General features: G+C 38.8%; 1 protein-coding gene across 1 annotated transcript; it reads right to left on the reverse strand.

Annotated features, from left to right (window-relative positions):
- Positions 1-39,713: 39,713 nt before the first annotated feature.
- LOC139742899 (AMP deaminase 2-like) lies at positions 39,714-105,588 on the reverse strand. The gene is made up of 18 exons (XM_071653408.1): positions 105,107-105,588; positions 82,906-83,137; positions 77,353-77,391; positions 70,920-71,018; positions 67,282-67,438; positions 65,123-65,303; positions 56,227-56,443; positions 54,564-54,693; positions 52,531-52,668; positions 51,246-51,308; positions 48,612-48,743; positions 47,369-47,532; positions 45,594-45,720; positions 44,397-44,560; positions 42,576-42,696; positions 41,789-41,962; positions 41,232-41,342; positions 39,714-40,046 (listed from the first exon to the last, which is right to left on the reverse strand). Exons 1-18 carry the CDS (start codon positions 105,300-105,302, stop codon positions 39,852-39,854), a joined length of 2,640 nt encoding a protein of 879 aa, XP_071509509.1. The 5' UTR covers positions 105,303-105,588; the 3' UTR covers positions 39,714-39,851.
- Between the last annotated feature and the right edge of the window lie 38,591 nt (positions 105,589-144,179).

Here is a 144,179-nt window from a genome sequence, read left to right on the forward strand (position 1 = left end):
AACACTTCCCTTTTGTTTAAATCAAATCTATACAAAAGACTTTTAAGAGAATGTACATTAAAAGACGAATGCCTTAATTTGAACTGCATCAAGAGAGTTTTAGACAGAAAGTCAATGAATACTTTCACTTTTGTTAAGATCAAATCACTGATTTTCAAGAGAAACGTACATCTAAAGATGAACACTGTCATCTACTGAATTAAATCTTTCAGAGCCATAACCAGGAAACAATTTGAGGGAAAACTGGGCCACACAGGCAAAGCCAGCTGCTCGACCACGAAGTGGGACACAAACAAAAGAGGAGGATACCACCACAACAGCTTATGATGATACATCGCCATGCCGACGGGATGCGGGGAAACTTTGTTAACGGTCAGGCTCGGTGTCAATTAGGGGACGATGCCCTACGAGGCCTGGATATATACGCTATGACAGGTCAGTGAATACTTCAAGCCGACCCACTTTCCCCGCTGGATGAACGTAGCGATGGACGAGTGGAACACATCGGCCGTCAAGAGATGCAGCTAGTTGCAAGTGGACGCACGAGCGACATGAATGTTACTTTGACAGAATACCGACGTTTGCAATTAACACAGAAAATCACTTGGGACGTTCTATATGCATGTTCTTCTAGAGTGAGCAGAAAGTGATGGGAGTGGGGGGAGGGGATGAGAATGTGTTACCAGGGGATGAGGGATGTTTAACAAGGGTGCAAGTTGTCCCCCTCCCAGGGAGAGGGAGAGAGAGTGCCGTGGGCCAGCTCAAAGGACGTCACTTCCCCAGACTTCCCCATCCATTACGATTCCAACAGGTGACGAGCGTGCCGATCGGCGAAGATTAAAGAAAAACATTTTTATCTGGACACGTCATATTACGTCCGCTCCTCCGCAGCGTCCCTAATTAGTGCCACCCCTCTCCCTTTTCCCTATCCCGGTGGTGCGGAATGCAGCAGAATGGGTGTCCTGAAAGTTTAATTGAATTTGACACTCCGATAATAACATCATGCATCTTCCCTCTTTGTCTGCTTGAATCTTCCCTGGGGGTACTATGAAAAGGAAATAAAGATACAGAAAGAAAGAAATAACACAGAACGACCAAACATGGTACAAATAGAGAAAAGAGAGAGAGAGACAGAGAGAAAGAGATGGACTATAAGGAAAGAAAGAGAAAAAGAGAAATTCTAATTACAAATAGAATAGATAGACCAAGAGGGAGAGATAGACAGAAATGAGAACGAAAATTAGAAATAATACTGGAAGAAAAGAAAAATCTTAAAGTGAATTGGGAATGGACATGTATTAAAGAAAAAAGAGGAAATTTGATAATGAGGAGAAAAAACTTGAAGAAATGTCATTAAAAGGGAGAACAAGAGAAGAAGTTCTCAGTTATTAAAAAAATGAAAATTGAGAGGGATGAATAATAGATAAAACACATGTGCTAAAGAAAGCACAGACAACACACACAGCAGAACACGAAAAGTATTCACTTCAAAAGCAGTTTGACTGTGACACAAATGCAACAGCCAATTGGGGCTATTTCATATAGAGCTACGATTGATCTTACGCTTGTTTTGTTGAGCGTAACTCATTGAATCGAGCATAGATTAATACTGATCCTAGTAAAGTCTGTTTTATAAGATATTTATGCTTGATGTGAAGCGCAGATTTTGTAACAGATCAAGCATAACCTTTTTGAATCGCATCAATCGTAAGATCAATCTCATGACCAATCTTTATAAAACGGGCCCCTGGTTTGATTATGACATCACAAAGACATCAAAGGTCTTCATATTTCACAAAAAAAAAAAAATACAATGAGTATAATGTCAGTTAATGCAATTCATAAAACATATACTGGATGAATGTAAATGTAGAAGGTACCATGTGACTGCATGCAGCCAATTAAAGAGAAACAATACTGGAGACACATCAGCCTTTGTGGCTCAGTGGTCAAAAACACAGACTCTCAATCACAAGGTCCCCGGTTCAAGTCTACAGGCAGCAAACGCTTGCGTCCTCACCAGCAGTCCTTCTGAGGGAACTTAAACCAGCAGGTCTTGTGGTACAAGTAGCTTGCTCACAAGGCCTTGAAGTGCTTCCTAAATAGCCACATAAACTAAATCCAGACATGCACACCAGCACACACACACACACACACACACACACACACACACACACACACATACACAGAAACAAACAAACACACAAATCCTGTATGATGTATAAAAGAAAGTGTTCCAAGCACAAAATATTCTGGTGAAACAAAAACACTTTGGGTAGTTCAACAGCAGAAAGTCATAGAAAAAGAGAAAAAGAAAGAAACTTTGTAAGTTCTCAGGCAAATCAAGAGATACAGCAAAAAAAAAAAAGAAGGTAATTTAGAATTCCTCACTCACTTTGGTAACAAACTACAATCCTGGAAATTCTCTTTTGCACCTTGCAATCTTACAAAGTCGTTACGCTTTTTTTTTACTTCTTGAAATGCACAAGCCTATAAATACATATCTCATCATTTTCAAATTACTCGTCAGCTGGAAAGTCTCCAAGATGAGAACACATTTGTCTGCGCCTGTCCAAACAGATTACGCTGCAATTTGATTTGGCTGTAAATCAAATTAGACAAAAAAAAAAAAAAAACGGGGACGGCGGTAGCAGAGAATTCATCACGCTGCCCCCCTCACACCTGGTGGAGGTTTTAATTTGATCGACGATATTGAATAATTCCTGAGCCGGGGAAAACGAGACCCCCCTAAGGATCACGACGATTGCTTCTGTACCTGAATTCGCTTCTGAGCAAAATTTTTACTGTTTCTACCTGTTTCTGTATCTGTTTTTTTTTTTTTTGTCCCTTTTTTATGAGAAAGATTGAGATGGGGGGGGGGGGGTTAATGAAGGAAGAGGAGCCAAGAACACCTGAAATGGCTTAGGGGGACTTTTCGTCAAGTGCTTTGCCCCGATAAACAAACCCACTAAATTGAAATGGCTCGGTAGCGAATCATCTCCTAATTTTGTTTGTTTGATTTCTAAGGATACAAACACAGTAGTAACAAAAAACAAGCAGTACAGTTACATTACAAGTTCAGGAGAGATAAAACCAGTAAAAGTGTTTGTGTGTTGTGGGGTGGGGTAAGGGGGGGACGAAGGGGATGGCAGTAGCCGAAGTTGAAGAGATGGGAAGTGAAAAGTAGAACGACTGGAAAAATTGTTTGCTTTCTCAGCTAACGTACGCTTAACTTGATTGGTTTGTGCTTCAGTGCTGTGGGAAAACATTCTCACTTTCACACTTGACTTTTTGTTAAACACCCCTCTCTACTCAACATATCTTCATATTTCATCTTCCTTCTAGAAATTCTTTTTCTCTCTACACAAGACTTTACACCTAACATGATTCAAACACCAATAGAGTACACCATACTGGTACAGGTGTTATTTTAGCACTTTTACTAATAATCTCATGTTCTTTTTCCCTTATATATTTTTTTTTATCTTCCTCTACAATCATTTGTAACAGAGGCCTGTAGCCATTTTCTGAGGAAATGTTTTGATATCACCTTCAGCAATCTAGCTGAAAATGAGAAAATTAATATGAAAGGTATACAGCCTCTCATATAGCACTCCTGATTTGATGCACTTAAACTAATGACTCCAGAATTTTCAATTTAACTCATTCACTATTATGCTCTGTAGGTGTATAATTCTACACCAGAGGACCAGTTCTGTATGAGACATTGATGGGTTAATATTATCTCCCTTCATATTCACAGAAGATGAAACTAGAAATGTCGCTACAGCGACTGGTTATACCCCCGCCAAACAACATTTCATAAGCTTTGGTCAAAACAACATTTCATAAGCTTTGGTCAAAAAACTGAGGAAGTAGTTAAATCCGCAAGATCTTTCCTTGATCTTCTGCCATTAATATGCCGTTACCATGGCAACGTACTTTCGGGTACTGTCGAAAAATGCGTCTTGCACATCTACAACCAAAGGCACACATCTGTACCAAGTTTCATGGAAATTGGGCAAAAAACTGAGGAAGTAGTTTGCAACACAAAATTTTCCATCATTTTGGCTCATAATATGTGAGCTGTTACCATGGCAACATACTTTTTGTCACTGTCAAGAAATGTGTCATGCTGACCTATATCCTAAGACAAACATTCAATATGAATTCCATGAGAATTGGAAGAACACTGATGAAGCAGTTTTGCCATGAAGCATTTTGCCCTATATTTTACCAATAACATGCCGTTACCATGGCAACGCATTTTTTGCCACTGCGGAAATATGTGTCTTGCACATTAACATATTCAGATGAACATCTGTACCTAATTTCATAAAAATTGATCAAAAACTGTGGGAGGAGTTCGCGACGCAAGATTTGTACCCATTTTTGCCCATAATATGCCGTTACCATGGCAACGTACTTTTGGGTACTGTCAGAAAATACGTCTTGCACATCTACAACCCAAGGCACACATCTGTGCCAAGTTTTATGGGAATCGGTTGAAAACTGAGGAAGTAGTTCGCGACGCAAGATTTGCAACGGACCGACCGCCCGACCGACCGCCCGACCGTCCGCTGATTCCTATATACCCCCTTCAAACTTCGTTTGGCGGGGGTATAAAGATGTCTCAAAAAGTTGAATGGAAAAAGGACACAACTGTGGTAGCTCATTACAATGTCACTGAAGTGACAGAAGTATGGACAGACACACGGACAGAAAGAAAGATAGATAAATAGATAGATAGACAGATAGATAAACAGACAGATAGATAGATAGATAGACAGACAGAATTTGGTAGTAAATTTGATTGAAAAAGGATGTATCTATACATAAGCCCATTTGTCATAAAGAGAACAATGTGGTGCTCGCCCAGCATTGTTGGCAGAAAAGTATATCTCAATAAACCGACTCTAACCCTGGAAATGAAATGAATAGCTTGCAAAACTAAGAAATGTTAGAAAGCAATCGTTGGAGTATAAAGCACAAAACCTAGGACAAACTCCATCATCAAACATCTACAATCAATATTTCTGTGGCTTCTACAACAGATGCAATTGCCCAAACTTTACTCAATTTTATTCCTCCAAGTCCAGAGCTCAGATACGCCCTTCTGTCATACTACGGCCATGATGCAGAGGGCACTAGCTTGCCTCCTCTTTGGCACAGATGAAATAAATAAGATTCACCTGTTCAGCCATTCTTACCCTACCATACCAATCTTTTCCTACCACTATCCACCACCCCCTCCCCTTCAACCCTTCCCCCCCCCCCCTCAAAAAAAAAGAAGAAGACAAGTCCATCCAGTGAAATTCACCTTCCGGCCTTCTCACTTTCACTCCAACATAAAATTCTTCACAAGTGTCACATCACCGCAGGTGAAAAACCACCACGGGAGCACCTTTTGTTGCTACTGAGCTCTTGATGCAGCACAAAATAGTAATAGATGGTTGTTACGTCAAATACAAGACCAGTGAGTGGTGGGGGCCTTTGATGGACAAATGTTATTTCAGGGTTCTCTTCCATGGGAATAGATGTTGTCCTTGTCCATCTGAATTGAATCGAGATCAGTGACCAAAAGTCTGGCTTATGCAAGGCAGGTGATGGATTTGGTGATTGGTTTGCACCATCAATTCTTGTCCTAGATGTGAAAAAGGACAACAACAACACAGATATGCACAAAACAAAATTTGGACCAGAGGATGGGGCCAGGTGAGGGTGAGAATTTGAGTTTGACTCACGAGTCATGGACACCACGGCAGAATGGGGTCAACAAGTGCACCCCATGCCGCTCCCTAAGAGGGTAGCCAACATCACCGTAGGAGAGGCAGATGAATCCTGATTCATGCCAGCTAAATCAGCTATATTTGAGGCTACAAGTCCTCTCCTTGCTTCATGAGCTACATCTTTTATTCCAAAGTTTCGTTACTCCAAAAATGAATAAGGTTTGATATTCTGCAGGCTTGTTAATCCAAAAATGAAAAAGCTAATTCTGAAGCTTCCTTTAGTACACACCATATTTACATTTTCAGATTATGAACCTAATTTCACTATCAGATAAATGAAGATTCGGAACAGTGAACCATACGTTTCTCATTTTCAGGATTATGAACCTTTGGAATAACGCCACAAATGTTTGGATAATAATGAACCCTTTTTCATTTTCAAATTAATGAACCTCTAGGTGCACCAAATTTGTGTGTTTTTGAATTAACAAACCTTCAGAACAACAAGCATCATCCCTTTCAGTATGTTTCTACACAATCACCTGTAAGCATTGCCACTTACAGATCTTGGTCTCTTCATGTACTATTTATCTACCTATAGATATCTAGCTATCTAGCTTTCTACTTAAATATTTCTCAATCTATTTACCTATCTACGTACTTATCTACAAATCTATCTACCTATTTATCTATCCATCCATCCATCTATCTTTCTATATACCGACCTATCTATCCATTGATCTACTAATCTACCTCTCTTTCTACCTATCTATCTATCTATCTATCTATCTATCTATCTATCTATCTATCCATCTATCTATCTATCTAATTGCAAACGTACCTAAGGTAAACCATATCTACCCATCAAACTTCTTATCCATCCTTCTAGTTAGCCACTTATCTTTTATGTGTTTGGCTTGTTTTTTTAAGCGATAGCATTATCAACTCATCTGATTTGCATGCTCTCTTATAACTGATAAAAACAAAATGTAACACCTTTAATCTTAAAGCCATATTCAACACTGGGAGCAGAAAAAATTGGGATAAAAAATTAAAAAAAAAAAACCTGTTCAAATTATCACATTTGATCCATAAATAGTTCTGAACATTGTATCACAAAACACCCTACCATACAAAAATTTGGCAATAAAGTCGCAAATGTATGAAGAGGATATCACAAATTTTCTCAATAAATCGTCACAGTGACAGCTTATTCAGGAAATGGAATGGATTAATGAAACTGTTGTTCACATTTTGTATATTCAACAATGCTTAACATTGATTTATGCTGATTAACATTTTCAAATATAGCTCATTTTTACCCCTAACTCACACTTTAGAACTATGTAGAAGCACTCAAGCTGGGCTTTGTTTTGTTGTTTTTTGTTTTGTTTTTCATCTGCAAATGTCACAGGGGCCTTTAACTGTGTTCATTTCACTCTTAGAATCATTAAAGGAAACCTGTAATTAGAGTGCACATTTGACTTAAAATCTTTACGAGCACCCTGAAGCACCACTCCTCCCCCCATGAATCCCTTTGTAGCCCCCTTCCTAGCCCCCTTTGAACTCCGCCCTCCACCCCTTGCCAGATATCTCTATGCCCCTTTATACCACCCTCCACCATCACCCTTCTACCACCCCCACTCCCATCCTCATCCAAGTCAAATTGGTGGCCACCGGATCTCTAAGCTTGATTAATTCCTAATAACTTGCAAATCGCCTGTAAACAAACACGCTGCACACGAATCAACCCCTAATGATAAACTCATTAATTCGGATTGAGATGTAATCGGTCGTGCATGACCGGCGACCGACCCGCCGAGTTGGGGGAGGGGACGGGATGGGGGAAGGCCGGGGGACCTGTGACTGCGCATTGCCGAGACGTGCGCGGGAATTTGGGCCGGTTCATTGCCGGCCGGAGAAAATAGATTCAACGCGGATGCGGACGATCCCGCGATGTCTAACGCGCAACGCCCAATGGAGCCAGAATAAAACATGAAGCCGTTCGGAGGGTCCGGTTACCGACGGTAACGCCAATGTTTTTCTACCCGCCACGTTTGTCGGAGGAGTTCATGTGGTAGAATGAATGAATACTATCTTGTCTCTGGAATAATTCTTCCTCGCTCTTTTTCTGCCCCTTTAGCTTAAATCTGCATTTTATTTACCTTCCCCCAGTCTCAGATTTTGGAACACGGCAGTGTCACGTTTCCGTGGTAGTCGTCGAAGCCACTACCGTGCATCGCCAAACTCTGTTTACACTCGCTGCAAAGTATCTCCATTTTCACTGGCACCTCTCTGTCTGAGAAAAAAAAAGTTTATATCTAATCTACTGCCACCTCTCTAGACTTGAAGATTATCAGCTTCAATTCTGTCCATAATTTGTTCTCTGCAGTTTTGTTGTTTCACAATTCTTTATCCAATCCAAGATCATTGGTTTTATTCATCGTCAAGCTCTCTCATGTTTCACATTGATAGTGACTGCTTCTTTAGCTTTCTCTTCCCTTCATATCCTCCATCTTTTGTTTTCTCATGGACCCTCTCTGTACATTTTATGCCCTCTAACTTTGGTTGGCGATATGAATATTAATACAACCAATTCAAATGGAAGGGGGAAAAAAAATCAAAATTTCCTGAAGAAACTATTCCAGTGCTGTTGTTGTTGCAGTGTGTATTTATTTTTCTTCTTCACTGCTCTATTACACTATATGAGAATCACACACTGATACTTTTGTGCATCCACTGTTGCAGTATTACAGTTTATGCCATTTCTTTCTACCATAATTAATCTCTTCACCCCAAATGATATTCGTCGCTATCCATTTTTCTTTACAAACAGCCTCATAATGTCTGATTTCCTTTTTCTGTCAGAACCATAGAAAGATATTTCATCTTCTTTGTCTTCTTCTACTTTCCCTCTAAGTTTTTCCTCATGTTTTCACTTCAAAATAACTATCCATAATTTTGCTCTACCTAATAGGCTCAAAAATCATAATGAAAACATATTTCAAGATGTTGATATATGAACAGGAATACCCACTTACTAAAAATCACAAACAAGAGAAAGTCACTGAAAAACAAAATCCAGTATAAAGATTGGTAGCCAGAAAGTTTTGAAATGTATAGTGGTGCATATTATCATATCATACGATCAACAAACACATCAAACTCAAGGATAACAATTCCATTATATTCAGTCTGTTGTGTTTGGTGCTTTTCACCTAATAGCATAAACTTGAAACTAAAAGTTCATGTGTCCCTTTCACAACCATGAAAACTGGATTCCTTTTATAAGCTGGTATAGTACAGGCAGGTGATATTTTCAGGCCTTTCCTCAGAAATAATAAATCTGAAAACTTCTTTATGATGGAGGGGGAAGCAATACTGTGGAATTCCAGTGAATTTATTACCCTGAGAAAAATCCAACCGTTATTCTCAGTATAAAAAGGAGCATCTAGTCTTGAGTGAAATGTGGTCAGTTTTTCATCTTTAAAAAAAATGATAATACTCTGAGGTTTATCATTATAAGACTTCATGCACAATGCAGGGAGATGTGATTCTTCAACCATGCAAAATTTCGTGACATTTGCACAAGGGATATATACGACCATTAAGCTTCTTTTATCTTGATCTATCCTACACCAAACCTTCACTAGTTATTTCATATCTGCCGTAGCCAGCTCCAAAGCCGACACTACACCAATCCCTATTACACCTGTCCATGAAGGTCATAGCCCTGTCACTATACGCACATTGTGAAATTGAATTCTGATTGGTCCACCACTGCTAGACTACACTCCAAACTTGGGTGTTGTCATTTGTCAAATTCTATTATACATTCTATTTTCAGAGAGAAATGCCATCCTTATTTCATCTTGCCTTGTATGAAAACAGAAAAATCAGAGACATGGATCAGTTCCAACTTGGGAAATATATGAGACACCCCCTTAAAAAAAAAGAAATCATGAACTTTACAAGTTTAGAGAGTAGAAAAATTGGTAACTCTTTAGATGATGAGCAGCTCTCCAATTGGTTTGAACACAAATGTTACCAAGTTTCATTTTTCTTCCAAGAAAAATGTATTCAGACCTGTTTTTAGTACATGATAAGGGAACAGTTCCATCTGTGCCAAAATATTTTAGAAAAATAAAAATTAGTGAAATTTATGAGACTGACGCTACAGTGCATTTTAACATGAGAGAAAAAAAAGTGGAAATTCAAGCTTCGGTGTACACATTATATTATAAGCTCGAGGCAATGACATTATCAACTCAATCACTCATACGTATATTCATATTGGGACTAGTCAATAATTGTTTTGTGAACATTAATTAACAAAACTTCACAATTGTATAACTTTCTTAAATTTCATCAGGTTTTTGATCAAGTTTTCACTGTTGTGCTCATAAAAATTGACTAGCTCTTTCCTTTTCAGACTAAATTTTTTACTAGTGAAGAATTTGCCTTTACTAACATTGGCCACAGCTCTTTTAATGAACCCCTCCTTATAAAACTTGCAAATATGATACTGGTACTTCACAGAAATGCTCCAACTGGTGACACCTCCATCCCAGTTGCAGTGATACTGTGAGATCATTTGCTGGCTTCTGGGCTCACTAACTACCTCCATATCATTGTATAATCTTTTCAGGATTTACGGGGAATGAAAACAGATCTAACGTGTAGCTCAGATGGGTAGATCCTGGGGTGCACACTTACGCACTTACGACTGCCACGTTTTGAGCAAGATTATACAGGTAGACTCGTTGTCGGCTGGGGAGCGTAACCAGAGAGGACGCAATTAAGAAATTGAGGACTTTGGCAAGAAAAATTGGGATAAAAGTTCACAAAGGCAAACCGTCGTAACTCGAGTTCACTGGTATTCAGGAAGGCTTGGATGCCTGAAATCAAATATCTCCAAAGAGAAGGGCTAATCCCTTGTTGAGATTAAACAGTTACTCTACGAGAAATCAAGAAAGTAAAGTGTGGTCTGATGACACGATTTGGTTTCGGCTGTTGGGAGGAACATCCGAAGATCATAGACTCAAGAGGGGTAGAAATCGCAGTCTCTTTCTTCTTTTCTTCTGCGGCTTAAAGCTAATTTATATTCATAGAGCCAAAATAGGGGCAGATGAATGACAAGGCCTGCAAGGCAATATGTGAGAAAACGAGACAATTTCACGAGGCAAAACCACTCCAAAGATACTAGAAATGCATCCACCTATGGGAAAACACTTTTGCCCACCTGTGCTTTGAGCTTTGAGCAAATGGGCTTTAGACTAATAAAGGGGAAAGAAACAACAACACTGAAGCAATTCTACTTCAAAGGAATGTCACAGGCAGGTATGACGAGTACAGTCAACACCGTTTAATCAGGACTCAGATTTATGGGAACGCTACTTTTACGGGGATATATCACAGCAACATTAAGCCGTTGAGGACGAGTTGATTCTGCTATAACACACGTTTCCAAATGTCGCCTGCCCAAGTATACTTGGGATTTATCTTTTCTGTGTGAATGTAACTCTTTGTAGACTGAACTTTAGCCTTAAAGGCAACCAAAACCCACAGAGAAATGTAGATTGAGTGAAAGCAGCAACATTAGCAGAACACATCAGTGAAAGTTTGAGGAAAATCGGAAAATTGATGACAAAGTTATGAATTTGTAAAGTTTTGGTATTGGAACTGCTGGATAAGGAGACTACTAGAGGTTATGACGTTATGTGTGGACAACAATATAAAGAAAATATAAATGGAACTCCACAAAAAATGATTTTCATGAAAATTACACATTCCATCAACTTGATATTGACATATGTTAAGGGTAGTAATCATTCCCCCTGCTTTCTGAAAGCAGTTAGTCACATGCTCTTTCATTATGCTAGAAAAGTAAAAGTAAAAGCAAGTTGAATTTTCTTTATATTTTCTTTATTATTGTTGTCCACACATGCCATAAACACAAGTGGTCTCCTCATTCAGCGGTTCCAACACCAAAACTTTAACAATACATAACTCTTGCACAGATTGTCTGATCTTCCTCAAACTTTCGCTGATGTATTCTACTAAATGTCGCTGCTTTCACTCAATCCACATTTCTTTCTAGGTTTTGGGTTCCATTAAAAAGAGTGAGTGTGAAATTAGCTGTGTTACATTATTGGAGTACTTGTCCTGTATAAGTGGTGGCAACTGTGTACCCAAGTTTTCAACGACAACTCCATCTCTTCTTCTTAATATTTGCCTCTCAAACTGATTTGCTCTGGCCAATGAACCCTCACCTTTCCTTAGTCACCCTCTTCTTTGATCACCTGGAAGTCTCTCTCAGAGTATCCAACTTTCTCTATCTCTTACATTCTCATCTATCTATTAATCTATTCATTTATGTTTCTATCTATTCATGATACTATATCTTCATATATCTTCATATATTCATGTACCTATATATTTATCCATGATTCATATCTATATCTTCTTCTACCTCTCTGGTCAACCATATATCTATTCATGTATTTATCTATTTCCCAGTAGATATACCTGTCTATTAACAGACAGGTATATTTACTGGGAAATAGATAAATATACATGAATATTCATCTATACCATGTATCTACTTATCTACTTATTCAGCTATGTATCTGCAACTACTTCAATACCCCTTCTCTTTTTATAATATCCTTTGTCATATATCAGTAATTTCTTGTTTTCTTTAAATAATCATTTTTCTCTCCCTCCCCTTTCTCTCTCTCTTGATTAATCAATCTTTCTCTCTCTTCTACTCTCTTTCCTGATTTCTCTGTTCTAATATTTTTCTCTATAAGCTCTAGCTATACAACCCTCTCTCTCCCCCATCTCTCTTTCTGACTTATCTTTCTCCCTATCTCCTCTCTCTCTCTCTCCTTCTCTTCCATTCTCTATATTATGCTCTATCTATTTCTCCCACTCCCCCCTCTCTTCAGACACCTGCTGGTCCTAGATACCTCCTATTCCATAGATCAGCTAAGCTTATTAAAATGGATCAATGAGGCCCAAACATTTGGCAAAAACACCCATCATACGCAAACAAAGAGAGAGAGAATGATAAAAGATAAAAATGTAGATAGACAGCTAGTGCATAATATTGCTCTCGGCATCTGCAAACTGCAAATTTCAAATGGAATGTTTTGAAGCAACCACAAAATAGGACATCAAGGTGCACTAGGCCTGTGTATTCAATTTAATTCAATTCAATTCAATTCAATTCAATTTAATTCAGTTCAGTTCAGCTCAGTTAAATTTAATCATACTTTATTTCCATCCCAAAAAGTTGATACATTATACAAAGTATACATTTGACAAATTACATTGTTTCACATTTTGTAATACGTACAAATCATAAAGTATAATATCAAATATAATTACATACTTTGTACTCTTTATAAGCTTGTTTTTTTACAAATAGTCAAATTGGAGGGGGCTTGACCACACCCTACACACAGTACACTGCAAGCGGGAGGTCTGCTTCTTTTTAACCCATTGAGGATGGACTGATTTGCTGTAACGTGCATTTCCCATAGACCCCTGCCCAAGTATTCTCGGGACTAGGCTCCAATGGGTTAAACTCCTCAGAGTGGTTGAAAATGCCCAGCGCACCTCTCTGGAGAGTGCCCGACCAATCAGGAAGGGCAGTCAGCCAGCTGTCGAGGCTTGGGACACCGGGGATAGCATCCGACAGGTATTCAATAGGAGTGGGCGGGGCTACCCGAGGTTTGGAATCGTGCGATAGGTCAATGAAACATGCAGTCCAATTCACATCTAAAATTTATCACCCATTCACCGGCGACACGTCGATCCGGTCGTGAGCTAGCCACGTGCTGCACAGAGTTGAGCAGTATTCAGTGACAGCAACTGAGGGAGTGCATTTCATTTCCTCGTTTTTTTTTTTACAGTGTTTTGAGAGGTTGGGTTTATATATTTATACTTTTCCTTCCTAAGTTCAAAGGGGAGATGTTATGTAAAATTTGTGAAGTACTCCACAGTCACTGTTGTTTTCTAATTGGTAATTTAAGTAAATTATTGGTAAACTTAGATGTTTTTACATGGCCTTCGGTAACAAGTATTCAATGTTTGTCCTCCAGGAGGTTGGAATTTGCTACATCGGCTTCTTGAAAAGGAACGATACTTCATTCTCTTTCAGTAATTTCTCAATTGCATTCATATCAATATTTCCAATCTTGTGAACATACATCCTTTCAGGTACAAGTACAAAAAAGTAATGTAACACAACATACACAAATGAATTTAAAAGTGGAAGAGAAAAATGTGCAAGTGCATAACCTACATGTATATTAAAGGGATGGTCTAGTTTTGGTTGAGATGGGGCTTAAGGTTTCCAACTTTTTGTGAGATGATGAGAAACCTCTTACAAAATATGAAAGAGAATTCAATTGAATTCAATGTTTATTTGATGAAAATTGGTTTTGAAATAGATGTCCAAAACAAAGAGGTCCTAATATAAGGCAGGACCCACCTTTTATTAGAACCACTTTGTTTTACTTTGTGTTACTGCTACAGAACAAAGATCATCAGTATGCACCATCATGAAAAAAAAACCCACAATCTGGTCATACACACGATTAGTTGAGAGAACCCCATCCTCATTGTTACTTGAATCACAATTCCCCTGCCATGAAAATTCAAGAAGCAACTGGGTTCTGTTCCTCTACACAGATACTCAACTTAAAACTGTCGGAATATTATGCAACAACGCAAGAAAAAAAAAATCACTCGCTTTGTCAAGTTTTAGGTTTGTAGTCACATAATGAATTTATGTCTTGTTGCAGCATTCGTGCAATGGAAACTGTAATGTTGTTGTAACAACATGTGGCGATATGGCTTTCACTGTTTGCACTTTCCATGAAGAGATTGCTACGCTCTAAACTTACTGACAGGTTGTTTGAATGTATGGGGGTTGTTCACTGCTACCCCATGACAAGAAGTCATTCCCAGGTGCAACATCATTAAAAACTCTTCAGGGGATAATTGATAAATAAGAAATGAGCAGGCAAGCTCACTGAAGAGAACTGACTATCCTGCCCCATGTCTTCCCCTACCCCCTCTCTCCACCCCCCCCCCCCCCCCCACACACACACATACACAACACACATGCACACACATGCAATTATTGATAGATAAATGAACAGGCAAACCAACCGATTAGAATGCACAAATCTGCCTGACCTCTTTCCTCCCACTCCCCCCCCCCCCCCCCCAACACCCTGGTGCACACACACCGTTTGTTTTCTTAAATCATACTGATCATGTCCATGACTGAATTCCACTGCAGAAGGTTGTTAGCCCTGGCTGACCTTTTACTTAGTAGTTCAGAGCTTTCTACTTCTCATCTGAACCCACACACTTTGCCCATCACCACAGAAACCAAGGCTGCGTTTATCTAAAAAAAAATTTGAGGCAGAATCACAATCCTAAACGCGTTTGAGGCATTTTCAGGGGTTAGATAAACACAACCATGTTTTCAAATGCGTTTAGAAATGGCGTTTTGAAACGCCTTTCAAAGGGCGTTTTGAAACACGTTTGAGACCACGATCGCTGTTCTGTGAGTAGATAAACGCAATGCCGTTTTGAAATGCGTTTACATCTCAAGGTCAAATCCCAGCTGTTTCTGGTTGTGCTCTCTGCCCATTATTTGTGTGTGACTGAGGAGGCATGTTTGGTGGTATACGCAGTTGACCTTTACTTCCCGGGTCAAACTGCGCAAAGCAGCTGCGCAGTGACAACACCTGAATCGCGATTGTATGATGGTTAGATAAACGCGGCTCCCCGAGAATTGCGTTTCAAACCACATTTGCAAACACCGTTCAAAACGCGGTTTGAAACGTGATTCTCATGATAAACACAGCCTAAATAATGTCATCAAAAATTGATCCTCTGACTAGGGCATAATTTGAAATTCCTCGGCACTCTAAGCCTTCTCTCTGATTACACATAATTTCTTCCTCTTCCAGTATTCTTTTTCTTCTTTTTTTTTTTTGCCATTGTTGAAAGCGGTGAGGGTCTGATTTCTTTTAAAGAGCAATCATAATGGGGAAGTAAGGGTCACGACCTCTGGGCCAACAAATCACGTACTTAGTGTGCATACAACTTTAAATAAGTATAGCGTAAAATCTTTGCACCATGGCACAGCACGTCCTGACCCCTCAATGGCATTCGTGTTCGATAAATCCATCGAGAACAAAAACTGGATTTGAATACTAACCCTGTGGACTTTCGACTGGTTTCCACATGACGCTACGCGGCCATTACCCGTTCATATTTGATGGCCATTCGCGCCATTAAAGCCTCGAGCTGCGCCGGGCGGACTATGGGGTCAGGCAGGTACAGAAAGGTTAAATAAGCCTATCCCAGAAGTCCACTTCTAATGCTCATTCCCCATTCTGATGCTCTTGGGGTGAGCTGTGTGAGTAGAAACAGTGACAAGAGTTTCACCTTTGGTTACACATCAACTTGGCCTGCTGGTATTTCATGAATACCCTGTTGATTTGCACATGTATAACTCACCATCAATAAGGCAATATCAAACAATTATGATGTAATTGATGGCCAGACAGGGCCAACTCATTTATGATGATTAGACAATGCTTTTCTTGATTGACATGACGGGTTATCAATGGCTGTTGCATGCTGGTTGTGAGACAAAAATGTTATCCTCCTCAGAAGAGTGATGTTTTGCTGTATAGTTTCTTCACTGACAATATCCTCTGAGGTGTTTTTTTTTTTTTTTTTGGGGGGGGGGGGAGGGTTGCCGTAGCAATAATCAATTTGCTCTTTGAAATCACAATTCACTTTGAGATGATCATGACTTAATTTGATTGTAACATTCTTACAAAATCATGTTCGCATGACATTATTATTATTTTTATTTTTTTTTTTTTGGGGGGGGGATTAATAACCTCCCACGCAATTGTGAAAATATTTAGTCTACCACTTTTAAATCACCTAAATCGCAGAAAGACCGAGAAGATATACTCTTTTTTTAAATCATCACATATCTCCTACATACAATATATTTTCTATCAGCTGTCTGTTAAACTGAGACTAAACTTCGTACAAGTAACACCTCTGTACCTACGTCTCTCACTAAAAGCTTAATTTTCTTTGAGAGAGTCAGACACCAGCTACAATGTAGCTCCCGGAATCATGACATCGTGGCCATTCAGTAGAACCACACCATCTACCAAAGATGTGATGTTTTTGGCTCTGCTACAACATCCAACCTGGACACCGCACGCACGCTCCCCTTTCCTTCATCGATCACTGAAAGACCAGGCAAACTCAGTCCCACCAGAAGTGATTCTCGTATTGTGTTGCAAGTGAACGTATGATGCTAGATGCACAATGGGGATTAACACTTGCACTTCTGTTGCTCATGAATCATTAAAGGAGTGAATGACTTAATAATGAGCCGTACGGAAAATGTGTTAATTCACGTAAAGCAGGCTCATGCAGCTCTTTTAATGAATGACTTCTCTCACCAGTTGAGGGGATCAATTCTCGGGGAGGGAAAGGGGTCACGATTCAATAGCTTCACAGAAATGAATAAGTGATGCGTACGCTTATTTCTCCTCGATTGTACTGTTCTTAATAGTGCATGTGTGGGTTTATCGTTGTGAGAATGTATGCTATAAGCAGCTTTGGATGGTAAGGCTTTATTTGAGAATGAATGCTGATGACTTTGAATGAGTACACTCTGAAATGGGTATAGAAACTTTTCGGGAGAAAGGGGGAGGGGAGGGGAAATGTCATGGAAACGCGCTTTGGGGCTCAAACAAGGTGAGCGCTTCCTCTTCAACACCATAGAGGTGAGAATGGACCACATCTCTCGCAAACTCTGGCAGAAATTTTTGTGGAGCGCTTTCAGTTTGAGTACCAGGTTCATCAATCTCCCGACAAACAGTGAGTGAAGAACAGTCCTTAACCTGCTGAAGACTAGTCCCGCTTTAGACTTGGGCAGATGTCACTGGGAAATACATCTCATGGAAAAATCAGCTTGTTCAATGGGTTCAATGGGTTAAATGTGCAGGCAGATTCTTCTTTTTTTTTCCCCTCATCCATTCAGCACTGTTTCCATTCAGAGGAATGACGCTACAATATGTAGTTCAACGGTGACCTAAACTGTAAACTCCAGTGCTGATGTGTGGGGGAGAAGCTGTACTTTGATGCCATATCTCTTTAAAAATGATGAATTTTATCAATCATTGGTAGTATTTCATATTATAGAATAAACTTTTCTTTCATCCAAGCCCCATTCTGGGCAAGTTCCACTGTAGATTTATCATAAAATCATCGAAACCATTCCCTTTGCAAAGTAAGTTCGTATCTGATCCCTTAAAAGAACCCGCAAAACATTGCAGAAGAAATAAAACATTTATCTATATTCATCTATATTCATCTATATCAATATAGATTTCTTGGATAAAAGGGAGAAACGATCCACTTTGCCCTAGCAAGGTCTGTTTAGCTTAGACTATTATTTCCCTCCTGGTAAGACTCAGAAACTGGTGCCGATAAAAACGAATTATGGTCACATACACACACAGACATACAGGAATATTTTTTTGGACGAGGTCTTTATTGGATGACGCATTGAGCACATCCACAAACAGAAACGGGACAAGGCGCGCCCATGTCCGGAGCATCTCCCCGACAATTCATCCGGCCGTAAACGTGAACCCACTCTACACAAACGAAGAGAGGACAATCGCGCTACCTGAGAGGAGGGGAGGAGGATGTGGCATTTATTGGTTCAGACGGGGCGCAAACAGAAGGTGCGACGCATCTCCTTCCCCCCCCCCCCCCATCCTTCAATGCCGCCACAGCCGAAGAAGCGCATTGTCAAGGTCGCGTCACTCCAGCGCTTTTGTCTCCGCCATGGTCGTCGCCGGAGAAGGGTGCCGACGAGATTTCTGTTTGACTTGATTCATACCGGGAAGTCAAGATGCATCGTGGTACTTGATGATGGCCCCGTTCTCATGGAAACCGCATCTTGAGAAAGCTTAAAGGAAAAACTTGCATCTTTCGCCCAAGACTGTCCACTCATACTCCATATATACTGCCAGGGTAAAGTCCACAAATGATCCAAAATGTTAATAAGGAACCATTACCAGCTGATCCTACACTGTACCTCACTCTATCCAAGAGAAATGTATTTTCAATCTTGTTCTTCATGTCAATTTTGTTCTGATATGAATCACTGACAGAAAAAAAAAATTCAGCACTTGGCAATCAAATTTAATGCATCCCTTGCATAGGCACAACTCTAGGAAAGCCTGTCTTACAATGAACATAACAGCACATAAGATGTTCATCATAGTGGTAGTTGTTAAAGGAACAAGGTTCATCCATTGTCACATGAAGCAAGGTAAAACGAAAAAAAAAAATTACAACGCATCAGTCTCTAGATCCTCTGGCCTTCGTCTGGCAAAGTAGACCAGGCGTTGCAGTGAACATGTATTCATAGCATTAGCAAGGGAAGCATTGTACTCGGAGGTACACCATTGTTCCTGCAATGCACATAATGTAACTGACCTCAATGGTTATGTAACAAGCAAAATGATAACCGCTGTAATCCAATCTGACGTGGTTTCCATGGCGATGATGTCTATCCGCTTTTTCCTGACCAGAAGAGTGTGTGCCTATTGATATACCCACCGAAGCTTTGTGTAATCTTATGAAAGCGTCAAGGTGCCCAAGACTGAGTTCCAATGAACAGTACACCGAGATTGTCTGGTCTGCGTCTGTGTGTGTGTTTGTGTTGAGTGCATGCACACCCTGTCTCTTTAAAACGTGAATTCACTAATAAACTAGATGTCATATCTCCGGACTAGTTTCTAATTTGCAAAAAAAAAAAAAAAAAAATGTTGCCGCAAATCACTTGATCTCATCATTCCGGTACATTCAGTGCAATTAAGATGTCTCACAGAGGTATGGAAGTACTAGTGTGTATTAGGAAGTGCATCAACAATGTAAACAGCACCTACTGCTTGCGATAAGAGCATGCACCACAATTATCTCTGCAGTCACACATTTTTCTCTTCCTCCCCAACCCCTCCCCCCCCCCCCCCCCATCAGAGCCACTTAAGGGAACCATCATCTAGAGCAGATATGAAGTCACCACTGTTGGCTCCAACAATTTTTCTGTTTCTCTATGGCATGTCCAGTGGCGGATCCACAAAACAAAAGATATAAAAAGAACGGGGGGGAGGGGGGGGGAACGGTGTGCATCCCCCTTAATTTTGTAAAGCGCCTCCCCTTTACGGAATTCCTGGATCCGCCTCTGTTGTCATCACTGTCTACCCAATCATCTTCCTCGCCTTCCCCTCCTTCGTCGACTCTGGTAACCGTTGGAAACCAGACACGGCTGGATGTGAACCTGGGTTTGAGTTTGGTTTTCTCAACCTCTTCCTTTTCTTCTTCCACCAATACCCCTCCGATCCCCCCCCCCCCCACACACACACACTCCCCAACAAAGAATGTTATCGGCCAAAGATTTACGGACCAATATTCTCTGAGAACAAACAGTGTAAGAAACCACATAATCTAACAGTACCCATCAAGTTTTCAGAAACCATATCTATGGTTTGGTGTTGCATTGTTTAATTTAATAATAGCTCAAACCTCAAATTAGAAAAAAAAAAATTCTTTTAATCCCTTGAAGGAAATCTAGCAGAAAGTCGAAGGTGTACGCCAAAGAGAAAGGGGAACTTTTCTAGCGATGGAATCTGGTTATCACTGATGGTTGCTTCCCTTACACCAGTGGGTATTGCATATCTATTCAAATTAATCAATGATTCTTGCATTGATGTATATTACTATTGCAACTGCTTGCCAATTGGCCTTCACAGACATAAATGAACACTAGTTATTCAGTGTTTAGAGTAATAGCTGTGAAAAATATTACGGTAAAAGTGGAAATTTTTGCGGTGCTGACATTTTTGTGCATTTTGCGCAACCAAAAACTAACACGAAAATAAAAACAAGTAAATATTGTTCCAGTGGTTGATGTCTTCGCTCCGGGGAATTAAAAACACGCGAAACTCTTTTAACTCAGCTGAGAGTGAAAAATTAGTCATGCGAAAATATCCACTTTTACAGTATGGGCAAACATACTCAGGTTTGATTTGAACCCACGACCTCCTCATTGCTAGACAGGCATCATATCCACTAGACTATTGAGTTTCTGTGTGAACTTGTAAATGTCACTCAGACTTGACCCCTTGCAGATGGGAACCAGGTGTACTACGTACTAAGCCAAGGGCGTAAATTAAGATATCTTGGGAGGAAAGGGTCAACTACAAAAGTAAGAAGGTCTTCCCTTTCTTCCCATTTTCTCAAATTTTCTCATCTTTTACTTCTTTGTGTCTGCTTTTTACACCAGTTTTTGTGTGCCTTTGTGTGTATTAGTGATATTTTTACTTTGATTGTTTGATTACTACAACTGCATTGGTTAATGTCTAGCTATATTATGCTGTCCCCCCCCCCTTCCATTGTCAAATTTTGATCACACCTCTTGATCACTAATCATATTCCATACATCACAATGTTACAGCAACAACATAATTATTTGATTTCTCATCAATACAATATAACAATATGAATGGTTTTTTTTTTAAATCATTTTATCTCTGTGTCTGACATATACCTTTAACCTAATGGAAGTGCTTTGACCCTTTCTCATCCTTTATCTCTAAGAACTCCCTGGCAAGATGGCAAAATATTTACCCTCAATAGTGCCACAGAGTTCCATAACCTCACCCTACTCCCCTTTCTTCCATCCCCCCATCACCCCACCCCACCCCTCCCTTCCCTTCCTGCCTATGCAAGTTTCCTGGTCTCCGCAAAAGCCGGTGGAAAGTTTAACAATAGCCACCTCACACATGCTCTTTGTCTTTGATTCATCATCAGGTTGAACATCTCAGACGGGGGCGGAGGGGCGAGAGGCGGAAGGGGATGTCGCCACCACTATCTAATGATACCATCACCGGCAGGCATCGTCCGCCCCTCCCACACTCCAGCATCACTCCACACGTTCCTGCCCCGTTAAACCCGTTCCATGCTAAATATCACAATGTGTACAATTTCAACTGCTTGTGATGTGATGAAATTTCAAATGAAGCGGCCTCCACCCCAGATTTGAGCTGATCTGATAGTGGACAATAATGTTTGCCTGCTAGAAGACGGCAATATTTGTCTGATCAGAGTTAGCATCGAACCAACAGAAATGTGCCCTGGTTTGCATCTTGCTGAACACGCAAACACGAGGAAATCTAGTTACTCTTTTTTCTAGGTTATGTATTTTCTTGTATCTGTATATCTATAAACCTGAAAAAGTGCAGAGGAAAATGAAAGGGAAATGTCCATGTTGTTCAACTAGGGCAAAGCTCCTTTTCACCCCCTGTTCATTGTGTTCTAGCTGTTAGTAACTAAGGGCGACAATTGCACATGGCTAGCTCTCAAGATTAGACGTTGCTCAAGGCGAACTGGCAGCACGCACATAATAGGCTTGTGGCTGCACATGGCAAGCTTACAGCATACTTGTTTTAAAATTTGCAGGAAGCTTGCAAACAAAATGTGGGCAAAACACACTGCTTGTTGTACAAGGTTATTGAGCTGCCTGCAATTTTAAAGATGGGCCATCCCTTTTGCATTCCTTCCCAAATAGCACAGAACATGATATATTCCACCAGAATGACAAGACTACTGTAAAGCTATAACATTTCTGTGATATTTGAAGGTTGTTAGCCGTTAAAATTCAAATAATGCACCAAATGCACCTCAAAACGAACATAAAGTCACACACACTGATTTTGCTTGAGGACTGAAAATAAATGCAATGGGTCAACCTAGCCGATCGTGACTTTTTCATATTTTCTGAAAGAGCGGGTCTTCTTTTACATTGTGCTAAAATTTGGTATCATAAAACGGGCAGGAAAGTGCGTTTTTTTAGCAGTTTATCTCGAACATTTTTGGTAGAATAGTGTGATTAGGTATGTCTTTAGAATCCCTTTTTCATTTCTGAAAAAACCTTGTCCACACTCTTCACTTTCATCTCTAATAACTTTTGAAAAGATAGTGCTACTGCTTTGAAAGTTGGCATTAATCATGGGCAGAATGTGTTAATGAGGCAGGCTTAATTTCAGTTTAATCTGATAATCCCTTCATTGTTGTTACTCTGGTGGTTTACTTCCTGCTTTTTGTCCCATTCATCGCACAGCCAGCACGGTTTGGTAAAAATTAAGCGCTTGAATAGACACTGTACTTCAGAGCCTCTTTTCTCAGTTCACACTTTTCCTGAGTTTGTGCTTTCTTTCCAATATCTAGATAGGTTAGGAGAATCCATTTGATTTGAGTTATACATCATTTTAATGCTTAAAGTCTGCTCTTTCAGAATATGGTCTTAACTAAAAATGCACGTCTGGCGACTTTTTGTTTGTTTTGAGGTGCAGGGTCACAAATGCTCACCATAACGTATTCTGTATACGAGGCACAGCTGCATACTAATCCTCCTGTGGTTATATATGATACTTATACTTCAAACAAAAGATATGCATGTTAAAGCTGTCAGAAAGGAAGAATTCACAAGTTTCTTTTACTTTGTTATCTATAGCAAATAACAACACACCACTTACATAAACTACATAAGTGTATCACACAGGTCTGTAAAACTAGACTAGTAGTTTAGATTTGTAATTTTTTTTTGTAGTACGAAAAAATTATTCGAATCTTAACGGTCAACTTAACTCAACAAATGAAGACCCTCTTGAGTTCAAAATTTACAGGAAGTTTCCAAATAGTGTTTTCTTCAATACCTAAGTTTCTCACCAAATTTTCAAAAATGTGCATGCAAAAGGGATGATATGTCTTTTAAGACAAGCTTGTTCCTTACATGCTACATATTTGGATTTCTGTAACACTTGGTATTCATTGATTATGTAACCATGCAGGAACCAAAAGGGCTTTAATATACACAACCAACCGACATGGTGTATCCTCACTGTTGCTATGGTAGCTAAAATCAACTGCATTAACACATATGGCACTATCGAATTTTCTTCCCCATTTGGACTATACAATATACATTACTTCAGAAGTTGTTTAACATCTAAAGAAGACATAAGAAGGGCAATTGAGTTCAACCCCCAAATTCCAAAAAACGGATAGTTCCAACACTGTTCAATGCTTTGAAGCTATCCAGAAATAACAACCAGTCTTGACTGTAGAATGGATGAAATATTCCATGTTACAGTTATACCTTGAACTACTTGACAGCAAAGGCATTTTTTTTTCCTATCGATATACGTGTTGCTTTTGCCATGAATTTAGTCTTGTATGCTTTTATTGAAGTACGATAATGATAAATGACAGCTGTACAAATGTAAAAGAAGATTAAGACAAAATAAAAAGAGCCCTTTTCACAGCATCCTGTTTATTTCCAGGAAAGACTGAGAATTGCATTTTGTAAAATGTATTATTGTGACTGGTTTTGGACCAAAACATGGGTCTCTGGCCCCCAGGGATCCCTCCCAGACACAAATAACTTAATTTGTCTGTCCGGGCTCTATCCTGAGGGAAATTACTAATCCAGTTACAGGGGCTGGAATATTTTCCAGGAGGGAAGGTGGAAAGGCAAGACCGAATGATAACAAGGGGTGCAAGAACTTCCCCCCCCCCCACCCCTCTTTTTCCTCTACCCATTTACGCCCCTGGAGAGTGATCAATAGATTGCTTTCCAACTCGCCATAATTTGATGATTTATACAGTTCGTTTCCTCCGGGGATCTCCTTGTTGCCCGATTCCTTTTTCAAGGACGTTGCTCAAAAAAAGAGAAGAGTTGCGAAGAAAGCAACTGTGAGCTAACATGCAAATCTAATTCAGGCAAAAACTAACTAATAAAAACTTTGCTGTTTTTTCACTGTTCTCTTTCCTTTTTTGCTCCGATTCCAATTATTTCATTTTGCTATTTCTTGACACGAGGGAATTTCAGGCCATCATGACATGCCACATCATGAGCAGATATTTCTTCCGCAAAAATAGTAACTATTGCAGTTTTCTCGATTGCCTCTTCATTTATCATTGCAATCTAAATTAAGTCCCCTCTCCCGATTCTCCAAAAAGAAAATAAGACAGCAAATAAAAGCAAGCTGCATAATTTTCAACATAAATTCAACAATCATTAACAATATACCCGGTAATTGTTGCAAAGAAAAGATTGACAAATTGCCCTACATCAACATTAAAATAAGCACTGAATTGATCAGTGTTTCAATAGGAGCCATGATAAAAAATCACGGGCGTACATCAAGTAGATCCATGAGTTTTTATCATGGCTACTATTGAAACACTGATCAATTCAGTGCTTATTGACGTCGATGTCGGGTAATTTGTCAATCAGTTGCAATGAAAACATCTCGACGAAAGAATTTCATGAATTTGAATAATGTAATTGTTATGGTGTTGCATTTTTTGCTATGACCTGCAGATATGGATGATAATTTTGCTCCAAATGCAGTATTTTGTCATCAATTTTTCTTGAGCCATCAATTGGATACTGGTAAAACAGTTCTAGCTATTCTAGACAGAAGGAACTTATTAGAAATAGATCTGATACAGTGAAATATCCACAAACTCTCCTTATTTGTGACCTTGCATCACAAAACGAACAAAAAGTCACACACACTGATTTTGTGTGAGGACTGAAAATAGGTGAAATGGGTGAAATTCTTTCGTCGAGATGTTTTCATTGCAACTGATTGACAAATTACCCGACATCGACGTCAATAAGCACTGAATTGATCAAACCCAATTTGTGGGGTATAGACACCAGTTTGTGGGGCTAATCAGAAACCATCTTGTGGAGTACAGTAGCTCATGTGATACAGGTATTCAGCTTGTGTGTGGGTTACAGAAACCAGCTTCTGGGGTACAGACACCACCTGTGGGATAAAGACACCAGCTCGCTATAGGTACAGAAACCAGCTTGTGGGGTACAGAAACCAGCCCATGGGGGCTATAGAAACCAGTTTTGTTGGATACAGGAATCAGCTTGTGGGGTTACAGAAACCAGTTTGTAGGGTACAAAAACTAGCTTGTGGGGTACAGAGACCGGCTTGTAGGATACAGAAACCAGCTTTAATGTTTGATACAGAAATCAGGTTGTGAGATACAAAAATAACAATGCCATGGTGTACCACACCAGTGGCGGATCCAGAGGGGGGCACAACTGGCACACGCCCCCCCCCCCTTTATTTTCCGTTAAAAACAAAAAAATAAAAGGAAAAAAAATGAAATGAAACCCGTAAGTGGCACCAGAAATATTAGTTGTGCCCACCTCCCCCCCCCCCCTCCTTTACAGAATTCCTGGATCCGCCCCTGCACACAAATTATTTCTGTATAAAGCTGCATGGATGCTTTTTTTTTGTTTGTTTTGAAACAATATACTGGTCTATCTTCTGAGGACTTCAGCCCAGGCCTGGGTTTCTAGTTTATCTCCATATTAATTTACCTCGGCTTCATAGATGGTCTACATTTTTCTCTGTAGAGCTAATACTTTAAATCGCAAATATTCTACACACCACTACTAAAATCTCACAGATTAAACAAGTGATACCACAAACCTGACGACTGATTCATTTTCATGTAGAGCTATTGGTAACAAGTTAATGCACACGTGGCGGAAAATGGCGCCGGGAGAAGTGCGGCCTGCCAGGCCGGGGTCGGGGAGATGAGCGCAAATCCACGGGGATTCTCCCACGTAGAGTCGGCGCGCTACGACGTCTCAATCCCGCTCGCTTCCTACCTGGCCAAGCGATTTCATTAATATGTATCGTCACGATTCCTTTAACAAACCATTATCTCTTATTCAACAGTGGTAACTAGATAGCCTAAACGTAAAATTTCTTAAACTTACCCGTCTTTCACTTAATTTGCAGAGGGCAGCGCCGTCGGTACATCGGGCAACTTGTAAAAGTTCAGAAACAGTGAAAACTCTTCCCTTTTTCTCTCGGTCCCTGGCGCTGATTGAGTAAAATCAGGTGCACGTGCAAAAGGCTAAAGATATTGATACGGTCATCATGCGTAGTAGTAGAACGTGTCCATGGACGTAATTTATACGTCGTAGAAGTTTTCTTTTGTTGTTTTGTGCGGCTTAAGTTCTTAATTACGATTCTCATGATCGTAAAACATTCTGCGTCGCAATACGCGTACAGGTGGTAGTGGTGGTGGAGAGGGGGTGGGGGGGGGGGAACATGAACATGAACCCAAAAGATGGCGCAACGCGACCGAAATGCATCAAATGATTTACTTTCACTTATAAAATAGTACACGTTTTATTTTCTTCTTTCAGTCAACTTCTCGTCGATCTTTATTCTTATCAATTCAATTCAATTCTTTTCTTACAATTTATCTACAAACTTCTTTTTCTACAAGTTTTGCTTTTCAGTGGGTCCCACATCTACTCCATCTTCCAATTTATTTATCACCAAATGCCTATTTCTGCAGTCCCATCAAAAGCATGATGTACCCTCCTTTATTGATTACTTATATTAATATTTCTTTCCTTACATGTAGGCCTACATTGTGCATAATCGATTAAGCTGATATGGAGAAAACTACACTAAACTGAATCTTGAATTTGCAATCTGCATTTTGATTATATTTGGTTACAGAAACTTTAATCTAAAGTAAAATCACAATCATTTTTCTTTTTTTTTTCGTTTTATTTCATTTCTGACAAAAAGTAAGCTGTACAATACAATATGACATTTGCAGATACAAAAAAGAAGTGAATACAGTGTGACTTTTGCATATTCAAGCGAAATTAATGCAGATTATTATTTCTTTTTTTTTACAATAACATAAAAAAGATACCTGTAGTTTAAGGGAACCTGGCCAAACTGTAACTGAATCGTACCAAGGAAAAGATGTCGGGAACAGAGGGAACTGCTAAAAATCATTTACATCCACAGGCATCCAAAGAATTTGTAATACTGTATATTCATTTATTCACTCATTCATTTATCTTCTATCTCCAACAAATTAACGTGTAAATATGTGTTGTTGGTTTTTTTTTTTTTTTTTTACAGAAGATACATGCATGTATTGACATTACAGATTATAATAAGTTAAATTTAGTTTGTCATTATAAGGAAGGTGAAATGAAAAAAAAAATGAAAAAACATTCTGAAAATTGAAAAAAAAAATGGAGATGGGGAGGAATGCTAATATATTGCTTGTTTGGTGCATTCCCCAAACAAGACTCTGAAAACAAATAGGCCTTTGGGGCCTACATACATGTTGAATTGCAAAATCGAATTCAGAATTAAGGGTGATCCTATTCAAAACAAGCCATGTTCTCTTTGTATCTTGTTTTGTTTGTTTCGTTTTGTTTTTCTCGGTCTAGGAAGGAACAAATAAGATATGAAAAATGGTTGCCTTGAACAGAGAAAATGCAATGTTTCTGAGCATGGAAAGCAAGAGATTAAGCAGAGGGGTGAAGGTTGAGGTGTGAGTTTCCTTTAGTCTGTCTCCCTCTATACAAATGAAATTATTTTGTAAGATCGTAAGTGACCGTGCATCACAAAATCAACAAAAAGTCGCGCCATTTGATTTTACGTGAGGACTAAAAAAAGTGAAACGGGTCAACTAAGTCAATTACAAGTTTTTCGTATTTTCTGACAGAGCTTTTCTTCTTCTACATTGTCCTCAAGTTTGGGATCATAAAACGAATGGGAAAGTGTGTTTTCAGTAGTTTTTCTACAAACCCCCTTTTTTTGGTAGAATAGTGTGATTAGGCATGTCTTAGACATGTTAGATGCCCCTTTTCATATCTTAAAAATCCTTCACACACGTCACTTTCTACTCTATCAATAACTTTAGAAAGGATGATGCTACTCCTTTGAAAGTTGGCATTAATCATGGACAGATTTCGAATGATTGTCGCAATCTCGGAGCTTGGGTATTTGTTCCAACTTCGGGGATAGCCTGCGGTGGTATTGTCGCTGCCCGGGAAGCAGATGACAGGTTCGATCCCCTCTGTTTCCCTTTTTTCCGACATGTTTGTTAAAAAAAAACTATAGATCAGCAGTTGCGATCTTACAAATTTCATTTCTAGAGCGAGACAAATTGAAGTGTCAGAGCACGTTTGATTATTTGAGATTTAGCTCTACCACGGGTAATGAAACTTTCCAGAAAACTCCGACTCTGACACAGGAAAAATTAATGCCAGCGGTATACTGTGCATCAAATCTCTGTATGTGCTCAGGTACTCAGCCTATAACTGATCAAGTCTCTACAACAGCATTCAGTAATCTGTCCAAACGAGACTTAGATCTAGTTGTAAAGTTTAATAACAACCCACTCAGGCGCAGCTATTCAATATGCCTCAGTTCAGCAATGAGTCCATGGTGACACAATAGGATTTAGGGAGATTAGGTAATCTCTATCGACAATACGTTTCTAGACATGTTTGACAATAACTGGCAGAGAAACAAATACGGGTAAAATAAATATTGACGTCTGCTGATCTTGGCCCCTTGCGTCCATTCTGAAAATCTTGTCTTGATCTCAATCTCTCTCTTTCTCTTAGTGTCTACTACTTACGACTTTCTTGCTTTGTGTTCAGTAGTATTTTTTTTTTCTCTCCTCTCTTTCTTAATATCTCACTCTGTATAGCTCTCCCTCTGTACCTACTGCTCATATTTTTTTAGTTTAATTGTATTATTTTGATTCTTTTCTCTCTTTGTCTGTATATCTCTCCCACTCTCTAGTATTGATTGTTGCTTGCTTGCTTTCTTTGATTACTGGTATATATTTTTTTATATTCTCTCTTTCTTTATTATATATCATTATATCTCTCTCATTATCATTGTATCATTATATCTCTCTCTGTGTCTATTGTCTCACTATATCAATCTGTATCAGTCTGTATCAATCTGTATCAATCTGTATATCTCTCACTATATCATTATATATCTCTCTCTGTATCGATTGTCATTTACTATCTTGCTTTATGTTCAATTGTATCATGTTTTTCCTGTTATCTCCACTTTCTTTATATTTCTTTTTCTATGTATCTCACCCTGCATCTAGTTGTCATTGCTTTCCTGGTCTATGTTCAATTGTATTTTTTGTCTTTTGTCTTTTCTCCTCCTTTCTCTTTCCCTCTCTCTCTCTCTCTAAACTAAATACAGTATGTCCCCCAAAAAAAAATACAATCGTATTTTTGCATTGATAACTTCCGATATATTATGATTAAACTGTCTGAATGCTATTTCAGGGTCTTAAAATATAACATCTTAGCTCTATTTTGCAGAAAACCCCATTCAGTTTGGTTAAGTGGTCACAGAGAAATATGGATCGTTGCAAAGCATGTTATGGATTTGATTCTTCCAAGTTTAGCACTTGGATGCTCTTGGAACTGCATTATAAAAATGTGAACACAACGGACAGAACTTGGAGGGAAGGGATTCCTGACATGCTATACAAAACTCCTCATTTTTCTTTGACCTACGGTGGAAGCAAATCGGATGAGGTTTTCTGTAAGATGTGGGCAATAAGTTATAGTTTCATACCATGAAATTGTATTTGGATTGATTCACTATCTTTAAGGTTCTCATTGCGGAGGGTCCCATTGTATTTGTGGGGGGACATACGATATAAAGCATATTATATTATATATATATATATATATATATATACATTATATATATATATATATATATATATACATATTATATATATATATATACATATATATATATATATATATATATATATATATATATATATATATATATATATATATATATATATATATCGTCGCTGGGGTGACAAGACCTTGTATCTGCAATTTTGGTGAAAAATACTTTTTTTGATTAATGGTCAAATAATGGGTTAAGTGATGTCCTCTTCAAAAATGAAGCCACCACAGCACATCAAAGGAAAGGCTATCCCATTCGCCACAGTGCTTTGGCCGCCATGTTTTTTGGCTCTCCTGAACATTTGACATTTTCTAGATACGAGGTCTTGTCGCCCCAGCGACGATATGATTATATATGCTTAATGTTCTCTTGTATTTTTCTCTCCTCTTCCTCTTTATATATCTTTTCATATATGTTATTGTCATTGCTTTCTTTGCTTTATGTTCAATTGTATTCTCCCTTCTATTCTCTCCACTCTTTCTTTATCTCTCTCCTTCTATATTACATATATCTCTCGATGTATCTACTGCTCATTGCCTTTTTGCTTTGTGCTCAATGGTATCTCTTCTCTCTCTCTCTCTCTCTCTCTTTATATGTGTATGTCTGTTTGTGAAAGCTGTAAAGGGAACGGCTAGTAACTGATCAGTGGGAATCAGTGGGAATGCTGGGGGATGATTGTTCCAATTCTTGTGGGATTCATTGAAGAGTAGGCCCTACATTATATATCTGTTGTTGTGTGAAACTTATTTGCTTCAGAATGGTCTCATATTCAAGTAATGTGCAGTTTAATGCTCCTTCACTGTACAGGCATGCTAACCTGGAAACATTAAACTGCACATTACTTGAATATGAGACCATTCTGAAGCAAATAATTTTAACACAACAATAGATATATAACATACTCTTAAATGAATCCCACAAGAATTGGAACAATCATCCCCCACTGGTTCCCACTGATCAGTTAATAATAATTGTTTTGGATATAAACTCCAAATTTTATTGTCCAAGAATGGAAATTCATTTTGCCCAATTGATCGTGGGCCCGGCAGCCACTGAGCAGCGCCAGATCGACGTTGCTCTAACCTTTCCAACTGTTGAACGGCAAACAAGGCAGCAGCAACTCCCATCTTTTAACGTCTTTTGGTATGACGCGGCCGGGGTTTGAACCCACGACCTCCCGATTGTGAGGGCAGCCGCTCTACTCACTGAGCCAACACATCGGTACAAAGTTACTAGCCATCCCCTTTAAGAACACCCACATCAAAACCATCATGAATCACTTCTGCCGAAGAAAAATATACACTACACATCACAACAGATAAAACAATTTCCAATGCGCACCATCTTTTAATGAACAAATTGACGTACATAATTTTTTTTTTATTCTTCTGAGTTTCAATTGCACAAGCAGGTAAATAATCCCTTTACAATTTTAACCATGAATGCATCTACACATGTAATTGAAGTGATTATTTTTCCCTCGGTGGAAAAATAAATGATCTTGCAGGAGGGAGGAGAGAACATAAAAAAAAACAACGAAAAAACCTACGGATGAAAACAGACATGGAAAACCATTTCTACCAGACCATCACTTCAGATGTTAATAGACAATGATGCATGGCAAGTTCTCAAATGGTGCCACAAGTATGAACAAACCATAGACCGGACTAACACTGGAAGCTCCGTGCACATTACTTTTTTCATCTTCAGCAGCTACGTACAGGGCAGTCACAAAACTTGGCTTAAACACAAATTAAACATCTATGGATCTAAACAGGTTTGGTGATGTGGGCAAGACTACTTAGGATAACTACAAAATTTCAGTAGGAATTCTTGTCCACTGCCTTCACATTTTACTATCAGATCAAGCTTTTCCTTCAATAAAAAGACAGGGAAAAAGAAGAAAAGTAAAAAAAAAAAAAAAAAAAAAAAAAAAAGATCACAAACAGATTGTTGAGAACTTCTAATGTGATTTACATTTCCCGAAGGCAATATTTCTAACAGTCTGGAGATGAGGCTACATAAATGCTTCCACATAAATGCAGAGGACAGTGTAAATATTCAAAACTGAATGAAACATGCCTTTCAAACTAAACTAAAAACAACTGTTGGGTGGAACAGACATTTATCAGCTGACTAAGAGGTGTTTTCCTTGTTATCCCATTGCCTACTGCGTCCTGATGTGTCCCCACTTAGTCTATGGAGATCTTATAATCTGGTAGGTAATGAGTTAAGTCAACTACATTTCAAATGCCTTGCGTCTTCCTAAAAAGGAAAGCTCTGCATTCAAGTTTTTCTTGAGAGAAAATGAAATTTGTTATTACCTGTAAGCAATATTGGCCAACCCCCCCCCCCCCCCCCCACCCATCCCTTTTTACACACACTTTTACAATATCTTGCTCCCAATTACTGTTTGGTTTCAACTATCAAAAAGGATGATCACAAAAAAAAAAGCAGAATTATTAAAAAAAGAACAAAACAACAAAAAGGTTTTGACTCTAAATTCTCACATACACGTCAATATACAAAATTAAAGCAATTTTGTGGGAATAACATGACTAAGCTCTATCATAACAATGAATCTTCACATAGCATATCCTAGAAACTTGTACTATTGCATATCATTGTACATAAAAAAAAAAAAAAAAAAAAAAAAAAAAAAAAAAAAAAAAAAAAAAAAACCAGGAAGAATATAACACGGCTACAGGTACAGAATCTGGCAACAACAACAACAACAAAAGATATATGGCACATATCAATAAGGTGGGTTTTTTTTTCAGAATGAGGAAACACAGATATGAGATTTCATTATTGAATATCCTCCCCACCCACACCCTCCTGTCGCCCTATCCCCCCTAAAAAAAAAAAAAAAAAAAAAAAAAAAAAATATATATATATATATATATACATATATATATATATATATATATCCCTAGTTGGCACCTTAGGGAGACATATTGGGGGGAAGTGTCTTCATTAGGGAGACAACTGGTCATTAGGGAGACAATTTTCGTGTCTCCATTGCGTAAACTGCCATTGAACATGTATATAAAAATTTGCATATAAAACAAATGGAAATGTCTTCCAAATGACCCATCTAGGAGTATATATATATATATATATATATATATATACATATATATATATATATATATATATATATATATATTCATTTATTTATCCATGTATCTCCATGTTGCTCCAGTTAACCAGATTGAACTTGTAATGAAAGTGATAGCAGTCATTTTGAACACTAACCACAAAATCCATCCCATTCTGAATAGCAGGTGGAAATTTATAAGGGTAGCTTGTTTCTGATGGACTTCAGTATTAAAGGACAAGTCCACCTCCATATACATAAGGATTGAGAGAATGCAGCAATATTTGTAGAACACATCAGTGAAAGTTTGAGGAAAATTGGACAATCCGTTTAAAAGTTATGAATGTATTAAGTATCTGCGCAGTCACTGCTGGAAGAGAAGACTACTAGTGTATGATGTCACATGCATACAACTATATAAGGAAAATAAAAAGAGAATTTCACAAAACTGTACTTTTTGAATAAAGTGCACATTTCTTCGACTTGCTACTGACGTATGTTAAGGGTAATATTATTCCCCCTGCCTTCTGAAAGAGAGAAGTCGAGTGTTCTTTTGTTATGCGAGAAAAATGGAAATATGTTGAATTTTCTTTATTCTTTCTTTATATCGTTGTACTCATGTGACATCACAAGCTATAGTAGTCTTTTCATCCAGCCGTGACTGAGCAGAAACTTCAAAAATTCATAACTTTTTAACGGATTGTCCGATTTTGCTCAAACTCTCACTGGTGTGTTCTACTAATATTGCTGCATTCACTCAACCCACATGTCTATGAAGGTGAGCTTGTCCTTTAATAGAAATTCATTATCATGAAATGCTTTGTCTGTTTCTGATCCCCCCCCCCCCTTAAAAAAAAAAAAGAGGAAAAAAATCAGGTATTTTGTGGTACTTTACAAATGGACAGCATTTATGGAGAAGATGCAAGAGCTGCCAATGTGTTTTTAATCTAAAAACTGGACGAGCATGGCCAACTATAGGGACACAGGTATTGACAAGCGAACTGTTCTCTGGAATAAAGAAAGCAAAGTGAAATCATCAAACCATATTACAAAATACAAAAGTCAGTATATCTACTTAGTGAAGTGCTATAACATAAAGGGCCATTCTAGCCACATGTCTTCAATCTGGGTGCATGCGATGGACATAAAGATAAATGGTGCATATTATCATAATACCCTGGTAAGCAATCTCCAAACTTAACCCCATCAATACGGGAATCCAGCGCTATGTACCACAGTGTGGGAATGGCTGTATCTTGAGAGACAACGGATTAAACGTCCTTACTAGAAGCAGAAACCTGAGAACACCTCAATGTTCACAGATCTTATTTCAACTTAAGCAAAAATACAACTGAAATCAGAAAGTCTTGTGATAAGCGACGTGGAAACAAAACCTCCCTAAAATTGTATCAAACACTACACACAGATTGAATTTTATCAGAGACAGAAAAAGACTATCTAAACTGACTCATCAAAATTGTATCTTGATTACAAACTAGAATGATACAGTATGCTTTTTTTTTTTTGTACAGTGACATATTTGTATATGACCAATACATGATGTTCAGAAGTACATATAAACTTAAAATCAGTAGCATACACAGGTTGGATTTCTGCTGAGCAAATGAAAAAAAAAAATACATAAAAAAATCAAACACCGTTTGTTGACAAAGAAAAAAAAACAAGCGTAAAAAGACAATATCGGCATCAAGCATTAAGGTATGATGAATTAGAACGTAAGCATAAAGAGAATAGTGCATTCATAACATGATTTGTGTTCAGTTGTATCGACACCATGTGATGTTCAATATTTTTGTTATAGTGCACGCCTGGGCAATATGATCAAATGCATCTTTCACAAGGGATCAATATTATTGATCCAGTTTATTCACTACATCAAATGTTGCATGCTCTGCCATCTACTGTTCTTGACTGTACACATTCAAAAGGCTTTAATAATTACTGGTAGCCCTTATGCATTATTACTCAATCCAAGCCCTCAGTCTTGGTGACGCACAATTACACCTGGTCCGATTATACTTTTCCCATGCACATAATCCTGTGTAGTGCACGTGAGATGATGCACTATCTATTTAATATGGTACGAGATATCAAAATATTTGTGCATGTTGTACGTCTGCTTCCATGAACCTCTTTACTGTTGCATGTCCCTCAGAATACTGACGACTATGTAAGCACTGTGTGTATCATGGACAAAGAGGGCGCTGTGTAACATAAACAGATTTCAGGCTATGCAGTCACTAAATGCATAATCATAATAATTTTCATAGGCTTGTTAAAAAGTGATTAACGGTGTGTACTTTTCAAAGAGGATACTCCTGTCTACCTTTACCCATCTTCCCTTTCATACATTACCCATCATCATCAACAACGACAACATTTAAGATATTTAAACAATATCTATCAGGTGGAAGGTGAACTTTAACCTGTGGTGTTAAAGTTGCTAAATTTGTCTGCATTAATGACATAAAGTTGAACCACAGGTTCTCAACGAGCAAGTTTTTATCCGACACTTTCCCAGTCAAGCTGTTTTCTTCCTTTCATACACTGATAAATGAATGCCTTGGCTGTGTAACATGTCACATAAATATTCACTACATTATTCAGTTTTATAAAGTCACATAATACACTCCATCCTCTCTCGTATAACGTAAAGTCTTCTAACACTATCACAGAATTCCCAGTGGGTCACAGTTAATCCATCCCTCAAGAGAAAGAAAAATAGCATGAAGCACTATTTTTGTTTTTGTCAAGTGGAAATTAGAATCAAGCTGATGATTTCGGATGCAAGTGAATAAAATCTGCAAAAATAAGGATTATAATCAGCTGCTTCACTATCCTACTCTCAGAAAATGGTCCTTCCTGCCATTTTTTTTTTTTTTTTTTGGGGGGGGGGGGGGGGGGGAACGCGGTACATAAACATCCAAAGCATCTACACTATTTGTGCAGCTATAAGGTAAACTGAAACAGGGGGAAAATATCTACACGGGAGCTGCTATTTGCCTACATTTTCATAGCAAATATAGCATGTGCATAACACAAAAATCTGTACAGTTGATATATTTGCTTTATAGATTTAAACACATGTTAAAACATTTCAAAACTTCTGCAATTTTCTCCACACGTGGAATAACATCATAATATTTCATCGTGGAAATTAGATAACAGACATTATAACATCATTAAGTACATCTGCAAGATATATATTTCTCTCAAATATATTACTTCAATATTGTTCTCCAATGTAGCTTTATGTACATGAGATAAACGGAGAGAACAAAGCATGCCCTTCCTGTACATCCCTCCATTCCATTTTTTAAAATCTATGCTGATACTATGGCTTATACAATTTCAGCTGATTCAACTAGTCTTCATCATGTTGGCATATTGTATGATTAAACATTTTACAAAGCAAGGCACAAGCTGCATTTCACAAACATCCTCTCTTGCCGGACTCGCACAAGACTGGTTGTATCCTACACGAAGTTTTTGCGCAATTTCTTCTTGAGTATACAATTAGGCAAGCGATGCAACGTCCACCCAGAAAAAAATGTTGCCCACCTTCATTAGTCTTTTTCTTACTGCTCACGGCTTCTATCTGCATAGTAAATAGTAACCCTTGAAAAATTGTGCGAAGATAAACACAGAACCTTGTAGGTAGCTATCATACGATAGGTACAATATGAATATAAATAAAGTAGGAAGAAAAAAATCAAAATGTTAAATTTAGAGCTTACTGCATAGACTCTCTCTGAAACTCATATTTTCTCGACAAAATACCCACTCAGTTTGTTTGTTCTGCGATGTAACCTGTCCGGATTAATGATCAACTCACGGCTTATCAACTGCATGCCTCTATATATGACTTGACACAACCAAATGGACACACACACGTGTAAACACACACTGTGCCCAAGAATCACACCCATTCATAGAACTCCCTCTGTAAATATCAGTCACATCTATAGCTTCATTTCAGGGTCCTCCTAAAAATATGCCTCATGTCCTTGTATCATGCCATCATACATGCATCACAGATACATGTACACTTTGAAGACGGTCCCTTCATTAAAAATCAGTGTAATATGAGGTGAAGTAAAAAGGCATTAATCGATACAAGCAGGCCACTACATCTCTTTAAAATTTCCCCCTAGAAATCTGCATAAACAACTGAACACTGTATATCATAGCCCAAATAAATGTGTGCAAAACCAACAACATACCTTGATATCAGATTTGCTTTGCTATAATCATGCAAACAACCTGAACATAGAAAATGTTGTGCCTATATTTTGCCTGACTTTAGACTTAAAAACAACAAATATTTCACATTCTTATCTAACATACATCATAATTTATATGTCTAAAATCCTTTCAAAATTCATTAAAAATCTCTGCTGTATCCTAATTCTGATAGAACATACAGTTGTATGCCTGAATGGAAAATTTGCAGGTTTTGAATGCTTAAAAAGCTCTGAATTAAATGAGGACCAAGGGTGCATTCGAGCGCTCCCCTAAAGTGTACCAAACTTTACCGTACCTGTGCCAGAGGAGCACTCGAACGCTCCTGAAGTGTACCGTACCGTACTGTACCGAGCCAAAAGTGGACCACTTCCCGATGTGCTCCAAAAGCTTACCAAAACTGTACCAGAAGTAAGAATGCGTGTAACGCTCACATACATCATGATGCAAAAATTTCATTCCCTCTGCTCGGGACACCTGTAATTAGCTTAAGCATGCCAGGTGAATGACCCTGTTGCTACAAAATGTGTGACCCCCTTCTAAAATTAGCTCATGAGGTATACTTTCTCCACAGAGCGCTCACACGCTCCAAATCTGGCAAGGTACGGTTTGGCATGCTCTGGTTCAATTTGTTTGGGTTTGCTTTTGAGCGCTCAAACTCACAATAATTCATGCTCTACAACTAAGAGAGCAAAACTCTGATGGCACATATAAAACATTCCCGCATGAGAGAAAACACTGAATGCATGAGTGAAGGCAGAACCACGTCAGAAAATCTTCCCAACCCATGAACCTAAAGTGATCACCCTGAGCAGTTAGTCTAGTACAGATCTATATCTGTATCAACTATACGAAACTAACTGTAAAAGCACTGTGAAACTATACACTCTACCTATGAATTAACACGTACAATACACTGTTACATCATACATCGTGCACAGTGTAAATTGTATTTGGCACCTCGGCGCATTTGTGTAAAAATCGACGGGCACTCACCATCTTATCTCTGCACCCTTTGGCAACCCTTCATCGCGTCCATCTTTTTATACAAGAAATGCTTTCTGATGCGTAAATTTTGCTGATAAATATAACAAACTCTTGCTACACATTTGAATTAATGTTCAATATTCCTCATACATGATATTATATTCACATGTATTCTGTTACAGTGGCTCAGAGTTATTCTGATATACATGGCAAAAAAAAAAACCAAAACCAAAACTATTTGGCACAGGTCTGAACTCACAGACAATACTAAACTTTTACACGTTGTACAAAAAAAAAAAAAAAAAGATGGGGCCACAGTGCATAAAGTCATACAGTCTACATCTCTATGTACCTTGTTGTCCTTACTGCTACCTTGTAGATAACGATGAAAAAAAAAAAAAAATCAGAAAATGATATATGTTACTCCTGCTGGCCTAAGTCACCCCTGTGTTACTGTTCTACTAGCAATGATGACAATACCTGTGTACAAGTGCATCAAACAATGCTTAACCTCTTTCTTATAATGATGACTTGATGTTTCGACTTACATGTTTCGTTTTACATGTTTCGTTTGTTTTTCTTTTTACCTGGTGTACCAGATCATTTTTACACAAAGTTCTATCACCAGTGAGTGGCTATTTACACATATCTATATATATTTTTTTTTTCTGATAAAATCTGCTTACTGCTTGAGATCTTACTGCTTGAGATCTTACTGCTTTTTACAGTTGAAATCTCTTTGGAAAATCTATAAAATCAAAGGCTGCAAAGATGCAGCTACACTTCATATAGCCATGAAACACACTCTAAAAGCTCATTGGTAGTACCTACAATTAATTGTACCAAGAGCTTTAACTCTGACCCTGGTGAGGAGAAGTTGCATATCTCAAACCCAGCTGCTATTACATCATATCTAAGATATGATGAGATAGACCTGGTATACCTCGTGAAAAAGAGTCAAGCGTGAGGCTAGGTCAAAGCTAGCACAGGCCTCCTTCTCTCTCTCTCTCTCTCGCTGACGACCACACCCTAAAACTTCTGGGGGACATCCAAGGGTGGGTAGTCCTTCAGCTTGCCCTGGGCCGCATCACAGATGGTCTTGAGCTCCCAGCAGAGGGTCTCGTGGCGGAAGGCGACGCGGATGTCGGGCACGTTGGTGCGGCTGATGTCGTTGCCCGCCGGTCCTTCCTTGCGGTAGTTGGGTCCAAGCCAGTGGTTCTTGGTCTGAAAGGCCATACATGAGGGAGAAGAATTGACATTTTATGCTGGTTTTCACTTGTTCATTTTCAAACAGGAAAAGCAAAAAACACAAATCAAATTATTGCAGTTGACAATCTATTGAGCGTACATGACATGGCAATGTGTCTCCGCAAACAACTACTGCAAAGCAAGGAATGTTCGAGTGCATTTTAATTTCGCCAGCGCCGAGATTCGCGAAATTAAAATGCAAGCGAAAGTTCTTGTCTACACTATATGCATTGAATACTAGTGGCTGTTCGCGAAAATTTCATGCCGCGAATATATTGTGTTTTACAGTATTGAGGAGTTACCAAGAGGTAGATGGTGACCCCCCACCACCACCACTGAGCAACCCTTTAAAAGTGTTCCCCATTCTTGAGTCTCTTTTAACTCTGTATGGTGACAAGAGCTTGCTGTTGTTGTTGTTGCTGTCATCGTCACTGTCGTTGACCCCCTTTGGTGCCCCCCCCCCCCCCCCCCCAGCAACCCCATCAAAACTTCCTTTGGATACCCACTATGGTGATCCTGTACTGTGATCTCTTGTAAGAACCCCATTGTGTGTCCCATTTTACCGCCATCTCTTGCAAAGTTTGGGGCATATATATGCCATGAAGGTATTGTCACCTGATGAGGTATTTGAGCATGGTATTTGGAGGATGGATGTACCAGAGCCATTGGCTGAGTTTGAGCATTCTAAAGCGAACCAAAGCAAACTGAACTAAAGCGTACCGTACTGAACTGTTCCAGATTTGGAGGTGTTCAAGCGCTCTGTTGAGTAAGCGTACCTCATGAGTTATATATAGAGGAAGTCATGCATTTTGTAGCAAGAGGGTCATTCACCTGCTGCACTTCAGCTACTTACAAATGACCCGAACAAAGTAAATGAACTCCTTGTATTATGACGTACGTGCATGATACGCGCATTCTTCACATGCGAACTTCTTGTACGCTTTTGGTACCCTTTGGCAGCACATAGGGAAGTGGTCCACTTTTGGCTTGGCTCAGTTCAATATGGTACACATTAGGAGCGTTCAAGCGCTCCTTTAGCATGGGTTTGGTACCACATACGGTTCGCTTCACTTTAGGAGAGGGCTCAAATGAACCCATGGTCAGCAAAAACCTGGTCTGGAATTGCATAGAGTCCTAAGAGTGCACAAATAACAAACTCACGTCGGTGGAGAATCCACTCATGAAGACGCTGTTGCGAGCCAGCTCACACATGTCGCAAGAAGTCAGCTTCCAAACCTGCACAGCGATGCTGTACTCCTCCATCAGTGGTTCCTGGAAATAAACAAATCAAATTTTTATGAAATTCAAAACATTTTTCATCCAGCATTTTTATGAAATTCAATCACTTTATTGCATACTTTTATGAAACTTCAATCATTTTTCTTCCAACGTTTTTATTCAAATTTCAATATTTTCTTTTTTCATCCAACATTTCCATGAACTTTCAACCATTTTTCATCCATCATTCTCATAAAATTTCAATAATTTTTTGTCCAACATTTTCATGAAATGTGAATACTGTTCCTATATACAACATGTTTCAGTCGACAGTGGATGCAGAAAAATCAAGATTCCATAACAGTTTTGTAGCTGAATCTTGCAAAAAATATCCACCTTACATTATCAGCTCAGAAAAGTTTTGAGAAGGAAGAGACAAACGACTACCAGTAAGAGCAGAAAAAAAAAAAGAGGCCTGGGGCCATTTTCAGCCATCTCACCTTGGTGAAGTGGAACTGCAGAGGGTCGTCGGTTGAGAGGGCCACGCACAGGCCGCGGGCGTGGAATTCCGGGAGCGGGTTGCGGTGGTAGTTGAGGAAAAGCGAGTTGTTGCTCAGCGGCGACATGGCGATGTAGATCTGGCTCAGGTAGTACAGGTACTGCAGAACGGGCGACTGTCCAGGAGACGTGGGAAAGTATAGGGTAAGCAAGATTATTGACTTAGAAGAGCAGCCATTTGATGTGATCACTTTTGATAGACAACAATTGCTGACTGCATCATAGATAAGATTACGATCACTTGCTTCTCTCTGAAATGCATGGCCAAGATACAACAGAAGGAGTTGCATCATATTGTGGTGTGAGTGTTCTTGCTTGTGTTCTTTCAATTTACGAGAATAGAGCAGCACGCAAACATAGCAACATTTAGAGATTTGGAAATATGTCAAACCCCAGTACAAGACCTGATTTCCTAAGCATAAACTAATGAACCTCAGCAAATTCTCATGTCCAAAAAATACTTGGATGCACATTACTTTCTACTACATTAGACAATTACATACAAGTAGAGTGATATAATATCATTATGATTTTAACAGAAGTCAATAAAGGTGTGAAATGACATCAGTACAAATATATAGGACTCAAGGAAAGAGAACAGCAAATTGATGATGTGGGACTGAAAGAAGAAAACTGACACCAAGTCAAATACATAGGACTACACCGAAGAAAACAAACACAATTTTGAGCATACGGGACTAAAGGGATGGGGAAAGCAGAGCAACTGACCTTTCTGAGAAGCAGGCCATGAGAGATGTTCTGAGACAGGATGAAGGAGGTGACCAAATGGTGGATCGGTCCCGCCTCCCCGCAGTGGGGTCGGAACACGAAGGTGTTGAGACCACGCTCCCTGTAAGATATTGAATCATTTCATAAACCATGTCAACACTGCCCTCAAAAGTAAACATATGAATACACAAGGTTTGCAAATAGGTTCCCTGTATAACATAAGATGATGATATGCAGAAAACATCGGTGGGAAAGGGAATATACAGAGTCTTCCATCGAAAAGATTCATCAATCCGCTGTAAAACTCATAACTTTCCCTTTATGCATGGTTGGTAATACACAAATTAGTTAATACGATTTACAAAATGAAGTTTCCATATAGATCAGCAAATCGTTCAGATTTTAACATTGCGTACAAAACAACAAAATCAACATATTCACGCTAAAAAGATTGTTCCATCATTCGATATCATTTGCCACTTGTTTACACACAAGTGTGCTCCCACAGGGCAACGTAACAGAATGTTTGCCTATGGGCGAACACAATGAATAATCTACACGACATTTACCACATTTCTGACTTGTATTTGACTAACCCAACCACCGCGATAAACTGTGACAATACAACAATTTGAAGGCAATCAGAGAGGTGACTACCTTCTGTGTATTTTTATTTTCAGTCCAACCTCAGTTATCCCGGCAAGTCGGGACCAGCATTCATTCTGATACGTGATATTGCCAGATATCAGAGTGAGATATACTCGACATGACACTTTTTCTGCAAGTTGGGTTGGGACATACATGTACACGAGGATTGTTAATTTACTATTCACTGATAACTTCCATAATATTTCCAAGTTTCATCAGTTAAATGATATGGAAATGACACAGACTATGGGTGGAAAAAACATCTTCTCCTTAATCTTTTTCCTTCAAGTTACAGTATTTTGGTTGGTATGCATTTACATCGTATTATACTGATCAACTTTAATGTCCCAAGTTTCTTGTTTTCTAATATTTATAGGAAGATTGTTACTTTGTCCTTTAAGTTCCACACTAAGAATGCAAGGACAACTAGAAAAGTACTCGGAGAGCGCAAACCCCCGCAAATGAGCTCGCTAAAAATTGCCCAATTCACCAATATAGAAGTCGTTTGTTTACGTCATCAGCCTCTAGCTGTGTGGAGCCTCGCCCGAGCAGAGCTCAAGATTTAGACCGCATATGCAAATCTCAAATACATGTACGTGCAGCTCGAACTCCCTAAGTTCATTGACCTTATCTGCCAAAAGATAAAAAATCCTTCAAAAATCCATAAAATTCCTGGATCAAAATTTCATCTGTTCCTTGCGTTATTACCAACTTTCCTAGAAGTTTCATTCAAATCTGTTCATGGCTTTTTGAGTTATTTTGCAAACAGACAAACAAACAAACCAATGCTGATGACAACATAACCTCCTTCTTTGGCAGAGGTAATAATGTGGCAGTCCATGTTCAGGTAATAGAGAGATCAGGATAAAGTGACTGCCTGATAACTGAGGTCAGACTGTAGCATGGCTTTTAACTTTGCCAGTGACACTGACTTTGCTGAGAGCATGTGCTCAGGGGACCGTTTCATGAAACTTTTTGTCAGTGATTTACACTGACAACTGTTAAAAAGCAACTGAAATCCTTGGGTCTGATTGGCTGATAGCAAATTTGTCGGTGAAAACCTCTGACGAACTCGTTGATGAAACGCCCCCCAGGCATAAAGAAAAGCGATGAAATACACACACACATGCACGCACAAAGGAAAGCCCCTGATTTCAACATTAGTCCACAAACCTGCGGAAGTTGTTGAGAACGACCATGTTGGAGTAGGTGTAGTACTGGTAGTAGCTGTACGGTGGATTGTCGTTCACGGTCCAGTTCTCCGGCTCTGGACTCTCTGAGGTGAAGACCAGGTCCTCCGGCTTGGACTCGTCATCGACACTATCGAAGCCCGTCACCTGATTTTGGGAGTCGAAAAATATGCAAAAACAACAGGGTGATTGCCTTATTTTCTTTTTTCATAGCATTTCCCCACTCAAGCATTATTCAACTTTAGTACTTTGTAGTTTTCTATAATTTTCAAACTAGTGTTCCATTGCTCACATTCTTTATCGTTTTCTTGCTTCCTTTTGTCAAATATTCATGTCTTCATCGTTTCTCTCTACCAATTGCATCTCCATGACTCTCCACCCTTCTTCCTGGTTCACCTTTCTCTTTCCACCGACTTCTGAATCCTTTACCGGATTCCCACTCTTCCTTACACCTGTCCCTGTCTCCTATTCCCCCATCTCCATTAGTACAACCTCAGCTTCCAGCTCACAGCTACCCTTTGACTATCGCAACTACCTTCCTTACATTCTCCCTGTGTCGCTTCTCTCCTCTGTCTAGTTGAGGTCTTCTGTGACCAAATAACAGTCCGTTCAAGGACCACATACACGTGCTGTTACCACAAACCTCTCTTCCTCAGCATTATTTAAATCATTCCCAAAGAATTTACTCTGCACAGAATGTCACTGGCAGACACGACAGCAAAAGAAAATGAAACCAATTAAAAATATTTGGAGTTGATGGGCAAACAAGAGTGAAATATGACTTCTTGATTTACTGTAAAAGTGGATATTCTTGCGTGACTAATTTTTCACGCTCGGCCGGCTAAGATAAGTTTCATGTGTTTTAAATTCCACGGAATGAAGACATCAACCACTGGAACATATGGCAGGCAAATACATTTGTGTGATTTTATTTTCATACTAGTTTCTTGTTACGTGAAATGCACAAAAATTTCAGCAATGTGAAAATGTCCACTTTTACAGTACGCTCTTTGTTTGTTTGTTTATTTGTTTGTTTTTTTTTTTGGGGGGGGAGAACTGACTCCGCTCATTGAATTATGAAGGGAACAGGATTCATACAAATGGAAGAGCTTTGAGAGAAATATACACAACCAGCATTTCATCGAGTGCAACCTCTGTCGCCATGGTGACAGAAACTCACATATCTGAGGAAGAGGTGAAGTTCGGGATGCGAGCTGGGGTCGCGGGTCACCTCAAACAACGGCATGAAGATGTTCTCCAGGAGTTCGGAAAAGTTGGAGACCAACTTGTTGGACTTATAGATATCACTGGATGGAAAGAATGAACACAGATTAAAGGTCAATGATAATTATTCGTCATATCCAACACTAGTTCCTTCTTTTATACTTGGTTTATTTAGATACAGATGGAACATACAATCCTAATTATGGAAAGCTACAGGGAAAATACTATTATTTTTCGTAATCTCCATTGTTCGTTAATATGAGATCCCACTCGTACGCATGCGCAGTCAATTCATTCGTAGCGTGTGTTTCTTAGCAGTCAAGTCACCATTTTGAGCTCTAAATTTCGCCGATTTTCTTTCACTTTGCGATCTGTCGCGTTCAAGTTTTCGGGGTCTCATAGATTATATTGTTGCATGCTCTGGAAATGGCACTACCTCTGTATGCAGTAGTAGAAAAGAGCTAATGGACGTCCTGGGAGCAGTGAAATTAGCTAGTGAGAGAAGGGGACAGTTGCTGAATACCAAGGAGACAAAAATAATGGTCACTGATGATGACAGGCAGGATCATGGTGAAGGTTTCCAGTTGGATGGAAATGTCATTGAGGAGACCACGAGCTTTGAGTTCCTTGACTTTATTATCAACATCAAAGGTGACTGCACCCAAGAATATAGAGGAGAACTGTCATTGCTCAAAACATGGTTCGAATCATGTTAAAAATCTGGAGGAGCAAGGTACCAACAGCACTGAAGATTCGACTTCTTAAGTCAAGAGATTTTGCTGTTGCAACATAAGGCTGTGAGTCATGGACATTGAAGAAAAATGATAAAAAGACCATTGACTCCTTTGAGATTTGGCGTCACCGAAGACTGCTGAGAGTTTCCTGGACGGCACATAAAACCAATACATGGGTCCTGGAACAGATTGGGTCTGAGCAGACACTGCTTTCTGATAGCATAACAAAGAAACTAGCCTATGTTGGCCATGCCACAAGACACGAGTGCCTTGAGAAAAGAACCGTTCAGGGGATGGTCAAAGCGAAAATAAGAAAAGGTAGGCCAGCAGCAAGTTGGTTTGACGACATCAAGAAGTGCAAGGGAACAAACATTGTTGACACTACTGGAATGGCAGCTGACAGCACTCAGTGGAGAACTCTCTTGCGGACAACACCAGCATCCAATTATGTGCACACAACATGACGCAAAGGAGAAGAAGCTCTGCAAAAAAAGTGTTCCCTTCATTCATGTAACATGTCTTCTTAGACTAATGAATTATTATTAGGCTACATGGAAAGATAAGAGGGTGGAGTCATGTTCTCACTCAAACGCCATACATTCTGCAGACTCAATTTTTTTTTCAACGAAAAGTACACATTCCCTCAACTTGCTGTTGAAATATGTTAAGGGAAATATTATTCCCCCTGCTTTCTGAAAGTGGCAAGTCAAGTGCTCTTTCAATTTGCTAGAAAAATAAAATTATGTGGAATTCTCTTTATATTTTCTTCATAGCATAGTTCTGCAGTGACATCACAAACTGTTGTAGTCTGCTCATCCAGCAATGGCAGCACCAAACTTCATAACTTTTGAACGGATTGCCTGATTTTCCTCAAACTTCACTGATCTGTTCCTGTTCTACTATTGAGTGGTATAGATGCATTCACTCAATCTATATGTATATTTGGGCTTCAGTCCCCTTTAAGAACGTTACTGTGCAATGACAGAACACCACTCACTAGAGACGGGGAATCTGGATCAGCCAGCGGATGTTGTCCGAATACACGTGGTGCTTCACTGCCCACCTGGCAAGGGAGTCCCACTCTTTGCGGTTGCGGCCGTAGATCGACAGCCGATATTCGGCATTCTGGTACTTGCTCTCCTCCAGATCGGCGGCTACTTCCTGTGTGCGTGTTGGCGATGTCACGTTCCAGAAATAAGAGAAAAATGTGTTATCATTAAAAACCAGACATTTTTGCACGCCTGTACCTCTTGCAAATTTCGCCAGGAGTCACGATTTGTGAGAGTAAAACGCACATGAAAGGTCGGGTCTACACAATGCACTGAATGCCAGCGGCAATTCACGAAAGGTTCATGCTGCATATGTTCCTGGTTTTGCAAAGTGCAAAGAATGTCTCATTAACCTCTGCAAGTTCAGGAAAGAAACAATTGTGATGTGTAATGCTGACTCTGTTTTACTTTGATAAATGTCATTCATTGCAAGTACTACTTCATAGGGTAGAATAAAAACTTCTCTTCAAACTGAGTCCTACTCTTATCATATGCCTTGTTTATCTCAGTTGCAGATTTATCCAAGACCACTACATTGGTCAGTTCAAAACTGATGATTAAATTGGCAACACAATTCGGAAGATTACCATCAGAAAGCACTGTGTTTCCAAAACAAAAAATACAACTTTTAGAACCAAAACAATATTGTATCCAACAATATTACATTGTACATTCAGTTATACCTACTTTTGTTGATTACTATGCTTCCATTTTTCACTTGTTGATACCTCTGTTTATTTGTTTTTTTCTTTTCACATTTCAATTGTTATTTGTAAGTGGAAACAAATGCATAATGTTCACTTTCAATTCAAGCATAAATATATCTACAATTTACACTCTTTGGCCAAGTCTGACTGGCCGGCCAGAAAGGATCGAAATACTTGTGATAGAATCACTGATGTGTAGAACTCTGTGCGCCACAAGTAGACTAGTGAGTAAGTGCCAGACTATGGCAAGCAGTTATCAGTGTGCGCAAAACTTCACGACCACTTTTGCCGACAACGGAAATACAACACAATCTGGCATCCTGCAGGTACATGTACCAGTGAACAGTATTGCAGCTGCACAGCATGTGACTTTTGGCGTTCTCTTCAAATGAAAACTTGAGGAAAATCATGCATCTTTCATGTATGCAACAATGACAAAGAAGAAGATGAGAAAGAGCGCCCCCAATGCTAACGATCAACCAACCTTGATAAGCTGCGCGAAGTACTCGCCCTCGATGAAGTTGTCCGTTTTGATGAAGATCTCCCTCAGCTTACTCTCCCCAACCGGGTTGTACTTGGAGTTGAACTTGTCGAAGCGATGGAAAGTGTTGCGGTCCTGGATCACCACGGGAAAAAGGAAATACAATAAATTAGCAATTCAAATTCATAAATTCTACTGTCAAGATTTTTTTTTCTTTTTGTCAATCAGTTGCAATAAAAAATTAGCAACTTAGAAAACATGGATGAAAGTGAGCAATGTAAAAGGGATTCCATCGGGATACAAGTCCCAAGAACCTCCGTATCTGGAACCTACTGAGCTATGGAAAGCCCTAGTATGATGGTTGTCCCTGAAATCCTGTAATTTTCATTGCTTGTGTGGTGAGAAGCTATCATGAACCTGACATAAACACGAAGGAAAGAAATCAACTTGGGTATACATGCATATGTGAGGGATTACTGAAGAAATATTAAAAGCTTTTTGTACACAATAAAAAACTTTATTTCAATCAATATCTTATATTTATAGTCAGTTTCCCTATATGTTTGAATTGAGAATTAAAACAAAATATAGTTTGAAATGTTGGTGTCCTATACACATTATAGCTGGCATATCAGTAAAAAGAATGTTGAACATTTTGGTGGCGAAATATGAAAATAAAAAACAAAACAACTAAAAGATAATCTTACTCTTGCTGACTAAGCTGTCTTGTGACATTCAAAGAGATGTAAAAATCCCTCAAGCATAGAAAGGTTTTTGAAAATTATGCTACTATAGAGATATCTCTGCACAAATATTACCATGCTAATAAACTTCCCCTAGACTATTTTAGTGTCAGTTTCGATGGTGAAAATTTGGCATGGTAAATCTGGACACTTTTTTACACATCTAAAGACGTTCATCTTAAAACAGTTCTATTTTCCCCACAGCTTCATTTTGACAAAGTGTTAGAGCCTGTGGAAGCACATTGGACTACATAGCTCATATTTTTCTTCAAACAGGAATAGAGTGCTAACTATGGCAGCACTCCTAAGGCATACCACCGGATATTGCAATGAAATGTAATTTAACCCATTGAAGACTAGTCCCGAGTATACTCGGGCAGGTGTCTATGGGAAATGTGTGTTGTAACAAAATCACTCCGTCCTCAACGGGTTAATACTAGATGTAAATAAAACTGATGGATCCCATCAACATACATGTATCCTGGTAAACAGATGAGACTATGGCATTCTCCTATGTGATACTCGAATCAGATATATACATTAATTTTCTTTCTCTCAGTTTTTCTTTCTTTTAATGTAAAAATTGATCATGTTTCCTTACTATCCACATCTGCAACACAATATCCTTTCTTGATTATAAACTTGATGGAAAGTCAATGTTCAGATTTAACCCGTTGAGGACAAGTCCTGAGTATACTCGCGCAAGTGTCTATGGGAAATGCGTGTTATAGCAAAATCAGCCCATCCTCAATAGGTTAAGTAAATAATGCTTCCAAAGCCATGTGCTCGTTATCAGAGAAGAAAACCTTTTATGTCATTAGGAGGAAATGCAGGAGGACTGTCTGATCGAAATAAATGAATTCTTGCCCTGAGCTTAAACATTGAATAATCAGTGCTTATTCAGGTCGATGAAGGGCAATTTGTCGACTGCCTTGTCTTACATGAAGTCCAGAAGAATTTGCAGCAATTACCATGGCGAAACAAATCCACATGTTGGCAATTTCTTTTTTGAACAACAGAGGTAAATCAAGGAACAGACCAAGAGACAAAGAACAGACAAAGAGAAAGACAAGCATACAGACAGACAGACAGGTGGTTCGGAAAAATATCAAACACCCAGATAGAAAGATAGACAGAGAAACAGACAGAAGGACAGAGAAATGGAAAGACAGATAGCTAAAGACAAAAAGATATATCAGACAAAGAGACAAAAAGAAAGACTGATAGAAAAACACACACACACACACACACACACAGGGAAACGGACAGAATGATGAAAACGATGGACAGTCAGTCAGGAACAGATAGAGAATTGGAACAAACAGAAAAAAAGGATGATCATATAAAATAAAAGAACGGAAACAGACAGAGATATGGACAGTCAGATAAATCGAGGCAGACAAATTGTCAAATAGAGAGAAAATATATCAAAGAGAGAGAAAAAAAAAAAGATTGAAAAACAGAGAGAGAGAGAGAGAGCGAGAAAGAAACAGACAAAACGGAAACAGACAGACAGACAGGAAAAGATAGAAAGATGACAACAGACAGAATAGAGGATGAGCGAATAAAATGAAGGAATGGAAACAGACTGACTGAAAGACAAACAGATGGATGGTCAGACAGCGAAGAAGAGAGAAAGAGAGAGAGAGTAACAGAAAACATGATAGAAGATGACGCATGGAGAAAGACAAGCCTGGATATAAGGAACAGACCAAGAGAGAAAAAGAAATACAAGGGGCGAGAGAGAGAGAGACTAACAGACAGACAGACAGACAGACAGACAGACAGACAGACAGATGGATGGATGATCAGACATAGAATGAGAGACTAAGACAGAGAATAATAGATAACGAGATTGTAGAAGACAAGAGATGGAAGCAGACGTCAAACTTACAGCGTGTACATCCAGCATGTCCACATTCATGTCGTAGGCACTGAGATTCATACTGTCAAAGACCTGGAAAATAGTGGGGGGAAAGAACAAAGAAAACGATACCAATATTGAAAATATAGTTCAGGCGAGAGATTACAGGACAATGTACAGTGTATCATAAAAGAGGTTTCTTTCATCTAACCAAGTAGAAATCGTACAGCAGCTGCTTCACAGAAATCTGATAGAAATCACAAATTTGAATGATTAGAAGCCTTCTTATTGTACAAAGTACTGGTAAAGACACACATTCTTGCTTTTGTTTGTTTGTTTGTTTATTTAAACTTTCAGTTCTGTTGTAACTACATAAGTAAAATGGACACTGCTTCTATTCACTACTGTTGCTTTGGGTAAAACCTCTAAGCAAACTATAGCATTGGCCGAGAGCAACTGCTGATAGAACTGTGCCCCTCCCTCACACAGGAATGCCAGGTTGACACAATAGGGATTAGGGGGATTAGCTAATCTGGATTAGCTAATCTGTATTCTTTGAGGATTAGTTTCCAGACATCAGTGCCAATCAGCAAGGAAGCAATCCAGCAGGCATGTAAATTGTCAAAGAAGGCACAGTGAGGGTAAAGGGTAGCGAGAGTTACAAACTTCCATGAAGAAACGGGGCTGCTAACAAGCATGTATCAAAAACAGGGAGATTCCAAAAAGCAATCACTGAGATGTCTGTGTGTTACATGTACTGTATCTCATGAGGCTTCAAAGGGGAAAGAAACCCATATGCACAAGTAAATTTAAATTGAGAGAATACTGCAATATCAATCAATGTTAATACTTTTGAACGGATCACCAGATTTTCCTTGAACTTTACGGACATGCTCTTTTAACATTGCTGCATTTACTTAATCCAAATGTAAATTTCGGTTTCATTTTCATTAAAAAAGAAGCAAATCCCCCCCCCCCAAAAAAAAAAAAAAAATAAAAATCAGGAACCCAGGCTTTGAAAATCTTTTGTCAGGACATGAAGAGATACCAGCATCTAGTCACAGAGCTTGAAAAGAGGGCAGCATACTGTATAAACCGTTATTTTGCGTACAGATATTTTCTCGAATGAGGCCATGGACATTTTCGTGAGATGTTGTTTTCACAATTTTGATACCGATGCCATCACACTCATGCCTGTCAGTTCGAGATATTTTCGCGTGTCGTCAATTCACGCTCCAACAGTGATTCACGAAATTCACAAAAATTAAATCCTCACGAAAATAACATCTAAAACAGTAATCACTCTTCCACGTACCTCCTTGAGAGTCATGGCTCGTCCGAGCTTCTTGTCGAAGTAGACTTCCCGCGACGCCTCCGTCTTCATCTTCTTCTTGATGAAGCGCAGCAGGTGCTTCTGGTTCATGCAGGACGCCGCGTGGACGTGAGTATCCACCTAGGGGAAAATTGAAAGGAATATACAGTTGAACCTCTCGTATCCGGACAAGTCGGGACCGGGGCTCATCCGGATAAGGGATTTGGCCGGATACGGGAGACTCAATGCTTTATACATGTACATATACATACACATGTACTGATGTAGCCCATTGTAGTACCACATGTAGTAATGTGTATATTGTAACCTTTTCATTGTTACACTCAGTAACAGACCCCAAAGTAGAGGTTCGTGTTTGCAAGAATGAAATCATTTTGTTTTACAAATTCTTGGGATGATTTACCTAAATAATTATTAAGAAATGTATCAAGTACATGTATATGTAATTCATGTGTGTTTGTGTAGGAGTTCTCAAGGAGTTGGGAATCCCCCTTTCCTCCCATAATTATTAAAAAAAGATTAAAAAATCACGGCAAGATTGCGTCCGGATAATAGAATGATCCAGATAAAGGGAGGCCGGATAATAGAGGTTCAACTGTAATAGCAACTATTCATCCTCAAATCATATGCACTTTACATTTTAAACTAAAAGTAGTATGGAACAATATACTGATTGATTCAAAAACAACATTATCTTTGAATAGTTTTAAACACAAATGAAATTTGTTATCATTGATACTCTCAAATGATATGATTATCGTAATTGCACTTCATGTGTCTTCTGATTTGTCTTTCTATTATTTTTTTTCTCTCTCTCTATCTCTGCTCTTTTCTTTCCTTAGCTTCCTATGATTATTAGGGGTCAGTGTTTTCAAAAACTAATCTCTCTTCCCTGCTAACCCCCTATCTTCATAAACTTACGTACTACTTGTTTTTAGTTGCTGTCCCATTTCATATCTTAATAATATCAGTGTATGATTCTGGCTTTTTAAACTCCATTATGTGTGTATTTTTTGTTTCCACTGTTTTAATTGTCAGATGTATTTACGATGAATGGAAATAAGCTTGTATAAAACTGTTGTTGTTATGTTAAAAAAAGAGAAAAATGGGACCCTATTCGAAAATAATTTGTCCCAAACAATGCTGACATCAAATCAGACCACTATAAATCTTAAACAAATCAAACATTATTATTTACATTGTTATGAAACATATGCGACCCTGCACCTCAAAACAAACAAAAAGTCGCCAGACATGAATTTTTAGTTAAGACCATATTTTGAAAGAGCAGACTTTAAGCTTTAAAATGATGTATAACTCAAATCAAATGGACTCTCCTAATCTATCTAAATATTGGAAAGAAAGCACAAACTCAGGAAAAGTGTGAACTGAGAAAAGAGGCTCTGAAGTACAGTGTCTATTCAAGCCCTTAATCTTTACCAAACCGTGCTGGCTGTGCGACGAATAGGACAAAAAACAGGAAGTAAATCACCAGGGTAACAACAATGAAGAGATTATCAGATTAAACTGAAATTAAGCGTGCCTCATTTACACATTCTGTCCATAATTAATGCCAACTTTCAAAGCAGTAGCACTATCCTTTCAAAAGTTATTAGAGTTGAAAGTGAAGAGTGTGGACAAGATTTTTCAGAAATGAAAAAGGGATTCTAAAGGCACACCTAATCACACTATTCTACCATAAATGTTTGAGATAAACTGCTAAAAAAAAACACACTTTCCTGCCCGTTTTATGATGCCAAATTTTAGTATAATGTAAAAGAAGACCTGCTCTTTCAGAAAATATGAAAAAGTGAAGTTCGGCTAGGTTGACCCATTTCACTTATTTCCAGTCCTCGTGCAAAATCAGTGTGTGCGACTTTATGTTCGTTTTGAAGTGCACTGTCACATATAGTCTCCATGAGGGAGCTCATCATGAATGTCTACAAGAGGTATTAAATTGAATTGGCTCAGGTGAGCTAAAAACAAAAAAGGGCGGAGGGGCATTTGTTCCTGACCTTGCGGATGTTGTAGAAGTCACGGTGAGGCACGCTCTTCTGCGCGGCGAGTTCCTTCATCTCATTCAGGAGGTTGTGAAGCTGGAACTTGGAGGAGAGGTACGACAGCCGGCGATAGGAGAACGACTTGCTGCAAAAGATTGAAATAATCAAACAAACAAACGATCAAAATGTAATAATAGCAAAGTACACTTGTCAGGAGTGCAATTCGTAAGGTTCAGTGTTAATTCTCACAATGATGATGGTACAGCTTTAGTTCTTACTATGCACCAACACTTAATAAATCAATCATGTTCCTGCATCAGTTCAAATTCTGAACCTGATGAAACTCATGGTCTTCTTCACATTACTTCCAACCCCTGAAAATCTCCACAGGGACAGTAGGGACATTTACAAGGAAAGTTCCACAAAATTTCACTTTCATATGAAAAGTACACATTCCCGAGACATGTTACTGACACATGCTAAGGGAAATAGTATTCCCCCTGCTTTCTGAAAGTGGTACAAAGTAAGTCAAGTGCTCTTTAATTACGCTAGAAAAGTGAAAATGTATTGAATTGTGTTTATATTTCCTCCATAATTTCTTTATACTGTTGTCCATGCATGACATCACAAAATGTTGTAGTCTTCGTCATCCAGTGATGGTAGCACCGAAATGTTAAAAATTATTATAAAATGGGTTCAAGAATGTAGCCAATAGGAAGCGCTGAAATGAGACACACCTCCTTCCTTTACTTCAGTACAATTGCACTGCCTGTAATCCTATGGTAGATTGCCGATCGTCTGTGCTCGCGGCGGCTCCTTTGATGAATTGCATGCATACGCGCTGTCAATCCTGTAAACAACTTCTAGTTCGGGCTGCCGGCCGGCCGGCCAGTCTTCCCTTGTGCATAACATGTGTGGCGTACGTACGTATACTCTACTATACGTACACTTTGTACAGTACAGTAGACCAAGCGTTATGGGACCGGACGCGTACATGGAGTCACTTTGAAGAGCAAATCCAACGATTTAGCAGGTTAATTCTCACGCCGTTTTCAGAGTATGTTGTCTAGTAGGCCTATTTGAGGAGTCTATATCAAGTCTTTAAGGTAAAGGGTGCATATTCTATGTAAAATAAGTAAGTTTTCATGCGGGAACTTAAGTGTCCGGAAACCCAACCCCCCATTATACTTATACTGTATGTGCGGGACTTCCGCGAGTGCGACGTGCGTAAATGTTTGGGACAAACATCTTCGGACGTCTTGACCCACAAAGGTACGTGAAAAACGCTGAAAAATGATGTTAGTTTTCGAATTTTCGACCCATTTTATAAAACAAATGATGCACAGGATTATTTCGTGGCGTTAGTGGAGGCGTAGCTCACTCTCGGGTATTTACAATGTAGTGCAACATGCACTCGGCTTTGCCTCGTGCATGTTTCACAATTGTAAATACCCTCGAGTGCACCACGCCTACACTAACACACTCTATCCTGTGCATCATTTGTATAATAACTTTTCAATGGATTGTCTGATTTTCCTCAAACTTTGCTGATGTGTCATACTTATATTGCTGCATTCCCCTTTAAGAGGAAGGACTTTATCAAATATTTCTCTAAATTCCTGTTACTTCCATCCCTCTGTTGCCCAAAAATAAAAAGGGAATCCTGCCATCCTCTCACATCGGTCCGTTGGCGATCAGAGCCAGCAGCTTGTTCATGTCCATGAGGAACGTTGCCCGGTCGGGATATGCCAGCTCAATCGGCTCGTTGCGCTCCATCTTCTCGGCATCCTCGAAGACGCGCACGACCCCGTCGACGATTCTCAGCTCGCAGGAGATGGCGTCGGGCATGTCCAGGGAGAAGGGGTCCGACCTCGACGGAGGGTTTATGGGGTGATCTAGAGGTCATTCGAGAGAAAGACAGGACTTGAAAACTTTCCACCATGTTCAAAATCTCACTCTGTTTCTGTTTTAGATATACTTTACATGAAGCCATGAGTCACAATATCATTGCCTATCTTTGTGGTAAGTGAAGTTTGATTGAATTGATCAAATGCTTTGTGAAGTCATGTTTGCTGTTGGAAAATGCAAGATGATTAATTCATACCTCACTGGAGTGATATGTTACTTTGACCTTGCCACCTTTGACCCCCATACCCAAAAGGAAAATATCATTATTGCCTATCCTTGCAACAAGTCTGATTAAATTCAACAAATCCTCATGAAGACGTCCCTTGTTGTCTGAAAAGCTGGTAAATATTACCTCATACAAGTGATCTTTGACTTTGCCATTTTTGACCCCGTGACCTGAAGTCTATGCTGTTCATTTCACCAGTCATAATATGTATGTACAGGTCACACTTCAGCAGGACATCTGAAAATATCTTTTATACAGTGTACGGAGAAATGACTCAGAGTTGACCGACGGATGAACAACGGTAAAAACTTTATGTCCACAACACCACTATACATCAATGGCACAGAAAGTAATCAGTAAAACCAACTTATCATTACAGATTCTGGAGTTTTACTCCTGATCAATTGAAGATTCTTAACCCTTTGCAAGGTAGAGTCATATTTCCTCCAGTTTCGCATGCCATCAGAACACAATAGTCTGAACCAAAGTCTTGTTTGTTCATGAAGGTTTGCACTAAAGACATTTCTCCTACAATGGACTGCTTTAAAATTTGGCTTTTTTTTCTTTGCCACTAGCATCAAGTGATGGTAGAAATCCATCGATCATCTTGTTTTATGGCATTATCTTTGTGTCTTGCTTACAGTCCCCAAAACAAATATACTTACACATGTTGTGATCTGCACATGCACTTAAATACATACAAGCAAACTTTAATATTACCAAATACTGATTCCTCATTCTTGTATGGGGAGGATGATATTATATGTTATGGGGTAGTGAAGTACATAATTATCAGTTCACCTCCAATAGGAGAGTCCAATGTATTCAGACATATTCGTTTGAAATACACCACAACTTACAGGACCACTGCAAGCATTTAGAGCAGTATATCTTAGATAGATATAAAGTATATCAATTATATACACAGCAAAGGTATGATGGGTGATGTTTGAATGGGGAGAATCAAGAAAGGGAATACTGTATACACCGGATATTTCACGAGGTTTTTATTTCCGCGAATTTCGCGAGTCAGGTGCTATTCGTGAAATTAAAGACACACGAAAATATTGACTCTAAACCTGAAGTGAATGTGACATACATGTGTACACTTCTCCGTTCAGTACAGGACTCCACGAACGCGAATTTAACCACTCGCGAAATCATCGGGAATTCCCGATTCGCAAAAATTTAGACTCGCGATATATATGGCGTATACAGTATATAACTCTCTCTCCCTCTCTTTCTACTCTCATTATCCTTTAAAGGAATGGTATAGTTTTGGTTGAGATGGGAATTCAGGGATCCTTTTTGTGAGACAATTAGAAACCACTTTTATGAGATAATCAGAAACCGCTTTTATGAAATATTAATGATCATACAATTGTAAGAGGACTTGAAAGTTCATTTGATGAAAATTGGTTTTGAAACAGCTGAGATGTCCACAAACAGAGGTCCTACGCTGTAATAGAAAGGTGGGACCCACCTTTTATTAGGACCACTTTGTTTTACTTTGTTTTTGGATATCTCAACCCTTTCAAAACTGATTTTCATCAAATAAATTTTCAATCCCTTTTACGATTGTATGCACTTTAACATTTCATGTAAGTGGTTTCTAATTATCTCACAAAAATATCTTTCTACTCTTTTCACTATATCATCCACTTCTCTCTCCATCTCTCCCTCTCTTCCTGATCTTTCTCTTCCCTGCTTTTTTTTCTTTCTTCCTATTCTATTTTTCTCTTCTTCTTCTCTCTTCATTCCTGCTCTAGCTTTTCTCCTTCTTCTCCTCCTCCATTTTCCCACTCTCACCTTCTTCTTTTCAAACTTGTCCTTCTCTCCCTCCCTCTCTCCTCTTTTTTCTCTCTCTTGTCCTCATATCTTCCCACTCTTTATGCTTTCGCTCTTTATTACTGCTCTAGCTTTCCTCTTTTTCTCCTCCTCCAATTTCTCCTCCTCCATTTTCCCACTCTCACTCTCTTCTTTTAACTTGTCATTCTCTCCCTCCTTCTCTCCTTTTCTTTCTCTCTTCTCCTCATATCTTCCCACTCTTTATGCTTTCGCTCTTTATTACTGCTCTAGCTTTCCTCTTTTTCTCCTCCTCCATTTTCTCCTACTCCATTTTCCCACCCTCACCTTCTCTTTCTTTTAACTTGTCCTTCTCTCCCTTCCTCTCTCCTCTTTTTTCTCTCTCTTCTCATATCTTCCCACTCTTTTTACATTCTCCACCCCTCTCTCACTTCTGCTAAAATGGTGGCAGATGTTATGAAATTTTTTTTTTTTTGACAAACAAAGTGCTCATGGTGATTAATTTTGATGAACCAAACGCGCAACTCAATTTTTCTTCTTTTTGCCAAATGAGATGTTAACCCTGGCAGTAAGCAGCAATAAATTGAAACGGCGAATTTGCCTTTCACTATATTCATTTCTGTATAATGGTATGGTACTCCAAGCACAAGCTGCATATGGGAAACATCATTTGTTTTTGTTACTTTAATTTCTTACCTCTGCTGACTGTACATCATCTTTCAAACATTGTGATTTGTTTCTATATACAAATGTACTTATCTCAATCTAAAATGTAAGTTCGAGCTCAAACTTGCAATGAATAATCTGTATTTGTAACAACATAGCTCACTTCTACAGCAGGCCCCTGTACTACTGTCGCTTGTTCCTTTGGAGTGAAAAAAACAATAAACAACCTAAACAGATCTATTGCCTGCGTGAAATGCGCTTAAAAAAAATAAAGGCGATTGAGCAGCAAGTTGCTTTGTACAATGGGAAAGCAGCAACACAACATAGGAATGACTTGATATTGACAGTAAAATCCGAGCTTTGCCATCAACAAAATACTGAATGATTTGAATAGATTTGAATTGATTTGTTTCACATAGAATGCACTGAATGTTTGGAATGCAAGCAACCACAGGACAAGACAGCTCCAAGTCCCCTCCAAATGACTAGGCAATGAGGATAAAGGGCCTTGCCTTGGGGCACAACCTCTGCAGCTAGGGGACTTGAACCACAGACCTTGTGATTGAGAGCCTGTGGCCTTAACCACTGAGCCACATCAGTACAGAAAATTTGGATATTTCTTCAATTATTTTGGTTTTTAATTCAATGGAAATTACAACTTGGTGCAAATTATATCCTGTGTTCATGCTAGAATCTTGGAAATGAAAAAATGGGGAAGGTGCAAATCATATCCTGCATTCATGCTAGAATCTTGGAAATGAAAAAAAAAAAGGGAATGTGACACAAGAAAAGAGAAAATTCATATAATGTCTGCGGCAATATCTTCGAAATGTTTAACCCGCTAAGGACGAGTCCCGAGTATACTCGGGCAGCGGTCTATGGGAAATGCGTGTTCCAGCAAAATCAGTCTGTCCTCAACGGGTTAATATCTTTGAATGTACACTTTAACTAGACGTTTTATGCACGGGTTGTACAGCCAGACACACACAAAAAATATTCATATATGAAAGATATTTGAATCTCCTGTTTTCTTCATTGAAGTAAGTCATTTCAGAGAAGCCATTAAAAATCAAAGCCATACGAAATCAGTAATCGCGAAGTTATGTTGCGTTGTTGAGATGCACTCTCTTTTCTTTTCTTCAAAGGTTGTCATAGTGATTTCTCAGTTCACCGTTTTCAGTTCACAGACAGAACAGAAACCCGGAAATTGTCTAGACTCCACCACCTGCATTATTAAGCACAGTCGCACAGCACACTTGGTAAAGATTTGCTAGTTTTGACGAGTCTTGAAAATTTCATAAACAGATTAGTTTTGACGGATACTTAGGGTCGCATTAAAGTATTACTTGTAACAGTATTTCAAGTCATTGCACCTGATTGACAAATTGCCCTGCGTTGACGTAAATAAGCACAGACTTGATCAATGTTTTACTAGTAGCCATGATAAAAGAAATTATGGGTGAATGCAGTACCCACTGCATGCTCTAAGGATTAGAACCAGCGCTGGTTGTTGGGCGGAAGCTCGGTGGTCTAGTGGAAAAGACGCCTGTTTGGAGATCAGGGGATCGTAGTTTCGAATCAAGCTTGAGTACGTATGCCCATGATTTCTTTTAATCATGGCTACTATTAAAAACGCTCATCAATTCAGTGCCTATTTACGTCAATGTAGTGTAATTTGTCATTCAATTGCAATAAAAACATCTTGATGGGAGAATTTCATGAATCTGAGTATCTCAAATTATTGATATACAGTAAAAGTTATGATCTCATTAAAATGGTCAGCGATGCATTTTCACATCAGCTAAAAACAAAACAAAACAAAACAACATTGTTCTGGCTGTATAATTTTGACCGTTTCTTTATTTTTCCTCAATATATTCCCCTAAAAATTTTACTGAATGCATTTTTCTAGTGAAAATGGAAGACCATGATGAAGGTGGATTTATGCACCATGACAAAATTCTGCTCTGCTAACAGGTAAAACCAAACATGTGGAAAAGAACAAGTTTCGTCAGAAATGGGTCGATAAATGAGAAAGGTAAGGAACCATAAAGGTTCTCATGTTTCCACATAACATTCATACAGATAGGGGTGAGGACCAGTTCACTACACTCCGGCAAAAATCCACAAGATCGCTGCTTTTCTGTCAAGTGGTAATAGAAAGGAGGTGTTAAAGGGGCAAAAAGATTTTAGTCACTGCAAAGGTTGTGAGAAAGCACCCATGATGTGTGAAACATCCAGTAACACTGTCAGAAATTAAATTCTCACCAAGTACATGAGAGAAATATGTGTTATGTCAAATAAAAGTAGGAATATGCTTTTCCTCCAAGAAAAAGTACAATGCCTTTTACATAACATATCCTTTAACATTCCTCTTGTTGTATACCTATATTTTCTGTTTTGATGAACTGTACATGATTTTTTTTATTCGTTTGTACTTTTGAATTCTAAATTGAATAGGAATTTTTATGCACAGGCCCGCTAAAAAACGGCTTCAGCCCAATGAGTCTTCCCGTGTTACAATAAATAACAGAATGAATGAGTGAATAATCATGGTAAAAGAAGGGAGTACACAGTATCTGTGGTGGCAGAGTCAACGCAACCACATTATGATCACAATGACTGTGACATGAAAGGCACACCAAAACACTCACAAAAACTTTTTCTTGAAGAAAAAAAATCAGCAAAAACAACCCAACTGCAAGCCCAGTCCCACACACTCATATCTATGTCAGTAATTATTTGGTCCTCTGCCCCCCCCCCCCCTTCCTTCACCCAATTTTCTGGCAGCTTAGTTATTTCTGCTTTACAGGACATCTCACTCTATATCTGCTTCAAAAGATTAAAGGCATTTCTTTAAAAAAAAGAAGAGAAAAAGTGATATTGCCATACCCCCATCTCAAAAGAGAAAGTTTGAATGGTTTTATTGGAAAAAACAAGAGAAAATTGAGAAATTACAGTATCATCAGATGATTATAGAAAAGGATTCCCACAACATGCACGAATATCAGACTTAAAATGAATGAATTGTTGCATGGAGGTTTTAAAGAAATTTTTAAAAGTGATCGAAAAATTGCCCTTCATTGACAAAATACGCACTGATCATTCAGTGGTTTTAGTAGAAGTCGTGATAAGTTTAATATAAGTTTGCATTACCTGTTGCTATAAGGGAACAGAACTAGAACTACAACTGTAGGTGTTGGGCAAAAGTTCAGTAGGCTAGTGGATAAGACGCCTGTCCAGTAATCAGAGATCGTCGGTTTAAGTCCAACTCACATACGTATGCCCATAATTTTTTTTCTTCATGGATGCTACTGTATACATCATATATTTCGCAGTGTTTTCATTTTCATGAATTTTGTGAGTTGGGTGCTATTTGCGAATCTAGCAACATGCAAAATTATTAACTCTGACCTTGACAAGAATGCAACTTGCATGCATACATGTCTCCCTTTATTGCTGTACTCCTTGATCTTGAATTTAATCATTTATGAAAAATTTATGAAAAATTAAACTTGCTATTATGTTATACGGTGCATACTGTACTTTAAAACACTGGAAGATCAGTGCTTATTTAATACATTGATGAAGGGCAGTTGTCAATCAGTAGGAATAACATTTTTGCAGCTGACACACATAATTTTTGGTTTTTTATTGTGTCCTTTGCCATTAATGAACAAACACAACCACATCCGAACGTTAGATGTGCGTTCTGATTATAATGAAGTATAATAACAATAATAAAAGGTTAATATTAGCATAATGTGGTTAGGAAACACTTGTATTTTTCATGTGGATGCCTTTTCAATGCACTGCAAATGTAAACCCAGTCACTCTCGAGTATATACGACACACGTGGACCTTTCGAGAATGAAATGTTTGTAAATGTGTCGTGTTCGTCTCCAGCATCAATGTCCTCAAAATACTCACCTCCTTCACCTAGGAACATGTACAGAGAGCGAAAAACAACAGAGACAAAGTTTGAGATGTGTACATACAAAGTGCATACTATCTATTTTGTAGATGTGCAAGATTGTTATTCAAATAAAACAAACATATCTGTACATACTGCATGTGCATATTATGCATAATATTATAATTGATCTATAAAAACAGAGCATGTCAGATAAAAAATAATAAAAGAATAAAGATTTGGAGCTACCAATATCAGGATTTCAATCTTCTGCAACATTTTAGGTTGTATAACCTTGATCAGTGCCACATAATGGAGTTGCTATGTTTTGTTATATTCCGCTAAAGATAAAGCAATTAGACAAATTAGCCTGAAATCTACTGAAAGACACAGGCCTACGAATTTGCATCATGCGGGTGATAAGTGAAAGTGCCATGACTTTTAATTGCACAGAAGGAAAAATATGTAACACATGGGAATTTACAGAATGCCATTTACAACCAAAAAAAAAAAAAATATGTGTGTCATTACAACATTTAGGTGCAACATATGAGCAGCACTTTGCATGGTAATTGATCTGGAAAATTTATGACCTGCTATTACGTCAAATCTCCTCTGGTGAACCACCACTTTGAATTCAAAGCAGAGTTTGATGAAGCCTTGCTACAAAGTGTTACAGAGCAGCACTTTCACACGAACATGATTCAGATTAGCACTTCTACAGTGTATATGAAAAATGCCAGGTGTGGATAGTGTCTAGACAGTATAGAAACTTTAACCCTAATCAGGCTGGGGGGGGGGGGGGGGGGGGGCGGAATCCGCCCCCCCTCGACATTTTGCGCAATATCTTCGCAACGCGATAAGCTCACGCCGTGATGTTTCATGACTTTTTCTTTCAAGTATCGCGCAACTTTTGAGACCCAAATTGTTGCGCCCGTGTGTACCATTTTGACGCGACGCCCGTTCGAAAAAAATTTGTCAACCCCAAAATTGCTCCAAAACATGATTTTGTGTACAAATCCAATGCAAATTGTGTTTTTTCAATTAATTCACATAAAAATTCATATCTTCACTTAGAATGGCCGAAATTAATTCATTTTGGCATAATAATGCTTCGAAAAATGTCTGCGACAAATTTTGGCCAAAAAACAAACAAAAACAAAAGGTCAAAAAACAAAGAAATACATAAGAAATTCAAAAAACAATAAAATACATAAGAAATTAATTTCGATACAGATTTTTTTTTTATCCTATGTCTCAGAAGAATGATACAAGAAACATTGTAAAAAAGAAATTAGCTTAATTGGAGCATTGATAAGTGATTTAGAGCCCAAAACTGATTTTATGCATAAATTACAATAATTAATTAATATAAAATATAAGAAACATTTTTCGGAGAAAGCAACCACACATTTTGATAGAATACGTTGCGGGCGCCGCGTGTGCCGATTTTCGGCGCGATCGCGCGTTCCATAGGCGAGATCTGAAGGGGGGGGGGCGGATTCCCCCCCCCAGATATAGCATAGCCAAAAAAGCCCAGCCTGATTAGGGTTAAGTTTTGCATCCTGCGTGACAAAACCAAACAAAGCAAATCAAAACACTTAATTCAGTTTAGGGGAAAAATATCAGCAGTGTTCCCTATGACAGTAAACCGGTTTTGCAGCATGATAAGACATGGCAAAAGGTAAAGATACTACAGCGTGAACTGAGCAGGATGATGCAATATGAGAAACATAATAATTTTCCCACAACAACAACAACCAGTGCCTTTAGAGAAAGTCTGGCCAACCCAGTTTCGGGCTAATGAGCTGTGATTGGTCAATAGCTGGTCCCATAATCACATGCTGCCATGTTGTTACCCAACACCTCACGTGCCATGCAGTGGCCACTGTTAACGAACAAAAACACTGCACATATACGCACGAACGTACTCTGTGCTTGGTAATGTAGTCCGGAAGGAATAATGATGAGGCGCATATCATTGCAGTTGGCCAGACTCTCTCTATCTACAGCACTGACAACAACAAAAAGTGAGAGCGCCCTCTACTAACTTACCCCTGACATCCTTGAGCGGGCTGATGGCTTCCTCCTCCTCCAGCGGCTTCTTGTCCACCTGGCGCAGGTAGAAGGCCGTGGTGCGGGGGAAGGTCTGCATGGCCTGCTGCATGTACTTCTCCCGAATCAGCAGAGCCTCCACCAGGGAGAGGGAGGCATTGTGCAGGTCCTCTGGTGGCACCTGGGGGAGGGCGGGGGAGGAGGGGAATTCCCCACAAAAACAACAACAATGCAACAATAAGGCAATGGAAAAAAAAAGAGGGTAAAGCAGGAATTTACGATAGGACATGATAGGGTGTGGTCTTCTCTTTGTTTTGCTTTTCTTTTTATTTGTTTTTTTTTGGGGGGGGGGGATGGGGAGAGGGAGTTGGTATCGGTATTGGTATGCCAAGGGGGATTACCCTGGTACAAACTTTGGTTGCTGCACAACGACTGTGGTTCTCATGAGGAACAATCCACAGTCATTTTCATCAACTGACACTTCACATCTTCTTCATGCATGTTCATCGCTTCTTGTTGTCCATTACAGTCAAATAAGACTAAACATGGTCAATACTAGGCCGCATTTTCCACAATGACATGCAGGCTGCTCGGGCGCCAACATTTCTGCAACACAATCATTTCCAAAGTATTAGAGAGATAGTTTTGATCTGATGCCATATAAGCAAGCAATTAGCTTGCCTGGCCTAGCTCTGGAAGCAGACCCTCACCAACATCTACACAACGGAGTACCAAAGCATGATGTCATAGCTATTCATCGATCACCATGGAAACGGGTTCCAAACAACCTCATCTGGCCCGAATATCTGTGGACAATGTCAAAGCTATTCAACTATGCTAGCACTCGGTTCCAAACCAAGCTTTAACAAAAGACTGCAGCTTCATCACGTCAGGGCTCTACTGTAAAATATGATATATTCGCGGCATGAATTTTTCGCCAATTGGAACTGACAGCCTTTTTCGTGGCATGAAATTTTCGCGAAGTGCCACTGGCGTTCAATGCATACAGTGTAAACAAGGACTTTCGCGTGCATTTTAATTTCGCGAATCTTGGCGCTCATTAAATTTGCGAAATTAAAGTGCTTGCGAAAATTCCTCATTTTACAGTATATCTTTGAAAAGCCATAGAAACAGCTGAAACTAGAAATGTCGCTACAGCGACTGGTTATACCCCCGCCAAACAACATTTCATAAGCTTTGGTCAAAACAACATTTCATAAGCTTTGGTCAAAAAACTGAGGAAGTAGTTAAATCTGCAAGATCTTTCCTTGATCTTCTGCCATTAATATGCAGTTACCATGGCAACGTACTTTCGGGTACTGTCGAAAAATGCGTCTTGCACATCTACAACCAAACGCACACATCTGTACCAAGTTTCATGGAAATTGGGCAAAAACTGAGGAAGTAGTTGGCAACACAAAATTTTCCATCATTTTGGCTCATAATATGTGAGCTGTTACCATGGCAACATACTTTTTGTCACTGTCAAGAAATGTGTCATGCTGACCTATATCCTAAGACAAACATTCAATATGAATTCCATGAGAATTGGAAGAACACTGATGAAGCAGTTTTGCCATGAAGCATTTTGCCCTATATTTTACCAATAACATGCCGTTACCATGGCAACACACTTTTTGCCACTGCGGAAATATGTGTCTTGCACATTAACATATTCAGATGAACATCTGTACCTAATTTCATAAAAATTGATCAAAAACTGTGGGAGGAGTTCGCGACGCAAGATTTGTACCCATTTTTGCCCATAATATGCCGTTACCATGGCAACGTACTTTTGGGTACTGTCAAAAAATACGTCTTGCACATCTACAACCCAAGGCACACATCTGTGCCAAGTTTTATGGGAATCGGTTGAAAACTGAGGAAGTAGTTCGCGACGCAAGATTTGCAACGGACCGAACGCCCGACCGCCCGCCCGACCGCCCGCCCGACCGCCCGACCGCCCGACCGCCCGACCGACCGTCCGCTGATTCCTATATACCCCCTTCAAACTTCGTTTGGCGGGGGTATAAACATCTGGGTATGTACACCATAGAATTTGCAGAATATAAATTCTGCAAATTGTGCTAGATGCTGATGTTCATCATGCATGTATCATCTATGGACACTGGCGGACAGGTACAGGTTCGTTATCTCACCCCGCTTTTGTCTTCCCCGCTGATGGACACACGCTGGAACTCCAGGGCGAGCTTGGTGGTCATGTGACAGTAGGACTCTTCAATCTCTCGGGGCAACGGGGGAGGGCTGTGCTGCTCCTCCACCCCATTTTCCATCTCAAAGTTCTTGGACTGGGATCTGTGATTGACGATGGGAACAAGGGAATAAGAGCGGGATGGGGGTGAACGATACATGGTGTGGGGAGAGGGGGGTAGGGGAGGAACCACGGAAGAACATGGGGAGAGGGTGGAAGATATGACGAAAAGTGGAGAAGAGATACCAGTATCAAGGGAGGAATCACAGATGAGTAACAAGAAGAAATTGTGATGAAATGAAGGTAAAAACAAGGAAGGGAGTACATATAAACATACACAGGTATGGTTTCACATACAGAGAGAAAATAGTAGTATTACAAAGAAAAGAAAAAAGAGATAGAAGGAAAGAAGGAGTGAGAACGAGCAACAAAGAAGGGAGAATTGGAAGGAAGAGTGGAAGAAGGAAAAAAAAGAGAGACATATTGAAGGCAAGAGAGAAGAAGATAATTTCGAACAGACATGAGACAAAGGCAGACAGAGAGGAAACATATTCAGTCACAAAACACATAAAACAAAGGAGGAAAAACAAAACAAGATGAAACAAAAGTTGATACTATGTCATCAGATATGAAGGATATGAGAAGCAATGGCAAGTAATAAATGGATATTTATGCAAAATGTTTCAGAGACTTGAAATATATATACTATAATCTTTGAGAATCTCCAGACAGAAGATAAGTATCGACCAACGAGCTTACAAAATGATGTATACCGACTCTCTTCCAAAAAATCTGTATTTCATGTACTTTTACCATATTGTTGGTTTTACTTTCACCTCTTTCTAGTAAAGCCAATAGAGGACATGATGTTGAATTGCACTTTAAACAGAAGGATTTACGCAGAGTTGAAAATACACATTAAATGAGCACTTTGTAGTATTACACTTTAAATGCTGGAATGTGAATGTGCCAATGAATACCAATGGTTTGAATGCAAACATACCGCTATCATTTGTTGCAAATACTCAATGCTAAACACTCGTCGATGTAGTCATAGTATTGATCACATCTTGGAGGGATATTTTTCTTCTTTTTTTTTCTCTCTCTTTGCATGATACTTTGTTTTCGGATGAAGCCGTCAAAGGGCTTCGTTCACACAGCAGAATCCCTAGACTGAAACTCTACATCTGTCTTACTAATGCTGTACCTCAGAGTGTAAAATTTGACCTTGATAAGTTCGTTGCCAGGGAAAAGTAGTGCAACGAGACAACGCAAATTCAATGGTTTCACTATCAATGTCACCCATGACTTCCATTGAGCCTCGAGGCACAGTTGACAAGGAAGTTAGTCAGAAGTTTGCTAGTACCTGCATGCTTTTCTTTCTGTTCTGTTTTTATGCATGATTTGTTTGGGAATGTACATTGATGCAATTCTAAATTTGTACCTATCAAATGCATTCACATGAACTGCAAAAATTCATTTCTTTTTTCTTTTCCTTTTTTTGAAGCAATTACATGTGTTTTGTTTTTTTCACTGGGCAAATTTCAGTATCAAACTTATGTTTATGATTTTGCTGATGAAAGTGTCATAGCACAAGGCTTAATACCGCCTTAATATCCTCTAAAAATTGCTGAAAATAATCAACATGATATGAATTTCACAACAAATGAGCAGGGAGTGATAGCTCACACAAAAACTTTGAAAGATGCAAAATATTTAAAGTTTATAGATAATTAGGTTCAATATTCCATCATATTATACAAATACTGGTACTACCGCTACTACTACATTGTATGCAATACACATCATAGGCTATTAGTCTATGGGTACATTATACTGTATGATATGCCACATACTTTAGGAGTATGATATTTTGATTTGAAAGCTGGGATTTAAAGGCAATATTGTGAGTCATTGAATTATACAATCGAGAAGCAGTGATGCAATATGAAACACACATACAGTGTACAATCATAAGTATCACCCTTTTTCAGTATAAAATTTTGTGTGGCTTCCAAATACGAAGACAATACATAAGGAACATGTCTTTAAATATGCATAGCAATATTTTGAGTTGTTGATATTGTGACTATCAATCAACTCACAAAATTAATGACTAAATCCTAAAAACATCACAAAATATACCACGTATACAGTATATACATGGAGGAATGTTGAATGCTTAATTTATCCACTGTAGATATGAACATATCTATCAGTGGCAAGCAAAAGATATTTCTGTAACCAGGAGCAACAACAAAAAAATTCACTGAAATGCAAAAATTGCATGCAAAAACCCAGCAATCAGTAAAAAAATATTTCCGAAATTACGGAAATGTTCATATCTCTCTTATAAGGTCATTTTAAAAGGAATTCATTCATTTTATTCATTTAGTCGTCTTTTTTTTCAGAAAGTCTCCTGCAAAATCAAAGAGACTTTGCTTTTATCTGCAATGAATAATTCTCCTTCTGCTTCAATGTGCAGTGTACATGTAAACTAATTTCTGATGTATACGAATCAAGTTGTGACATTATATTCAAGTACAATAGCAAGGACTAGATAATGATGTGTTCATAATATGTTTGTATTTACATTATACATTATAAGAAACACTTATACCATCAAGAATGAATATAATCTAGATAAAAACATAATGAAATAAACATATCAGACCTGAAAGAAGAAACATCAGAAAATGAAAATTCCTGATATCACCTTTGTCATTGCTGTTCCATATTCAACTTTTATGAAAATCAAAATCATACTCACGAGCAATTTCAATTGCAATCATAGCAAAAATCATATCATTTCATTGTTTAGGTGCATATCATGATGTATGTCCTTTGATACTTTATTTTCTGAATCAAGAATACAAGCAAGTAAGCACTGTGATGAGAGAAACATAAATAAATACACTTTTAAAACACAGATGGAAATGAATATATACAGGAGATACATATACACGTATATCATCCTGTTGGTATATTTCTATACAAAAAAGAAATATATGAATATAATTATACAGTCATAAAAATAAACATTTGAAAGAAAATATAAGTAAGATGAGGCATGATTTCAAAAGTATAGCAGGGAATTAAGAGCATCCATGTGTATTGAGATATGTCTGACAAATTTGGTGACAAATTATGAAAACTTTCTATACATAAACATTCATAAAACTACACATTTACAAGAGAATAAAAATAGGACAGGGCATGACTTCAAAAGTATAGGAAGGATTTAAAAGCATCCATGTCTATTGAGATACATCTGACAAATTAGATGACAAATTATGAAAACTTTCTATAAAGAGGAAAAAATCTGAGATATTCAAGTAGCAGCCCGGGAAATACCAAATAAAACTATAATGTTCAAGCAATACTTCATCTAGAGCATACAATACTTTTATAACTTGAATGAATATGCAAAGTGAATTACCCTGTCTGTAAATCACACAGTGTTGAGGAGGAAAAAAAGAGAGTGACTATTAAACTAAAAGGGTAGATGAGGAATAGTTGAATGCATCACACAATGTGGTTAAATCGACAAAATGAAGTTAAGATCATTGAGGCAAGCAAACTCACGGCAAGTTGACTTTGGCAGGTGGTGCTGCTGATGTGGTTTGTGTGGCGGTAGCTGTTGCCCCCTTCTCGGGGCTGGATATCATACTACGCCAGCGGGCGCTATTTTTGCGTTCCGTCAAAAAAAACCACCGAGGTGGGGCGTGAGATGAGACAGCAGGTGCCCCACAGTTACCAAACGATTATTCCCCGCATCACGGCAAACCAGAATCGATGAATGGGAGGGAAGTTGGTTGTTGTTGTTTGTTGTTGTTTTAAGTGCAGCGATAGACGAAGACGGAGGAGGGATATATGGACGGTTTCCATGGTTACAGAGATTGGGTTGCACATTACAGAGAAGCAGATGAGGATGGCAAACATTACAGAAAGGGTGATGGGCAGAAAAATTGGCAAGGGAGGTGAGAGGACAATTAGTGATTTATGCCATATTGTTTGTATTACAATGTTTGATGACACCAATAATAATATTAATGACGGAGACCAAAATAGATGATAATGACGGTAATAATGATTATGGTGACAAAGACGATGATGATGTTAATCATGACAGTAATGATGAAAATGAAGGTAATGATGATGATGATGATTATGATAATGATGATGATGGTATTGATATGAAATGGTGATGGTGGTGATGAAGGTGATGATGATGTTGATGGTGATAATGGTGATGATGGTGATGGTGGTGATGGTAATGATAAACAGATTGATATTGTGTATGAAAAATTGTATGGCAACAGATGAGCAGAGAGATAAAGATGGTGCACATGGTTGGACAGAAGCCATGAGACGGACAAGGATGTGATCCATGACAGCACGGAAGGTAGGGATGAAAGGATGAAATGGGTATAAAAAGCAGATTGTATAAACAGCAAGGTACCACGCCCATTACACACAACATTTCCCCAATGATGTTGGTATAAGAAGTGAGAAGATAATAAAATTCACATTAATGAATCAAACATTGTGAAGAATGTAGAATGGAAGGAGCGAAGTAAGTTATTGTTTCAAAATTTGAGCATAATGTTTGTCCATGGAGGAGAGCCGCCAAGAAAACAACATCATTTGTGAAATTATTACACAAGATGGGAGGTACATGGTTTTGGATCAGCGGACATGGAAATGTCAGAAAGGTAGTATAAATGATATTAAAGGCAATCATTAGAGACAGATTAAAGAAACAAAAATGAAACGACATTGGCCAAGTAGGCGAGATGGAGGATGAGTCATGGGTTGAAGGTTAAGAGATGTGGTTGCAGAGACACAGAAGTATTAAGGTGAGGATGGGATTGTCAGGGTTTAAGAAGGAAAGAGGCGACAAGTGGACAAAGGGTAACATGGAGGTGGTAGGTGGTGGTGGTGGTGGGGGGGGGGAGCAGGGGGAGGGGGCACCGTTGCAGGAAATTGAAATGGGGAAAGGAGAGAAAAACACAAATGAAAAGAATGATTAGTCGTCAGTTCTGGAACCAAACTTAGAATGAAAGATTAGAATATCATCACATCAATCTATCACTCATCAATCACGGGTGGAACATGAAAGTTATGAACAGCACAAACTGATAAAAGTTGATCAGCGTATAATGAATATAGAACACCACAAAAAGGAATTTAGTATTGAATGTTCTTTAGCTTCTGAATTTTAACATGTGTAATGCTATTGCCAATTTGAAAGGATATTTTAGTTTTTTCTTCCAGTTTACTATGTACAGAAGTTATGTTGGAAAAAACAATGCACACTGTTATTTTTTCCCCTCTTTTGGAACATTTTTTCCTGTTTTTTCATTGCAACATGATTTCATCGGTCACATTTTCATAACAATCTTATACTTACAACATCATTACACATGCAACAGAAGCCATGCATTCAACCATGGCACATTGGACAAAAGCATGTTACTGGATAAGCTCACTCTTTGTAAAACAAATGCATAACCATGCATGCATACTCAACAAAATGGTATATTATAAAATGGGTTCAAGAATGTAGCCAATAGGAAGCGCTGAAATGAGACACACCTCCTTCCTTTACTTCAGTACAACTGCACTGCCTGTAATCCTATGGTAGATTGCCGATCGTCTGTGCGCGCGGCGGCTCCTTTGATGAATTGCATGCATACGCGTACGCGCTGTCAATCCTGTAAACAACTTCTAGTTCGGGCTGCCGGCCGGCCGGCCTGTCTTCCCTTGTGCATAACATATGTGGCGTACGTACGTATACTGTACTATACGTACACTTTGTACAGTACAGTAGACCAAGCGTTATGGGACCGGACGCGTACATGGAGTCACTTTGAAGAGCAAATCCAACGATTTAGCAGGTTAATTCTCACGCCGTTTTCAGAGTATGTTGTCTAGTAGGCCTATATGAGGAGTCTATATCAAGTCTTTAAGGTAAAGGGTGCATATTCTATGTAAAATAAGTAAGTTTTCATGCGGGTGTCCGGAAACCCAACCCCCCATTATACTTATACACACTGTACTGTATGTGCGGGACTTCCGCGAGTGCGACGTGCGTAAAAGTTTGGGACGAACATCTTCGGACGTCTTGACCCACAAAGGTACGTGAAAAACGCTGAAAAATGATGTTAGTTTTCGAATTTTCGACCCATTTTATAAAACAAATGATGAACAGGATTATTTTGTGGCGTTAGTGTAGGCGTAGTGCACTCGAGGGTATTTACAATTGTGAAACATTACACTAACGCACTCTATCCTGTGCATCATTTGTATACCATTACACACCTAGCCTTGGTTTCAGGCTCATTATGTCATCAATTTCTATGATGCATGCATACTATTTGGATCTTTGCACAGTTTGCAATGCAGTATTACAACCCCTTCTCAGTTAATCCGCACTACAATTGTATGTAAAGCTTTCATATCGTCAACACTACCCAAAACTTCAACTGTATGCATCTGACTATTGGGGGCAATTTGACAAAATACATGAGTCTCTGATCTAGGTAAACAGGCCACACATATTTATAACCTCTGCAACAAATTAGGATGTGGCAAGCTAGTGGTGAGTTCTTCTGGCTGTTACCACTTTAATGCAATAATCACACAACTCTTTATGCCACTTGAACCAGGAAGTAGCTCTAATAAGATCAAAAGTTAACATAATTCAAAATCATTGCCAATTATGAGCCTCTTCTAATTTTCCTGAAACCAAGGCCAGTGTGAAATGCAGGATCACATAGAAGCCCATGTACAATTTCATGAAACTGACAGTTAAGGAAACAAGGAATAATTACCGGTAAAAATTGCTCAAAGTTTTACTTTCAAATCCCCTCAAGGAAGAAACCATACATCACGAATGCAGTTTAGCTTCATGCTTTACACAGTAGGCCTGCTGTTCCAAGGCCATTTGTTTCTTTAGCTCTTCAATCAGTTTTCAATATATAGCAATAGCTGCACTCATGACACTTGATCCCACACACTCATATTCATGTTAGTACTTTTTGACAACACAGTATCATGCATTATCTTTTATTTTGTCAATTTGTGTAGTTTCCTAAAGTTCTAAAGCCTTCAGGTATAACCAGTAGTGTTCTCAAATCCACATTATGTTCAGACTGCTTTTTTCTAAAAAATAATTAAATCATGTTTTCTTCCCTTAAAATTCTACATGGGCTTTGAAATAAGAAAGTCGAGAAGACAACAAATCAAAGTGATGATCACACAAATCCATGCAAGAAACACAAGCGACAAGCGTGGAAGAGGGGATGTTAAAGCACACTTGTTAACTCACAGCAAACTTTAGGAAAGGTGGAAAAAATAAATTTTTAAGTACAGTAGGCAACCCTGTTTGCAACAGGGTGCCTATTTGCAGCAAGGGCAGTTTTATTCATTATGTTTCGAACGCCCAATCAGGTGCAAGAGTACTCTTACTTCCCATAACACTTGCGAGTAACTCCAGCGTTTGTTCTAAAGTGAGATTAAGCACACTTGATGCTTTTCAGCTGTTCTATCAATGAATAAAATGGCCCCTGCCACAAATAGGTACCCTGTGGCAAATGGGAATGACTACTCTAGATCCTACATGTAGCATGAGTTGGAAGTTCACGAATGTTATCTTACATATCATGGTTGTCCTTATAAATGGTGCAAATGTAGCACCACGAAATAACCAAAAGAATGATTAATTACATTGTACAAAACTTGCAAAAAAAACCCCCTGTTTTTGTGACACACAGCCTTTGAGAACAAATATCTCTCCCAGGGTACCAAATAAAAATCAGCCATTTTGTTGAATTATTTATTTTTGTATTAAAAAAGGTTGTACCCTGGGTGCCAAAAAGTGGAAATAATTTTGGTGCTGGAGCTAGCGTGCGCTAGCCACTGCACTACACTGCAATGCACTGCAGTGAAGCACACGCTAATGCCAGAACAGCGTGCCATGCATGCATCGTATAACATGCAGTGGCATGGGAATGACTATGTACACGCACACACAGTGCATGCATTTCTCTGCAGCTGTCCTTGAGAGGACGTGAGGTGGCGCTACACAACGTGGTACCCCGGGGTACTACGGTGCCCCGGGGTAACGCCTCGGGGTAATTCCTCTTGGAACTATATGCTCTCCAATATTTCATAAGTTGTTACTTTCTAATTATCTCTAAAAAAGTTCAAAGCTGAATCCCCATCTCAATGAAAACTATACCATCCCTTTAAAAGATCCATTTTGAATATACTGTAAAAGTGGAAATTTTCGCGGTGTTCAAATTTTCGCGCATTTCACGCAACCAGAAACTAGCGCGAAAATAAAAGCACGCGAATATTTTTGCTTGCCATGTGTGCCTGTGCGTGATGTCTTGATGCCGCAGAATTAAAAACACGCGAAACTATTCCGACCCGGCCAAGCGCGAAAAATTAGTCACGCGAAAATATCCACTTTTACAGTAACTTACAATCAAAAGCGGATCTACAAAGCAGATATTGCCACTCTCATCACATACTTTATGAATACCCTGACAATAAAATTGATGACATTTAGTGAAAAAAAAAATCAATGTTCTTTCAGAGGTATGCATAAGTATCATATATATACAATCGTATCATACATAAAACTTTTTATGCTTACTACATACAGCACATGATCAGAGATATAAGAGGTGAAAGGTCAAATGAGTGGCCACTTGAGAGATGAGGACGCCACAAACGGGGAAGAAGCACATTGACGGATGGTCTTAACAATCATTTGGCGACACTTAATACGCAGAATGCAACTGTACAACCATTTCATGCTCAGGCGAATGCACATTCCACAAAGAAAGCAAATCATGCAGAAATGACATACATTTAATACGGAACATCAGACACAGATGAAAAGGAATTGTGAGATATCTTTTACACAGTTGTTAATGAATGAGAAATAAAGTGACAAAAAAAAATGAACAGAATGAGGTCATGATGTCATTAAAATATTGAAATCGCTTTCTATCCTTTCATGAATGCATTCATCTTGATCATGCGACTCTGATCGATGGCTCATGATTTTGAGTCTTGTCAAATACCGAGGATCAACTTTGACCTCTAACCTAACCTTTGAGATATTAACGCAAAAAAGGAATTGTCTAATTCAAAGAGTATTTGGTTTCACTAGGTTTCACTGTGCAGAGTAGCCTTGAAAACAACATTGACAAGTGTCAGAATATTGTTGTTCAGGTGTAATCTTTAGACTGCGATGTTGACAAATTTTGGCTTTTAAACATCGTATGTACCGTAAGGTCAACCATTAGAAATAATCTCTCATGCTCATTTATGTACTAGCCATTTTGAGTTAAACTTCATCATAGTGACCTTTGACCCTGTAACCCTCACTTGGTCATACATGTTCACATACCAGACTTTTTTTCAGCTTGTTGAAATCGTTTCAAAACATAGAAACAAGGGGTTTTTTTAAAGCAGAGTTATTTTTTTTCCACCCTTGAAATAGACCTGAACTTGTCCAACTTCCAAATAGCTTCATACAAGTATCTACTTCTCAGCATACCGATTAATATGACAATAAAAAAAAATTAGGGAATGACTGGGGAAAATGTCATGGAAATGAACAGCTATGTAGACATGCATATATACACAAACAAAATGTCTGGAAATTACAAAGCTTTAATCTATAATCCTGGGCGGAGGGTGAAAAAAAAAAACAGGTATGTAAATCAAAGGTTAAAAAAGACAAATTAAAAAAAAGACAAAAGTAAATTTGGTACTTTCCCTGTAGAAAATGGGGAGCACATTTAATACTTGTGTATAGGGTTTATGCATAGATGAAGCAGCAGAATTAATATGATAAAGAAAAGCATGGCGAGTATATACATTGTATACCTGCAAAAACATTCATGAGACTGGAGTGTTTTACATAACTTTGGTTTAATCTGGGTTCATGTGTTTTTGAAGTAAAGTGTGTGTGCATGATAAAATTGGCATGTATTACCTGTCTGGTACAGTCTGTTTCTCGTGCCCTGTTTTAAATCTGAGAAGTGGGAAATAAATATTCACTGTGCTACATAAATGAAAGCAGAAAGTATGTCCTTTAACCACTACTGATATGTTTTGGTAAAAAGGACTACTGATGAACATTCATGACCATGCAAAGGACAAGTGTGATCACGCTATTGTACCATAGCTAGAAATACAACCTATAGAGGGCGGGCTACATCTATCAGCTGAACATGAACCCCGTGTGGAAAGTAGAAGTCAATTACCTGGTAGCATGATTGGTCACTGAACTACCCGATAACGACGATGAAAATAAAAGAATGCGAAATGAGAATCAACTATCAAATCTCAGGACAAAAGAGAATTCCATTTTTGATGAATCATATCTGGCTGAAAAAAACAAACAAACAAGCAAATGTAACATTTCTATGCTACAAGACAGATACTACTGACCCCCAAAATGAGGCTTCCAGTATGTTAAAATCAGTGGACACCCTGGCATTGCCGCCGTTAGCCTGTCTCAATAATGGTGTACAATTTGTAACTTGGTTTTCTGGTTGTGTGTCAAAAGTTTCACCTTCCCCTATTAGTGTATATACATGTATTTTCAATAAATCATCTATCTGGTTCATACATGTACCTGAGTATATTTCAAGTGCATGCTTTTGACAGTGACAAAACAGCAGGTAGAAAATTTCCTAACTTGAGAGAGAGAGAGTAGTGAAGTCACTTCACTGACCAACAGTGGCAATATTGCCGACGAAGTAATAAAGTTTGACATAATATGAAAAATTGTTGATTTAACCCTTTCTGAGCCATAGATTCTGGACAGTGTGTAATATGCTCAGGGTTTATCTGTGCCAATTGGTACTCCAGGCATACAAAAGTTTAATGAAATTCAGAAAATCTGGCATTGAACAAAAAGATGGTCTGAACAAGCCACTCACTTCTAAAAACATCGATCAAACCAGCACTCCTATTACAACACTGAAGTCATTTGCTGCAATATGGTCTTCCTTCTTTCTTTCTTTCTTTCTTTCTTTTTCTTTCTTTCTTTCTTTCTTTCTTTCTTTCTTTCTTTCTTTCTTTCTTTCTTTCTTTCTTTCTTTCTTTCTTTCTTTCTTTCTTTCTTTCTTTCTTTCTTTCTTTCTTTCTTTCTTTCTTTATCCAGAAAATATTTACTTTTTAAACGACCCTATACCCAAGATTTGTCACTGGACACCACTTTTTTATCACATCCCTCACAAAAGAAAAGTCATTTGATACAAATATGTTCGTTCATAAGTAATTGGATGCTTGCTCCGATCCCAACTTTATTTCTGTTATTCTCTCTTTACTCTCCTCTCCTTACATCATACAGTTGACTCTGTTTAAAGGACAAGTTCACCTTCATAGACATGTGGGTTGAGTGAATGCAGCAATATTAGTAGAACACATCAGTGAGAGTTTGAGCAAAATCGGACAATCCGTTGAAAAGTTATGAATTTTTGAAGTTTCTGCTCAGTCACGGCTGGATGGAAAGACTACTATAGCTTGTGATGTCACATGAGTACAACGATATAAAGAAAGAATAAAGAAAATTTAACATATTTCCATTTTTCTTGCATAACAAAAGAACACTTGACTTCTCTCTTTCAGAAGGCAAGGGGAATAATATTACCCTTAACATACGTCAGTAGCAAGTCGAAGAAATGTGCACTTTATTCAAAAAGTAAAGTTTTGTAAAATTTTCTTTTTATTTTCCTTATATAGTTGTACGCATGTGACATCATCCACTGTAGTAGTCTTCTCTTCCAGCAGTGACTGCGCAGATACTTAAAGGACAAGTTCACCTTCATAAACACAAGGATTGAGAAAATGCAACAATATTAGTAGAACACATCAGTGAAAGTTTGAGGAAACTTGGACAATCGATGCAAAAGTTATGAATTTTTTAAATTTTTGTGTTGGAACCGCTGGATGAAGAGACTACTACAGCTTGTGAGTCATATGCGTACAACAGTATAAAGAAAATATAAAAGAAAATTCAACATATTTTCACTTTTTTCGCATAATAAAAGAGCAATTGACTTGCCTCTTTCTAAAGGCAGGGGGAATAATATTACCCATAACATTTATCGGTAACGAGTCAGGGGAATGTGTACTTTTTTCAAAAGATGGAATTTTGTGAAATTCTCTTTATATTTTCCTTATATTGTTGTACGCATGTGACATCTAAGTTATTCATACACTGCAGTAGTCTTCTCATCCAGCGGGTACTGCACAAAAACTTCAAAAATTCATAACTTTTGAACGGATTGTCTGATTTTCCTCAAATTTTCAATGATGTGTTCTACTAATATTGCTACATTCTCTCAATCCTTATGTTTATGAAGGTGAACTTGTCCTTTAAAATATTCGTAACTTTTGAACGGATTGTCCAATTTTCCTCAAACTTTCACTGATGTGTTCTACTAATATTGCTGCATTCTCTCAATCCTTATGTATATGAAGGTGAACTTGTCCTTTAACTCTTTTGGACCAATATGAATTTGAGCGTTCTCTGTCATGGTACAATTAGTATGCTTTTGGAGGATGTCGGGAAGTGGTAAACTTTTGGTGCGCATGGTACGGTACAGTACGCTCTAGGAGAGCACTCGAATGCATCCCAATTCAAAGATATAACTTCACATGGTGTATGATATATCATAAGAGGTCAAAGAATTTTCACTTCTCCGCATGAAATCCTACAGAAGAGAAACGCAAATTTGCTAGTGACGACAAAAATGCTGAAAATCAGCCCAGGAAATATGTAAAATTACGACCACCAATAGAAAGTCACGCTGTGACAGACCTACAACAATCACTTTGCATCAAAACGACTGGCCTCACTCTCATAGTGCATTGTTGAACAAGAGTTGCTGGAGCTGAAAACCTTTATTGTGCGTCAATTATGGACTGGAAGTCTTTTTCGTTAATGCAATAATCTTTGCCTGTGTAAACTCATCTCTATTAACAGAAATCTTCCCTATGTTTTGTCACACGCTGGCGCAGTGGAACGGCTCAACTCTCAGGCTGCCGTACCAGAAATTTTCCGAATACATCCGGACCCAGTCAAGAAATGCCACTAGAACAGCTCTCAGCGACAGACTTGAAACTGCAACGAAGACAAAGTGGACCTCCCATATTCCTGACCATGTCGGCACTATCGCATGTGACTGCAACTGCTTGCAACTGGCAGAGGTGCATTCCCTAATGAACAGTACACGGAAATCTTGCTTGGTGCAGATAATCATTATAAATTTTTTTTGTCTTTAATACAAGAACAAATTGGTGCAGAGTAATAAAATCATGCACTTGTACATCTGAGGGTTGCAACACACATGTAATTGAAAGGCAGGTTCAGAATTCCAATCAACTTTGAAGCTCCAATTGACGAACTGTACTGCACACCCATACATATAAGAGTCGGTCGCACTCACCCTCTCTACCTCATGCATATCTGTCGTCGCCAGGCAACCACACTGCAATCAGGACACTGCGTGTTCTACAACTTCACATAAGCAACCGACACTAATGGCTCCCATTTTTCACGGATCACGCAGAGACATGACAGACAAATGTGAGGAGAGGATGACATAATGTGCCACTGAAGAGAAAAGTGACGTCGTCACCCGCACCATTCTGGGCCGCACAGACAGGTACAAGGAAGTAAGGACGGTTGGACGACCACGGGACACGATTCCTTTCCGAGCATTCTCTTCTCTCATCCACCAGATTAAATTCTTCCTTTCTTTCTTTCTTTCTTTCTGTTTTTTTTTTCCAATTGGCCCACTCACATGATGGCGCCGGCGCAAACCGCAATAACAACAATAAAGTCGCCGAGAATTCCACCAAGCCCAGTTTTTCCTTGAGATTCTGCTCCATCCAAAACATTATGCCAAAACAGACAGGAAGAGAGAGAAAGTGAGAGATAGATGGAGAAAGAAGGGAAGATAGAAAGAGACAGAAATACAGAGAGAAATAATGAAAGAGAAAATAACAATAGAGAAAGAGAAAGAGAGGGAGCGAGGGAGCGCTGTAGGAGGTTCTTTCCTCATCTGCGCTAATCTATCCCACGCTGGATGTTGACAATTCAACAGCACAAACACACTCATAAAAAAAAAAATTTGCAGATAAACTCTTCCTCAACTGCACCAATCTATCCCATGCTGGATGTTGACAATTCAACAGCACAAACACACACAGAAAAAAAGATTTGCAGATAAACAACATGTAACTTCGTGCCGAAGAGCAAGTTGTATGTTGGTCACCATGAATCTATAGTTGCTCACATACACTGTAGACATTGCCATACTCAATGTTTTACATATGTGTACCTTCAAAAAAAGACCAAAAAAATATAGTCCTCCTCAAACTGAGGTATACTATCTGAATTTCAGACCACATGTAAATAACATAAAATCACAGTTTTATAAGTACAACATGAATGTGGGTTGAGTCATTAAAAGTATATATGTTTGGGATTATTTTGTCAGTGATAAAAGAATCATATCTGTTTAGGTTTAAAAGTGTGTGGTGTATTCTTGACAGATATAGCTTCAGAGTTACAATTCAAAGAAAGAACGAGAAGTCGAGACAGCGAATTTGTAATTGTTCGCGAAACAGAAAATGCATGGTTTGGCAGCATCGCAATGTGCAATGCGCCATTTCTGCCACGAATCACATCTCTCCTGGGGTCTCTGTCCACACTCCACCCAGCCATGCAGCAATGCTGGGATTCTCCCCCCAAATCTTGGGTGGCATCTACATCCACACTGGTGGAGATGGTGGAGATGGTGGAGATGGTGGACAGAGCGTTGAGAGGACATCTCAGGCATACCTACGTGCACCTGTGCTGCTCCCGGAGTGCTTGTCTATCTGTCTATCGGAAACTAAATTCTGAACATAATTGGAGGAATGTCTGGAAGAAAAGGGATGAAAACTGATAAGAAGTATTAAACACAGGGACAAAGAATAAAACATCTACATGTACTGTAAAACCACAAACATTTGCGGCATGGAACTTTCGCAACTTGGAGCCTACGGCCTTTTTCGCTGCATGAAACTGTCCTGAATTGCTGACTGGCATTCAATACATTGTGTCAAAAAACAAAACAAAACTTTCATGTGCATTTTACTTTCACAAATCTTGGTTCCATGATATTTTTGCAAGTTTCATGCACTCAAAAGTTTATGGTTTTACAGCACTGTATGTAAGCTGTTATTTTCGCGAGGGTTTAATTTTCACGAATTTTGCGAATCTCAGTTGGATCGCCAATTCAACAACACACGAAAATGTCTCCATGCGCAAGGGTAATAGCGCATTTACGTTAGCTTCAGCATCAGTTCACGAAAACAACATCTCATGAAAATGTCTAGATGACCTCCTCATTCGCGAAAATATCTGTACGCGAAAATAACAGCGTATACAGTATCAGATTTAGCCTATCACCTCATACTAAGGTGGAAAAGATGCACCTGACACACAAGTAATGTATCAAAGGTCATCGAAGCCGAATCTACCAACCTGGCGTAGCTTACGACCTTCTGCACCCGTGAGTTCTTCTCCTCGATGTTCTCAATGGGGATGGCCTCCGGGAATTCATAGTTGGCGCAGCGGGACTCGTCAATCCGGGATTCCCGCAGGACCTGCTGGGCCAGGTCGGCGTACGTGCTGTCCATCGGGGAGGGCTTGTGCTTGGGGAAGCGAGGGGTGCGGGACGGTGAGAAGGGTACGGCATGGTGCGGCGATGTTCCCGCTGTGAGACGGCAACAGAAACATTTGGACTGAATTTAATCGAACTCATTTCCACATACTGTAAAAGTGGATATTTTCGCGCGACTAATTTTTCGCGCTTCGCCGGGTAAGAAGAGTTTCGCGTGCTTTAAATTCTGCGGAATCAAGACATCACGCACAGGAACATATGGCAAGCAAAAATATTCGCGTGCTTTTATTTTCGCGCTAGTTTCTGGTTGCGCGAAATGCGCGAAAATTTCAACACCGCAAAAATTTCCACTTTTACAGTATATTTAAAAGGGACAAAAAAAAACAACTGATCACATGTGCAGTTCAGACTAACAAATTTTAGTGGAGCAATCACACAAACCATGCACTAGGAGTTGCTAACAGTGATCACTTGGATAAAAAACATGACAAATCAAATCTATGTGTCTGCCAACATAAAAGGTTAAATAACAATGAGCAAATATTTCTAGGAATTATGTACAATGAATACCTTTACTCTCAGAAAGCACATCATGGTTTTTCAGTCCACTCTGTTATCCTTCCTTTTTCTTTTGGCGAGAGTGGGGGAAATTTTTTTTCAAAAAATTTGGAATCTTTGCAGAATATATTTCTGTGTGAGTTATGAATTTAACCATTGACAAATGATCAGAAAGTTTTCATGCCTGTAGCATATCAAGCAGTATGGTTTCTTTAAGGAACTCCTAAGTATCCAGCCTGCTTGACTGTCTGTAGTATGCATCTAAGCAACTGTGAAGTCATACAATTATAATTATTTCCGTCACATCAAGCTTTGCAAGCATACGTACTCAAAAGACATACTCTTCTTGCTAGCAACATTACAAATTTATCAGGATAGGATTTGACAGAAGAGCTATGAGAAACACATTCTTTGTGTGTATCTTCAGCATTTATTGTATCATGCTTGATACATGTAATATCATTTTTTTTTCTCTTTGTAACAACACGGTGAACATCTCTGTTGCAATCTGGAATTAGACTGCTCTGTCTTCTGTGTGCAGAGCACTCATGCTATACAGCATTATACCGCCTGTCAAAAAAATAAAATAAAAAAATGGGACCTTCCGCAATGATTACTTTAAAGATAGAGAATCAATCCAAATAAAATTTCAGGGTATGAAACTACATGTACAAGTCACTGCCCCATCTTACAGAAAATCCCATTCGATTTGCTTCAGTGGTTATAGAGAAATGAGGAGTTTTGTAGAGCATGTCAGGAATCCCTTCCCTCCAAGTTCTGTCCATTATCTTTAGGTACAAGCAGTTCCAAGAGCATCCAAGTGCTGAACTTGGAAGAATCTGACCCATGACATGCTTGACAACAATCCATATTTCTTTGTGACTACTTAACCAAATTGAGTGGGGTTTTCTGGAAAAAAGAGCTAAGATGTTACATTTTAAGACCCTGAAGTAGCATTTAGACAGTTAAATCGCATTGGGAATTACCAATGCAAAAAAACAGTTCAATAATTTTTTGAGGACGTACTGTAAAGAGAATGACCGAGCTTGACTTTCTTGTTTCACATCGAGCCGAGCGAGGCTGTAAGATTGTTCAAGACACCGACAATAATATTGTGACTGATGTCGGATCGGGAAGACACCGCTGAAATCTCCCACACAAAGGACTTTGTGGGATTAATCACAGAGCGTCATGATTTATAGAACACCGTCTGAGGAGCTTGCAATAATGGAAGCAATTTGTCACGTCTTCCTATAAAATGCCAAAGAAACCCAGTATTGTCAAAATGGAAAAAAAAAGTATAAGCAGTCAATTCCTTGTTTTCAGAACATGAAAAGTACATGTTCACACTTTTCTATTTTTTTTTCAGTAATAAAGTTTTTCTTGATAGACACTTGAACTTCAAGTTCATTGACCTTATTTGCCAGAAGGTTTACAAATTGTTCAAAAATTGATTTAAAAATTCCTGGATCACTACCAAAATTTAATCAGCTGCTCCTTGTGCCATTATCAACTTTTCCTGTAATTTTCATCCCATGGAATCAATTCACAATTTTTAAAGTTATTTTGCAAACAGACAGACAAACAAACCAATGCCTACAAAAACACAACCTCCTTGGTTGAGGTAATAAACTGAAGTTGTATTTAACTCAACGAACAAAATAAGAAATAGAAGAGAGACAACTAAAGAACCATGTGGTTTGAAAATGGGTGAATTATATTACAAGTCATGTTTCACTTTAGTGTACACACTGTGCAGGTTAGCCTACATACAAGATGATAGCCTTACTAGCCGGTTCGGTTCAACCCAGGAGGATCAACATTCAATCACCATTCCAATATTGCTATAAAAATCATTCAATTGATACAGGTGTGAGCTTTGGGTGATTTAACCCCTTGAGGACAAGTCCCGTGTATACTCAGGCAGGTGTCTATGGGAAATGCATGTTGTACCAAAATCAGTCCGTCCTCAATGGCTTAAAAAAAAAAAAAAAATTAACTGCTGCTGTTCTACCATTGTTTACCTTTTGCTACAAGTATACAAAAGCGTAAGATTCCAAATGCATGATAGGCTGTTTCTTAAAAATGGATGCAAAAAAAAAAGTATACATCAATTAATTGTATTACCATGGAGCTACAGGGTACAGGTTGTAGGTCCATGGCGTTTACTAATGATACATATATACTATACAAAAGGCAGAGCACGTAACTGGTAGCTCCATGGGCAGAGTTGGTTCACTTCTCCATATTGCATGAGCTGCAACAAGTATCAATTGACCAACAAATATGAAGTCTGTCTAATTGTAAAAAGTGTCATACAAACTATCCTCTGGAAATTTATAGTTTATATTCACTATGCAATGAAGCAATTTATTTTGCAATATTACTTCACTTCCTTGTTTTTTTTTTTTGTCCAAACTTCTGGAAGGTCCAATTGCCTAAAAGCACAATCAGATCAGGCTGGAAACATTGAATTTTTGCACCCACAAATACTGAAGAATTTCTTTTTACAAAGCCTCTCTCTGGCTAAATGCCCACATACTGTTCCTCTTGCTACGGTTGTATAAGATTCAAAGCTTGTCACGATCTGCATGCTATGGTTTACAAAATTTATTGTACGTGCTCACGTTTCAAAACACACAGGTGACTACAAAATATCCGCTTTCTTTTCTTTTTCCATCTTTTACCCACCTCACTATAACGTTGCTCTTTCATTAATTTCCAATAATTCTCTTTTTTCTTTCAGATTTTAAAGTACTTTGAAACCATACCTCATATATGATCTCTGAGTCTCATACACTGTTTGAATTATTCAACAAGGACTAAAAATCATGAAATCAGGCACATTTTGGCTCTTTGAATTGCATTTCCCAACAGTCTTTCATGACCACTATACCATAACAGCAATGATACACAAATCATTTTTTTCCAGTAATGACAGCATGATATAAACACAGGTGCACTGTACACCTTCAGTGTTTAAGTATACTGTACATCCTGTATACCGGTACAATGTGTACTACAGTAGCACCTACTTCAAGTACATGTTTCACAGATCAAAAAGTTAAGATTTGTAATGCAGAATGAATGCAATTCAAACTATAATGTACCACTTGGAGTATTAACTTTGAGTGATTCCAAACGCAGAGACTCCAACTCTCCTGTTTTCGACGGGAGATCTGCCGCCGAAAGCCCATTTTTGCAAAATTTTCCGTTCTCCCACTTGAGATTTAATTTCTCCCGCCCTGGCTCTGTGTCTCCCGCTTAATGATTTCTTACTCATTGCCATCGTATGATGAAAAGTAAGCCTTAGATAGCACCAGAGAGCATCTACAACCCTAGAACCCTGGACCCCAGTCGCAAGGAACTTCGCGCTTGTGATGTGCGCGAAGAGCACATCAAGTTGGAGTCTCCCGTTTGCTAGGGGTTTCAGGCGGGAGAATTTCCAGATCAGAAGCTTGGATGCTTGGGATTGGAGTCTCTGCATACGTTCCATGTGTGGATCCGATGGCACTGATGTTAAATACCAGAACCCTATACATTTAAAATACACATTTTTGTTTTCATGAAAGGGGACAAAACAGTATCTTATCGTCGGGTGCCCGTGCATTGGCCGCTAACGCAATACAAATTGTATTGCGTTAGCGGCCAATGCACGGGCACCCGACGTTATAGTCTATCAAACTTTGTCCCAACAATTGTCATTATTAATCAGTACTCATGAATCACAAACGGTACAGAAGTATCAAGTAGATTAGGTTTGGGGGGGGGGGGGGGGGTGGACTTTATAGCCAGAAGGCTACTGCTACAATGCTCTACTCTGAAACAGTGAAAGCCATAATAAACAGATGAAAGAAAACTGTAGAAACAGCAAGACCACTGTCCCTGTCCACACAGTGGATATTGGCATTTTAAGTGGAGAGCTTTTGATTTGGGACAGTAGGGCTTGAAGGAAGGAGAATTCATGACCATGACCCTCTTCACTCCGTCTTGATTTGTTTGCTGTTTCCATTTTGTGAACAGTGACGCTTGTGTTTACAGCGCTGGGTATTTGTCATCAAACACACACACACACACATACATTTGTACTGTACCTCAGCATACTGTGGCTAGCAGCTCAATCCTATTTTACTGTGTATAAATGCTTTTTCAACCAAGAACCCTCCTGTAAATCAACAAGACGGAGAGACGTTCAATTTTACTCACGTGCACAGTCGATTCTACAACACTCCATCTCCTATCCTCATTGGCATGTACTGTCTTGAAATTGAAATCTTGCGTACAACTTTGTACAACATTCGTACAATTTGCAGGCAAATGCATGTATACACACACAATGTCAATATGCTTTGGTGCATTACCTTGTAGCATCATGTTCAAAGGAGAAGGTACTAGTAATTGATATCATCTAAATTAAGCAGTAAGATTAGGAAAGTGATAAAACAAATATCCCATGCTTTTCTGCAGTGTCTTCAACAATGGTTCTCACAATCTCAATCTGTCAATACTCAGATACAGACAGATAAAGAAGCGACAGAGATTGTTCATACCATTTGAATTTAATAGAACAATGATACCTAATCTTTTACCCTTTGGACTTCCTACATTTACATTGCTATGATTAGTGAAATATGTTTTTTTTTCTACAATATGCAGAATATGTGAAACAGACTGTCTCACTGCAAAAGCACAGGACTACAGTACCTCCATATCTAAGAAATCAAAAGGCTACAATTAAAATTCTTAAGCCTATAGGTGGAATAAATTGCTCTGATGGGGGGGGGGGGGGGCATGCCCTGGCGTGATACACAGCAAAATGTGATCTCTGCATCATAGGCAAATACATCATTCTAATGATATTAAAGAGGATCTATAGAAGACTGCTGGCCAGGATCATGAGCCAACAAATAAGACTACCAAATGTATGATTTCAAGGGGAAATTTGGTCCCCCCTCCACCCCCTCCCCAAACACACACACACACACTTTTCAACATACAAAGTTTCAAAAGTTTCATAGGACTATATCACAATACAATTTATCTATAGTACATCCTGATTGAATCTACCATCAAACTTGTCTAACACTAGCAACCATGAAAGGGAGATGAAAAAAAGGGGATGTAATAGACAGGTGGCCATTATACACAGGGTCCTTCACATGGCTTTTATCTCTAGCAGGGTTTGTTTTTTGGTGGCTGTATACAGCAGATAGCCACTATAGACAGGTGGCTGCTATAAGGCAGGTTTGACCGTAGTTTGTTTCATATTTTCCTTTTTCTTTTGCATATTGTAGTGACACTTATAGAAATGTTCACTTTCTTTAGACTTTACATACAAATTACAATTAGTATTTCTTTTTTTCTTTTTTTCTTTTTTTTTTTGGGGGGGGGGGAGATTACAATATTACTACTGGGAGTGATTGTCAAACATAAGGCTTCTCACGCAGTCAATTTGATTAGTGAGCATGCAGTTACACGTGTAGCCAAAACCTTTTTTTTTCAGCAAATACTTGTACTCAAAGCATGTGTAGTTTATTAAGTTTAATACCATCCATATGCAATCTTGTTCTGTCTCTAAAAAGTGTGATGATGATATCTAAAACTTTGCTTTGGTTTTGACAGAGATATGGCTGGTCCCCAATGTTCTTTATATAAGCTGCTCAAAATACTGTATTCAAATCTTACTGTATCAGAGTTTAATAGCTACATGTACACTACTGTACGTGTACTTATACATTATCATGTAGGTACAGAAAACACACACACACACACACACACACACACATTGGAACTAGTAAATGAGAGCTGTGGGGATAGTCACAAAAGTTTGAAGTCTGGAAAAAAAAATAGCAAAAACAAACAAAACAAACAAACTTAACTTTGCAATCTTTTCAATACAGACAACAAAATGTCCTGGAGAGAAGTTCAGAATAATAAAAAAAAAAAGGTTCTGTGCCAATTAGCTTTAACAGAGTATTTATAGCAACTTCACAATTTTTTCCCCTGAAATATCACAAGAACACATTAAGAAGGGACTTACAAAGAGAAGAGTTTTAGTTTGTTGCTCTTTTTTTTTTCATTCAACTAACAAAATACAGTGCATAGCCGACTCTACATTTGCAAAATGTGATGAACACATTCTCACAGTACAGATATGTACTTAAGAATGTGTACATTTAACATGCAAACTTCAGGTAATACTACATGGAGATGCACAAATGCAACTCATGATCCTTGAATGGCTAGGAGAGAGAGTGCGTGAGCGCAAGAGAGAAAATAATGATGAATTAAAGCTAAATTAAAACAAGTGAACAGGCTTTCTGAAACGATGTGCTTTCTGAACAATGTACATTTTAGACAATCTAAAGAATAAAAATACATTGTCAAACACAATGCCCATCCTAGTTCAAGGTAAATGCTTCTTTTTTTTGGGGGGGGGGGCTGTCTAGCTGCCTTCTTCCCTTTGGGGGATTAAATAGCAAAATGGTGTATTATCAAATAAAGTACAATGTACAATATACTCCATCTTCTAGTTTACATGAAATGTAGGTCAAGTATCAAACTAGCAGAGAATCCAACAAAGAAAATGGCAAAAAAAAGTTAAATTATTAACATTCTACAATTAGACATGGGATGATAACACTTTGGAAGCTTTGGAGTGCCCAACGTTTCCTGGTTTTTAATGAAACAGTGGCGCTGGTCACAGCACTTTTGCACGAGTTGAAAACTAACAATTTCATTGTTTCATTCTTTTTTTGTTCTTGTTCAATTTGAGTGTTGTGTCATAAAGTTGCTTTGTACTTTTGAATGCATGCATATCCTCTGATGAGGCAAAAAAACAACAAAAACTCAATCTTTCTCTAGTGCCATAACATTACAAAATGTGTGCAGTGTGAAACTGTGAGGAAAACATTATAACGTATAAATGGGTTAGTCAAATACCGGTTAGTGATTGGCTAAACAGAGTCACGTGATGGAGGTACATTTGTTATGTTCGCCCATGGGCGAACATTCTTGTTATGTTCTCCCACGGGAAAACATTTTCACGTAACAAATACCCGCGCGCACAGTGAATTTGGCTCTGCGCGAGCTAGCGCGATCGAGTGCGCGCGTGCTGGACCTCTACGCTAAGCGTACATATCAATAAGGTACGTACGTATGTACGGTACGGTTTGATGCGCCACTTTCAGAGCGTGAAATCAATTGATAAGGATGGTATTTGACTAAGGCATATAATATAACAGATGATGACTTTTGTTGTCGGGAACATCCCAAACGTTCGACCCTTTGAAATGCTATTTCGGGAGGCTATAAGTCCCTCGACTTCGTCTCGGGACTTATAACCTCCCTCAATAGCATTTCAAACCCTTCGGGTGGAACGTTCGGTATGTTCCCTTCCCCGCCAGTCATCATCTATATAATGGTGATCCAACGTGGATGGGCCCATTTTCTTCTGTCTTGCTCGCATATCACAGAGATTCCATTCCAAATATTTAATTAAAGGACAAGTATTCAGATACTCAATTCTTAAAGGACAAGTTTACCTTCATGAACATGTGGGTTGAGTGAATGCAGCAATATTAGTAGAACACATCAGTGAGAGTTTGAGGAAAATCAGACAATCAGTTCAAAAGTTATGAATTTTTGAAGTTTCTGCTCAGTCATGGCTGGATGAGAAAACTACTATAGCTTGTGATGTCACATGTGTACAACGATAAAGAAAGAATAAAGAAAAATCAACATATTTTCACTTTTCTCACATAACAAAAGAATACTCGTCTTCTCTCTTCCAGAAGGAAGGGGGAATAATATTACCCTTAACATACATCAGTACCAAGTCAAAGAAATGTGCACTTTATTCAAAAAGTAAAGTTTTTTGAAATTCTCTTTTAATTTTCCTTATTTTCGCCCTCGCGCCCATCAGATTTGGGTGCCACGTCATTTCATTTTTAATTATTTACCATTTTTTCAAAATGCTGATGACAATATCAAAACAGTGTTTTTTCCATCCCCGTTCGCATCTTTGAAGTGTTTTTGAGTGTGCTGCTCTCTCGCTGTTATGCCAGTGCCATTTCGCACCGCCAGTGATTTTCAAAGATGTACAAACTCACCCAAAATATTTTACATCCTAAACAACCCCTTGCATACGAGTCTCAAAAGTTCGGCAGAAGACACTTTAGGACACTTTTACATATTATGGAATAACTCAATCACTTGAATTGAAGCTCTTTTGAGCTGAACTGTACTCAAGCAGTCAGTAGTCTGTCGCGATACGATACGCACACGTACACGGTAACGCAACCACCATGACGGCTGCACCGACGTGTCGGTATGATACGTGCACGCACACAGTTGCGCTGTGAATGAATTCCAAAATGTGGAAGAGAGCATCAAAATTAACGGTAAATATTCATCTATATGCTTATACTTTGGAGACTCAAATGCAGTTAGTTGATGTTGTGATATGTTTAAGGTTAGTTTGTGCATGTTTAAATATCATTACCAGGTGGTGCGGGAGTACGTAAGCACCTTGCACTGTTCAACGTCTGCAGATCAAAAATAGTATAAGATATCAAATAGCAAGGACCTCCTGCATCACCTCTCTCAGAAAATCCGGACAAGAAACTACTTTCTTTATTTACTTGGCCAACTGGCCTTGTGTCTTCACAAGTATATTTGCAGTGCAAGGTCCTATCTAATAAGCAATGGATGGTACAATGTTAAGCAATTGTATTCACCACTTTGTCTTGCTATCAGTGTAGTAATATGTTGTTCTTATCTGTCTACGTGTATTCTGTATGAAGTGTATTGGTCATCTCTTGATCACTGTATACAGTACATACAATATACTAAACTGACAAAATTTTATGCTGATTTCATTTCATTAGATCAATTGATTACCAGAATTGTCATTACTGATCAGAAGTACATATTTTTTTATTTTTGTTGTGATGAATTGTTTTATGAGTTTACTAAACTACAATGTAGAATAAGATTACAAGATTTAAATGAAAAATACAACAGCCAATTGAAACTGAATCTTTCTAAAGCTCTTAGATAATGTCTTTGTACCTTTGATGCATATCACTGAAATTCTACAACAAAAGAAGACTGAAAAACATCATGTCATAGGCCTAAGAGGTCCTGTTGAATTCCAAACTCACTTTATGGGGGGGGGGGGGGGAGAGAAGAAGAAAGAGTTATCTTTGACTACCAGTTTCAATGTCAACTAAAGATGGTTTTCAGAGTGATACATTTGATATGTTCATTGTGCTGGTAGGATAGTAGCCTATAGGTTTAAAATTGATACAATAAATTTTATACGATAACAATACACTGGGGAAGGTACATTCTACTGACTGCCCTAAACCCCATATGAAGACAAACTTCCGCGTATTCAACTATATAGAAGGGCAAGGCCAGTGCATGTTATACAAATAGTGAATGGTCACGAGTGCAATGGTACGAGATTTCGCACGAGGTGAAAGATAGAGGCGCTCCATTCAACGAGGCGAAGCCGAGTTGAATAGTGCGCCTCATCTTTCACCGAGTGCGAAATCTCGTTCCATTGCACGAGTAAAGACCATACACTATTTGATTTATAATGTCCAAGTAGATCTTTTTTGGTCTAAGAAGGCCTAGAAGTCTACATATGTATGAAAAATATAGCCATACTTACATGTGGATCCACTGCGATTCTCTTTCTGGCTTGTGCAATACAGTGTAGTCACTGTAGATACAGGTCACAGCTATACTAGCGCTCATCATACACGTACACTAGCACTACGTAGGGCTACGTACGCACATGCATGTACCGCACACGTACACTGCGCTAGCTGCATGCGATCATCAATATGCAACACACAGTACACGCAGTACCGTACAATTTCTCGAACCGTGGAATAGAACGAAAAAATCGAACCAAGTTGCACGCAAAAATAGAACCAAAATTGCACGGCGCGTTGAATGGAGTACTTTAATATTGAATATCACGTCACCAACAATCCTCCAATCAAATTACAAGGATCTACTTGGACGTTGTATAAAACCTAGATACAAACTGTATCAGAGGACTAACAGATCTTCTTAATTAATTGCCTTTCCCTGGTATTTGAAATGTACGGGCACAAACAGTATTCCCTGGTTTCATAATAGACACCGACCATAAATACAGAATCTCATTTAATCATTCATTCAAAATGCACCAATATCAATGTGCACGGAAGATGCATACACGCAAACATACACATCCCCCCCCCCCAAAAAAAAAAGGTCCTCTGTACTGAAGATTAACAAACATACAGTATCAGTATGTGTACAGATACACAAGCAAGGCGCGGTCAGACTGGCAAAAAAAAAAAAGAAGTTTAAGATCACGATCTCTGAGATCTCAAAGTTTTGCCAGTGTGACTGCACACTTACGGCAAAACTTTCAACCCTAACTAGCGTCAGTTGAATGTTAGTCTCCGAAGCGCACGGCTACTATGTTTTACAGGTGTTCATTGTTACGTCACAATCACTAGCCATCAGACAGCGTGCTCTTTTTTCTTCCTTGCCCATGAGTACTAATGAGCCAAACGAGTCTAGGGCAATTACCCCCAGGGCAATTTCCCCAGACCCTTCCCCTGGCCCTAATTCTAATCTGTGTAATTAATCCTGAACCTAATCCTAACCCTAACCCAAACTCCTAACCCTAAACCTACATGTAACCCTAGCCCTAACTAGCATTTAGCGGGGGAGGGGGGGGGGAGGGGTATTGCCCTCTGGGGGTAAATGCCCGGATGCTGAGCCAAACTTCTCGATGAAAAGATCAAGAAGTTTGGTTGCAAGTCTGACCGCGCCTACAGTGAGTTTCTAAACAAAATTTACCCGGTTCTGAAGACCCCTTCTTCAGCAGCAGGGCAAAGCAGGCCTGCAAGACCCTGCTCCTGATCTGAAAATAACATGTCTGTAATCTGACACACTACATAGCGAGTCCTTACTAGGCTTTACCTATTTTAATGTACGTTTGATATTCTGACAATAGACATTCGTGAGTAACTCAATTTGGGAAAAACAGTCACAATTCATGAAACCTGGGAGTATTCCTGCTCTCCCCCCCCCCCCCAAAAAAAAAAAGAAGAAGAAGAAGAAGAAGAAGAAAACAAACAAACAAATAATATAATAACACCAACAAACAACAAAATACTGTGAAGAAGTACAGTAACAGCTGGCATCTCTGGACAATTGGTAGGTATTATTCTCTGTCCATACCACTGTTAGCTATACAATGTACTTGGCCGATAACAGCAAGTTACAATTTGTATAAGGTACATTGTAGCAGTACTGAAAGGGTTAATAGCAAGAAGGAGCCAATTCCAGTGTACAGCCTACATTGTACTCACACAGTATGAGGTAAAATAACTGAACCGCGCCATCCTGGACGTAGGAAAACGACTGCCAGAGAATGTGACCAAGTGTAAGCAGATATTCCTGGAGAGCGATCGCCATGTTGGAGCTCGCAGCCGGCACAGTCCTCTCACCTCGAAAATGGGACAACTAACTAACGACAACCTGACACCACGTTGGAATAAGTACTGGTAATAAAACCGACAGTGATTTTTCTTTTTTTTTCTCTCTTTTCTTTTCACTCCATGCAAACATTTGGAAATACTAGTCTAATTGGCGGAGACAGTCTGTTTTATTTGATAACAGAAGAAACTATTGTCTCATGTATTGTGTCCGCTTTTTTTTTAAAGCGGTATAGATAGCTTTTAATAGCTCCTATTAAAGGAAGTTGTCGAGAGACAATCAAATGTGGATACTGAGGTTGGTTCGGCTGCAGAAGACAATGTGATGAACTAGTTGTACTCTTTTTCAGGATGTCAGCATTTCGGATCTACCCTTTGGATAAACTAATACCAGATGGAAAAGAGATTACATACACTGGAATGTTCAAGGTTGAGTGCCCATTCATATATATTCAACATGTACTTGAAATCATAGAACGAGTTGAGAAACTCTGCAATCTGATTGGTCGGTAGCTGTGCATCTATTTTTACTAGTTGCACATTTGATACCAAATAATCATTGTGATCACTGGCAATAGACACTCTTTTATGCTATCACGCACTTGTAGCCAAAGAATATTACCAGTGTACTTGGCAAGTGTTCACGTACTTTATACATTCTAAGAGGAAAAGGCTAGCAATACATCCAGTAAATTTTCCATGCATCCAATATTTTACTGATGAACATGTTTATAAATCTATGGCAAGCAATATTAAAGGTAGGGAATACCTTTTACAGACCTCCCAAAATGCAGCAAAACATTAAATATGAACCTCATGGGACTTGTTGAGAAATTTGGAAGTCAACACTTATCTACAATTTCAATAATGCACAAAACTCAACTACTCAGTAGTTCTGTGTGTCAGCCACACTTAAGACTCTTTGTTGCAGTCTTCTGTATTTTTTATCTATAAACACAAATCTAAAAGTATAAGAGCTGATGTAATAACATATAGAGTGTGTGGCAAGAATGTATATATAGACATTTTTGTAAGTTTTGATAAACTTTCTTCACAAAATATATATGATGGACACACATGCAGTGCATGGGTCTGCAAAGGTAGCCTAGTAATGTACTGGAATTTACGGTGAGCCCTGAAAAAAATTCAATTCAAAATCTAACGGTCAATAAAAATGTACTAATTGTTACCTTCCACTTTCAATACTTTATAGGAGTTTCTAAAATGATACTCTCTTCAACACACCACTGTATTATATACAACTCTTCATTTAAGGCATGCAAATGGGATTCCCTACCTTTAAGGAAATGCAACCTGTAAATTTGCCAAGAGTCTGTAAGTGTCAGGCAATATGATTAAAACAATTGATTTCTGGCAAAAAACTGTCAACCAATCTGTAAAAGAAATAATGCAATATGCCTTTCCTGTCAGTCGGTAGGAATAGTGTGCTTGTAGAATACTATGGAATCTAGTCTAAACCCACTTGGCTGTACCTCTTGGGTAATAAAAAGCAATTCCATTGTTTACTTTACCCATACAACTCCTAGCTGAGATTCAGAGTTACCGGTACAATTTTGTATGTATGATTTGTACATTATTGCATCTACAATTGCTCACATTAATTGTGATTATCATACCACAGGAGCAATTAATGTTAGACAACTTTCTAAGAAGGTTTACTAAATAGTTTTTTTAACTAGAAAAGAGCTCTGATATTCTAGGAAAGCCTCGATTACATTCTGAGCAGGAAATATTAGACAGGGGCATTAGTCAAGTGAATAGCCAAGGTACTAGGAGTCATCAGCTGGTCATCACGGTCCTATTGTGTCCAGTGTACACAATAGATCCTGCATGGCCCCACATGTACAGGTCGAATTCTTTTGTGAAAGAGATTAGCTTGCAGCTAGTAAGACAGTGGCTTTAAAGGTCTCCCTCTGTACTAAAAGAAACGCAGGAACTCAATCTTCCAATTTCCTGCGACATGTCTTGATTATCATTGCATCCATATCACACCAGAGTCAAACACAATGGGTACACTGAGGTAGACTTTTGGACTCATTCAATGATTCTTGTGTGTGTGTGTGTGTGTGTGTGTGTGTATGTTTGTTGGGTCTTTTTGTCATTAAAGGTGAGGTTGAGTGCATCTACAAAGTAGATGTTCACTAATCACAGCTTCCTTTGCAGATTTTATACACAATGTATCCAGGCAATTACCCCCAGAGGGCAATTACCCCCCCCCCCCCCCCCCCCCCCAGCTACACTGTAAATACTGGTTAGTGGTAAGGTTAGAGTAAAGATTAGGGTTAGGGTTAGGTTTAGGGTTAGGAGTTTGGGTTAGGGTTAGAATTAGGTTCAGGATTTATAGGGTTAGGATTAGGACCAGGGGAAGGGTCCGGGGTAATTGCCCAGGGGGTAATTGCCCTAGACCCATACACAAAGTTATTTAAGTTCATGTTCTTGTTTGCCCCGTCATATTAGACCTAGTACATAAATTCTCATATATATTTCAATTCAATTTTCAATTTCAATTTCAATTTATTGAAAACCAGACATGTGTAGTCACAGTTACTGTAATGAATGAACATGAAGCAAATGGTAACGAGTCCCCAAGAAGCAGAGCTTGTGAGTGGGGCCCATGTGGATGATCTATGACAGAAAGGATAATGAAGATATACAGGAAAGACATCATTTATGTCATAATGGTAACTGTTGCACAATTACACATCAAGCACTGCTCTTTAAAAACATTTCGGAACCAGAAGGAGGTTATTTAATCCTGTACATCCCTTTAACTGGCTGACAACAGATCATTGCACAATGGCAAGTGTGAGGGTCAGCTGAGTGGCATGGTATTGCCCAACTGCACTGCACGTGGGTACCCATACAATTTGTAGCTTACTGGAACCAGGAAGAGAATGTATCAAATCTGTGGGAAATATTACCCATCAGTTCCACAAACCACTTATTTATATATTTATTTACTTATTTATTTATTTATTTACTTAATATTTATCTATTTATTTATTTATTTATTTATTTATTTATTTATTTATTTATTTATTCATTCATTCATTCATTCATTCATTCATTCATTCATTCATTCATTCATTCATTCACTCTTTCACTCATTCATTCACTCATTCATTTATTTATTTTTGGTGGTGGTGGTGGTGATAGTGGTGATTTGGTGCTGTAATCTTTTTATTACAATCTCAGCTAGTAGTCATCAGTATCACTGTTTTTCATAAGGTCAAGTGGAAAAAAAAACTTTTCCTAATATGAGCATTTTGTTGCTCACAGATAGGCCTAATTCTTTTGAACAGTTCCAGAATTTTTCTCAAAAGCCTCTCAATTTCTTAATTTTTTAAGAGATACGCAAATTGGCAATGCATTTTAGAAGGTTAAAATTTATTTTTCTCTCTGAAAGTGGAACATGTCTGTACTCTCTCTCTCTCTCTCTTTTGTTGGGGAGGGGGAATCAAAATTTGATTGATGCATGAGATATCCATGCGAATCCCGATGGAATCGTTTTTCTTTGTCAATTTTCCACTAATCATTTCATTCAAAGACTATTAGATGACAAACTGTCAAACTCTTTTAAATGAAATACACACACTTTTGTCATTTTGCTTCGATACAACACTCCTATTAAAGCACAATACCATTTCCTTGCTTAATCTGGTGCAGTATTTATCAAACATGCGCGCACACGAACTCTCGTCTGAAATGACAGGGGGTGCCTCTTCAGCTCCACGCACTGCCGAAACCACGATTGTCCCCACGGTTCCGGGATAGTCAAGTGGATGGTCAGTCATAAAAACAGATAAGATCTCTCCTGACTGTCTCCACGTCCAAGATGCGGGACTAGTCTGACTACTTGTGGGGTGTGTCAGCGTGTACAGTAATATCAACCTCGAAGATTTAAAGGTGAGTATCATAAAAACAAAAACATGACAGGCCCTACATGGAAAATATTGTGCATGTGCATGTGTGTGTGTGTCGTGTGGGTGTGTGTGTGGGGTGCGGGGGGGGGGGGGGGGGGGGGGGGGGGGGGGATGAGGGTGGTTGAATACCAGTAGAGTGATCTCACAGGATTCTTGAATGATGAGACATGAAATATGCATTCCTTTGTATCATGTGTATATGACAACCTATTAAAAGAGCTCATGCTATTGATGTGTCATGAGACAAGTTATACAAAATGAGTACCCTGCCTGAATAGACCACACAACTCTGGGTAGGCTCTGGAAGACACCTGGAGAACATTGTTACCTCATGTCTGTTAAAAGACATAAAACACTGGATAGTCCCCCGATAGCCTCCAGAGAACCTCTTTGTAAATTTTACCCTAAACCATGCAGGGAAGATTCAGGGTAGCCTCTGGAGGACACACTTTGGTATTAAAGCTGTCTGCTAAGACGCTTGCAAGGTAAATCTTACCCGGGTTTTGATAATTATTTGTAGAGTTTTCGTAACCCAGCATTTGGTTTCTGAAGAAAGCAGCATTTTGTGCCTATTTTCAACCCTAATTGTTTCACAGCTTTAAATTACATTTAAAATACTTTGGTAGCACATAGGACCATAATTCTCAGACATTTCAACTTGTAAATCAACGCTTTCACCCCAAGCTTGGTGTTGAGATGGATCTACAACATCAAACAAGTTACAATTTGGCAGGCACATTGGACGGAACTGTACGTACACAATGTATGTAGGGGCTGGAAAGGGGGGGGGGGGGGGGGGTGGCGTGCACCTTCAACCTACATGTATCATGCTCTGTTTCCCAAACGGCACACCAGATGGCATTCTTTCTTCAACAAAAGGGTGCTGAAAGTAAAACTGACAAAGAAAAGGAAGTATCCATGTGATCGCTCATGCATCACAATAGCCTCTGTGTGGGATTCAAGTGTTGTGACACCATGCTTGCCATACAACTAGACACTTCTGACAATGTTGATTTTATGACTAGTCACTTTACATGTGTCTGATGGTGTTTGTTTGTTTATTTATTTATTTTTTTTGGGGGGGGGAGGGGAGGGAAGAATTGGGTGGAGGTGGAGGGGGGAGTATTGAACTTGTGTTAAGCTTTAAAGCTTGCAGTGGAAGTACATGTACACAATGTACAGTTGGACTTGTACAAAACTTGAATGGGCACTTTCCTACTGTATGAAAGATGTCAGTTGTGTAGAGCCTCCGCATTATTTATAAGGACACGTTCGCCCAAATACGCATGTGTGGACTACGTGAATGCAGCAATATTGGTAGAACACGTGAGCGAAAGTTGGAGGAAAATTGGACAATTCATTCAAAAGTTGTGAATTTTTAAATTTTAAGTGATGCCATCGCTTGATGAGAACAGTTTGTGACATCAATGAAGTCATTCAGTCATTCAGTCATCTTTACTGGTCTATGTCAGACATGGACATTTTGTTTCCATTGACATTACATTGTACCAAAATAATCATGACAATACAAACACATCTCGCATCACAATCTCAAAGACAGGCACAATGAACACAAACAATACCCTACAAATCTGAATCAAATGATACATGCAATGTTACCTGAACAAAATACAAGAATTCAACAATTTTTTTTACAATGAAAAATACACATTATTCCTTCAACATGCTTTCTGAAGGTGAGTCAAGTTCTCTTTCATTTTGCTAGAAATAAAAACATGTCAAATTCTGTTCACATTTTCTTTTTTTTTTCTGCAAAAGCTCAGAGAAGATTATCATCTTCCATTCCTTTGATAGGAAACTGGTATACCCGGTTCCTGAGGCATCAACTGACAGAAACCTGCTATACCATGTTCCCAAATGTAGACAAGTCTGTATATTCTTGTCCTACATGTACATGTAAATTCATGTTTCTTTCATTGAAAGACTGGAGTTTCTGCTATCAATGTCCGTTCTTTTTCTGTATCAAAACTGTATGTACACTGTATTTTTGTCTAATCTATGAGTACCTTTTTCCACCAAAATGTAGTAAAGCCGGTTTTGCTACAAAACCCATACATGTATTAGCTATCAAGGCTGAGCTCATTAGATATTGTCTTCTGTTTAGCCGACTACATTCGGTCGGGTGCCCTTACAGTGTACAGTATGTCTAAAAAAAAAAAAAAAAATTACAACCAGATTTTTGCATCAATGATACAATGCAACTTCCAATATGATTAAACTATCTGCATGCTGTTTCAGGGTCTTAAAATATTACATCTTAGCTATATTTTGCAGAAAACCCCATTCATTTTCATAAGTTGTCACAGAGAAATGTGAATCATTATGAAGCAAGCCATGAGTCTGAATCTTCCAAGTTTAGCACTTGGATGCTCTTGGAACTGCATATCAATGTGCAAACACAATGGACAGAACTTGGAGGGGAGGGATTCCTGACATGCTCTACAAAAATCCTCATTTCTCTTTGACCACTGAAGCAAATCGAATGGGGTTTTCTGTAAAATGTGGGTAATAAGTTATACACGTGTAGTTTCACACCCTGAACGTACATTTGGATTGATTCACTATTTTTAAAGTTATTGGTGCAGAGGGTCCCGTTGTAAATTTTTCTGGGACATACGGTATAACAGGAGAGTTTGTGAGCCCATCAAGGCACGCTCTAATACCTCTATCACATCTGATTAATATTTTGCATTGTTCAATAGCACATTAAATGCACTTGACTGTGGAAAGGGGATACATACAATGTAGTACGTGTACAATGTACATACTGTACCGCTTGACTGCTTTCATAAAGGCGGATTAGAATCAGAACAGAATTATAATTAAAGAATATTTGGGGGCATTGAAGGCTTTCAGAGAATAGTGGGAGGAAGACAGAGCACTGATCCCCATGTTCTGTGTTCCATTATCTGTGGAATGTTATCCTGTGTTTCTTCTCGGCTGGAGAATGCCCACCAAGTCATGTACTTAATACTAGCTAGTTATGTGTACGATTAACATCATTGCCTCTCACTTATCAACGTCATTGCACTCTAAACTTGTTCAAAAGTTGTCAAAATGAGTGCTTTGTTAGTGAGCATGCTTTGTAATGGATGCTGTGATTTGTGTACTTAATAGAAGTCTACAAGTTCATGAGTATTGTATGTAGTAATGTAGATTCTACACTAACCCCAGGGCGCTCGTTCACACTGTGGGAGTGCCCTGAGTCAAAATATCTCTGTATGGTGAAAAAGAAACACAAATTTTTGCGCCTCTATAAGTTTTGTATTTCACCAGCAAAAGGCTTACTTTTATAACATCCTACGTTTCCTACCTAATTAATACGATACATTCACTTGTTCATTTCCACACTGATCCCATGTGGTGTTGAAAAGACATTTTTTTTATGAGTTCATCTCCATACCTCCTGTTCATTCTTTGGCTTTCGATGCAGCCTTTGCGTGGCACTTTGCGCATTGGCGATATGAATACCCATGAGAGTCGCGATGATTTTAACCTTTGAACAAGGCCCTTTCACTGCGCGCTGTGTAGTGGCGAGTGAAAGGGTTCTAGTGAAATGTGCCCACACCAGCAGAGAGCGATCAGGCGCCACACGATATCGCGCAGCAAGAGTGCATGGTCAAAAGGCTACACTGCTACTGACTCGTGCAAGCGCAGACGTTTCAAATCCATCCTACAGAGCAGTTGTCGTTCTCGCAGTCTATCCCTCCTGACCGAATCATTTAAAGTCATCGATTTGGACAGAAATAGACCATTAGTGGAACCAAACATTCCCCGTATCCTCTTGTCAATAATTGGACTGACAACGGTATGTATTCAAACTTACAAATTTTTTAGCATTTTTAAGTTGAAATTTAGCTGCAATACTACGTCTTCCCAGATCCCAAATCCTACAATGCATGAAGCATTCGGGCTGGTCACAGTTAATTCTACACATGACCTGCACTCACATCAAAAGATTAATTTCTGCTGCAGTTTTGAGGGTTTTCCCCCTCATAAGTCATATCATAACATTATACTCTTTGACTTGGAGTTCCATTATAAAATGGTGAATTACTGCGCAAATTTGTTATTGCAAGACACAATTTAATACAGTGTACACAAGGACTCACTCATTCGGGTATCTAGAATTAATAATCTACACGTTGTACATGTCTTCTTCTACTTCTTCTTCTTCTTCTTCTTCTATAATCTTCAAAGGGCTATAAAATGCAGCCTATCACGATGCAGTCTAGATGCATTTCAGTTCGGGAAACCCACTCACAAGGGGGGCCCCTCCTTATAAGTAACCCGTCCCCCTTATAAGTAACCCCGTCCCCCTTATAAGTAACCCCCGGGGCACCCCTTATAAGGAGTCTCCACGCTTTTTTGCAATGCAACGCGAAAATGAAAGGACTGCGGCAATTCGCTTGATTATGTCCATAAAGCTTCACAAGTTTCCTAGTTACTCACGAAATTTGAGCAAAATCGGTTTGAGGCATCATATCTAAAATCATGGATTTAAATGCGATGTCAAACGACCCATGCGAATGCTGAAATGCGAGCGATTACTGGCGCGAGTGTCGCCAGGCGCGGCGGCGCGCAATGCTTGAGTGCAGACGTGGCGACTGTGTACATGTACTCAGTCGCCACGTCTGCACTAAAGCATTGCCGCGCCGCCGCGCCTGGCGACACTCGCGCCAGTAATCGCTCGCATTTCAGCATTCGCATGGGTCGTTTGACATCGCATTTAAATCCATGATTTTAGATATGATGCCTCAAACCGATTTTGCTCAAATTTCGTGAGTAACTAGGAAACTTGTGAAGCTTTATGGACATAATCAAGCGAATTGCCGCAGTCCTTTCATTTTCGCGTTGCATTGCAAAAAAGCGTGGAGACTCCTTATAAGGGGTGCCCCGGGGGTTACTTATAAGGGGGACGGGGTTACTTATAAGGGGGACGGGTTACTTATAAGGAGGGGCCCCCCTTGTGAGTGGGTTTCCCGAACTGATTTGCTTTGTCTAAATGCTCTTCATACGGTGTGTTACACGGCCTGTTACACACATCGTACCTTCGTAAAATGGTATCTAAATATGTTTACTTTGATAGTACACCTCATCCCTCAATCCCCGCACTCAACATTACACCAAATTCGCTCATTCTTTCCTACACCGGTTAGGTCTTGGAATGCCGTCCTTCCAGACAATGTTGTGTTGGCCTCCTCAGTCAATGCCTTTTGCTTTTGTCTCCTGCTGATGGAAGGCAGCAGCAGGTAGTTTCGAGGCAATTTTTACTTGCACCTTAGTAGGCCTACACCGTATGGAGGTGTATCCTATTACCGAACGATTTTTATTTAATTTCTCCTGACGGGCAACATAGATGCTTCAATTTAGCTAAAAATCTCCCAATAGATGATTAAAATTCTGATAAATTTAGCTGTATCAGTATTATTTGAAAACTAAGCCATGCACTTAACAAAATCTGTATTTCAAATAACCCTTCCACAAAAACCGTGTCTTTTTACAGACGCAAATCGTATTGTATTTACCGAACATGCCCCCTCTGTATGGGGAAATTTAGGCATTGCATTTTCGGTCAATGTTATTAAAGCAGAATAACAAACAACAACATTTCAGCGATTATTACTAAAATTTTCTGTTTTTTGCTGCAGTTTAGCAATTTTCTGCACTGGCCTCCCTTGTGAGATAACAGCGCGTGCGTAGTGCAATGGATGCGCACGTATACGAGTTGTTTTAACGGGCTTCCATTGAAAATGTACGCGTTCGGTAATAGGATACTGTTCGGTATATACATGTAGGATACCTGCCTATATAATTAATTGGCACATTCACCATGGCATAAACCAACCTATTGCCTACTACCTACCCCTGCCCTGACGACAAACACTGTCACAATCGAAGAGATCAGGAGCAGACTACGTACGACGTACGACTAGGGTCTAACTAGAGTTCTAGGCCTAATTTAATTGTACCAACAAGAAGAAGATGAACTCAAAAATATAAATCTACCACTAACAGACGACACATACCACTCTCTCTGCCATGGTCCATCTCGTCCAAGCCGCTGCCATTTATAAGAACTGGAGCACTCTGATCTCGTTGTCCCTGGCCGGGTAGGATCAGTTTGAGGGCATCTCGATCTAGCTGCGCGGCTGTGACAGTCCCTTCCGCAGCCGGTGGCACCCCGTTGGATTTGGCAGAGGTTGCGTTGGACACGGGGTCCATGTTTGGGTTCGCAGGGCTGCTTCGCTGCTGCTTACTCGAGTAGGACCACAGCAAGTTACACAGCTCTTTTTTCTTCTAAAACGACCCAAAGACGCAACCCTGGTCTCTCCTTGAACTGAATGGTAAATGACTACACCACGTTGTGGTGAAAATCACATAGAATTTTTGTCTTATTTTGGCTGTGAAATATGTTGCGTATTTTCCAACACGATGGTGTAATCAGCTGTGTTGTCTACGAAAACCATCAAAATTTCATGCCCACTCCGTAGGTGCCTCGTATATCGTACAGCAGATTGTGGCCTGAGCTAGCAGCTGGCCTGGCGCAGGGTCTGGAACACAGTTCTCGTTGACCGTTGTACACATGCACAGGATTAGACTAGGCAGACGGAACCCCCATTTTGCCATTATAAAGCGAAATGCGCTCTCTACGTTGGAATTCCAGAACATTTATTTGCACCACGGTTGAGGTTTCAGACTTGTTGCAACTGAATCGATATGACAACAACAATGCATCAGGCTTTATCAATAGATTTTATGCCATTGTAAATGTAAGTGTGGATGTGGGAAATGTATAAATGTGAAAATTTGCGGCGAAAAGACAGTTTGACGAGGAAAATTTTCTGAAGATACTCGTAGATTCACTCTGTTTGGATAGCCTCAACGGTCTCACAAAATGATGGTTCATGACTACTCGTATATCATTATGCTGCAATGGAGATATTGGTAATTATATTCCACATACTAAGAATGTTGCAATAGGATTGGTCCAGAGCTGATCACGTGATGAGGCGTAGTTTTGCCCATCACATCACCTGAGAAGAAAAGTTCGTTACACTCTATGTTGATAGTCCCTTTTGTTTCGCTGATCTCCACACAGTCCACACAGTCCTAACGCAAGATGAGTACGCGCGAAATAAAAGTGCGTTGCACTGTGGACTATCATGTGATCTAGGTCACTTGATAGTACACAGTGCAACGCACTTTCACTTCGGTGCCGCGCAGTGCGCGCAGCAAATTCATTTTTTTTTTGTCATCTACGCGCACACGTAGCCTAAGCCCTAAGGATACTGTTACGACCAAAATCACTCCGAGAATGATCGCACAAAAGAAACAATCAACTGATGTTCAGGCGGTTTATTAACAGTGATATTGTGGGTACAGACTGGTAATCGGCGTCACATCAGTACAACAATGATCAATAGAAACAGTGATAAATCGGTAGTGGAATCACTTACTCACTAAATCACGAAATCCCTACAGTTCCCTGGTAGTGTCCAAATACAATGCTTGATGCACAAATGAATGATCCGCAACGCACCGATGAATGATTCCTCCGACGTAACTCCAGAGGCGCAGGTTATAGTCCGGGAGCCAGCGGGGGTCAGCCTAGCTGAAAAGGTTACCAATTTTTATGTGTATAGCAATTTAGTACATATGCCCCTAAGTATGGAAATGCACGTCTGGCTGGTCATCGGTGGTGGGTGTGGCCAGGAGGGCCACAAAAAGGACCCCCCAAAATTAGGCTAGCCTAGCTGGAAAAGTAACCCCATGAAAACAACTGGAACTTGTTCGTTACACTTACAGGATAAGTGAATGACCATTGCCAGACTTTTTAAGTGGTGGGGGGTAGCCGCCAGACGCTCTTAAAGGCCCAACTCCAGCTAGGCTAGCCTAGCTGAAAAAGTAACCTCGTGAAAACCACTGGAACTTGTTCGTTACATTTACAGGATAAATGAATGACCATTGCCAGACGTTTTAAGTGGTGGGGGGTAGCCGCCAGACGCCATTAAAGACCCAAATTTTTCCAGCTAGGCTAGCCTAGCTGAAAAAGTTACCTCATGAAACCCACTGGAACTTGTTCGTTACACTTACAGGATAAATGAATGACCATTGCCAGACGTTTTAAGTGGTGGGGGGTAACCGCCAGACGCCCTTAAAGACCCAAATTTTTCCAGCTAGGCTAGCCTAGCTGAAAAAGTAACCTAATGTAACCCACTGGAACTTGTTCGTTACACTTACAGGATAAATGAATGACCATTGCCAGACGTTTTAAGTGGTGGGGGGTAGCCGCCAGACGCCCTTAAAGACCAAACTTTTTCCAGCTAGGCTTGCCTAGCTGAACAAGTAACCTTGTGAAACCCACTGGAACTTGTTCTTTACACTTACAGGATATATGCATGACCGTTGCCAGACGTTTTAAATGGTGGTGGCGGGGGGGGGGGGGGGGGGGGGGGGGGGGGGGAGGCAGCCGGCAGACGCCCTCAAAGACCCAATTTTACCAGCTAGACTAGCCTATATATAGCTGGAAAAATAACCTCCTGAAACCCACTGGAACTTGTTCTTGTGATACACTCAAAGGATAATTGAATGATTGTTGCCAGACAATAGCCGCCAGACGCCCCAAAGACCAAACTCTTACCAGCTAGGCTAGCCTAGCTGAAAATTAGAAAAGTAACCCCATGAAACCCACTGGAACTTAATCTTACACTTACAGAATAAATGCATGACCGTTGCCAGACGCTTTAAGTGGTGGGGCGTAGCCCCCAGACGCTCTCAAAGACCCAATTTTACCAGCTATAAGGTTCACATATTTCAGAAATGATAGCAGTGTAATTCCATAACAATACCGCTTGCTTGCGAGTTCACCTGTCTATAATCTATGCATTGCCTTATTCTTTTGTTCTGCTTCCTTGACTCTCCCATGTCATCATCCTTGTTCATTGCAATTTGTTCTATTTTTTGAAAATATTCTTATTCTTCATCCCAATTATCACAAATTCTGAAACTCTGTCCTCAGTATAACTAATTCATAGTTGTACAAATGTAAAAATCTGAGAATCACCCGGAGGTCTCCTTTAATGGGGGAGTTTCTTGAGCGCATAGGGAAACATGCTTTGAAATATCAATAGGGCAAGTGTTGAGACGAAATACTGTAGAAATATGAGAATATACAGTGCTGTGGTTTTGGTAGAAGAAATAGGGTATCTGTATTTGTCCTCAGTGATAACCAAAAAACTTATTTGGAAAGAATAATAGACATCAAAAAAGAATTGCCCAATCAAACATGTCGGGATTTTTCTCAAACATCAGTGTTCTCATTTTCTTTGCAGTGCAAAACAAAAATGAAAAACAAAAAACAAAAAAAAAAACAGGGCCGGGTACAGTATCCGGATGGAAATTGGTGGGATGGTCTTTTCTATTATGTTAGCTTTGCCTCATTTTGTCTCGTCTCATAGTCAATTCTCCATTGTATTGTTACTCCTACTCCAGTCTCATTTCATGTTTATTTGTTTGTATATCTTTCAGCTTTTGTTGATCTATCTTTCTAGTGGGCTTCCAGACTATTACTTTTTTTCTCAACTGATATTTTTCCTCTGAGGGGCCCACAATCTACAAGATTTGTCTTCTTAGTGGGTCCCTCCATTTTTCGAATTTTGCATACGGTATAATTACTTCTAATCACTTGAGTTATATGATAGTGTATAATTATTATAAGGTGGTACAATCATTGTATATACATTCTTTCATGTTATACTTTACCCACCTTGATTTCTGTTATCAAAAAAGTGATGTTCATATCTTTTTTGTCGAAAAATGAAATAAAACATTGAATTGAATTGAATTGAATTGATGGGCGTAAACCCGCGGGTATTATAACATACTGACGTAAAAAAAACACAAGACCAAAAACTACTTTCTTTCTGTGCCCTGGGGAGAAATATTCATCAGTTGCATTTTGGAAATGTTGAAAATCACAACTTTTGATGAAATTGTGTCCCACAGTATCTCTTCTTATATGAAGGCTTTTTTTATCATTAAGTTTCTTTCCTCTATGACCATGATAAAACAAACCCCTGATGATTAAAACAAAAGACAATCAAAACTTGGCAAATGAACTCTTTGGACATTAGCAAAAAGGAATACATTAACAGTTTTTGCAAACACTTTAATTGTCTAATACTCCATCAAGCTCATAAAAAATACAATTCTACTGCAACAAGAAATCCATTCAGTAAGACTCGTCCTCGGTGTACAAGGCTTAAAATGCCAACTTTTTAAAAATAATGCCCCAGCTCTTAAATTTACTTTAAAAAGGGGAAGTAAAGCTCAACACCTTTGACCTATGACTTTTTAGGTACCGTATCACCTTACGGTTGAGGAGATGGGAAAAGAAAAATTATTAACGAAATAAAACTCATAGGAACATGCTTCACATGACCTCTCCGTTTTCTTCTCTTAAGAAAGAAAGGAAATCTGAAAATTGTTCAAGAGTGTTTTTGAACATAGTACATTGCAAAAGCAGAAAAAATCAGTGTTTTTAAGAAACATAACTCACAACAACAAGGAATTCCTGTCGTGTCTAGTATTGCACGTTTTTGGTTTGGAGGGTTTTGGATGCTAATATTTCAAGACAAGTTTATGCTCCGGCACTTCAATGAACTTAAATGTAAAGTAATGATCAACTTCTCTTGCCAATAAACTCAACATTTGCTGTTCTTCAGTAAAGCATATGACAAAAACATATGAGAAACATGTCTGAAATTCATATGAATAAGCTCACAGCAACAACAAAAATATTATGTTATCTATAAACTAATACTGCATGTATACTTAGTTTCGAGGGATTAAGATGCAAAATGTTATGACAAAAGCCCCTACGTGGCTACCAGCAATTAAACATCCTTCAACTTCTTTAGCAAATGAGCTCATGTGTATCATCTTCTTGTTGAGAAGACGAAGATGAGTAATGATAAAATAACCAAACTATCAACTTTCCTTAACATGTTTTACATGAAATCATTATTGCCTTCTCGTAACGAAATTGAAAAACCAGAACATCTGAAATTGTTCAAAATCACCTCTTGATAACGATGAAAGCAAAGGAAACTTAGTGTTTGTAACCACTATGACACGTGTCTACAGATCTGTCATGCTCATAAGAAACGTAACTCACAGGAATATAATTTTACACAGTAAGTACTTGGTTTGGAGGACATTTAGATGCCAACTTTTCAAGAATAATACACCAGCACTGACATTAACTGATGAAAAAAAAAGGAATGCTCAGCTTCTTTATCCAATTACCTCATAGGTAATTCCTTGTAGTTGAAAAAAAAACTGAGTACACATAGAAATATAGACTTCCCGCTGCCTGCTCCTTTATAGGGGCAATATTGCCCATCATCTCAAGGTGCAACTTAGCATCATATAATCGGGTACGATTTAGTTCCTTAACTACTCTAAACCTTGAATAGTGCGAACTGATGTAAGCCTATTTGCTCAGTATATAACTTATGTTGTTGTTGTTGCACTCTGCAAAGTAAATAGGATTAGTGTAACTTGAATCTTGTGAATCATGAAATATGTGTGCGTGTGGAATTTGTGAAATGTGAAAATGTTAATGTAAAAGTTAACTTAGTTGTGTTTGAATAATATACTGAAACCAAAGATTTGCCCAATTACCTTTTCAATAAGGTGAGCACTATATCTGTCAAACAGTTAACCTTCTCGGCAAGAGTATACATCTGCATGAAGGAAGAGGTGAAAATATGATATGCAGTTGTCTGGATACGTTTTATTCAAAACGTTCTTGAATGCGTACTTATTCACATAATCTATAAGAATAACATATGCTTCTTACCAGTACTCAAAGCCTCTAAAACAAGAGCATGCTTCTTACACTTCTAAAGTATAAGTATACACCATATCTTAAAAACAAAATGTAAGAGGATTTAAGAAGCTGTTTGTATGCATTTAAACGAATCCATATTTCTATCTAAAATCTAAAACGTGTCTTGTAAAAGGGTAATTCGTTTTATAATGACGATACCAAACCGTTTCTGTCTTAAAGTCCTTATCTCGACATGTCTTGGAGTTCACGCTTATTGAAAACATGAGATTCTTGGCACGTAGATTACAACTATGGTTTAAAGAGTTAACTGAGATACGCATCGTTTTATAATGACGATGCCAAACCGTTTCTGTCTTAAAGTCCTTATCTCGACATGTCTTGGAGTTCACGCTTATTGAAAACATGAGATTCTTGGCACGTAGATTACAACTATGGTTTAAAGAGTTAACTGAGATACGCATCGTTTTATAATGACGATGCCAAACCGTTTCTGTCTTAAAGTCCTTATCTCGACATATCTTGGAGTTCACGCTTATTGAAAACATGAGATTCTTGGCACGTAGATTACAACTATGGTTTAAAGAGTTAACTGAGATACGCATATCGTATACGGGCATTTCGATGAAAACATTAAAATACAAGGTACTGTAAATAATATGAAAATCAAACTTGATACCAGCCCTTATCGGCAACCAATACAGACTATGGAGGACTGCAGTTATAATTGTGTTCAGATATTGTTTTGGGTGATACACGCATGCCGACTGATTTGGGATCAATTCGAGTCCCTCGAGCTGAGATTCCGGAACTGCAATGAGCAAACCATCATTATGCATAACAAAGTGACTGAGAATAATGCATGCACCAGTTTCTGTTTCGTTGTTCTATACACAGAAAGTTGTTTCGTTTTCCAATCCTGTGCAGGCACACAGAGATTTACAGAATTCAATCATCTTTAGCTATAACGCCATGGTCGCGTGCAAAATGAATGCAGCTAATCTAACTTAACCTGTAGTTACTGAATAGGGGACTACTGTATATTCAATTTATACATTATCAATAGGATGATAGAACCTGTCAAAGAGTAAATTGCGGATATCATATACCATTGTCAAATTCACTTTCTGTTCTATACATAGTATCAATGGAATGTTATGAACCCCTTCAGCATTACCAATCATTATCATAATTATTTCCCTGAAACAGCTGCATTTGTATAAAATAATGAGCGGAAAGAGTTTGGCATCATACATAGCAAGAGTCGTGACTACAAAACTAAATACATGTATTATACAAGGTTTTAGGACACTTTGAATCATGCCCCCCCCCAAAAAAAAAAAAAAAACAACAACAACAACAACAACAACAAAAAACAACCCAACAACTTAGTGAATTGTTGTACAATGTATGCCCTACTTCCATTAACCTATGATCTTTGACCTTTGAATACATGGCCCGCATTTTTTCAACGAATAGGCATTTGGATGCAACGTAGGTATCAAGAAAAAATGTTTTAGGAAAATACCTTTAACCACTTCAGAAATAATTATGGAACAATAGCAAAATATTGACACGTTCACTTCTTCCGTAATGACATGACAGAAAACTTTCCTCACCGAATCGTTCTGCCGTAATTCATGAGCAAGTCATGGATATATACTTAGTTCGATTAAAAGTATACATTGAGTCATTGCAAAAGCATCTAATGAAAAGTATGCTTCAGAACTACATCATCGTCATTTTTTCTATAACACTAATAATATAGAGCTATTGGTCCGCCATATTGCCTAACAGGTCGCTGTCCTCCTACCACGTTTGTTTAGCAAATAAGGCACAGAATTTGATTTTGCACTTGTTGTCAAAGACTCTAATCTTAATTCTTTACCGCTATTCTCAGACATGTATGCTGGTGCTGTATGAATTAGAAACGGATGCTTACAAAATATTCACCATCTAACAAGGCAAAAGCGAAGTGATGTCTCGTCCACGTATCGACTTTGTGATTACCGAGATTTTCAAATGGCAAAGGACTAGTTCATTGACTTTTTAACTGTTGACGTAGTCGGACTTCACCAATATTAACATTTGACAGCAATCATTAGATGATCTGAGGAGTGAATTTGGTGGACATATAGCTCAAAAGTGTGGAAAGTTATTGAAAGAACACCAGAATACTATGTCGACAGTGTTTATCAGGTGAGATACAAACATAGAACAAGTTCCAGTGGGTTTCAGGAGGTTACTTATCCAGCCAGGACTATAGTCTAGCTGGTAAAATTGGGTCTTTGAGGGCATCTGGCGGCTACCACCCCCCCCCCCCCTTCTTAAAACGTCTGGCAACGGCCATGCATATATCCTGTACGTGTAAATAACAAGTTTCAGTGGGTTTCATTAGGTTATATTTTCAGCTAGGCTAGCCTAGCTGGAAAAAGTTAGGTCTTTAAGGGCGTCTGGCGGCTACCCCCCACCACTTAAAACGTCTGGCAATGGTCATGCATTTATCCTGTAAGTGTAACGAACAAGTTCCAGTGGGTTTCATTAGGTTACTTTTTCAGCTAGGCTAGCCTAGCTGGAAAAAATTGGGTCTTTAAGGACGTCTGGCGGCTACCCCCCACCACTTAAAACGTCTGGCAATGGTCATTCATTTATCCTGTAAATGTAACGAACAAGTTCCAGTGGGTTTCATTAGGTTACTTTTTCAGCTAGGCTAGCCTAGCTGGAAAAATTTGGGTCTTTAAGGACGTCTGGCGGCTACCCCCCACCACTTAAAACGTCTGGCAATGGTCATTCATTTATCCTGTAAGTGTAACGAACAAGTTCCAGTGGTTTTCATGAGGTTACTTTTTCAGCTAGGCTAGCCTAGCTGGAGTTGGGCCTTTAAGAGCGTCTGGCGGCTACCCCCCACCACTTAAAACGTCTGGCAATGGTCATTCACTTATCCTGTAAGTGTAACGAACAAGTTCCAGTTGTTTTCATGGGGTTACTTTTCCAGCTAGGCTAGCCTAATTTTGAGGGGTCCTTTTTTTGGCCCTCCTGGCCACACCCACCACCGATGACCAGCCAGACGTGCATTTCCATACTTAGGGGCATATGTACTAAATTGCTATATACATAAAAATTGGTAACCTTTTCAGCTAGGCTGACCCCCGCTGGCTCCCGGACTATTACGATAGTCCATGGTATAGCTCCGGGGTAAAATCCACGATATATGTCCACGGCAAAACGTGCAGAGTCCAAACGTTGTGACGACCACGTCCAGTTGATGCGTTGAATAATGATTCACTTAATAACGTTCAGCTAAGAATCGAGCCCATCACAGCTTTGCCGTAGCAATGTCCATTGACATTAAAATATGAAGTCCAATGAAGGCACATTAATTCTCTGCAGGCAAAATGTCTCCCAGGCCTTATCTCCACAAACATAACAGGTCAGCAGGTAACACAGGACTGACTATAACAAGTCGCTTCAGAGCCAGAAGTGACGTAACTCTCAGAGCAGAGGTGTTGGGTACTCTGCCTACTGCAGAATTTCTCTGGCTTATATACTATCCATTCACCCCCTTCTAGCACATTCTATAACTCTCTCCAACCTACTAGCCAGTCCAAGTTCCAGGAAACCTGGATGACTCACTGCCTATCTATGTACAAAACATCATTACCAAGAATAACTACCAATCACATTGGGCTACAGGGACAGTGCCTCACTCAGCCAAATATGTTAGCACTTCCCAGAACATTCTGGAATGGGTGAAATCAATCTAGATTGAGTGAGCTATAATGTATTTCCTGTTACATGCATGTACTGTATAGCTACATTGTATACCACCTAGAAAATTCTCCTCTGATCTGGTCGGCCTGTATGTACTATATCTATACCATATAGAATGTTCTCCATGAATCTGGTCAACTTGTGTACATACACATTAAAACAGCCATGCATACAGTACATCATACATGTACATAACTACTAGTGTGTACATTTGTGACACCATCCCCCATGGGAAAAAGAAAGCCTTGCTGTAGCAAGGGTTTCTTTTACCTTCACAATTTCTCATTGTTATTTACAATGAATGTGAGGTAAAGTCCAAGTCAAGCAACAATAATCACATACTATCACATGCCTTTTGAATAGCTGCATTAACTCCATGTTCTCTTTTCATGGATACCATTTACAATGATATTGCTTGGATTCTCGGAGCTTATACAATCATATCAAACTGTTTTGCACACATTAATGAATATGCTAAACACATACACTGGAAATGATATGCGGTGAAAACTTTTCACCTTTAATACTCTCTTCATGTTACACTCTTGACAGAGCGTCGGCAATTACATTGTTTTTGCCTGCCACATGTTTGATTTTGAGTGCATATGGCTGCGTCATCATGCTCCATCTGAACAATCTGTTGTTCTTCATTTTGAACCGGTCTAAAAAGACCAAGGGGTTGTGGTCAGTATAGACTGTGATCTCCCCTTTGCTATTTGTCAAGTACACTTCGTATTGTTGGAGGGCAAGGATGAGACTGAGAGCCTCCTTCTCAATTGTGGAGTACTTCTTCTGGTATGCGTTCAATTTTTTGGAGAAGTAGCTAACTGGTCGTTCAGTGCCTTCTTCATCTTCTTGGAGCAAAACCGCTCCCACTCCTACATCGCTCGCATCTATTGCCACCTTGAATGGCTTTGCGAAGTCAGGAGCTGCCAAAACAGGCTCATTAGCAAGGACTGCCTTTAGTTTCTCGAAGGCTCTTTGACACTCATCAGTCCACGTGTACTTCGCCTTGCCCTTCAGCAGGTTTGTTAGGGGGGTGACTACAGTGCTGAAATTTGGTACAAATTTCCTGTAGAAACCAGCCATGTCCAGAAATCTGAGCAACTCCTTCTTGGATTGGGGAATGGGAAAACCTAGTATAGCCTCTACCTTGGCTTCTCTTGGCAATACTTGTCCCTGACCGACTACATGCCCGAGATACACCACTTTGGCCTTTGCAAATTCACTCTTTGCCAGATTAATCACCAATCCGGCCTCCTTGAGTCGATCAAAAAGTTGCCGCAAGTGTGTAATGTGCTCCTCCCACGTGTCACTGTACACTAGGATGTCATCAATGTATACTACACAATTGTCAAGTCCGGCAATGATTTGGTTTGTCAGCCGTTGGAAGGTGGCTGGAGCATTTTTCATGCCGAATGGCATTACTTTGCATTGGAACAAGCCATCTGATGTAGCAAAGGCAGAAATCTCTCTGGCTTTGTCGGTCAAGGGCACTTGCCAGTATCCCTTTAGAAGGTCTATCTTACTGACATATGCAGAATTTCCGACCCTGTCAATGCAGTCTTCTAGTCTGGGAATGGGGAAAGAGTCTGTTTTCGTCACGGCATTCACCTTTCTGTAATCTATACAGAATCTTTGAGACCCATCCGGTTTGGGCACCATGACGATTGGGGAGCTCCAACTGCTTTTACTCGGTTCTATTATGTCATTGTCTAGCATGTACTGAACCTCTTCCCTTACTTTTTGCAATTTGCTCGGGTTTAACCTGTAAGGGTTCTGCTTGATAGGGTCAACATCTCCTACATCAACATCATGTACAGCCAGAGGGGTGCAGCCTGGTTTGTCTTTACACAGTTCTTTGTACTCATGTAACAGACTAGTCACATCTTTCCTCTGATTTTCAGGTAGGTAGTTCAGTGCCTCATCTACTTTCCCTAACATCTCTGAGTTAGACAACCTGGCACTAGAGGGCTCACTTCCATTCTCATCTTGAGCTTCTCCCTCTTCATCTACTTCTTCTACTACCACCTGAGCTACGCCTACCGGCTGACTAGCCTTTCTCTCGTAGTACTCTTTCAGCATGTTTATGTGACACACCCTCTGATCTTTTCGTCTATCTGGCGTACTGATCACATAGTTCACATCATTGAGTTTCTTTTTGACACTGTATGGGCCACTGAACTTGGCTTTCAGTGGTTCACCTTGTATGGGCAGCAGTACAAGAACTTTGTCACCTGGGTTGAAAGTTCGGGCTTTGGCATTTTTGTCTGCCTTTCTCTTCATAGAGTCTTGTGACACTTTCAAGTGTTCCCTAGCTACCTCACAAGCCTTTGAAAGCCTTTCACGAAACTTTGACACGTAGTCAAGTAGGTGGACCTCATCATCCTCAGTCATGAATTTCTCTTTGATGAGCTTCAGTGGGCCCCTAACTTCATGACCGTACACCAACTCAAATGGGCTGAAACCCGTTGACTCATTTGGGGAGTCCCTCGTTGCGAACAGTAGGAAAGGGATGCCCTTATCCCAATCCTCGGGATACTCCTCACAGAACGCCCTAATCATTGTCTTTAGGGTCTGGTGGTAGCGCTCCAACGCACCTTGGGATTGGGGATGATAAGCTGATGACTTCAGCTGCCTCACACCCAAACGATACATCACCTCTTGAAATATGCCTGACATGAAATTTGACCCTTGGTCAGACTGCACTTCCTTGGGCAACCCATACCTAGTGAAAAACTGCACTAGAGCATCTACCACAGTCTTAGCAGTGATATTTCTCAATGGGATAGCCTCTGGAAACCGTGTAGACATATCCATGATTGTCAAGAGGTACTTGTGACCCGACCTAGTCCTAGGCAAAGGTCCAACACAGTCGACTAGAACCCGACTGAATGGTTCTTCAAACGCAGGTATCGGAATCAATGGCGCCGGCTTCACTGAATGTTGTGGTTTACCAGCCACCTGACATGTGTGACAAGTCTTGCAAAACTCAGCCACATCCACATTCAACCCTGGCCAATAGAAATGCCTCATGATCCGATCCTTTGTCTTTCTGACGCCTAAATGGCCGCCAACAGGTAACTCGTGAGCAATCCTCAAGATCTCATTGCGGTAACTAGGAGGGACAACAACTTGACGGACCACCGTCCAATCCTCATCAGCTGGCCTATGGGGAGGTCTCCACTTCCTCATCAAAATGCCATCTTTGACATAATAGCACTCAGGGACCTTTTCAGCCTCAGCCTCAGAACACGCCGTCTGAGACAAGCCTTTCAACTCAGAGTCTGCCTGCTGTGCTTCAACCAAGGAAGACTTGCTAAACAGTCCATCACTGTTAGCCTCGGAGCCTAATACAGCAACCCCATCATTCAAATCCTTGAAAAAGGTTTCTGCCAACCAAACACCGGAATTCTCCTCCACATCAACAGAATCCGCATCATCTTGAACAGCTCTACGAGCCTGAGACCTAGTTACAACACAATCTGGGAAAATCCCAGGAAACTCCTCCTGCAACTGCTCAGTTTCAGCAACCACCACTGGTTTATCCGAAACAACTGGAGACGCAACCACCTTGTCCCCAGCCAAGTCATTCCCCAACAGGAAGTCAATCCCTGCCATGGGCAACTCAGGAACAACTCCAACAGTAACAGGACCAGAAACTAGGTCACACTTCAAATCCACTCTATACAGTGGCACTGACATATAACTGCCATCAACAGTCTGAATCAAGACTTTTGCATTCACTGCACTATCTGGTGGAAAAGTCATACCACCACCCACCATCAACGACTGAGAGGCCCCCGTATCCCGCAGGATGACTACTGGCTTACCTGCCTCACCAGAAGTACATGGGGTCACCTCACCATCAAACAAAAAGCTACGATAGCTCTCATCCACCTGCTTCATCCTATCTTTGAATTTGGGAGACTGACTTTCAATGGCCTGTGTTTCACTGAACGGGACACTGTTTTCGGGTAGGATACTTTTTGACATGACAAATCCCACCTCCTTCGTTGCACCATTTTGCAACTTCCAACACTGTGACTTTACGTGCCCTTTCTTGTGACAATGAAAACATTTGATGACATTTGCGCTTGTACTGGACCCTTTTTCAAATTGAGGCTTTGGTGCCGATGACATTCCTGAACCAGGATTCCGTTGGTTGCTCGACTGATTTTTGTCTCTCTTACTTCCAGAGAAATTCCTGAAAGGTGGTCTGTTCTCATTTCTATGGATGAGCTCATACTCATCAGCCAGAAAGGCTGCTTTACGCAAACTTGTCACTTTGTGATCTTCCAGATGCAACCTCACACTGAAAGCAACACTCTTTTTGAATTCTTCCAAGAGAACAACCTCACGTAGGTTTTCAAAATCCTGATCCACTTTCAGGGATCTGTACCACCTATCAAACGTCATTTCTTTTTCACGAGCAAACTCAACATGTGTCTGGCCTGGTCTGCGGTACGAATTTCTGAACTTGTGTCTGTACGCCTCTGGCACCAACTCATAAGCATTCAACACTGCTTTCTTGACTGTAGCATAGTCACGTGATTGCTCTGCAGAGAGAGATGAGTACACATCAGCTGCTTTGCCGACAAACACACTTTGAAGGAGCATGGGCCAAAATTCCTGTGGCCATTTCAAACTGTTAGCCACCTTCTCAAATGACACAAAGTATGCATCAACTCTGTTTTCTTCAAACTTTGGCACCAATCGAATGTTCTTGGCCAAATCAAATTCAGGGGGAGCCCTTTCACGATTTCCAACAGTCTGTGCATGAGTCAATTCCATCTCACGCAACTTCATTTGCTGCTCCATTTCGAATTTCCTCATTTCCATTTCCATTTTAGCGAGCTCAAGCCGCATTTGATCAGAAATTTGAGCTTGATCTGGAGTGTCAATTTCTTCTTTGAGCTCCATGTGACCAGCTACTAAGTCAAGAATCTCTGCCTTTCTTACACCTTGTGGAACATCAACATTTAAATGCTGTGCAACAGCGGTCAAATCACATTTGCGTAACCTTTGCAAATCTCTGAGGGACAAATCTGTCCTCTGAACAAATGCCTGAACATCCATTGTACTGATTGACATTGTCACAATGTATTACACACAATATACAATTGAACAATCAACTCAACCGGTATTTTGTCTGTACCAATGTTCTGGATTCCGGAACGTTCCAAATTCTATATTTTTGGCTTTAAATTCACTTCCCGGACAAGCCCCCAATTTTGTTACGACCAAAATCACTCCGAGAATGATCGCACAAAAGAAACAATCAACTGATGTTCAGGCGGTTTATTAACAGTGATATTGTGGGTACAGACTGGTAATCGGCGTCACATCAGTACAACAATGATCAATAGAAACAGTTATAAATCGGTAGTGGAATCACTTACTCACTAAATCACGAAATCCCTACAGTTCCCTGGTAGTGTCCAAATACAATGCTTGATGCACAAATGAATGATCCGCAACGCACCGATGAATGATTCCTCCGACGTAACTCCAGAGGCGCAGGTTACGATAGTCCATGGTATAGCTCCGGGGTAAAATCCACGATATATGTCCACGGCAAAACGTGCAGAGTCCAAACGTTGTGACGACCACGTCCAGTTGATGCGTTGAATAATGATTCACTTAATAACGTTCAGCTAAGAATCGAGCCCATCACAGCTTTGCCGTAGCAATGTCCATTGACATTAAAATATGAAGTCCAATGAAGGCACATTAATTCTCTGCAGGCAAAATGTCTCCCAGGCCTTATCTCCACAAACATAGCAGGTCAGCAGGTAACACAGGACTGACTATAACAAGTCGCTTCAGAGCCAGAAGTGACGTAACTCTCAGAGCAGAGGTGTTGGGTACTCTGCCTACTGCAGAATTTCTCTGGCTTATATACTATCCATTCACCCCCTTCTAGCACATTCTATAACTCTCTCCAACCTACTAGCCAGTCCAAGTTCCAGGAAACCTGGATGACTCACTGCCTATCTATGTACAAAACATCATTACCAAGAATAACTACCAATCACATTGGGCTACAGGGACAGTGCCTCACTCAGCCAAATATGTTAGCACTTCCCAGAACATTCTGGAATGGGTGAAATCAATCTAGATTGAGTGAGCTATAATGTATTTCCTGTTACATGCATGTACTGTATAGCTACATTGTATACCACCTAGAAAATTCTCCTCTGATCTGGTCGGCCTGTATGTACTATATCTATACCATATAGAATGTTCTCCATGAATCTGGTCAACTTGTGTACATACACATTAAAACAGCCATGCATACAGTACATCATACACACTAAGAAAAAATGATTCATTCTTGCACCTTTTAAGGGTGCAAAGTGATGTCACACTGGTGGCTCCCTATGGGCGTTATCTTGCACCCTCGAGAAATGGGTGCAAAAGTGGTACCTTGCGCAAGGGTATAACCTTGCAACCTGTGGGTGCACCTTTGCACCGCCAAAGAAGGTGCAACATTGCACCCTTTATTGAGGGTGCGAAGTGGTTCCCTTGGGTACATATTTCCACCCACACTAAGTGGTGCTGAGTTGCACCCTTTTATTGAGGGTGCATCTTTCCACCCACACTAATTGGTGCTGAAATGCACCTTTCTTGAGGGTGCGATCTTTCTCCCTTTAATTTTCGGCGCAACTTTGCACCCTCTCTTGCCTCTACTTTTGGTGCAACTTTACACCTTTCGTGAGGGTGCAAAGAAGCACCCTAAGTTCCAAGATTGTAGCCTCTTTTGAGGGTGCGATTTTGTGCCATATATATAGGTATAATGTTGCACCTATGTGGTGCTTATTTGATCCATGACTGCAGCAAAATTGGTTCTTAAAGGAGCCAGTCAGTGTCACTGTCTACGCCTTTAGAGGCGCAATGTTGCCCAGTATAACCTCAAGTGAACCTTGAGATTACTGGGCAACATTGCGTCTCTAGAGGAACAGGCAGTGACACTGATTGGCTCCTTTAAAGAAGCAATTTTGCAGCAGTTATGGATGAAATAAGAACCACATATTTGCATCATTATACCTATAAGGTAAATATACTTCACATCACATAACAAGGTACAATTTGGTTACTTAACTACTTTAAACCTTGAATAGTGCGAACTAATGCAAGCCTGTTTGCTCAGTATATCAAACTTATGCTGTTGTTGCACTCTGCAAAGTAAATAAGATTGGTGTAATTTGGATCCTGTGAATCATGAAATGTGTGCGTGGAATTTGTGAGTTTTGAAATGTTAATGTAGAAGTTAACTTATAGTTGTGTTTGAATGACATACTAAAACCAAATATTTACCCAATTACCTTTCCAATGAGGTGAGCACTAACACTATCTATCAAACAAACCCTCTAGGCAAGAGCATACATCTGCATGAAGGAAGAGGTAAAAATATGATATACATTTGTCTGGATACGTTTTATTCAAAACGTACTTGAATACGTACTTATTCACATAATCTATAAGAATAAGATATGCTTTTTGCCAGTACACAAAGCCTCAAAAAACGAAAGCATGCTACGTACATTTCTAAAGTATGTACCATATCTTAAAAAAATGTAAGAGGATTTAACAAGTTGTTTGTATGCATTTAAACGAATAGGCCTACATATTTCCATGCGTACAATATTCATGTAACAGTGACGTCATCATGAATCATCAAAAAGATATGTTTCCAGCATAGACATTAATTTATCTAAAATTTAAAACATGTCTTACAATTAGGAGTTTGTTTTATAATGACGATGCCAATTGTCTTAAAGTCCTTATCACGACATGTCTTGGTGTTCACACTTATTCAAATCATGAGATTCTTGGCACTTAGATTACGATTACAATTTGTTATGGTTTAGATACTTAACTGACATACGCATATCATATTCAGGTATACGGGCATTTCGATGAAAACATCTAAATACAAGGTATAATTATAATATGAAAATCGAACTTGATACCAGCCCTTATGGGCTACCAATGGAGACTAGGCAGAATCGCAGTTATCATGGTTATGTATTCAGATTTTGTTTTGGGTGATCAATTCGAGTCCCTCGAGCTGAGATTCCGGAACTGCAATGAGCAAATCATCATAATGACTAACAAAGTGACTGAGAATAATAATTGCACCAGTTTCTGTTTCGTTGTTCTATACATAGAAAGTTGTTAAAGGTGTGAAAGGTGTTTCCAATCCTGTGTAGGCACACAGGGATTTGCAGATCACCTTTGGCTATAACGCCATGGTCGCGTGCAAAATGATTGCAGCGTATCTAACTTGTAGTTTCCGAATAGGGGACTACCGTGCTTATACATATTAATCGGATGATAGACCCCGTCAAAGAGTAAATTGCGGATATCGTATACCATTGTCAAATCCAATTTATGTTCTGTACACAGTTTCACTGGACTCTTATGAACCACTTAAGCATTACCAAATCATGGAGTATAAGAATAATCTTATGTTATTTCCTTGAAACGGCTGCATTTGTATGAGCGGGAACTGTTTGGCATCATACATGACTAAATGCATGTATTATACAAGGTTTCAGGACACTTTGAACCGTGTCCCCCCCCCCCCCCCCCCCCCCCCCAAAAAAAAACACACAAAACAAAACAAAGCAAAACAACAACAACGAGTGAAATGTTGTATACCCTAGGCCAATTAGTGTATGATCTTTGTCCTTTGAATACATTGCCCATATTTTTCAACGAATAAGCATCTGGATGCAACATAGGTTTCATGTTTGTTCTCGTCTATGAAAGTGTATATCTGGTAATCTAATTTTCAGTGGGCTTCCAGACTTCTTCCTCTTTATTATCTTTTGTATCCAGACTTCTTCCACTTTGTTATCTTTTGTATCTACGATGATTCGATTCCATCAATGTTCTTTTCCAGAGGGGCCCACACACTACAAGCTCTGTCTTTTTTGTGGGTCCCTCCATTTTTCGCACGGTATACATGTACTTCATTTCGATCACTTCTGTTTCTTTTTTACTATACAATGTATGATTACTATAGGTCCTCAATTATTGTACAGTCTTTTCATTTCACTATGTTCTATTTACCTTGTTCTCTGTTATCAAAAGAAGTGAAACATATGTTATGTCGAAAAAATGAAATAAACTTTGAAAAAACTTTGAATAGGTATATATGAAATGATTTTTTTAAGGAAAATACATTTAACCACTTCAGAAATAACTATGGAACAAATAGCATAATATTGAAACGTTCCCTTATTCCTAAATGACGTGACAGAAAACTTTCCTCACCGAAATCATTCTGTCGTTATTCAAGTACAAGACATTGATGATTATATACCTAGTTCGATTAAAAGTATACATGGAGTCATTGCAAAAGTATCTAATGAATAGCATGCTCCAGAACTACATCATTGTCATTTATTCTATGACGCTAATAATAGAGTAATTGTTCCGCCATACTGCCTTGCAGGTTGTAGTCCTCCTACGACGTTTGTTCAGCAAATAAGGCACAAAATAAAATTTTGCGAATTTTACACGCTGTTGCCAAAGTAACTAATCTTCTTTACCACTATTCTCAGACATAATGTATGCTGATGCTGTATGAATTAGAAACGGAAGCTTCACAAATATTCACCATCTAACAAGGTAAAAGCGAAGTGATGTCTTGCCCACATATCGAATTTGTGATTACACTGATTTTCAAATGTAAGCTCATTGACTTTTTGACTGTTGACGGAGTCGGACTTCACCAATATCAACACTTGACAGCCATCTTTAGATGTTCTGGGGAGTGAATTTGGTGGTCATATAGCTCAAAAGTGTGGAAAGTTATTAAAAGAACACCACAATACTATGTCGACAGTGCTTACAAGGTGAGATACAAAGAAAGAGCACGAAATGACATTGTAGAATTTGACAATGACCTACAATATTTGACCTTGAACGCTGGCACCCACAAGGTGGTAGAAGTAACTTCATCCAATCGTACATACATATGCAAAGTTTCATTTGGATAGCTCAAACAGTACTTAAAGGGGAATGAAACCCAAATGTACCCGTGGATTGGAGCAATATCATAAGAACACATAAGTGAACATGGAAAATCGTATGATCCAGTGGAAGTTATGCATTTTTTAAAGTTTCAGTGTCACTTTCATGTATGGAAACGTATATGACGAAAGCAAGGGAATTCCATAAAATCTGATTCTAAATGAAAAGTACAAATTGCCTCCACTTATTTGTCGTTGCCATAATGTTAAGGGTAATATTACCCCCACCCCCTTCTGGAAGAAGTAAATCAAGTGCTCCTTTTGTAATGCTATAAACGTGAAACTATGCCTATTTTCCTTACATTTCTTTATATAATTTTCCATGGTTGACGTCAAAGATGTAGCTTTCTCATCTCGTAATGGCGGCACTGAAACTCTAAATATATGTGTATATATAGCTCTGCAACGGATTTTCCGATATTCCTCAATTTGTGACGATGTGTTCAACTGCTAAAGTAATCTCCCTGCATTAACTTGTCCACTTGTACTTTTCGTTTCATTTCCCTTCGTGATACAATGTTGCCATAATCGATAACAGACTGATGTACGAACGGAGGGACAAGCTGAACAACATCATTTCTCTGGTGACAATTCCTTGTAAAAGTATACACCATGAAAACTTTAGGCTGGTAAACTTTATCAAGACAATTATTGAACAATATTGTTAATGAAATGCCGTAGGTTTTTCTTAGTGATAGTTGCCTGTTCAGATCAGGGAGGTGGAAGAGCTTTTCTTCCACCTCCCTGTTCAGATCAAGGCTTGCAATGTACTGCTGAAGTATGCATCGGGTGTTTCTGCCTTGTCTGGGATACTGAAAGCCACAGAGCACAGCAGGCCGGAAACATTGTAGCGAAGGAAGACACGATTGTATACAGGAATTCGGGCAGATTTCACAACCATCCAGCCAAATAGTGCGCAGCATTCACAGTGAAGATTGTGGGATTTAGTTCTGCCAGGTTCTGAAAGAGATTTTGGCATGAATAAATAATGACTGAATAAAATTTCGAAGGAAATAGGTCGTTTACACTATAGGCGGTTTTGTTGCTTACATAAACTAACAGGTTGCAACTATGACCATTGACCAGAAAATGGAAAATTAAATTGATTGCATAGATCTACTTCAGGTTTCTAACGTCTTTTGCTGAAATAATGAGAAATGGTTTGAAATAGCTGCGATATCCAAAGCAGAGCAATAATAATATAATATAGGACTCACTTTTTATCACGATCGCTGCGTTTTATTTTGTTTTTGGATGGCTGATCCATTTCAAAACCAATTTTCATCAAATAATCTTTAGAATTCCTCTTAGAATGGCACACTCTCTATTATTTCATAAGTAGGTTCTTGGTATATCACAAAAAGTTAAAAGCCCAAATCCTCACCTCCACCAATACTATACCATCCCTTTAAGCTTTGATATTGGTTTCTAAACAAATCCGGTCGGATAGATTTATTTCAGCTCTTTGTCATATAAGTAAAACATGATAATGTTGCAAAAAAATATTCCTCTTACATTTCTAGTCACAAAGCAGATGGAATTCCCGTCTCCCATAAAAAAATAAAAGTGCAGCACTTACTTTGTCACAGACATACAGCATGTCCTCTCCAGGCAGACGGGGAATTAGGAGACAGCATGCCGGCATCACTAAGTTAGAGCTGAAAAAAAAAAGAATAAATGTGGAATAGCCTGAGTAAAGTCATGTTGAAAAGAAAAATGTGGCGAATTTGGACTGAGATGAAAATACACACCTTTTATGTAGGCCTGCATACATTTATGACATAGGGCATATTCAAATATTCCCACATTTTTCCTGACCAACTCAAAGTCTTCATAACATAAAATAACAAAGTAAGACAACATCAAATTACATGCCAATTTAACATCAGTTTGCTGTATATTTTACACAGTTAGGAAAAGGAGTAAGACTTATATCCAGACCTCAGCCATTTAGCCGTTGCTGAGCTTGCCACAGATGATAGTCCGGGTCCTGGCCATGGCAATGGGTGTAATGATGCCCATTATGGTTGACACCTCTAATCCTGCTACCACACACACAAAAAAGTGAAAATATAGCCCCCTCTACTTATTCATAACATTGATTTGATTTACTTTGATAATACTGGTTACAGAAAAGAAGATTACCCCCCCCCCCAAAAAAAATGATAATAATAAATAAAATAATATAAAATAAAATAAATAATATATAAATAAATAAATAAATAAAAAATGAAAAAAATGAAGATTCTTGCGGGGTAGAGATGCTGCCTGTATGAGTTACAATCCATCATGGAGTTTTCAGGAAAAAGTCAAAAAAAAAAAAAAACTGAGAAGACGTAGAACGGAAAAGGCAAGAATGAATGATCGCGATGGTCCACTTGAGTAACATATCTCTCGATTATTGATGGTATCAAAAATTGCACTATAGTCTTATCAAATTTTCCGCAACCCACTAAACGGTGGCTACGTTATAGTAACTGATAAAACTGCGTTCATGTGTAATAATACGCTTTAATATGATATACTTCACGGATATCACATGCTGAAAATCTAGATGAATCAATAACCTGAAAATACATATACAAGTGTACATGTATTACGGATTAATCCATTAATGAAACTTACATATTCTGTTGAGGAATCACTCTGTCCTTCAGAATTGCATATCAGTTTACGTGATCAGGAGAATGCGCGCAAATTATTGTATCTTGCTTGAATACCTGAAAAGGAAAATCAAGTGTCATGAGTTCAAGGCCACTGTTCATGCGTGTGTAATAATTTTGCAGAAGAGCTAACTTATGTAAATGTGACTACATAACTCTCTCCATGGCAGCTTAATGTATAGTTCAATTTTTATGCACTGCCTTGCTGCATACAGGGTGAACTTAAGTCTACCACTAACACTACCTGACTACAGAGAATTATCCCAGCATAAAGATAAGCGTGCAATGTTTGCCATTATAAGTTCAGTTAGTACACTAGTCTATTTATCCTTGAGTTTATCAACAATTATTCATCAACTTCAGTTCCGTTCCTTTTATTCGTTATTAATCAAATGTGGTATGGCACGACGCGATGTATTATCCTTGGGGATGTGTGTTTGTGTGTGGGGGGGGGGGGGGGTGGCGTAAAGGTTATGTTAAGGATACACTTCCTATAGGAATATCCGATTCCACGTTTTCTTAACTATTTTGTTTTGTTGTTGATCGGTAAATATAAAGAATTACTTGAAATTTGTGATTATGTATGTGTTCACTGTATTGTGAGTATAAATTATGCTTGTATAATTGTGTATGTAGTAAAAATTGTATCATTTATAATGTGTACATGTACATGAATATATGTGAGTTTGTGCATGTATGTAGATATTCCTATGTGCACGCCCATGTACCAACAAAAAGAATTTCCTAAATGAATAGATGAATCTGAAATCTGAAATCGGAATGCCATGACGTCTTTAGCAAGACATTTTATCGCTAAAGCTGCTCTAATTCCACAGAATGGTTACGAAACAAAACAAAATAGAACAGAAAACAGCACGCATAAAACTAGCCAGTTTTAACAGAACTCTAAAATGAACATTTTGATATTACTGCCTGCAAGCCTACATTATAAGACATGGCTATACAACCAAAAACATAACAGATACAAGAAATTTGATGAAGGGTAATATCGAGAGTAAGGCCTTGGTCGAGAACATTGTGGATATTTCAAATCATGCTTTACGATGATGTTTTAACTCACCATTTTCCACGTGGTAGGAATCTGCGGGGTCTTGATATTATGAAGTGGACAAAATAATTTTGAAGTCAGAGTTGCAGTAAGCCGCTACGAAAAGCCTCAGAAGAGCTGATCTGCTATGGAAATGGAATTTGCGCTAGATGCTCAGCTCAAACACGCATGAACGAGCTGTACAATGAGCCATCTGGGAGTCAACTTATGTGCACATAAGTTTGCACGACTCAACAATTCATTGAATTCATAAATCATGTTCAAGAAAAGAATGAACATGCCCACACCAGGTGACCAAATTACTGGGCCCGTGAATTGACACTCTAGGAAACATCCATGTCATTATTTTGCATCGAATGTATTCTATGGATTAATAGGCGTTTTAAAAAAAATTTCCACTTTTGATTCTTAATAATTCAGTAACTATATATCAGATAACACTATCATTGATATGGGAGATAGTTGTATAGTGTACAATTTCGTTGGAGGTGGTTTAAAACACAAATCAGTTTCATGAAATCCATGATCAATTTCACAGTTAGGTTACAGATTTTGCTCTATTTCCAACCCTGTGTACAAAATTTTCACTTTGCACAGGGGTCAATGGGTGTGTATGGGAGTATGTGGTTAACACCCTGACATTGGTGTTGAACAATAGCCAGGGTTTTAATGCTTTATTATTTATTCATGAGAAATTCCACTATCACAGCTAGTCTTTATTCATTCTAAAATGTGGTGTTTGCAAGCACACGGAAACATGTGCTTACATTTTTCATGTGCGTGCATTTTACCCTTAGGCTTTACCGTGCATGAATCCATGAAAAAAAAAGGGGAAAAAATCAACCCTTAAAAATAAATCGTGTAGTTTGCACCCTTATATATCCGCGAGTTTGCTCTCTAAATGATTTTAGTTTATCATTTCCTTTACGTTTACTTAATAAAATATGCATACATAAAATGTGACAATGGTATGAATAAAATGACAATGTGACAAACAAACAAAGCAAACAAACAGCAAAAGATATCAAGTGAAGGGGTGAGTGAGAAGGCAATTGGCCTTATTTAAAACTAATCCTGGAAAAGTAAATACATTGTATATACAGAGAAAAACATTGGCACACACACACACACAAACACACACACACTCACACATACACACACATGCATACACAGACAAAAACATGGACCAGTGCATATTAGCAATACACAAGATGTCATTTTCACAAACACACCCTATCTTGCTAGTCTCTTATAAATTCGTAAAATGATATTGGTAACTTCCAGAAAACCTTTCAAGTAAAATACGTTTTAAAGCTTCCTTTAAACTCTGTACCGTTTTCTTACATTTCACATCAGAGTGGATGGAATTCCAGATTTGAGGGCCTTGAAAAAATATTGACTTTTTTTTTCTGTCCCGAGATCGAGTCGCAACGAAAATCTTTAGCGTGTAGTAGGGTTTGATTCCATCATCGCACAGTAAGCATGCAGGGAATGCTGTGACATATTCCATTTCGATTGGTCAATACCAGACGAGCAGTCAAGTATTCTTCGTTAGCTTGTTCGCAGACCCTTTCATCAAAGACTCAACTTCATTTAAAGATGCTCCGATGAATGATTATGAAATTATGGGAGAACATCAAGTTTTATGATGTCTTTAAAAATTCATGTACATAGTAGCACCACGACGGTATGCAATATTGTATTCAAGTGTCAATCAACACCATATGGGTCTTTCTTTGAGACTTGTTATGGGCTCAATATTGCACCTCAGCAAGAATGAACAACAAACAGGAAGATATGTCTTTGTAATGGTAATTACGTTTCGACATCCCTAACAATAAGAGATAGGTTAGGTGGATGTTAAAGACACGGGGATACACGAATAGAAATTGCTCAAAAAAAAATGAAATAAAACGAACATTATTCTAATAGGCATGCCTGGGCAGTAATCTGATGTTCCTATTGATAGAGAATTCTATTTGAAGATTCATATCAGTTTGCTTTGTCAGAATCATGAGGAAAAGTGATAAAATAAACCGGCTATCCAGGGTACAGTTTAAACACTTTCACATGAAACAGCTCTGATTAACACTTTTGCACGATAATATTTCTGTTCAGAATTGACTTTTGTTTTATATGTTTTTATCTTAAAGTTTAGGATTTCATTTGAAGCAAAATATAGCCAAAATTATGTAAACGTCCAAAATGAATCTTCAGATTGCTCAGTGAGACGGCGGCATCCAATCCCGATCAGCGAAGGCACAAATGCACCTGTGGAATTGTTTTGTACAGCAATAGAAATCTGACGACTATTTGAATAATTACATCCAGTTGGAACTTCATCTGTTAAACCTCCTAGGTTATGTGTACAATGTGATTGGTCAATACCAGACAAGCAATCAAGTATTCTACTTTTGTTTTTTTAGTAGACCCCTTTCATCATGGACTCAACTTAATTTGAAAATATACTCTCGATGAATGATTATAGAATATGAAAGATATTTAAGTTTCCTGATATCAAAAAATATATGTTCATAATATCAGCACAAGGATATGTAATATTGCATTTTAGTGCCGAGCAACACCATAGGATGGCCTTTGTTTTGAGACTAGTTTGGGGCGTAATATTGCACCGTCAATGACCGTGGCAAGATCGAACCCAAAATGAACCATATAAGAAGCAAAGTTCCACCATTTTCTCAAATCGTGTAGTTTGCACCCATTTTCGCGACTTCGAACCCTTCTAGCTCCCTTATTGAACCTTTTTTTCTTAGTGTGTACATGTACATAACTACTAGTGTGTACATTTGTGACAATACCTAAAGACAGCTAAAACGGTTTCAGATGTGGAATAAGATGGGAATTTAGGACCCTATATGTGGAATATAAAGCAAATAATCAACTTTTAATTTCAGGCAATGAGACAAACTATCACTGTCTCGGAGATCTGAATGTGTACGCTATCTTTCCTCAGCTGCGCTTCGGAAAGATAGCTACATCCAGATCGCCTCGGAAGTGGTAGTTTGTCCCATCACCTTCACCAACGTTGATTATTTGCTTATTAGTGTGATACATTTTTACACAAAACACTATAGACAATGTAGGCTATCGATCGTAAAATAGTTTCAGACGAAATGATAGTAAATCAATGGTTCCGATAATCAAGTAGACCTACTTTCTTGAACTAAGAGCAATGTAATTAAAAAGTGAAAAATCATTATTTATCCTGGATCGTAATACGTAGAGTACATTGTCAATAAAAAAAGGAGTGATTCAGAGACTAAAGTCCTTTTTCATCCCGAAAAGAAAAACGAACTATTTACCACGAAAAGACACTATGATGATAAATTTCATCGAAAAAAAAAATGAAATACATTGTACGCTGATATACTCCTAAAAATGATTACAAAGAGCATTGCCTCAACACACGTGTCAGTTTCTCTTTGAATCGCAATACACACCTTGACAAACACACACATTTTTTTTTTAGATGGTAAGTTGATTAGTGATTGATTGTCTTCAGTGTTCGATGGTTGTGTCTTTGTGTGTGTGTGTGTGTTTTTTTTTTTTTTAGTTGACAAGTTGATTTGTGATTGATTGTCTTCGGTGTTCGATGATTGTGTTTGAGTCACTTTATATTGATTTTATATATTGTATTTTATCTTCCAGTACATTATTACATTCTCGTACTTTAATGCTCCGGTTTTGAGGGAATGCATATTACAAGCTATGTTTTTCAGCTCCCCTCCATTTTCAACATTTTCGACATTATGCAGTAAATACCGAGTAGCATGTATCTATTTCTTCCACACTTTATTGTGTTTAGAGGTCTAGGGCAATTACCCCCTGGGCAATTACCCCAGACCCTAACATTAATCCCAATCCTGAACCTAATCCTAACCCTATTATCGCGAAACTTCCGACTCAAACAAGAGATACTTCCCCATCCCCGCCAAACTTTTCGATCTTTTGTTAGTGTGAACGCTAGAAACTGAAACGTCGCGAAGTTTGTCACGTGACCAGACCACCACCTGTTTTCGGGCGGTGCCTCAAAGGCACGGCTGTAGTTGCGTTGTACAGGTGTTCATTGTTACGTCACAATCACTAGCAATCAGACGGCGCGTTCTTTCCTCATTCTTGCGCACGCGCACTAATGACCCAAACTATAATGTACACCAAAGATAGAGAAGTTTGGCTGCCACTGTGAACCGACGACAGAAGATCGCGAATACATGTACTTTGCGATCTTCAACTTTTCGATCTTTTGCTAGTCTTACCGCACCTATGGTCTAAGTTTTCCCTTCTCCGTTTGAATGTGCTCTGTTTTTCTGCCCTTTCTTTGCCTTACTGTTCTATCCCCTGTTCTCATATCTCCATTGGCGTATATAACAGGGAGCTTTAGATTTGCTGCGCGGACGTTTGAGACGACACTTCCGATGGACGTTCTCCTCTTCCCCTGCGTCGTGTTGAAAAGTAGCTGTAGATTACCCTGGGACGCAACGTATAAAAAAATAAAATGGCGCCCCCATAATGACCGGTGCATCAAGTAGCTCTCTACGTCGTGAATTGAGCGGACGTAAAAATGGCCCAAAACGCGTAGTGAAAAACTCAGACGACGCGAGCTATTTTTAGATCGACTTGATGTGCGCTTTTGCCCATGCTCAGAACATTTTTTTTTTTTTTTTTTTTTTTTACTCTGAACGTCCCCGTCACGAAAATCTAAAGCTCCCTAATGGCAGAAGGGCGTGCAAGAGGGGATGTCGCGACAATATGGTGAAAGAAATAAAACAAAAACACTTCATTTTTTGAAAGAAAAATATTATTCAGAGGGGTGAGGTTCAGATGCGAGTTTCTTCACTTTGACTCCCTCTACAAATTAAATTTGTTATGAAAGGTCGCAACTGCTGATCTGTAAATTAACGAACATGTTGGAAAAAGGGGACCAGACTCGAACCTGTCATCTACTGCTTTCCGGGCAACACTACACCAGGCTGAGGGAGACCTACTACCGTAGGCTATAGAGGGAGACAAAGTGAAGAAACTCGCACCTGAAACTTCATTTGTTTGTTTGTTGGTAGGTTACTGGCAGGTGGCATAGTCAGAGCATACTTAGATGCATACGCGAAAAGTATAGGTTTTCCCGGCCAATTTCGCACTTTTGTCTATCCAATTCATAATTGCCGCATTCAATCTAGCAAAATTTAGCGTAGATGACATGTTTGGTATTTCAATTTTATGATTTCTTCATTCAAATTCATTTTGGAGCATTCAAATTACCTTTAGCCTCATTCTAATTAACACTTTTTCAATTGAAATTCGTAACCAAGCACCATTTTGTTATTCGTTCATTCAATTTAGAATGATATAGTCACGTGATCACGGACATGCTGCACTCGTTCATTCGAATTCATTTTTGGGCATCCAATTTAACATCTTTTGCAGTCAATTTAGCACGCATGTTAGCTTTGGTTCTTTCTTTCTTTTTTTCAACATAGTTATTGTTTTGCAAGCGTCACTACATTTCATATCTATTTTTTGTATTCATTTCAGAGATTTTGGCAACATTTTTTTTTTCTTCAATGTGCTTATTGAGTCTTCCAGTCTGAAGATAGTGCATGTGGCCACAACTTATCTAGTCATTGAGCGCTTTATTCTGAGTGTGTCGGCCAGTTCTAGGAAGTGAAGGTTATGATCATCAAATATTCCTATAATTCTTTTTCTGTCTTCTTGAGAAATACGTCTGTATCTAACTTGTACTGTCATGACTGTAAGAAGATGAAGTTAATCTGTGGTATTGGTACATGTAGGCCTAAAATGACATGTATGAAAGAAAAGGGGCGTTACAGAACAACAAACTCGCGTTATAGGGTCAAAAATATGATACTTTTACTACTTAACAGTGCGTAGATGAAACAAAAAGTCACATAGAAATACGCGTTCAAATGTTCTCACATTTTCAAAAAAGAAGTAACATGACGTTAATTTGAATAAACATGTTTAGAATTTGACTGCCCGTATGCGAATTTGAACGACTGAAATACCCTTTTCGGCCAGTGCTGGCGAATCTAAATGACTGAAGAGCACGTGCCAATTTGAATGCCCGTTTTATGAATTCGAAAGCCACATGTGTAAACTTCATTGATCGAAATGCTATAAATTGAACGAACAACTTAGAATTTTGAATGACAGAACGTGCAGTGACGAGGATTTTCGCTAAATTGAATGATCTTTCTATCAAATGGACTGACAGAAGTGCGAAATTGGCAGGGAAAACCTATAATAATAGAGATAGTAATAACAGAGGTGAAATCGCAATTAAAAACAGTGAAAGTATAGCAATATTGATATTAATAGTATGATTATAGTAATGCATGGTAATAGTAAGTCTACTAAAAATAGCAACAGCTGTGGTAATGGTAACCCAACAAGCAATTGATAGTAATAGATAATTAGTTCTGCTAACAGTAACGGTTATACAGTGTAGTTGCGAGTACTATTCAGGAAAATATTCATAATTTGTATTATCAGTTCTTCTTTTAGCATGCATGTAGGCCCGAATAGGAAGTATAGTAGACTAGTGGCACTAGGCCTCAATCGTGTAGCATCCATGGATAACCAGTTTAGTAGAGGTAATGTCACGGTATTAGTATACAAATAATGACTGCTATGAGGGGCACAGTTAAAATTATAGGCCAAAGGTGATGTGAAAACCGTAACTATGCCCGAAGCGAAGCTGAGGGCATGGTTTGGGTTTTCACATCACCGAGGGCCTATAATTTTAACTGTACCCCGAAGATCAAGCAGTCATCATTTGTTTTATATACCGAAAATACAGATTCCGAAATATAGATACCGAAAATATAGATTCTAGTCTCTTTTACAGCACTCGTAATCAATGCTGATCGACAGCGCGGCGGTCGTATCATTGGTGCGTACAGTGATCATCTATGTGTACAGTGTACGTTACGTATACTACAAGGTTGCGATTGTCTCCAAACCAGTCCGCTAGTCTCTTTTACAGCACGCTGACTGAATGCGCGGCGGTCGTATCATTGGTGCGTACATATGAGCGATCTATGGGGTCGCGACTGTCTCCAAACCTATTTACTAACTGTGCCCGGACGCGGTAGACGGCACAGATTGGGGAAACTAAAAATCTATCGGAGACCCTGACCCTAACCCTAACCCCAACCCTAACCCTAACCCTAACCCTAACCATAACCAAAAACCCTAACCCAACGTTTTTCCCATAGGTTTAACACGCGCCATGCCCCAATCTGTGCCGTCTTTAAAAAAAAACGCTGCCCGGACCCCGGTCACAGTAACTAAAAAATAGGGCACAGTCATTTTCATGACTCCCTTTTTAACCAATCAGATGAGAGGATTCTAGAAATGAGGTATATAATCTTTTATATATGCCCCTGTATACTATGTTGATTACGAAAGTTGTACTCGTGTATTATAATGAATGATAAAACACGAGCTTGAGGTGGAAAAATTGAAATGCATGACAATCAGAAACAGTTTGCTTGAATCGTATATACCTAATTCGACACAAGAAATCTGCCCACGCACTGATCTACATTTCCCCTTTGTCTATACTTCAAACCTATAATTCGTTTGTATATAACAGAGAGAAAGAGGGAAAGAAGATCTTCTCTTTGATAGTGTAAAAGCAAAAGGAGAAGCATAGTTATGTTTTTTTTTTTTCCGTCAGTGATGTAATCTTTCCCAGCGCCTTATCACCAAGGGCGCGAATTGATGATGGCTCCGGCAGCGCTATGACCTCCGCTCAAATCGCGAATCTTTCATTTTCAATGAAAAAAAAAAAGAGCAATGTAATTCATCATTAAGAACGCATAAATACGCGCACACTGTCATATGGAGAAACGCGTTAAAGGTTACGTTGTAGACGGATAACTGTTACAGAGTCAGCCTTGAGGTGGATTTCATCTACCCGAAGTAATTTTCCTAATTGCCATAATTTTCCCCTCCTTGTAGTACTCTATTTTTTTTGTTATAATATAAGGCAATTCATAATGCCAATATTGCCCAACAAAACTCCTACGTTTATGACACTGATTTTCCTTCAGGCAATGATTATGGGAAACAACACAAGCATTATTTTTAATCTCAATTTGCCATTTCACTTTTTTTTCCTCGTCTTCCTTGCGATGAGACAAAATATAACATTTAAAATGTCACTGATCTTTATCGTACACATAGAAGTCTCACTATCTTTCTCTCTCTTTCTCCTAATAAACCTCTCTCTCTCTCTCCTCTTCCGCTAATTTGTATTTTACGTGCAGCAAGCCACGTCCACAGAATTGGTGATATACATACAATACAAGTAATCATAGGTAAACATAATAATTATGCTGAATAGAGTTGAAAGGATAAACTTTACCTTCAATGACAAATGATAACGACGAAATGCCGCACATGTTTATCAAACGAACAGCATTTCAAATGTCACATATCCATTCATTATGTGCAAATATTTTTTCTTGCGTGGGAGGGATGTAGGGCCTGCTTCCATGGCTTCCTTCCTCCCACACCTTCCCGCGTTAGGTCCTACTCCATACACTTGAGGGCTTTTTACACTTGCAAATTTTTGCTTAGTCCCGTACCAACGGTGGGGCTGGGGGGGGGGGGGGGGGGGGGGGGCTTAGCCCCACCGTTGATACCGGACTTTCCCTAGCCCACTTTCTGTTTACACTTGTTTTTGCCAAAGTGGGCTAGCCCCACCGATAATCCCGTACTATCTGGCCCTGCAAAATAGCAGGATTAGCACCGCAATTGCGGTGCCAAGCAAGCGAGTGTAAACAGAACTAAAAAAATAATCCGGGGCTAAGTGATGGAGACGAAGTCCAACCCCTCACTGACCAATCAGAAACGAGGTAATCAAGTGCTGCCGGTACGTGTGTGTACTTGTACAGCACAGTGTACAGCGTAATCATTAATATTCATGTGGTTTGGAAAGTACGGGACTAAGAAATACGAGTGTAAAAAGGTCAGTTTTCTCCTTAGCCCAGGACAAGAGCTTGGTACAGGATTTATTGCCGAGTGTAAAAAGCTGAAAAAATTGGTACGAGACTAACGATAGTCCTGGGTCAGAGAAAGTACGGGGTTAAGAAACTCAAGTGTAAAAAGGGCTTTGTATACACTTTTGGATAGACAATTTTCCAGTGTGCACCAGATCTGTCACTAATTCAATTCCAACAAATTCAAAAGTCCCTCATGAGGGACAGAGAAATCCTCTTTCAAATTTACCCTTCCCCACTTGGTTCCTATTGAAAGATTTAGTAGATACACTTAAACTCTTTGATTGACAATTTCCCAAATATTCCATCATAACTGTGAGATATTTTCACTTCAGTTCCTGTTCCATGGAATATAGAACCGTGATTTAATTGATATGATTTGATCTAATTTGATTGTGATATGATTTTAATTCAGTATCATTAGAAAGTGATACGTAGTATTGTTTAATTCACAATATTGCAAAGTAATTAGTAAGTCGCATTTTCCTTTTTTTTTCTTTTTCAGTCCCGAGAGCTTCGGCTCGTGCGAGGTTTGCTGTATACCGGGTATGCAACATTTGCCATAGCCTGTAGCTTGTCACATATTTTCATACTCATTGTTGCCTCTCTGTACAACTCCCTTTGAGGAATATTTCATTTCAATGTTGTCATGGGAACTATTATCATGTTTTCGTTGTTTTTTATGTTTGTGATTGTGATGTAATGTATTTTGTAAGGCAGCTCACCACAGGCTTTGCTTTTTTGAGGCTCTGCCTTCCTGTACAATAATTTCATGCATGTGATTTCCTACATGAAAAAAAAAAAAGATGGAAAATAAATGTTATACAAACGTGAACTTGAACTTGAACTGAGATCGATGTGTGTGTAAATGTTTTGTATTGTTGAAGGTGAAATTCGAGCAATGAAGCAATATCAGTATACAGAAGAGATGTCAATTCTGCAACAGCGCAGTTCCTATTAACACAAACACAGATAAGAAAGTATAGTGTCATTTCATACCATATAGTCATAATATAGTATAAAAAAGGGGTAGGGTGGGGAAACAATAATATAACTAGACTGACATCATAAACAGAAGATGACTTGCTTTACATTCCACTATCTACATTTACATACCATTATACATTTAAACTACCTGGTGATCGCCGTGCATCTGGTCCATAAGAATAGTCAATAAACTTTGTGGGGTTTACATTAATATCTGGCTAACTACGCATGCGTCAGCAGGTTTGGGGTTTGCGGTTTCTATACGTAGTCGCTAAACATGTGTCATTGACCTTATGTGAGAACGATGTGTGTGTATTAAAGTGTGGAGACAGTGTGAATTGTAAATAATGTGCACACTTTTGGGGTGTACATTCTGAACCTGTGTTTATGGGATTTACATGAATTTCTACCTAATTACGTATACGTAATCAGGTTTGGGATATGCGGTTTCGGTACGTATAGTCGCTGTGTCATTGACTTTTATGTGAGAACTATATGCGTGCAAGTGTAATATGCAGTACAATCAAGACAGTGTGAATTCCGAATAATGTGCACACTTCTGGGATGTATACAGTTTGAACCTGTATGACTGAAACAGTCTCCAGATTATTGCCTCTCCATAAACAGAAGAACGAAGCTGTCTCAAATCAGATAACAATTCTTTCATATTTGACGAGCAAAAGAAATATAGAAATGAAAACAAAATCAAGGGAAGAAAAATTATCTATCCTATATGCGACTTTACTTTAATACAGCCACTTTACGGCCTCGCTTTCATTATTGTCATTATATGTATGTATGTATGTATGTATTATGTACATACATATATATAATATATATATATATATATATATATATATATATATATATATATATAAACGATAAGTAATTCGTAGTCCACGTGTTGGTCAAATAATCATGAATAATGAACAGAACCTCAGAAATCGCTATGCTGTTAAGCGGCGGACGGGTTATTTTTTTTTTTGTTATGTGTGTGTGTTCTTCAAATAAACTTAAGGTTTTGACAGCAATATATACATGTCCATTTTTGGAGTTCTATTATATTATTATATATATATATATATATATATATATATATATATTGAAAGAAATTGGACTGAGGCGGGACGTTGCTCTCGATCTTAGTCTCCCTTTTATTTGTCAAGCTTTCGGCCCGTCATTAGGCCTTCGTCAGGATCTTCCAACAGAATAATTGTTATATGAATAACCTGATGTGTCGTATAATATATAATGCAATTTCATATATTATCAATCTTCTAAATCATGTCCTTTATATACACAAATCAATCATTCAGTTCAATACAAATATCCAATCTAACCTCAAATCATCATCAGAATAACATCATATATCCAAAAAAAAAAAATATATAAACAGATTCTTATATCATAATGCTGCCATAGTTCTTATTCTTAGCATAATGATCACAAACAGAATCATATACATATATATCATGTCCATATGTTTATTTGCGATGCGTATATGTATACATCACACACACACACACACACACACATACATACGCACATATACATATTCATATACACACACACATACCCAAGCATTATATGACACATCAGGTTATTCATATAACAATTATTCTGTTGGTAGATCCTGACGAAGGCCTATAATGACGGGCCGAAAGCTTGACAAATAAAAGGGAGACTAAGATCGAGAGCAACGTCCCGCCTCAGTCCAATTTCTTTCAATATACATGTATATATATATATATATATATTTGTATATATTGGCTGTACTGTCGGTTACAACAATTTTTACGCCAGATCAGAACAAGTTGCTTATTAGATAAAAAAACAAAACAATAATTTTATTGCAAAGAGAACTAAAGACCTTGGCACCTATATATACATGATACAGTGTACACAATATAAACGAATCTCCAAGCCAGTAAAAAGCTTACGTCGCCTTAATTGAATTAATCATTGTAGAATATTTTCCATTGTTACTTTCCTTGAATGTTATCAAAGGGGAAAGAATGATGTAGGATTTCAAAAAGAAACACATCCACAAACTAATAAAAGACAAAAAATAAAATAAAAGTCATAATGGGAAGGTACACCTCACACATTAAAGAACAGTCCAAAGAGAACTTACGAAGATTGGAAAAACCGATAACTCGAGGGCTTCAGGGCAAGCATATAACTCTTAACTGACTATCGAGATTACTTTAACTCACTACGAACAATTTGAAGTGGATTGTTCTGCAATCTCGAATGTCATCAGTGCTTGAGTGCATGTTAGTGCGTGTTCGCAAAGAGAGGGAGAGAGAGAGAGAGAGAGAAGGAGGGAGAGAAAGAATGCTTATCGTATGTACTAATCAATCCAAGCAGGACAATCCGATCAATTCTTTTCTTTCTTTTTTTTCTTTCTTTTTTTTTGATGTGGAGGAAAAGATTGTGGTTTGCGTGTGAACGGCATCCAAAAGTGTGAGCCACAATTCATTATTCTTGCAAACAAAATATAAATGAAACGTTTCTATGTTTTTGTCTAATGCTTTTGCATAAGAGAAAGTTACGTCCAGAGAGCAAAAAAAAAAAAAAAAAAAGGAAAGGAAAGAAACAGAATCAATTTAGAGGCCAAACCCATTAACATTCAACGACATCTTGTCTTGCAAACAATAGAAACGTTTCTATGTTTTTGTCTAATGCTTTTGCACAAGAGAAAGTTACGTCCAGAGAGTAAAAAAAAAGAAAGAAAGAAAAGAAACAGAATCGATTTAGAGTCCGAACCCATTAACATTCAACGACATCTTGTGTTCCTCTACCACGAATCCTTCTATTTCTTGTCGATTCTGTATATATCGTCTCTGCATGTCTGAGTCTGACACTTGCTGGAAGTTGTCATACCTGTCAGCTGTAACTACTCGTTCCGTGAATTCACAGCTCTGTGTATGGTATATGATTAAACAGTTATTGAATTACTATTCTTAAAGCGAACTGCAAGCGTAACATTATACACTTTGCTTGTTGTGGGATATCGTTATAGAAGATAGTCAGTATTTTCATACTGTTGCAACATTAGTTTGCACCCATAGCACTGATGGACGCAATAAATACCCACATCGATTGCACAACATTAAGTATCTATATGTGCAGGCCTAACATACAATACCAAGCGTACCCCCACAGGAATGCAGACGGGCATGTAGGATACCTTCATTGAAAGTTCAGCAAATTCGTCATCAGCTTAATTTTGCAGGTTCATTTAACACGGTACTTCACATCTGCAACTAATGTTTATATACTGCACTCTTTCTCTTAAACCAAGATATTCTGCGCAAGAATATCTGTAAATAGGGGAAATTCTTTAACTCCGCTGAAATCGGACAAAGAAAAAAGAACGTTTAATTTTCCAGGTAATTTCAAAGCTTCTCACAATTACACAATTGAAAACAGACTAGATTTCAAATGATGAAGTCACCGTCATACACCCATAAATCCTTCTTTTTCTTTATGTACAAAAAGAATTAGGATAAAACTTCAATATAAATTTAAACAACAATGATCGCACAGAGTTGAGGACCTATATAACCGTGATGGGGGTCGTGGGTGCTAAATGATTGATTCAAACATGATTTAATCATATCTTCAATAATAATGACTTTGTAGAATATCACCGTAATGTGGTTGCATTTGCCGTGTTGCAGCGACGAAGTATTCCAATGACCTTGCGTATAACCAACGTTCGGATAACATGCTTTACAATTTGTGGTTTATTTGTCGAATTGAACTTGTCGAAAGTGGAAACCCTTTAAGAAAGGACAAGTTCGCCTTCATACACATCCTGTTGATTGAGGCTATGCAGCAATATATAGGTGGAACACATCAGTGCCAAAATCGGACAATCTGTTAAAAAGTTAACGGTTCTGTGCAGTCACTGTTTGATGAGAAGACTTCTACACTTTACTGTTGATGATGTCACATGCGTAGAACACTCTAAAGAAAGTATAATGAGAATTACACTAACTTTCATTTTATGAAAAAAGTACACATTTTCTTAGATTGTAATTGACATAATGCTAAGGGCATTACTCCCCTGCCTTCTGAGATAAGCAAGTCATGTGCTTTCTTATTATTCGAGAAAAGTGAAAATATGTTGTTTTTTTTTGTATGTTTTCTTTAAATCGTTCTACACACATGGCATCACAATCTGTAGTAGTCTTCACATCCAGCGATCCCGCAACCTAAACTTCAAAAATTCATAACTCTTGAACGAATTGTCCGATTTTACTCAAACTTTCATCAATGTGTCCTACTGATATTGATGCCGTCTCTCAATCAACATGTTTATGAAAGGTGTCCTTTAAAGGGATCGTACAGTTCTGGTTGAGATCTAATTTCAGGTTTCTAACATTTTTAGGTGAGATAATGAGAAATCTCTTATGAAATATGACAGAGCATGTAATTCTATGAGGAATTCAACGTTTATTTGATAAAAATTGGTAAGCTTTGTGCTATATCATAAGTGTTTTCTTGGTATCTCGCAAAAATTTAAAAGCCCAATTCTCATCTCCACCAATACTGTACTATCCCTTTAAGCAACAGTGATTATACGTATACGCATATAAGTCTCATTCTTGCGCAGTGGAAGTTTAACTTTGTAAAGTTTTGCTCACTGTGTTACTGACGTCAGCGTGTTCTCTCCAGTTATACAGTGGTCCAAGACATCGATTCAATATGCGACATTACATTCAATATCACGCAAAGTGTTGCGATTGTATGCGGTTCCACTTCATCGCCACAGTTAAGTACGTTGTTACTGTTTTAAACACAAAATGTGACATGAAACTTGGTTTATATGAAATTTGTGAGGTTCCACTTCATCGCCTCAGTTAAGTATGTTGTTACGGTTTTTTGAACTTTAACGGCACAAAGTTTTCAAATTTTGTATCAGAGTTTTGACAAACCTATCCTTTGTTTGGTTTGATTTTGTTAGTTTACTCTGTTAATGAAAGTCAACCACGAAATACGGAGTGTTCTCGGCCGCAAAGACGCAGGGCACGCCGCCGGGCATAGCAGAACCACTACACGCGCTCATCACGGGGAAAGAAATTTGCCTTGCTTTTCAATCGATGTCGATATCAACAGAATGTGCAGAAAGTCTCCTTTGTACACCACTAGTCTAACTATAATCACATTATTGACCGCGAATACTAATGTTTTCAGTCTAACTTTTGTTTTGTATGTTTGTATGTATGTTTGTTTGTTTTCGTCTTGTTATTATTGTTTGTGTGTAATTTGCCGATTTTTCGCGGCAGATCAGCATGCACTGTGTGTGGAAGACAACTAGAGTGCACGCCACGAGTTCGACACCCACGAATCGTAAAGCCCACGAGTCATACAGCCCATGAGTCATACAGGCCAGACGTTTGTGGAAAATCGGATACTGCGTTCAAGGTCATGAATTGGAAAATTTTGTTGAAATTCATGCGCTGTCATTACAGAATTTATTTAGTTATTTATTCATGTTTTCTGTAAAAGCAGGGTTGTCCCGTTCAGAGCCCCAATGGCCTGCCTTGCAAGGGAGCCCTGCATCAAATACAAAGGTTACAAAATCAAATACGGATTATAATAATATCGAGTAACTTAATGGAAAATACAACGAAAACATATGGAAGCATAATACGAC

The sequence above is a fragment of the Diadema antillarum genome, unplaced genomic scaffold (genome assembly GCF_040938485.1).
Source record: "Diadema antillarum isolate AM-2024a unplaced genomic scaffold, OU_Dant_1.0 seq00001035_RagTag, whole genome shotgun sequence".
Classification (NCBI taxonomy): domain Eukaryota; kingdom Metazoa; phylum Echinodermata; class Echinoidea; order Diadematoida; family Diadematidae; genus Diadema; species Diadema antillarum.

Coding starts and splice junctions, on each gene's coding strand:
- LOC139742899 (XM_071653408.1), bottom strand. CDS start 105,302: ATGGACCCCGTGTCCAACGCAACCTCTGCCAAATCCAACGGGGTGCCA. Junction 54,694..56,226: donor CTGATCGCCAACGGACCGAT/GTGAGAGGATGG, acceptor AATCTTTTGCAG/CAAGTCGTTCTCCTATCGCC. Junction 47,533..48,611: donor ACTTCGCGCAGCTTATCAAG/GTTGGTTGATCG, acceptor ACACGCACACAG/GAAGTAGCCGCCGATCTGGA.